Here is a 144,179-nt window from a genome sequence, read left to right on the forward strand (position 1 = left end):
CTAAACAAAAAAGCTGATGCCCTCTCACGGTCGTTCTTGTCCAGCACTCAGGTAGAGGATCATCAACGTTCCCGACCAATTTTAGATCCTGTAGTCTTCGCCTCTACTCAAATTTTGACTCCTCCCCCAGGGAAAATTTTTGTGACCCCTGAACTACGGGGAAAATTACTAACTTGGGCTCATAGCTCTCTGTTCGCTGGCCATTCTGGTATCCTCAAGACTTACAAGTTCCTTCAGCGTTCCTATTGGTGGCCCACAATGAAAGGGGATATTTGAGAATTTATTCTTTCATGTGTAAAATGCGCTCAGCATAAGACTCCCCGCAGGAAGGCAGCAGGTCTCCTGCAACCCCTATCCATTCCTAATACTCCTTGGACCCATATATCCATGGATTTCATATCTGAACTACCATGCTCCCAAGGATACAATACCATATGGGTAGTGGTGGATCACTTTTCTAAGATGGCACACTTTATTCCATTGATGGGTCTCCCTTCTGCTCCTCAGTTGGCAAGAGTTTTTGTTAAGGAAATATTCAGGTTGCATGGACTTCCTAAAGAGATCATTTCCGACTGCGGAGTCCAATTTGTAGCTAAATTTTGGAGAGCTTATGTAGCACTTGCGGAACCAAGTTAAAATTTTCATCAGCCTATCATCCACAAACTAATGGGCAAACCGAAAGAGTTAACCAAGAGCTGGAGACTTTCATAAGACTCTTCGTTTCTTCCTCACAAGATAACTGGCTGGATCTATTACCTTGGGCAGAATTTTCACACTACTTCAAATATCACACTTCCTCCAAAGCCACTCCTTTTTTTACGGTGTTTGGGAGACATCCTCGTGTCCCAGATTTTCAAAAAATTTACCTACAGTAGAGGTCCCTGCAGTTTCTAAATTGGTGGAGTCTTTCACAACCATTTGGAAGAGGGTTCATTCTTCTCTGAAGCAGTCATCTAAGAACTACAAAAAAATTGCAGATAGACGACGCGTCGCTGTTCCACTGCTGAGAGATGGAGATAAAGTCTGGGTATCCTCCAGGAACATGTGATTGAAAGTACCCAGTATGAAGCTAGCCCCACGTTTCATTGGTCCTTACCGTGTTCGCAAGGTCATCAACCCAGTCATGTATAAGTTGGAACTCCCTCCTCAACTAAGAATATCCAATACCTTTCATATTTCTTTGCTGCGTCCACTAGTGCTGAATCTTTTTCAAACTTCTGCTCCCAAGTTACCTCAAGTGCAAACTTCTCAAGGTACAGAGTTCGAGGTAGGGAGGATTTTGGACCCTCGGTTTACCAAATCTAACAACCTCCAATATCTCATTGACTGGAAAGGGTATGGTCCGGAAGAAAGGGCATGGATTAGAGCCACAGACATTCACGCGCCTCATATGGTTCGAGCCTTCCATATTAGATTTCCTGGTAAACCTGGTGGGTGTCCGGTATCCACCCTGAAAGGGGGGGTACTGTCAGAGTTCAACCAGGGATCGGCCGTCCCTTACCTTCCCGCCAGCTTCCTTTGACTTCCCAGGCAGTCGGGCGGCTGGTGCGGCGACGTGGGAGGTGCTGAGCATTCTCCCTGATGCTGGTGTGTCAGGCGGCCTGGTGCGCAGGGTCGGAGTCTCCGTCATGGGCGCCGCCATGACACTTCCTTCTCTGACTAGCCTTCCTTCCCTGACAGTCTGGCCAGTCAGCTGACGCTGTGGACCAATCAGTGGGCTTCCAGGGGTATACATCCGGCTCCTGTGTGTCAGGTACTTTCCTGAGCAACCATTGTCACTTCTAGTGTTACTAGTGGTCTCTCGTTCCAGGTTCTCTTGCTTCCAGTGATCTATCCCTGTGTGCAGCTATATCGTCCATCTCACCAGTGCTTTACCACCACAGCCTGTGGGCATCTATATTGTCCATCTCACCAGTGCTTTACCACCTCAGCCTGTCTGCAGCTATATCGTCTATCTCACCAAGTGCTTTACCACCTCAGTCTGTGTGCAGCTATATCGTCCATCTCACCAGTGCTATACCACCTCAGCTTGTGTGCAGTTATATCGTTCATCTCATCAGTGTGTTACCACCTCGCCTGTGTGCAGTATACCTCCATTCCGCCAGTGTATTACCATCCCTGCCTGTGTGCAGTATACTATCCATTTCACCAGTGCTTTACCATCACAGCCTGTGTAGTTATACGTACCCACCTCTCCAGTTTCATCATCTCTGGCTGGCTCCAGCACCACTACCCACCTCGTTACTGGACTCTGTGGTCCCTACCTACGTGCTACAGTATCGCACCGTGGTGCACTCCTGCTGACCTGCAGCCCAGTAGAGTGTGTCTGTAATGCACACTTCCCTGTACCTCAAGTACAGTATCCCGAACTAGGGGTTCCACCCCTGTCCTTACGTGCCTCTTACTGGCACCGACCCTTTGGGCCATGAGTGTTCGTCTCTCCTTTTTCCCACAGGCTTTGGTCACCTAGTCAAAGGACCGCGACCTGCTTATGAGGTGCAGCTCAAGCCCATATCCCGATTGGTGTGGTCACTGGCGAACACCATCTCGTGGGTTAGATTCCGCACCTTTGACTAGGTCTCGCCAACGACCAAGACCCGTGAATGTGGAGGTCATACTTTCAGGCCCCTCGCCTCCGTTTCCTCCCGCAGCCTCAGGCCTCAGCTTTCAGAAACCCGCCTCCCAGCGTGACAGTTTGTTCAGGCACAATGGAAGCTGCAGGCTCCCCAGGTACTGGGAATCTCCAGGAGCTAACGGCTCACATGGAAAACCAAGAGGCGGTACAGCAGCATGTGGCCCAGTACCTACAGGAATTATCTGGTCAGCTCCTGTCCATTCAGAACACTCTGGCAGCTATGTCTCATGCTCCACCTTCTGTCGTTCCTAGGGTTTCTCCTGCATTACATTCGGGGGTCGTTCCTCAAAAATCCCGTTTGCACTTGGCTACTCCCGAGAGTTTCGATGGTACTCCTCCACGATGTCATGGTTTCATAAACCAGTGTGAGATCCAGTTCAAATGCCTACCCCATAAATTCATTACCTCCCGGTCTAAGGTCACCTATGTAATTTCATTACTAACCGGGGCAGCTCTGGATTGGGTCTCCCCATTGTGGGAACGAGCAGATCCGCTCATATCTAGATATGAAGAGTTCGTGGCCGCTTTCAAAATGATCTTCGATGAACCTGGGAGATCTGTCTCTGCTTCTTCTGATTTGCTTCATGTCCGTCAGGGTACCCGGTCCGTCGGGCAGTATGTAGTACAATTTCAAACCCTGGCGTCCGAACTAAAATGGAATGAGGAAGCACTTAAGGCAGCCTTCCTACATGGCTTATCTGAGAGGATGAAGGATGAATTGGCATCTAGGGATTTACCTCCCGCCTTCTCGGATATTATATCCCTCTGTATTAAAATTGACCTTCGCCATAGAGAGCGGTGGGGAAGTAGTGGGCATGGAGATCATCCTCGGGATCGCCCATCCTTGGGAGGCCATTCCTCTCCTTCCTTCTCTAGCAGTGAGGAGCCGATGCAAATTAACAGATCCCTGTTAAGTACCGCCAAATGGAACCGGCGTTTTCAAAATAAATTGTGCTTATATTGTGCTGCTCCAGAGCACATATTAAGGAATTGTCCTGTATTGGCGGGAAACGCGAAACCCTAATTGATGTTGGGAGCATGCAATTGGGGGTTATTTCTGACTCCTCCCAGATAAATGACAGTTTATTGCCCGTGTCGCTCTCCTACCAGTCCAGGACAAGGGTGGTTTAAAGCCCTTGTAGATTCTGGGGCTACCGGCAGTTTTATTTCTAAGTCACTGGTTCGGACCCTACGCATTCCGGTGGTTCCATTGCCAAACAGATTACTGCTCTCTGCTGTGGATGGCAAGACCTTGGATGGGAGATCTATTTCCTCAAAGTCCCTGCCAGTGTTCCTCCAGATTGGATGTCTGCACCAGGAGACAATTGAATTTTTTGTTCTTCCCGACTCAGCCTATGAACTAGTTTTAGGCCTCCCCTGGTTAAAAAAGCACAATCCTACGTTTGAGTGGTCCAGTATGCAAATTTTATCGTGGGGTCCAAGTTGTTTCTATGGATGTCTCATCCAAGTACTCCCTGTCCGCACTAATGCGGTGTCCTCCAGTGGTAATGTAAGCTACCCCCTGTCTGACAAGCCCAAGTGTTCCTCTGTTCCCGGTCTACCAGCAGCTTATCAAGATTTTGCTGATGTATTCTGCGAACAGGCTGTGGATAAACTTCCACCTCATCGTCCCTGGGACTGTGGTATTGAGCTCCTGCCAGGGAAGAACCCTCCTCGATGTCGAACCTACCCATTATCAGTTCCTGAAACAGCCGCTATGGCGGCATATATAAAAGAAAATCTAGCTAAGGGGTTTATCCGGCATTCCACTTCTCCAGCAGGGGCAGGGTTTTTCTTTGTTAGCAAGAAGGACGGCGGGCTTCGGCCTTGTATTGACTACCGTGGTCTCAACCAGATTACAGTAAAGAATCGATATCCTCTGCCTTTGATTCCGGAGCTTTTTGACAAAGTTCGCGGGGCCCTTTTGTTCACCAAACTTGATCTACGGGGTGCACATAATTTAATACGTATTAAAGCTGGAGATGAGTGGAAGACCGCTTTTAACACCAGATGGCCACTTTGAATATCTCGTAATGCCCTTCGGATTCTGCAACGCCCCAACGATATTCCAGGGTTATGTGAACGAGATCTTCCGGGATGTCCTCTACAGCTTTGTTATAGTCTATTTGGATGATATTCTAATTTTTTCCAAAACTCTGCAAGACCATCGCCAGCATGTCCGCGAAGTCTTGTCATGCCTCCGGAAACATCATCTTTATGGAAAAATATCCAAGTGCCTTTTCAAACAAACCTCGGTACCCTTCCTAGGGCATATAATTTCTGGAAAGACCCTCCGGATGGATCCGGAGAAGTTAAAAGCCATTTCTGACTGGCCGTTACTCAAATCCTTGAAGGCTACTCAACGCTTCTTGGGATTTTCAAATTATTACCGGCGGTTTATACCAAATTTCTCCACACTGGTGTCACCTATCACGAATCTCACAAAGAAGGGTGCCAATCCCATCCGCTGGCCAGATACTGCCATCCAAGCCTTCCAAAAATTAAAAGAAGCTTTTTCCACTGCACCTATCCTGTGCCAAACCCAATTGGACAAACCGTTCACAGTTGAGGTAGATGCCTCTTCACTAGGGGTAGGGGCAGTGCTGTCTCAAATCTCAAGTGATTGAAAGTACCATCCCTGTGGGTATTTTTCTCGTAAGTTTTCCATTGCCAAAAAAACCTATGGAATTGGTGATCAGGAACTACTAGCAATGCGGTTACCTTTAATGGAATGGCGGCATTTGTTGGAAGGAGCCAACTTTCCAGTTACCGTGATCACGGATCATAAAAATTTAATCTACCTCCAAACGGCTCACCGTTTAAATGCTAGACAGGCCCGTTGGTCCTTATTCTTTTCAAGATTTAAATTAAAACTTCAATTTCGTCCTGGCAGTCTAAACAAAAAAGCTGACGCCCTCTCACGGTCGTTCTTGTCCAGCACTCAGGAAGAGGATCATCAACGTTCCCGACCAATTTTAGATCCTGTAGTCTTCGCCTCTACTCAAATTTTGACTCCTCCCCCAGGGAAAATTTTTGTGACACCGGAACTACGGGGAAAATTACTAACTTGGGCTCATAGCTCTCTGTTCGCTGGCCATTCTGGTATCCTCAAGACTTACAAGTTCCTTCAGCGTTCCTATTGGTGGCCCACAATGAGAGGGGATATTTGAGAATTTATTCTTTCATGTGTAAAATGCGCTCAGTATAAGACTCCCCGCAGGAAGGCAGCAGGTCTCCTGTGACCCCTATCCATTCCTAATACTCCTTGGACCCATATATCCATGGATTTCATATCTGAACTACCATGCTCCCAAGGATACAATACCATATGGGTAGTGGTGGATCACTTTTCTAAGATGGCACACTTTATTCCATTGATGGGTCTCCCTTCTGCTCCTCAGTTGGCAAGAGTTTTTGTTAAGGAAATATTCAGGTTGCATGGACTTCCTAAAGAGATCATTTCCGACTGCGGAGTCCAATTCGTAGCTAAATTTTGGAGAGCTTATGTAGCACTTGCGGAACCAAGTTAAAATTTTCATCAGCCTATCATCCACAAACTAATGGGCAAACCGAAAGAGTTAACCAAGAGCTGGAGACTTTCATAAGACTCTTCGTTTCTTCCTCACAAGATAACTGGCTGGATCTATTACCTTGGGCAGAATTTTCACACTACTTCAAATATCACACTTCCTCCAAAGCCACTCCTTTTTTTACGGTGTTTGGGAGACATCCTCGTGTCCCAGATTTTCAAAAAATTTACCTACAGTAGAGGTCCCTGCAGTTTCTAAATTGGTGGAGTCTTTCACAACCATTTGGAAGAGGGTTCATTCTTCTCTGAAGCAGTCATCTAAGAACTACAAAAAAATTGCAGATAGACGACGCGTCGCTGTTCCACTGCTGAGAGATGGAGATAAAGTCTGGGTATCCTCCAGGAACATGCGATTGAAAGTACCCAGTATGAAGCTAGCCCCACATTTCATTGGTCCTTACCGTGTTCGCAAGGTCATCAACCCAGTCATGTATAAGTTGGAACTCCCTCCTCAACTAAGAATATCCAATACCTTTCATATTTCTTTGCTGCGTCCACTAGTGCTGAATCTTTTTCAAACTTCTGCTCCCAAGTTACCTCAAGTGCAAACTTCTCAAGGTACAGAGTTCGAGGTAGGGAGGATTTTGGACCCTCGGTTTACCAAATCTAACAACCTCCAATATCTCATTGACTGGAAAGGGTATGGTCCGGAAGAAAGGGCATGGATTAGAGCCACAGACATTCACGTGCCTCATATGGTTCGAGCCTTCCATATTACATTTCCTGGTAAACCTGGTGGGTGTCCGGTATCCACCCTGAAAGGGGGGGTACTGTCAGAGTTCAACCAGGGATCGGCGGTCCCTTACCTTCCCGCCAGCTTCCTTTGACTTCCCAGTCAGTCGCGCGGCTGGTACGGCGACGTGGGAGGTGCTGAGCATTCTCCCTGATGCTGGTGTGTCAGGCAGCCTGGTGCGCAGGGTCGGAGTCTCCGTCATGGGCGCCACCATGACACTTCCTTCTCTGACTAGCCTTCCTTCCCTGACAGTCTGGCCAGTCAGCTGACGCTGTGGACCAATCAGTGGGCTTCCAGGGGTATACATCCGGCTCCTGTGTATCAGGTACTTTCCAGAGCAACCATTGTCACTTCTAGTGTTACTAGTGGTCTCTCGTTCCAGGTTCTCTTGCTTCCAGTGATCTATCCCTGAGTGCAGCTATATCGTCCATCTCACCAGTGCTTTACCACCTCAGCCTGTGTGCAGCTATATCATCCATCTCACCAGTGCTTTACCACCACAGCCTGTGGGCATCTATATCGTCCATCTCACCAGTGCTTTACCACCTCAGCCTGTCTGCAGCTATATCATCTATCTCACCAAGTGCTTTACCACCTCAGTCTGTGTGCAGCTATATCGTCCATCTCACCAGTGCTTTACCACCTCAGCTTGTGTGCAGTTATATCGTTCATCTCATCAGTGTGTTACCACCTCGCCTGTGTGCAGTATACCTCCATTCCACCAGTGTATTACCATCCCCGCCTGTGTGCAGTATACTATCCATTTCACCAGTGCTTTACCATCACATCCTGATTGTAGTTATACGTACCCACCTCTCCAGTGTCATCATCTCTGGTTGGCTCCAGCACCACTACCCACCTCGTTACTGGACTCTGTGGTCCCTACCTATGTGCTACAGTATCGCACTGTGGTGCACTCCTTCTGATCGGCAACCCAGTAGAGTGTGTCCGTAGTGCACACTTCCTTGTACTTCAAGTACAGTATCCCGAACTAGGGGTTCCACCCCTGTCCTTACGTGCCTCTTACTGGCACCGACCCTTTGGGCCACGAGTGTTCATCTCTCCTTTTTCTCACAGGCTTTGGTCACCTAGTCAAAGGACCGCGACCTGCTTACGAGGTGCAGCTCAAGCCCATATCCCGATTGGTGGGGTCACTGGCGAACACCATCTCGTGGGTTAGATTCCACACCTTTGACTAGGTCTCGCCAATGACCAAGACCCATGGATGCGGAGGTCATACATTCAGGCCCCTCGCCTCCGTTTCCTCCCGCAGCCTCAGGCCTCAGCTTTCAGAAACCCACCTCCCAGCGTGACAAACCCCACTTGTGTGAGAGCGTGTTGTTTGCTATCAAAGGGTTGACTGTTGAAGCTAGATAACTGGCTGAGACAGAATCTGTTAAAATTAAAATCTGCACAACACCATTTTGCGAATGTCAACAAGACGTCATTTTGCGAATGGCCGCTCAGCGCCATTTTAGCAAATCTCACACATTTTAAGTACATACGGCAATGGTATTATTTAGTGTCATGTGATTCCCACGCAATAGAAAGATGTTAAAAGTAATCAGTATACAAATACATACATTTACTGAAATATGTAATATGATCAATCCTACAAACTCGTACCACGGTGTACTTCACTAACACGTAGATGCACAATGCTAATTAGCTACTATACGCAATATTCTTACATAAAAAGGTTCCCTAGCATAAAGGTTTATAATCAAGGTTTTAATTATTATTAAGTATGTAATAAAGTGACTGTATTTAAGATCTGTGTTTAGTACATGATAAACAGACTGAGTTTGGTGCTATTCTAAACCATGGTGTATTTGCAGGCTTCCGGTTCAATCGGCAAAGAAATCGCAGCATGCGTCTGGGAATTATGGATCATAGAGAGATAGGCATTAAAATGTACTCTGTAATGCAGCCAGTTTAGACTTGTTATTCAGCGGGAAACTGGACACAAAGAGCTGTTGGAGGCTGGACTGTGATCTTACAAACTGAATTATAACTGTACTGTAACAGGAGAACCTGGAAGAAGAACCAATGGGATTATGCCAACTTGTTCTATTGTATTGCCTATCTCTGTAAGGGTACATATATGGACACTCTATTTCTAGTAGTTAGTCTGCTTGTTCTTTCTTCTGATGGAGGCTTCACATTTGATGACAGAAATCTGGATCTAGAGCACCTGCGTATGTATTGACTGTAACTTGTGATTGTATAATTTGTTTGCGCTAATTGTATTTAGATCACAGCGTGTAACTATCTGCTTTCTTTTTGTGCTTTGGAAACACAATCAAAGTCTGAAGAGTAATTATTTCTTGTGCAACTTACAACGCTAAATAGCAACATTTTTGAGTGTATAGATAGGTTGGAATCGATACAATGTAGCGGTTCCCACCATAGACTTCAATGGAGAATTCTGCCCATTGAAGTCTATGGGGGAGACAGGCTGACCACAAACAGCCAATCAGCGAGCTGCTCCGATGGATATGCCCACTGATTGGCTGTCGGCTCCTTTAATGATGGGGCACACGTGTTGCCCGGTCATTCGCTCGGTGTAAAGCTATGTGGAAGCACATAGCTTTACTCAGTCTGGCTTGGAATCATGAACACCCGTTTTTTTGTTTTAACCCCATGGATTCCTACTTGGAGAATAGGACATGAATTACGCAAAGGTGAGGTGAGTATGGATTTTTTTTAAAGGTACCACTATGGATTACTTTGGATAATAGGTCAGTATGTGTGAGTGTGCATGAATGTTATAATAACATTTTACTTTCATGGTGTATGTTGTGTTTTTTCTCATATTGCTTTGGTTATGGAACTACAATTATCAGCAGGCCCGTAATGACCCACATGCTGGTATTTGTGGTTCTCCAAATACCAGCATGTGGGGGAGGCTTGCTGGTATGTGTAGTTCCAGAACTAAAGACAATATTTAACCATTTATTTTACACTACACACTAACACTATCAACTTGGCACCCACTGCCCTAGGGTGTCAGGGATAGGCCTGGGCTATCAGCCTAGGACAGTAGTGCCCTGGAGAGGGGGACCCCTTTATTGGAGGGGTCCCCAACTCCCCAGGGATCCCTGGCCTGGGCTGACTAGCGGTCAGGGCTGATGCTGCAGCTGGGAGGCCCGGTGAAAGGGCTCACCTGGCTGTGGCATCAGTCCCCCACTAGAAAGGGTCTGGAGATAATTTTAAATATACGGGGAACCTCATGCCATTTTTTTTGCCGAATATATATAAAACCAGGTCTGGCCCTGCTGCCTGGTGCTGGTTCTTAAATTACAGTAGAACCCTACTCATTTTGTTCCCTGTAATTTTAGGAACCAGGACTGGCTGGCAAGTCTGGGGCTGGTTATGCTTTTTGGGGGGACCCTATGAAATTTTTTATCTAACATTTAACACTTTTTTACAGGTTCAATACACAAGCAGCCTTCACATGTTTCACTGATATGTGCAGGCTGCTTGCTCAGGTGAGTTTTGCTGAGAGAAAACACTACAATCTCGAGTAAGTAATCTCATCTAAACTCTCCTTAAACTCTCCTCTAAACTCTTTTCTAAACTCGAATTTTGGGGTAAAAACTCGATCTGCTTCACCATCGAAAAACTCACTTTCAGCTAAACTCACTTCTTAGTAAATTTGTGAGTTTTAAAAGGGAAAACTCTCCCGAGTAATTTTATGGCACTGAGTGTTGCATCATCATTGGCACTCAGCACACTTCAGTCACTATATTTACACCGCACCAGGGTTCCTTAGTTCCCAGATTATTGAGTGTCTACACCAGTGTCTAATGTTTGCTTATTTACTGCCTTATCGTGTAAAAATAAAACTATTTTTAACCACCTTGCCCTAAACAGTACAACAAGGCAAAAGGAGAACACATTAACCCCAATGTGCTAACTTTACACCATGTTTACTATCCCATGTACCAGACCACCAACCACTGACACCAGGTTAATCTTCATAATTTTGTATGCCAGATCTCTACTTGTGTCTCTTACCATCATTCCTAATAAATTCAGGCTATTGGCATCTCAAGGTATACATTGTCTTAGCCAACACATTTACTCTGCTATTGTGGTTTCTTTTAGTCTCTTTGCTTTAGTAGCAACATATCAAAGGCTCATACTCATTGTAAGCATCATCAGATAGTAGTTACCAGCCACTGGGGATCAATAGCACAGGTAATTCCATAAAATGTATACAGTGTCATGCATACAACATGTGATGTATACTTTATGTATTCTAGGAATCACGGTATATTTACAGTACCTTATTGGTAATAAAAAACAAACAACTTTTCTCCGACACAACTTCTGCCAGTTCCCATCTCACCTTAAGTGCCAGTTCCTCTTGTGCTACAGTAGCTCATCCTCTGGCTTCTAAAGATTCAACTCCTACTCTGATTCAACATCTTCGACTCACTCTCATGGCAATCATTGTGTAAAACATAACATTAGAATTTTCATTTTTCATGTCATTAGTGTTAATTTATAAAATAAGAATACTGTACTGTAGAATATAGAAGCACACTTTATTTAGCCACTAAAATAATAATTTGAGACACTTACATTTTTTAATATATACTTTAATGAGCATAAACAGCCATTACAATGAAACAGAAACACAGTAACACATGTCTGAACATACACAATACAGTGTATATATATATAACCTACCCATTATCAGTTCCTGAAACAGCCGCTATGGCGGCATATATAAAAGAAAATCTAGCTAAGGGGTTTATCCGGCATTCCACTTCTCCAGCAGGGGCAGGGTTTTTCTTTGTTAGCAAGAAGGACGGCGGGCTTCGGCCTTGTATTGACTACCGTGGTCTCAACCAGATTACAGTAAAGAATCGATATCCTCTGCCTTTGATTCCGGAGCTTTTTGACAAAGTTCGCAGGGCCCTTTTGTTCACCAAACTTGATCTACGGGGTGCGTATAATTTAATACGTATTAAAGCTGGAGATGAGTGGAAGACCGCTTTTAACACCAGAGATGGCCACTTCGAATATCTCGTAATGCCCTTCGGACTCTGCAACACCCCAGCGATATTCCAGGGTTATGTGAACGAGATCTTCCGGGATGTCCTCTACAGCTTTGTTATAGTCTATTTGGATGATATTATAATTTTTTCCAAAACTCTGCAAGACCATCGCCAGCATGTCCGCGAAGTCTTGTCACGCCTCCGGAAACATCATCTTTATGGAAAAATATCCAAGTGCCTTTTCAAACAAACCTCGGTACCCTTCCTAGGGCATATAATTTCTGGAAAGACCCTCCGGATGGATCCGGAGAAGTTAAAAGCCATTTCTGACTGGCCGTTGAAATCCTTGAAGGCTACTCAACACTTCTTGGGATTTTCAAATTATTACCGGCGGTTTATACCAAATTTCTCCACACTGGTGTCACCTATCACTAATCTCACAACGATGGGTGCCAATCCCATCCGCTGGCCAGATACTGCCATCCAAGCCTTCCAAAAATTAAAAGAAGCTTTTTCCACTGCACCTATCCTGTGCCAAACCCAATTGGACAAACCATTCACAGTTGAGGTAGATGCCTCAACTCCTTCACTAGGGGTAGGGGCAGTGCTGTCTCAAACCTCAAGTGATTGAAAGTACCATCCCTGTGGGTATTTTTCTCGTAAGTTTTCCATTGCCAAAAAAAACTACGGAATTGGTGACCAGGAACTACTAGCAATGCGGTTAGCTTTAATGGAATGGCGGCATTTGTTGGAAGGAGCCAACTTTCCAGTTACCGTGATCACGGATCATAAAAATTTAATCTACCTCCAAACGGCTCACCGTTTAAATGCTAGACAGGCCCGTTGGTCCTTATTCTTTTCAAGATTTAATTTAAAACTTCAATTTCAAAACAAAAAAGCTGATGCCCTCTCACGGTCTTTCTTGTCCAGCACTCAGGAAGAGGATCATCAATGTTCCCGACCAATTTTAGATCCTGTAGTCTTTGCCTCTACTCAAATTTTGACTCCTCCCCCAGGGAAAATTTTTGTGACCCCGAAACTACGGGGAAAATTACTAACTTGGGCTCATAGCTCTCTGTTCGCTGGCCATTCTGGTATCCTCAAGACTTACAAGTTCCTTCAGCGTTCCTATTGGTGGCCCACAATGAAAGGGGATATTTGAGAATTTATTCTTTCATGTGTAAAATGCGCTCAGCATAAGACTCCCCACAGGAAGGCAGCAGGTCTCCTGCGACCCCTATCCATTCCTAATACTCCTTGGACCCATATATCCATGGATTTCATATCTGAACTACCATGCTCCCAAGGATACAATACCATATGGGTAGTGGTGGATCGCTTTTCTAAGATGGCACACTTTATTCCATTGATGGGTCTCCCTTCTGCTCCTCAGTTGGCAAGAGTTATTGTTAAGGAAATATTCAGGTTGCATGGACTTCCTAAAGAGATCATTTTCGACTGCGGAATCCAATTCGTAGCTAAATTTTGGAGAGCTTATATAGCACTTGCGGAGCCAAGTTAAAATTTTCATCAGCCTATCATCAACAAACTAATGGGCAAACCGAAAGAGTTAACCAAGAGCTGGAGACTTTCATAAGACTCTTCATTTCTTCCTCACAAGATAACTGGCTGGATCCATTACCTTGGGCAGAATTTTCACACAACTTCAAATATCACACTTCCTCCAAAGCCACTCTTTTTTTTACGGTGTTTTTAGGAGACATCCTCGAGTCCCAGATTTTCAAAATTTACCTACAGTAGAGGTCCCTGCAGTTTCTAAATTGGTGGAGTCTTTCGCAACCATTTGGAAGAGTGTTCATTCTTCTCTGAAGCAGTCATCTAAGAACTACAAAAAAATTGCAGATAGACGACGCATCGCTGTTCCACTGCTGAGAGTTGGAGATAAAGTCTGGGTATCCTCCAGGAACATCCGATTGAAAGTACCCAGTATGAAGCTAGCCCCACGCTTCATTGGTCCTTACCGTGTTCGCAAGGTCATCAACCCAGTCACATATAAGTTGGAACTCCCTCTTCAACTAAGAATATCCAATTCCTTTCATATTTCTTTTCTGCGTCCTCTAGTGCTGAATCTTTTTCAAACTTCTGCTCCCAAGTTACCTCAAGTGCAAACTTCTCAAGGTACAGAGTTCGAGGTAGGGAGGATTTTGGACCCTTGGTTTACTAAATCTAACAACCTCCAATATCTCATTGACTGGAAAGGATATGGTCTGGAAGAAAGGGCATGGATTAGAGCCACAGACGTTCACGCGCCTCATATGGTTCGAGCCTTCCATATTACATTTCCTGGTAAACCTGGTGGGTGTCCGGTGTCCACCCTGAAAGAGGGGGTACTGTCAGAGTTCAGCCGGGGATCGGCCATCCCTTACCGTCCCGCCAGCTTCCTTTGACTTCCCAGGCAGTCGGGCGGCTGGTGCAGCGACTTGGGAGGTGCTGAGCATTCTCCCTGATGCTGGTGTGTCAGGCGGCCTGGTGCACAGGGTCGGAGTCTCCATTATGGGTGCCGCCATGACACTTCCTTCTCTGACAGTCTGGCCGGTCAGCTGACGCTGTGGACCAATCAGTGGGCTTCCAGGGGTATACATCCGGCTTCTGTGTATCAGGTACTTTCCTGAACAACCATTGTCACTGCTAGTGTTACTAGTGGTCTCTCGTTCCAGGTTCCCTTGCTTCCAGTGATCTATCCCTGTGTGCAGCTATATCGTCCATCTCACCAGTGCTTTACCACCTCAGCCTGTCTGCAGCTATATCGTCTATCTCACCAAGTGCTTTACCACCTCAGTCTGTGTGCAGCTATATCGTCCATCTCACCAGTGCTTTACCACCTCAGCCTGTCTGCAGCTATATCGTCTATCTCACCAAGTGCTTTACCACCTCAGTCTGTGTGCAGCTCTATCGTCCATCTCACCAGTGCTTTACCACCTCAGTCTGTGTGCAGCTATATCGTCCATCTCACCAGTGCTTTACCACCTCAGCTTGTGTGCAGTTATATCGTTCATCTCATCAGTGCATTACCACCTCGCCTGTGTGCAGTATACCTCCATTCCACCAGGCTCCTCCACCCAATTCCTTGACAACTTTGCCGCCTGGATTCCCCACTTCCTCTCTGCTGACCTCCCCTTTATAATCCTTGCTGACATTAACATCCCTATTGACATCACAAATCCTGCATCCACCAATCTTCTTGCCCTCTGCTCCGCCTTTGGACTTTCTCAATGGACCTCCGCTGCTACCCACTGCCTCGGTCACTCCCTTGACCTCGTCTTCACTCATCTGTGTGCTCTCTCTGACTTCTCTAACTCTCCCTTCCCCCTCTCTGACCACCATCTACTCTCCTTCACTCTCTCAAGTCCTCCACTCCTCCCCTCACCCAAAGCCACCACCACCAGACGCAATCTTGAGTCTCTCTACCCTGCTGTCCTGTCTTCCTCACTTGATACTCTCCTTTCTCCTCTATCAACCATGGCCTGCCCTAACCAGGCAGCCTCCTTCTACAACATCACCCTTATTTCTGCACTTGACTCTGTTGCCCCCTCCTCCTCTGTCCCCATCCGTCAGTCCAAACCCCAGCCCTGGCACTCCAAACTGACCCGGTTTCTCCAAAAATGCTCGCGCACAGCCGAGCGCATCTGGAGGAAATCTCGCTCTCTGGCGGACTTCCTTCACTTCAAGTTTGTCCTCTCTTCCTACAGCTCGGCCCTCTCCCTCGCCAAGCAATCCTTCTTCCAGTCGCTCATCTCCTCTCAGTCCTCCAATCCCCGCCACCTCTTTGGTACTTTCAACACCCTCCTACACCCCCCACCTCCACCCCTTCCATCCTCCTTCACTGCATTTGACTTTGCCTCCTTCTTCTCTTCCAAAATTGAGGCAATTCGTCACAGTATATCCCCCAATCTCCCTGCTGCAAAACCACCTCCCCCACCATCTGCACCTCCCGGCCACCCCATCTTGTGCTCCTTCAGCCCCACCATGGGTGATGAGGTCCACTCCCTCATATTGTCCTCTCCCCCTTCCACCTGCCCCCTTGACCCGCTCCCTTCTCGCCTTCTACGCTCCCTCTCCTCCACTGCCTGCTCCCACTTTGCTCACCTTTTCAACTTATCTCTCTCCACCGGCATCTTTCCCTCTTCGTACAAACATGCTCTTGTCACACCTATTCTTAAAAAACCCAACCTCGACCCGTCCTCACCTGCCAATTACCGCCCTATTTCTCTTCTCCCTTTTGCCTCCAAACTACTTGAGAGGCTTGTCTATAGCCGCATCACCAGCTATCTCTCTGACAACTCCATCCTTGATCCTCTCCAATCTGGCTTTCGCCAACGTCACTCCACTGAAACTGCCCTGGCCAAAGTCACCAATGACCTGCTTGCAGCCAAATCCAGGGGCCACTTCTCTCTGCTCATCCTCCTGGACCTCTCTGCAGCCTTTGACACTGTGGACCATACTCTCCTCCTTCGCACCCTTCAGACCTTTGGGATCTCTAACACCGTCCATGCCTGGTTCACTTCTTACCTCACCAACCACTCCTTCTCTGTCTTCCTCTGGGTCCACCTCCCCCCCTTCCACCCTTCCCATTGGTGTCCCACAGGGTTCTGTCCTGGACCCACTGCTCTTCTCCCTGTACACTTCTAAACTAGGAGAACTCATCAGCTTCTTTGGCCTCCAATACCACCTCTATGCCGATGACACACAACTATACCTCTCCTCTCCTGAACTCTCCCCTTCTGTCCTCTCTCAGGTAACCAGTTGCCTCTCCACCATCTCTTCCTGGATGTCCGAGCGCTCTCTGAAGCTCAACATGGACAAAACCGAACTCATCATCTTTCCCCCTAATAGAGTCTCCAACCAATCTCGCTATCACTGTTGACAACACAATCATCTCCCCTGTCCCCCAACTTCGCTGCTTGGGTGTCACCCTTGACTCCACCCTCTACTTCACACCCCACATTCAATCTCTGGCTCAATTCTGTCGGCTCCGGCTACACAACATCACTCGTATTAGGCCTTTCCTCTCCCAGAATGATACCAAACTGATTATTCATTCACTAATCATTTCTCGGCTTGACTACTGCAACCTTCTCCTTACTGGCCTTCCATGTTGCCATCTTGCTCCCCTCCAGTCTGTTCTCAATGCGGCAGCTAGACTTATATTCCTCTCCCGCCGTTCCACTTCTGCTGCTCCTCTCTGCCAAAACCTGCACTGGCTCCCATTCCCCTACAGAATCCTCTTCAAACTCCTCACCTTCACATACAAGGCCCTCTCTAACTCTACTGCTCCCTACATCTCAAACCTCATTTCCTTACATACTCCCTCCCGCTCACTTCGGTCTGCCAATGACTGTTACCTCTCCTCCACCCTGGTTACTTCATCTCATGTACGTATCCAAGATTTTGCTCGTGCAGCCCCCCTTCACTGGAATGAGCTCCCTCGCTTGATCAGGCTCTCCCCGACCCTGCAGAGCTTCAAACGTGCACTGAAAACCCACCTGTTCACCAAAGCATACCCTTCCACCACATAACCATGTAACCAGGTCTCTGTCCCTCCCGCCTCAGCCATCTCTACCATGCTTACTTCCTGCACTCAGGTCCCCCTCTACATACTTATGCCTCACATCATCTGTCTGTCTCCCCTTTCCCCTAGATTGTAAGCTCCTAGGAGCAGGGTCCTCCTCCCCACTGTCTCGCAGCCTTCTTCTCTAGCACTTCTATGACAGCCCTCACCTTCCCAGCTGTATTGTGTATGGAGAATTGTGTTGCTAATTGTTACTTGTGCTCTGTTTATAAGTTGGTTACTGTATTGTAATGTAATGTTCTGTGTACCCTTTACTGTATGTACGGCGCTGCGGACCACTTGTGGCGCCCTATAAATAAAATGTAATAATAATAATAATAATAGACTTCAATGGAGAATTCTGCCCATTGAAGTCTATGGGGGAGACAGGCTGACCACAAACAGCCAATCAGCGAGCTGCTCCGATGGATATGCCCACTGATTGGCTGTCGGCCCTTTAATGATGGGGCACACGTGTTGCCCGGTAATTCGCTCGGTGTAAAGCTATGTGGAAGCACATAGCTTTACTCAGTCCGGCTTGGAATCGTGAGCACCCGTTTTTTTGTTTTAACCCCATGGATTCCTACTTGGAGAATAGGACATGAATCACGCATAGGTGAGGTGAGTATGGATTTTTTTTAAAGGTACCACTATGGATTACTTTGGATAATAGGTCAGTATGTGTGAGTGTGCATGAATGTTATAATAACATTTTACTTTCACGGTGTATGTTGTGTTTTTTCTCATATTGCTTTGGTTATGGAACTACAAGTATCAGCAGGCCCGTAATGACCCACATGCTGGTATTTGTGGTTCTCCAAATACCAGCATGTGGGGGAGACTTGCTGGTATGTTAGTTCCACAACTAAAGACAATATTTAACCATTTATTTTACACTACATACTAACACTATCAACTCAGCACCCACTGCCCTAGGGTGTCAGGGATTGGCCTGGGCTATCAGCCTAGGACAGGGGTGCCCTGGAGAGGGGGACCCCTTTATTGGAGGGGTCCCCAACTCCCCAGGGATCCCTGGCCTGGGCTAACTAGCGGTCAGGGCTGATGCTGCAGCTGGGAGGCCCAATGAAAGGGCTCCCCTGGCTGTTGCATCAGTCCCCCACTAGAAAGGGTCTGGAGATGATTTTAAATATACGGGGAACCTCATGCCATTTTTTTTGCCAAATATATTTAAAACCAGGTCTGGCCCTGCTGCATGGTGCTGGTTCTTAAATTACAGTGGAACCCTACTCATTTTGTTCCCTGTAATTTTAGAAACCAGGACTGGCTGGCAAGTCTGGGGCTGGTTATGCTTTTGGGGGGGACCCTATGAAATTTTTTATCTAACATTTAACACTTTTTTACAGGTTCAATACACAAGCAGCCTTCACATATTTCACTGATATGTGAAGCCTGCTTGCTCAGGTGAGTTTTGCTGAGAGAAAACACTGCAATCTCGAGTAAGTAATCTCATCTAAACTCTCCTTAAACTCTCCTCTAAATTCTTTTCTAAACTCGAAATTTGGGGGAAAAAACTCGATCTGCTTCACCATCGAAAAACTCACTTTCAGCTAAACTCACTTCTTAGTAAATTTGTGAGTTTTAAAAGGGAAAACTCTCCCGAGTAATTTTATGGCACTGAGTTGCTTCATCATTGGCACTCAGCACACTTCAGTCACTATATTTACACCGCACCAGGGTTCCTTAGTTCCCAGATTATTGAGTGTCTACACCAGTGTCTAATGTTTGCTTATTTACTGCCTTATCGTGTCGAAAAAATCCTATTCTTAACCACCTTGCCCAAAACAGTACAACAAGGCAAAAGGAGAACACATTAACCCCAATGTGCTAACTTAACACCATGTTTACTATCCCATGTACCAGACCACCAACCACTGACACCAGGTTAATCTTCATAATTTTGTATGCCAGATCTCTACTTGTGTCTCTGACCATCATTCCTAATAAATTCAGGTTATTGGCATCTCAAGGTATACATTGTCTTAGCCAACACATTTACTATGCTATTGTGGTTTCTTTTAGTCTCTGTGCTTTATTAGCAACCTATCAAAGGCTCATACTCATTGTAAGCCTCATCAGATAATAGTTACCAGCCACTGGGGATCAATAGCACAGGTAATTCCATAAAATGTATACAGTGTCATGCATACAACATGTGATGTATACTTTATGTATTCTAGGAATCACGGTATATTTACAGTACCTTATTGGTAATAAAAAATAAACAACTTTTCTCCGACACAACTTCTGCCAGTTCCCACCTCACCTTAAGTGCCAGTTCCTCTTGTGCTACAGTAGCTCATCCTCTGGCTTCTAAAGATTCAACTCCTACTCTGATTCAACATCTTCGACTCACTCTCATGGCAATCATTGTGTAAAACATAACATGAGAATTTTCATTTTTCATGTCATTAGTGTTATAATTTATAAAATAAGAATACTGTACTGTAGAATATAGGAGCACACTTTATTTAGAGACTAAAATAATAATTTGAGACACTTAAATTTTTTAATATATACTTTAATGAGCATAAACAGCCATTACAATGAAACAGAAACACAGTAACACATGTCTGAACATACACAATACAGTGTATATATATATATATATATATATATATGATAGTCTTGATGCTCGGCACTCTGTTGCTGTATATAAAGACAATGTCCCAGGTGCCTTCCGCAAAATATAATAATAAATGTACAGGTAGATTGGCAGCACTCACGGATGTTATCAGAAATGGATCACGGAGACCTTCAGTGAGAAATCAGCATTTCGGTTTATACAACCTTCGTCAGGATTCAATAAACAAGTATATTACCTTATATAACCGACATAATCACCCTGTGAGTCTTCAAAAGTGGCGTGTCAGGAAAACATATGCTGACGCCATTAACAGCGCCACAAGCGACGGAAGTGACGCCAGCTACCCGACATCCAGTGTTCAGTAATTGTGTATACCATCACCATAGTAACAGACCGCAATAAAGCTGTATACAAACTAACAAATTAATAATTATTCATTACAGATTACAAAGGATGTATCATAATTGGATAAATAATGTACATACAAAACAAGAGACATCTCACAGAAAACAAGCTCATGAAAAGCTATCATTAAGACCATACGGTTTGACAGTATTTAGGTAGTGTATCAACCACGCTTCCCTCTATAAAAGGATTCTTGAGCGATCACTGCTTTTCTCTGGCACATAATCTATCATCTTATATCTTAACGTATCTAAAGGATGGCTACATTGTTTAAAATGCCTAGAAACAGGCTGCTCATTGTTCCTACCATCTAGGGAAGACCTAATGGCACGGCGATGCAGTGCCATTCGCTCCTTAAACATTATTAAAGAAGGCTGTAACCATGGCCGTGACCAAATCAGCCATGGCCAAAACAGTATGTTGGGCCATAAAATAATTGTAACCAGCACAAAGTGCTGTCAGGAGGTCTAAGCCAAATAGTCCAATTTCATACCAGGAGGTGAACTCTGGGCCCCATCTGGATAACACTTTCTGTAGCTGAGGCCTAAACCGCTTTAAATTTGTTATACAGTCTTTGGAGACTTTGTACAGTAGCTCAGGTAAATTTACAAATACAGCCCTTCTGGTGTCAGAGGAAAATTACTCACCAATGGTCCTTAATGAACCTCCAGAAGTGGTACCAGAAACGTTTTATTTTATGACTGGGTAATCTCAAAAACAATTGTCCAAATCTACATGGGTAGTTTACATCTCAGGCAAGATGGTGATGGATGAAGCCCATTTGAAAGCGATGCAAGGGTGACCAGTAAACTCTATGGGATATGTTAAGGAACATCTCTACACAGGTAGTAGCTGGGAGAAGCTTCAATGAGTCCATCATGGACAGAAGTATGAGGTCCTCTGATAGTGATGGAAAGTGAATTGTCCATAATGATAAACCTGATTTGATGATTCATAGTCAACGTGTTAGTATATAGAATGGTAGTGTACTGAGATGACCGAGCGTACTGGGACTGGATTCATTAGAAGCTTATTAAGTGCATTGGGGCCTATTCATCATAACTTAAAGTTCGATGGAGGCAATTAGGTTTAGAACTCGCATGGAGTTCTACCTACTTACCGAAGTAATTCATCAGTCCTCCTCTCCATAACTATCTATTCCGAAAAGCTGTAATTTTTGCGATGACAGCTTTTCGGGAAATATATAGTTTTGCCTCTCTACACTAACTTCCCACAGCTGGAATCTGTGCTGCGCATGCACTGTTACATTAGTAAAACCAGCCATGCGTAGCACTGCCTACAGCTGCGTAATTTTGTGTGTCTCCCCTCTCCGCATACCTCCCCGCTGTCCCGCACTTACCTGCCCACTGCAGCGCCTCCAGGAGTCTGCTCCGACACGTGTTCTCCCAGCAGACCACAGTACAGTTTAGAAAAAAAAACGTGTTTTTTTTTCTAAACTTTATTATGTTCTGCTTGGAGAACACAGTGTCCGAGCAGCCACTGGAACCAGAGGAGGGACAAGAGCGCATGAGGAAGACGTCTGGGGACCTGCTCACACTGACACAGGTAAGTGTTACCTGCTATTCGCCACCTCACAGTGGCGGATAGTAACGCCATCAAATTCCGAAAATACATAATTTTTGGAATTTAATGAATAGCATAATTTCCATATCCCCATACTAATGTATGGGGAGTGTGGAAATTAACGTAGAGGGATATCAGTGATATCTCCTGTGTTAAGTGTCTTCATGAATACTAAAATAACAGTAATTAAGGAAAATGTCCTTAAAAACTTTATTTTAGTGTTGATGAATAGGCCCCATTGTCACATTCAGTTGGTGAGAATGTATGTAGCACAGTGCTGACATCATTTTGGGACTGACAAAAAGCCATATTAAAAAAATTCAATGATAGAAAATTTCTCGTGGGTAAATGTCACAGATCTTTTGTTTGTTTTACCTATGAGGTGTGCAATAGATCTAACACCCTCCCTATCCCACTGGGTGAAGGCATAGAAAAGATAATGGATTGAGAAATACAGCATGTATTCAATTTACAGCTATGGCGCCGTAGCTGCCACTGCTTTCTAATCGACGTGAGGGGATTGTCAAAGGATCTGGTCAGGTAGGCCATGATCAAACCGGTGAAGAAAGTATATATGGGGTAAAAAAATGAAGATGTTCTGTAGAAGTATTAGTATATGTTTCTGAGACTTGGATCCAATCTCTCAGATAACCGTTGCCCGTTCACAGTTCTTTTGTTACCCCAGGTAAACTTGTGAAAGATTGAATCAAACAACAAGCAAGTCATCAATGGGGTTTAATATGTTTGCAGCACAACTGTCAGCCATGGCTTTCTGAAGAGAGTAATCATTTGAGCAGCTCAATATATGCCTTTAAAACCCATAGAACAAGGTTAACCCAACTCTCTAAATAAAGCGTGGGGAAACATATACGATCATTTAGTCAGAAGGGGATATATATGGCAGTCTGTCTTATCCATTATACACAGGTAGAGATTTAGCCACTATAATGCACTCCAGGTGGAAGGATACAACGCTATTTTATTTTAACTGTAAAATTTGTCCCATAACAGTAATAGCAGCAAAGTCCAACATTAGTGTGACAATAAGGGTCAGAGTTAAAGGCCTAATTCACTATGGATTGCAATATTGCGTACGTACGCAGTTCAACAGCGAAAGCAAGCTAATCCATTGTGATCGCAATGCAAACTCAATGCTACATAAGGACACCCACTGTACATTGCACATATCCGTAATACTTAGCAGAATAGCAAAACTATCGGTACAATCGAGTACCATCGCAGCCTCGGGGAGGGGCGGGGAGGGCAGTAGAGCTAAAAAACTGTTACAATGTGAATCGCGATGGATACATCACATGAATACTTTGGCGCCTTATGGTGTCAATGAGATATTAGGGCTACACTGTTTCCTGTAGAGTATAGCAGGTTTATGATTATAATATGAGGTGCACACATTTGTATAAATGTACCAGTGGGGTAAGAATCTCCTGGCACTATATAGTATGCATTGTGTATGTTAGCATTGTGATAATAATATTTTTTGATGTGCATATTTTCTAATAGCCTATTCTAAGATCGTATAGTGATTGTTATTGTATGTGGTTCCCTTGGTGATGGGTTTGTTTGGGCCCACATGCACTCGGCGGATGCGGCGCATTGACGTCACTGCTGTGGGACTGTGGCCAGCACCAGAACACCGGTCCTGGCGTGGGAGGCACATGGGGCTTCTTTGGTTATTTAAGGATAGTAAGTTATTTGCCATGTATTGTTCTGAAGACAGTACTGAAATAAATAGTACTAAGATCGTGCCGTTGTGAGCTATTTATTATTCCTGAGTGCCGCTCTACATTTGGATGGAATTTTATATATATATATTTATATATAGATATATATATAAAACAAGGGGCGCTACACCCACAATGTTCCAAAATATCACTATGTAGAATTCTTCCACCGCTACACTTTCCAAAAGATGGCGGCTGCTAAATGTTCTCCAAGGAGACCGTCGTTGTACTGTCCCAAAACAAATTTTATGTAAAACAAAAGGTGAGAGCACAGCGCCTCATAGTGTAATAATTCTGTATTAATGTGGAAAAATAAATATAATAATATATGCCCGTACCAAATGGATTTTATGTCAGTGCATATAATCAATGTTTCCTGGGTCTCCACACCGGGATTAATCCCCACTGAGGTGATGTTATAATATAGATACTCCAAAATGATACCCGTCACAGCTACCATTCATCATATATTCAGAATCCAAGGGAAACATAAACAGAAAGAAATACTCTCATGGTGTAGTATTAACACATTTATTACATACACCCCTTCAAGCCACCAGGATAAAATCACTATTACATTTAAAATTTCTTTCAAAAATTGCTTATCTTATGGGTCTCAACCCAGCTGGATAAAGTGCTTGCGTCACACATCACCCCGTCCTCAACGCGTTTCGTCTCTTATGCTTTACAGGCTGGACTTCATCAGGAGAATGACGCAAGCACTTTATCCACCATGAGAGAATTTCTTTCTGTTTATGTTTCTCTTGGATTCTGAATATATGATGAATGGTAACCCTGATGGGTATCACTTTGAAGAATCCATACTATAACATCACCTGAGCGGGGATTAATCCCGGTGTGGAGACCCAGGAAACATTGATTATATGCGCTGACATATAATCCATTTGGTACGGGCATATATTATTATATTTATCCACAATAATACAGAATTATTACACTATGAGGCGCTGTGCTCTCACCTTTTGTTTACATATATATATATATATATATATATATGTAAACATATATATGTTTACATATATATATATATATATATATATATATATATATTCTAAGGATTCCCACTTCCCCTGACTCTAATCTGTATACTTGGGCAACATAGCAAAACAATCGGTAACATCGGACCCATACGCACAGTTAAGGCAGGTCAGACCTCACTCAGGAATTGCTTACTTCTGGTATCGCAGTGGCTACTTTATGCACGCCCATGCAAACCATGGAAATGCACTGGCATGCCTGCGTTCATCCGACCACCCCCCCATTACCACCCACAAGTGGCACTTCCTGTCAATCACTCTGCCATGGGTTTGCGTAGCCTCTACGATTGTACTGCCAATCATACATATGTGCAGAACACAACGTGAGGGAGACGTGAGCCATGTGTCCCCATGCACACTGGCTTAGAAATAGACCTTAACAATATAGGATTTGCAGGTAAGCTTGTTTGTTGGTTTGACGCTACATAGTGATACAATCTAGTGTACACTGATTAATTTAACCAATTATTGCAGTCTGGTCATTATTTACTATGGGGTCATTTATGCATAATATGATTAGATGATTCACACATCCACTATTTGTATGCATCAGAGATGGTATGCAAATACATTTATAGACCACCATTCTTATGTTTATAGGGTATATGCCTGTACTTATATTGTGATTCTGTATGGTTATCTTGTGGAGAAATTTAAAGTGACACCAGGCTATTTCTAGGACGCATGTTTGTATCCTTTAGTTGCATACATTAAGGATATGTCAGCAAGGACATGTCATTTATATTTATCAATATATTTATGCATATGTAAGCTTCTGCATGCTGGTAATGGAAGTATTGTGCTACAGTGTTTTCAGATATTCTGTATCAGATGCATATTGGGGTTAGTTGTTAATTTTGTGCAAATGACTAGTTGTGGAGCCTGAGAGACTATGGGGCCTATTCATGATGTTAATTATACGGGTCCAAACGGGCCCCGATAATTAACATTCTAACTCGCTGCGGCCGCTGGAGCAATTCATCATTGCTCCGACGTGGAGACAGCTGATGCGATATCAGCTGTCCACATGACCGGCTTCATTGCTCCTTTTTGGTGCAGTGAATCTTTTCACTGCTCCTTTCAGAGCAGTGACAGGATTGCTCATGCGTGACCTACAGGTTACACATGCGCACAAGAGCCTCGACGTCCGGCGGAAGGAGCCAGAGAGGGGGGATCCCTATTCGCAACCCGGGCCTCCTTCCCATAAGGAAGGAGCGGGTTGTGAGCCATCTGAAGATGGCGAATGCTACCACATTCAAGCTCCGAAAATATTATATTTTCGGAGCTTGAAAATTCTGTCCCCATTCTAGTGTATGGGGACAGCGGGCCATTCCGCAAGAGGAAGGTAAGTAGGAGATATCTGTGATATCTCCTGCTTCACCTTCTTGATGAATAGCATTTTCACCTGCTTTTGTATAAATTAGGTGATGATGAATAGGCCCCCATGTCTATTTTTAGTGTCTTCTATTCGCAAATGTTGTCTCTTTATGCTTATATTGCAACTGTTGCTGTATGTAAGTCGGTCTTGAAAAAGGTTCGACATGACCTAAAATGTAGACATGACTCTATGTATATGACACTGCAGCAATTTGTGTCTAAACTCTAAATACAATAATAAAATGTACCTTTTTTCTTTTACTTGAGTATTATTAGTAGTGAGTGCCCTTGTCCAGTGAGTTACACTAAGAATTGAGGGTAAATTTACTAAAGTGAGAGTTTTTAGAAGTGGAGATGTTGCCCATAGCAACCAATGAGATTCTAGTTATTATCTTTTAGAAGGTGCTAGTCAATGTTAAGTAGAATCTGATTGGTTGCTATGGGCAACATCTCCACTTCTAAAAACTCTCACTTTAGTAAATATACCTCTTGGTCTCTATTTGAATCGTGTTAGATTCTGGTAGCACCCCGTTTTGAAATATTAAGATGGTGTGAGTGCAGGATTCCTGTGGGATAACAATATGTTTTGCTTCATGTTGACAAAATCTTTCCTGACACCCACTGCAAGAGAATTATGTTTGAGTATTATCGATAGAGTGTGTTTTTAGACTGGTCTGTCTGGATCCCGCATAAATAATTTTTTCTTTCCATCTTTTCAACATAATATATATTTGTCTGATACATTGACACCAGAATGGCTCAAGGTGGAGTTGGACTGATGGATGAATGATTATTGTCCCAGGCGGAACAAGGGGTAATATCTTTCACAGATGATGAAACTGAAAGAGTATTCTACCTGCAGAGACCTCGGCTGACCTATTGTATAAATTACTAAAATTGTGGAGGAGAGAAATTGACCTGTTATTACATGGTCAGTTTCTCTCATATCATTGCTGGAAACAAATACAGAGGGGTTCCCACATCACCAACATCCCCACATTAGAAAGGAACAATCCAGTCTCCTGTAACAGCTAGTGTGGAATTCTTAACAAGTTTTCACTAGATCTAATGATCTTAGTTATCAAAGAAGCAGGTAGTGAATTAATAAAAACTTAAAGTTGAGATAGAGCAACTAAATCTTACAACTATACTAGCTCTCAAGGATAAAAAAAGTACAAAGTTTTTTTCAGATTCAGTCACCACATACTGTATATATGATATTAGAGGCAAACCCTATCATGAAGATCAAAGTTAAGGTGGACACTACACTTACTTTCTCATGGTTTACAACATGGATGGTTGTACAAAGGACAAAGATGAATTCACATACCTAATGGTAGATAACCCAGATATCCTATTTTATATACACTGCCCAAGATAGACAAATCTCTCATCCAACCAGGAAGACCAATTATTTCCACTCAAGGCTCTGTTCTACAACCTTTGGCAATTTTCATTGATCATAAGTTACAACCATTTGTTTGTGAGAGTGAAAGTTACATCCTTGACACCAGTGACTTCCTTCAACAACTTAAAACTGTGAGTCCTCTAAATGAAGATACATTCCTAGCCACCATGGGCGTGAATTCATTGTACATGGTAATACCGCACAAAAAAGGTCTAGAAACAATTAGAGACACGCTTGCTAAAAAAACATACAACTGTACCCCTACCGAATTTCTAGTAGAACTAGCTACTTTAGTTCTTTACAACAACCATTTCCACTACAAGGATGCATGCTACGTCCAAATATCTGGGACAGCGATGGGCTCCAATCTCGCACCATCTTATGCAAACTTATATATGATGGGGTACGAGATTAAACACATTTTTCCAGAGTATGGTCAAAACATAATTTTTTTTTCGCCGTTTCATAGATGATATTTTTATGCTATGGAAAGGCACTGTAGAATCCCTCACAAAGATGGGGGATGACTTAAACCAACTTAATCATCCTATTCGATTTACTCACTAAGTTGACCATGATTATATTAGTGTAATGGGAGTGCAGAAAATGGCTGCTGAAAGCCATGTTGTGTGCAATGATTTTATGAATGTATCAGACATTAGGAGGTGATTTTGACAGAGAGAATCTAGGAAAGAGCAAAGATCACTGTTACCAGACTTACTTAATCCTGAGTCAATATTGTCTTACCTTCAGTTTATCAGAAAGCATACAACATAAGTAGTTGTTGTTGAGATTTCCAACATTCATAATTGAGGCATCAGTGCCCCCTACTGTCTATTAATATTTATGTATATTTACAAATATGACCTTTATACCTGTTAAAATGCTTATGTAGGAGTTTTTCCCCTATATAAGCTGTAATTTGTCAGTATAGAATCAGCTTATGCTCAATGTATGAAATTCCAGCTCCAAGGTGTTGGAGGGGCTCCTGGGAAGGAAACCATTTATGTTCTGAGTAGATAATCTGACAAGCAAGTTAAGTGTTAATAATTTACTTTTTCATTTACTTTGTAATAAATGTCTTTTTAACTGATATTTGTTTGTGTGGCTTGATTAACGTCTTTGTATCCAATTATCTTTTCTCATTCCACCGAAAACATTAATGGTGTCAGAAGTGGGATAAAGAAGGTCAATAATTATTTATCTACTTAGAATGTGTAGTCGATGGTTTCAATTGTAAATTGCTTACATGGTTCAGTGCTTGTCTGTCTCATTCTGATGAAGGAGGTACAGTATGACCTGATCAGTCACATAGTGTATATGTCACAGTTTATGTGTATGTTATCTGTTTACTGTCTTTGTGTTACTGAAACAAGGAAAAATGCATTTTATGTTTAAGAAATATTGTAATATTGTAAACCAGAAATTGGAAACAGCTGGAAAGAGAAATGTGAACAAACTATATGTTGATTGCAAGTTGAGACAGAACAATGACATGTTGATGTCTAAAGGGATGCTCTCCTTTGATGCTGTGAAGGGGGGAGGGAGTGTAGAATTTATGCGTGGACATTGACATGGTTGGTTAATTCCATTTGATCTAATATGATCACATTATACTAAATTCCATATGATCTACTGCGACCATATTATATTAATTGATAATAGTTATGTGTATACTGTTTTCAGAGGTCCAGATAATATTTTTTTTGTGAATGTATCATTCATAACTTAATTAATTCTATAAATTTATGTTCAGTCACGACTGTATTTTTGATGTTCAATGCTTCAAATGACAATAAAAAAATGTTTTTCCAAAAATGAAAATGGTTGTCTCACAACCTCATTGTACCGTAAATCTACAGACAGAAATATGACTTTATTGCCAACAAGCCATCATCCACCAGCACTAAAGAAAATCTCCCATCTCCCAATATATTAGTGTTATGAGAATCAACTCTGATCAGATGATAAGGGAAATACAATTAAAACAGATGACCTCAAGATTCCGTGAGAGGGGCTATAAGGGAATCACACTACATTGGTGTCTAATCAAGGCAAAGAAGATATTTTGAATACACCCCAAGACCACCCTGGTCAAACTGTAGGGCAGCGATGACAGATATTTATCACCAAATATGACAATTGTTCTTCCACAACACAGAAGGCTTTAAGGAAATTCTACCCCATTGTATCCAGTGATTGGTAATTGTCATTTAGAAATACGGGTCCCCCGATAATGGCTTTCAAACGAGGGCCTAACCTAACCTAATTATTGATGAAACCTACAATATACCCTGGCAGTCAAAATAAGACCATTGAATTGATGACCCGCAAGTGTAGTAGTTGCACCTGTGGGAGTTTTGTGACTTGTGCATTGATGCTAGTGGGACCTACATTCCCACACCCACATTCTGGTAAAAAGATCAAATTACGCTACCATCCACATTGTACTCTGGACTTTTAGATATGCATCTTGACGTGCCCTTGTGGGCTGTATTATGTGGGTTTAACCTCAAGAATATTCAGAGACCATATGGTGAACCACTGGTCTTCAATCTGCTCGGCATTACTAACTGGTTTAACAGATAAATCCGTCGCAAGGCATTTTTTGGAAAAAGGCCATCAGGTAGCAAGTATGAAATGTAAGCTGATTGATTGGATACTGCCTACAAAATTGGGATGTGATAGACTCCTGACCTTGAACAAACGAGAAAGCTACTGGATCGTCAATTGGACACTGTCACCCCAAAGAGCCTCAATGAATATAATCCTTTAAATATCTTTCTCTAAAAACTGGGTTGTATCATCTTGGTCTTTCATGCTTTGTACACTCATTCACATGTTTAGTATACTGGGTACATTTGTTCTGTCCTTGGGGTCTCAATACCTCACCTTGTGGTTTGGTTCTATGGTGATTAGATTTTTGGGCTGTATTCTTTTCATGTCCCTATATTATTCTTTATGTCCTTATATTGTTCTCGATTTTCTGGAGCTTTCTTTTTCTTTATTTAATTTTTTTCTAATGTTATATATTCTCTAATGTACACTGGATGGAGATAAGATTTTCCTATATCTTCTTCAGGCTGCACATTCGTCCACCAAACCGTTAGTGCACAAGGGTATATGTATGGCAGTCTGTCTTATCCATTATACACAGGTAGAGATTCAGCCACTATAATGCGTTCCAGGTGGAACATCAACCACTCCTTTGCAGCCATACATGGGTAGTGACATTTTCGGCGTGACATCACGCTCAAGCACGGAGTGGAACGCATACCACTTCCGGGCATAACTAGATTGGCAGGATGATCACTTCCAGAAGCGTCTGGTTTAAGCAGGGCTTAAAGTGGTCCTGGAGAGGTGGTGGAACTTATCTCTCCCGTCGCCTACTCCCTACACCCCCAACCCACACATCCACTATTTGTATGCATCAGAGTTGGTATGCAAATACATTTATAGACCACCGTTCTTATGCTTATAGGGTATATGCCTGTACTTATATTGTGATTCTGTATGGTTATCTTGTGGAGAAATTTAAAGTGACACCAGGCTATTTCTGAGACGCATGTTTGTATCCTTTAGTTGCATACATTAGGGATATGTCAGCAAGGACATGTCATTTATATTTATCAATATATTTATGCATATGTAAGCTTCAGCATGCTGGTAATGGAAGTATTGTGCTACAGTGTTTTCAGATATTCTTTATCAGATGCATATTGGGATTAGTTGTTAATTTTGTGCAGTTGACTAATTGTGGAGCCTGAGAGACTATGGGGTAAATTTATCAACGGTCGATTTGGCATTTTGAGTGATTTGAGGTGCGATTTACATTCGTTTTGTATTCGATTTTGCATTTGGGTATTTACTAAAGGCCAAATCGAATGTAAAATCGAATTTAAAATCGAATTTTAGTCAAATTGGCCTCAAATCGAACATCGGGAAACATTGGTACTTTTACATAGCCCAACACACAAAACCCTTATTTACTATTATTCAATTTGAAATCTACCTCAAAATCGGAGTTCAAATCGAACTCAATGATGAGAACCACAGGAAAAATTTTAGTTACCCTGCGGCTCTCCATTGTGTTAAATGGAGGGAGCCGTTCATTGGCTGAGAGGCGGGGCCTGACCTCTCTCAGCCAGTGAATGCTCAGACACGGACCTTCAAAGGAGGAACCCGCGTCTGAGCGCTTCATTCGGGAAGGAATAATCATCCTTGTTAGGATGGTTATTGCTTAGTGCGAGGGTCGGGTTTTTCGTGTTGTTATTTTAAGAAGACCCATGGATGCCTACTGGACAAGGGGACCACTCAAGGTAATATAGGTGAGTATTGTGTGAGTGTGTATGTATGTATGTATGTATGTATTAAACTTATACTGTGTAAGGTGTGTGTGTGTCTTTCTTTCAACATTTTACAGGTGAACTACATATCCCAGTGGGCCCTTAATGCCCCGCATGCTGGTACTTGAGGCTTTCTGGGACCTGCAGTTCTACTGTAAAGACGTTGTTTTTATTCTTCTAATTTTCCACTACATTAACACAATCAACCCGCCACCCACCGCCCAGGGGTGGCGGGGGTATCTCTGGGTTATCATCTTAGGCTAGGGGTGCCCTGGAGAGGGAGACCCCTTTATTGGAGGGGTCTCTAACTCCCCAGGGATCCCTGGCCTGGGCTGACTAGTGGTCAGGGCTGATGCTGTGGCAGGGGGGCCCGGTGATAGGGCTCCACTGGCTGTGGCATCAGTATCCCATTAGCAAGGGTCCAGGGCTGGTTCTGTGAATTACAAGGAGACCCTACGCAAAGTTTTCCCTGTAATTCCAGAACCAGCACTGGTTCCCATAGCCCAGTGCTGGTTGAACTAAGTAGAGGGAGACCCTACGCAATTTTTTCCCTGTACTTAGTCAACAAGACCTGGGTTTGCAAAGTCCGGGGCTGGTTCTGTTTTGGGGGGGACCTCATGTCAATTTTTTTTGCATTTAACTCTTCATTTACTTTTTACAGTCAGAAACATGCAGGCATCTCACTGATGTCTGCATGTATCTGTGTGAGAACGAATGCTGAAAGTGAAAGCATGAAGCAGTTCTATGCTGTCGGGGATTTGCAGTTCGGTTTGAAGTGTGATTTGCCATTCGATTTGTACATGAACATGTCAAATCGAACAACAAATCACTTTCACAAATCGACCTAAATCGAATTCAATTTGCAAATCGAACACAAAATCGAATAATAGTAAATCTGGTAAAATCACTGGTTTTTCAACATTCGATTTGAGTCGGTTTGAGAAAAGCTAAATCACCCCTATGTCTATTTTTATGTCTTCTATTCACAGATGTTGTCTTTCTTATGCTTATATTGCAACTGTTGCTGCATGTAAGTCAGTTTTGAAAAAGGTTCGACATGAACCGAAACATTGAAATGACTCTATGAATATGATACTAAAGTTTGGACACACCTTCTCATTCAATGGTTTTTGTTTATTTAAATTATTTTCAACATAGTAGATTAATACTGAAGACATCAAAACTATGAAAGAACACATATGGAATTATGTTGTAAACAAAAAAGTGTTAAACAAATCAAAATATGTTTTATATTTTAGATTACTCAAAGTAGCCCCCTTGTTGCTTGGATGACAGCTTTGCGCACTCTTGGCATTCTCTCAATCAGTTTCATGAGGTAGTCTCCTGGAATGGTTTTCCAACAGTCTTGAAGGAGTTCCCAGAGATGCTGAGCACTTGTTGGCTGCTTTTCCTTCACTCTGCGGTCCAACTCATCCCAAACCAGCTCAATTGGGTTTAGGTCGGGTGATTGTGGAGGCCAGGTCATCTGATGCAGCACTCCATCACTTTTCTTCTTGGTCAAGTAGCCCTTACATAGCCTGGAGGTGTGTTTGGGGTAATTGTCTTGTTGAAAAACAAATGATGGTCCAAGTAAGCGCATACCAGATGGGATGGCATGGCGCTGCAGAATACTGTGGTAACCATGCTGGTTAAGTGTGCCTTGGATTTTGAATAAATCACCAAGTGTCACCAGCAAAGCACCGCCACACGAATCACACCTCCTCCTCCACGCTTCACAGTGGGAACCACACATGCTGAAACCATCCGCTCACCTTCTGTGTGTCTCACAAAGAAACGTCGGTTGGAGCCAAAAATCTCAAATTTGGACTCATCAGACTAAAGTACAGATTTCTACTGGTCTATTGTCCATTCCTTGTGTTTCTTGGCCCAAACAATTCTCTTCTTGTTGTTCATCCTCAGTAGTGGCTTCTTAACAGCAATACGACCATGAAGGCCTGATACACGCAGTCTCCTCTGAACAGTTGATGTTGAGATTTGTCTGCTACTTGAACTCTGTGAAGACTTTATGTGGTGTCTAATCTGAGGTGCTGTTAAGTAGCGGTTTCTGAGGCTGGTAACTCTAATTAACTTATCCTCTGCAGCAGAGGTAACTCTTGGTCTTCCTTTCCTGGGGCGGTCCTCATGAGAGCCAGTTTCATCATAGTGTTTGATGGTTTTTGCAACTTTACCCTGAGGATACATTCAACGTTCTAAAAAATGTTCTGCATCGAGTGACCTTCACTCATGTCTTAAAGTAATGATGGACTGTCGTTTGTCTTTACTGAAATGAGTGGTTGGTGCAATAATATGGATTACAACAGTAGTCAAATAGTGGTGTCCACTGTGTACTAACCCTACCTCTGCACAACACAACTGATGGTCTCAAACACATTAAGAAGGCAAGTAATTCCACAGATTGACTCTTGACAAGGCACACCTGTTAATTCAAAACCATTCCAGGAGACTACCTCATGAAGCTAACTGAGAGAATGCCAAGAGTGTGCAAAGCTGTCATCCAAGCAAAAGGAGGCTACTTTGAGGAATCTAAAATATAATACATATTTTGATTTTTTTAACACTTTTTTTGTTTACAACATAATTCCATATTTGTTCTTTTATAGTTTTGAGGTCTTCAGTATTAATCTACTTTGTTAAAATAATTTAAATAAACAAAAACCTTTGAATGAGAAGGTGTGTCCAAACTTTTGACTGGTACTGTACATATATATATATATATATATATATATATATATATATATATATATATAACCAAAAAAGAGGGGCACTCACCAGGCTTGTAAAAAGTTATTCCAATTTTAATTCACATAATATAACTCACTCGACATTTCGGTCACAGTCTGTGACCTTCCTTCAGGAATAGCAACACAGGTTATAAGTGAACAGCATATACAACAATGGATACAGGAGTATGATTATCATTGTTGTAGATGTTGTTCATTTATAACCTGTGTTGCTACTCCTGAAGAAGGTCACAGACTGTGATCGAACCATCGAGTGAGTTATATTATGTGAATTAAAATTGGAATAACTTTTTACAAGCCTGGTGAGTGCCCCTCTTTTTTTGTTTTACATAATTGGTGGAGTACCATTTAGGACTCCACTATTGTGGGGGACACCCCAGCATTATTTACATAGAACTGTGTTTGATGTGAGTGCTGCCTGTCTTTCTGATATATATATATATATATATATATATATATATATATATATATATATATTAGGGATGTGCAGGCTCGGATAGGACTTTTGTCCAGGAATGATGATGTTCGTCCATGCAAGATGACGTTTTGCCTCTTTCTGAGTTCTGTTTTTTTGGAGGGAAAAATCCGAACTCAACGTGCAAACTCGAACCTATCCGAGCCTGCACATCCCTAATATATACAGTCAGGTGCATAAATATTGGGACATTGACAAAATTTTCATATGTTGGCCTCTATTCACCACCACAATGGCTTTGAAATGAAACAAAAAAGATGTGCTTTAACTGCAGACTTTCAGATTTAATTTGTGGGTAATAACATCCAAATCAGGTGAACGGTGTAGGAATTACAACGGTTTCTATATGTGCCTTCCACTTTTTAAGGGGCCAAAAGTAATGGGACTATCAACTCAAAAGCTATTTCATGGACAGGTGTGGGCTATTCCCTCGTTATTTCATTATCAATTAAGCAGGTAAAAGGTCTGGAGTTGATTCTAGGTGTGACATTTGCATTTGGAATCAGTTGTTGTCGACTCTCAATATGAGATCCAAAGAGCTGTCACTATCAGTGAAGCAAGCCATCATTAGGCTGAAAAATTAAAACAAACCCATCAGAGAGATAGCAAAAACATTAGGTGTGGCCAAATCAACTGTTTGGAACATTCTTAAAAAGAAAGAACGCACCGGAGAGCTCAGCAACACCAAAAGACCTAGAAGACCACGGAAAACAACTGTGGTGGATGACAGAAGAATTATTTCCTTGGTGAAGAAAAACCCCTTCACAACAGTTGGCCAAATCAAGAACACTCTCCAGGAGGTAGGTGTATATGTGTCAAAGTCAACAATCAAGAGAAGACTTCACAAGAGTGAATATAGAGGGTTCACCACAAGATGTAAACCATTGGTGAGCCGCAAAAACAGGAAGACCAGATTAGAGTTTGCCAAACAACATCTAAAAAAGCCATTACAGTTCTGGAACAACATCCTATGGACAGATGAGACAAAGATCAACTTGTACCAGAGTGATGGGAAGAGAAGAGTATGGAGAAGGAAAGGAACTGCTCATGATCCAAAACATACCACCTCATCAGTGAAGCATGGTGGTGGTAGTGTCATGGCGTGGGCATGTATGGCTGCCAATGGAACTGGTTCCCTTGTATTTATTGATGATGTGACTGCTGACAAAAGCAGCAGAATGAATTCTGAAGTGTTTCGGGCAATATTATATGCTCATATTCAGTCAAATGCTTCAGAACTCATTGGACGGCGCTTCACAGTGCAGATGGACAATGACCCGAAGCATACTGCAAAAGCAACCAAAGAGTGTTTTAAGGCTAAAAGTGGAATGTTATGCAATGGCCAATTCAATCCCCTGACCTGAATCCGATTGAGCATGCATTTCACTTGATGAAGACAAAACTGAAGGGAAAATGCCCCAAGAACAAACAGGAACTGAAGACATTTGCAGTAGAGGCCTGGCAGAGCATCACCAGGGATGAAACCCAGCATCTGGTCATGTCTATGCGTTCCAGACTTCAGGCTGTAATTGCCTGCAAAGGATTTGCAACAAAGTATTAAAAAGTGAAAGTTTGATTTAGGATTGTTTAGTTTGTCCCATTACTTTTGGCCCCTTAAAAAGTGGAAGGCACATATAGAAACCGTTGTAATTCCTACACCGTTCATCTGATTTGGATGTAATTACCCTCAAATTAAATCTGAAAGTCTGCAGTTAAAGCACATCTTGTTTGTTTCATTTCGAAGCCATTGTGGTGGTGAATAGAGGCCAAAATATGAAAATTCTGTCAATGTCCCAATATTTATGCACCTGACTGTATATATATATATATATATATATATATATATATATATATATATATAGTTGCATAAACAGGAATTGTACTGTTAGCAAGGTTTCAGGTCCCCCAAGACCCGTCATGGAAATTTGCAGGTAGGAATACATATTGTCACAGACAATAAAGAATTGAGTGAAGGTTATTTCAATCATGCCCAATATTTGTAAGGCGATACAACTCTATTGAGAAAATAAAGAAAGTTTATGCACAGAAACAGTGCAAAAAGATGATTGCAAGTATAAATTAAACACATTCATACAGTAGATACAGTATTGCCGTATGTTATGATGGCTGAAAAACATCTTGAAGATGCTGCTATTGTAAACAAATGTTGCCATGGTAATCCAATAATGAATAGCTGGAATCAAAGGAGCCAGGGCAAATGGCTAAAAATATGTAGACAGACAGTAGCTAGTGTCTTGTAGACAACTACTCACACTGAAAAAATGTTGCAATCAGCGGTACAGAGAACAACACCATACTTACCATGATAGAAGAGATGCAGTCAGTGTGAATGGTGCTTGCTGTACCAGGCTGTAGCACTCATAACCCGAATTGAGGGCATGATTCAGAGATGGACGGTATAGCACAGCTGCAAGGAAGCAGCTATACAATACTGTCCAACTCAAATGCAAATGCAGGTGTCTGTATCTGGATCTGAGTGCAGATGGTGCCTCGGGTCATCATTGCAACCATCGGTCGTTGCTCCTTTGGCCAGGCTGCGTAAGCTGAGATGTACTCAGCCTGGCCTGTTGCTGGCAGCTTGCGAGGCCAGGAAATCTGCATCCACCATTGCAGACCCTGTCCTCGTCACACCCGGAAAATGGGGGAGACACGCCTCCATTTTCAATAAGGCTGTGGCATGGAGACATTGTGAGAGAACTCGCAGATGGGGGTCTGCATATGTGCAGTACATATCCGCAGACCCCATGGTCACTCAGCTGGACGCAGCTCAGATCAGTAATGCATGCAGGAGGCATTACCATGTTAGCAGCTGCGATAGCCTCTGCATCCGCACTTGAATCACCCTCTTAACCCTCTTAATGCATAGATCCGTGAACTTATCACGGATTCTATGTGTTAACACCCCTTAACACATAGTAACGACGCTAAATGAATAGTACGAGTATATCCTATACTGCTATTCTAAGGAGCAACAGACACAAGCTACATATTGCTGGGATAAGGAGCACAATCTGCCACAAACCGCCCTTCCTTCATAGCTGCATGAATTGGTAACACCAGCAGCAGGAGGTATAGGACAATGATTCAGTGCATATTAACAAATCTGAACTGCAAATGCATAAATCGAGGTGCCTAACAGCTGACTGCTTGATGATTTTATGAGACTGCATTTATTAACATCTTTTCATTAAGCCTAAAAAGGAACTGATTACTAACTGCTTCTACTAAATTCCACTGTTTACAGTCTGGGATATTGCAATTACTAATATTCTTTACTAAGCTTAAGAGGAGTTCATTACTAACCATCTTTACCGAACTTGGGATATATCCTGGATAATAAATAACTATAAATTACCATGTTTGGAAGATTTCTGGCTTACTTTCCACCAAAAACCCAGTTCCGACCTGGGCTTTCGGACATGGGGCCTAATTCAGAGCCGCTCGCAAGCGCACAGCACTCGCAAGCGGCTGAATGGTTCCCTACTGAGCACGCGCCGCGTCTTTTGTGTGCGTGCGTGAACCCCGCTGAGCGCCTGAGCTTCAGTCGCTGCGGGACTCGCTACAAGACGGGAATGCTGTTGATGGTGAGTGACAGCCCAAAGTGATGTTGCCCATAGCAATCAATCAGATTCTACTTAACATTTAACTAGCACCTTCTAGAAGATAATAGCTAGAATCTGATTGGTTGCTATAGGCAACATCACTTTTAAAACTCACTTCTAAAAACTCACTTTAGTAAATTTACCCCCAAGTCTATCACCCTTTTTCACCCTCATTAACTTAACGGAGCTAATTGAATCCGGGCCCTAAATATGTTATAAGGCTCACACAAATCCATAGGTATTAAGGATGCATCTCTACAATACTGTCCAACTAAATTGCAAATGCAGCATTAGGTGTCTATAGGAAATATACACTTCCTGCAAGAATTTGCAATGTGAGAGCAGTGTCCATAGACGCTGCTTTAGATCACCATCGCTTACTCAGCCTTCCCGGCTCCTGGCCGCTTGCAACGCAGACCCTGGCCTTGGTACTGCCAGGAAACAGGGGGATGCAATGACCCCAAATGGATGCAGCACGTCAATCATGCTGCAACATAGGGGCACTACGTGCTAACGCACAGAACTTGTTCTGCACATGCACAGTATGACCCACAAACATTGTGTTTACGTACATATCTGAATCAAGCCCACTGTTCTTAAATTGTCTCATTAATCACCTACCCAATCTTTACCCTTCCTCATAAGACACACCTTTCCTTTCCAACGACTTTAAAGAACATACAACTCACATAGGGGCAGTTGCGGCTTAATAATGCGGCAGATGGGACTACTTCTCCAGGTTGCAACATAAAAAGAGTCCCATCATTATGGCAATATGATAATGACCAGCAGGGGCATATTAAGAGAGGAGGGGTCCATGTGCAGTCTCCGTCTGGGGCCCCTTCCTAGTCTGTGCCCAGAGTCTACTGCACATGTGCAGGTCACTGGGAAAATGGGGAAGTCACCAGTTCCCCAGTGATTTCCCCACTGTGCATGCGCAAAATGTGGCAGCCATTTTCCAGCCATTTTGTGCAGGGCTGCGATACCCGACGTGGGACTTCGAAGAGGCAAGTATTAAAAAATATGGGTGCAGGGTGTACGGTGTGAGCCCCCCTGGACCCAGGGGTCCGTGTGCCTCGCACACCCTGCACCCATTATAAATATGCCCCTGATGACCAACTGCTCAGCTAACCTCATGGTCGGCCATAAATTATAATTTTAAACATTGTATTATTATTTTTCTCACAAAATGATGTCATTTTTTACTTGGGGCTAACTGTGTATTGTTGTACATGCCCACATAGCACTGGCCACACCCACACAGCACTGGTCACAGATCTTTCACTTCTTACAATAGGCCCTTGTTCATTTGCAGCCCCAGGCCCATGTGGCCCTTATTCCGGCCCTGCGTAGGGCAGATTCAGTTATAAGCGCAATAAGAGTAGCCTGATTTCTGCAATCAGAAGTCAGCTACAGAGACCTCTCATTAAGCTTCCGAATGTTATTCCAGTAGCAGCTTTCAGGTAAATGAATCTGGCCAATACAGTTCTCTTTGCAATAGATACTGTAGCAACATGGTAAAAATACCATAATCATAATAGAGAGATATGTGTAAAATTATGTTTTTAAAGATATGTTATGTTATAACATTAAAGTATAATGTATATATGAAATTGTCTTTACTTACACAATAATTGCAACATATTATTTATATCATATTGAGTATAACATATCTAATAATAGCATATATACAGTACCTGCTGGTCCCGTTGCATATATAATAGCTCTCTGATCGTAATTGGGTAATGTAAAATATTATGGGGTCAATTTATTAAGCCTAGGATGGAGATAAAGTGAACATGGCATGGCAGTTAGGAGCTGATTGGCTGGTACTTTATCTCCGTTCACTTTATCTCCATACAAGGCTTAGTAAATAAACACCTAAAAGAGCAGGTCCATACACATTTAACGGATGTCTATTAGTAATTCAAAAGGGGTGTGGTATACAAGTTGTCATTCGCATTCGGTATGATTCGATGTTCAAATCATGGCAACGTCACCACGACAGAGGAGGAAATCCTAATCATCCTAAAGGTATAAACTAATCTAATTCCCCCCCTAACCCTCCTTTAGGGTGCCTAACCCTGATCTCCCCCCGGGGGTGCCTAACCCTAACCCTCCCTCCCCCTAGCCTAACCCTAACCTCCCAGGTGGGGCGCCTAACCCTAAGTCCCCCCAGAAGCCCCTAACCTAACCCTCCCCCCTCCGTGGGTGTCCGTGCCTGGCATCACTTCGATCAGGATGCTGGGCGCTGGTCTCCCGGCACCAGTAAAATGGCAGGCGTCTAGATTTAGACACCTGTCATTTAACCCTCACCGGGATTAAGTAGTTGGAAAGCCGGCTGTCGGCATTGCAACAGCCGGCTTCCTAAACGTATACTTGTCATTCTTCATGTGGACATTCATTATGTGGACATTCATCATGTGGACATTCATCATGTGGACATTCATTATGTGGTTATTCATCATGTGGACATTCATTATGTGGACATTCATCATGTGGACATTCATTATGTGGACATTCATCATGTGGACATTCATTATGTGGATATTCATCATGTGGACATTCATTGGGCGGAATTCAATTGTTTTCGCAGCCTGGATCTCCCGTCTAAAGTGACAGGAGATCGTGGGCTGCTATTCAATTGTTCCAGCTTTTCGCACTGATAGCGCCCAAAGTGGTAGTGTTTAGCCGCGTAAATCGGCTAACTCTGACCAAAGTGCTGGGTGCGATCGCGAAAAGTGCTGTTTGGGTGCCCAAACAGGTCACTTTTCGCCGATTTCAGCTCACACCCCTCTGGTGCTGCGAGCTGAAATGGAGCACGGGCAGCTGATCGCGCCTGACAGGAGCAACAATTGAATAGCTCAGTCGGGCACGATGGTGGCTGGAAACAATTGAATTCCGCCCATATTGTGGACATTCATCATGCGGACATTCATCATGTGCACTTTCATTATGTGGACATTCATCATGTGGACATTCATTATGTGGATATTCATTATGTGGACATTCATTATGTGGATATTCATCATGTGGACATTCATTATGTGGGCATTCATCATCTGGACATTCATTTTTATGACCGGGAGAGGGGACAATGGGTATTACCTGTGAGGCGCTGTGGTGTGGTCCTTCCGGCAGAGGAGCTGGTGTCTGGATGCAGGTGTTGGCTGTGCGAGGTGTTCCGCAGACACTGTGTCATTCTGGCTGGGGTAAGTCTGGTAGTGTTTCCATTCCATTCTGATATGGGCAACGCCATCTTGCTTCCGGTCATGTGACTTAGTTGCTCCAATCCTGGCATGTCACATGCTCTCTCTGACCATTCACGATCCTTCACTGAGTACTTAAGGGAGTTCAGAGCTCCCCATAGTTGCCAGTGCAATGTGTTTCACAGCGCATGCTGCGAGAGAGTTCCTGTGCTCCTGTGACCTGTCTGTTCCATGCTCGCCTGTGCTCTTGCTGGATCCCAGCTTCCAAGCAGCCTGCAATGCTCTGCCTGCTCCCAGTCTCCTGCTGGACCTGGAACCACCCTGCACCTTCTAATAACCCTCTCCCTGCCTAAATACCTGAGTGTGCAGTTAACCCTGTACCTTCACTGCCTCCACTCTCTGCAGCTAATCAAGTTTCTACACTGAGCCATCTGAGTACTATTCATCAGTTAACCAACTGCTCCTACTATTCAACTACTCCATCACCTCTCTGGATTTCATCTCACCAGTATCAATTTGGAACCTGATATCCTGTCTGCAGCCTCGCAGTAACCATTTGGATTACAAAGACTTTTTATAATTTCTGTCACTACCTGGACATTACCCACTCTTACTTCACTTCAGTTTCTAGTAATCACCTCCCCATCTACATTCAGGACTTTATATTATCCGTGTACATGTCTTCAAGTTCATCCATTAAAAAACCCACTTTTCAGTTTAAGTCTGTTCAGGTGTCTGCTCCTGTTACTACCCCGGGTCCACAACAAACTCAGATCCTAACATTCATGATTGAATGTTTACAAAAATTTCCTGGTGGCCCACCGTTCACTTACCTGGTCCCTGTAGCAACAGCGTCTTCAGCTGCAGCTTCCTTGTCCTGGCAGCCAGGGCCGGATTAAGGCTTGAGGGGGCCCTGGGGCAACTAAGTTGTGGGGGCCCCCCACTGCCACAGGGAGCCTAACTCCTCCATATATATATGTCATTGAGATTTGGACGCCTGTCATTTAACCCTTGCCGGGATTCAGCAGTCGGGAAGCCGGCGGTCGGTATTGCATCCTCTGGCTTCCCGACCGTTTACCCATTGTGTGTAGCTGCCGGCCGGGTCAGTCACAGCCTTGATGACTGCCTTGATGACTGCCCGGCAAGCAGCTGCACTGCACCTGCCATGTAGGAACGGTGCTGTAGGCCACGCCCCGACTTCAGCTGGCGTAGAGGGGCTGCGTGCACTAGTGGTGTGGGGCCCTGGAATGACCGCCCCTGTCAACCTCCCATTAATCCTGTCCTGCTGGTGGCACATGTGGAGCAATTCCAGGGCAGACATCTGACAGAGTGGCCTTCTGGGGAGAATTCTCCCCCTTTCCCAAACCCAATCCCTAATCCTCACCCTGGTGCCTAACCCTAACCCCACATGTCGACAAATCTGATGTCAACATTGTGAACATTTTGACATTCTGCTTCCTGACAATTAAACAATATCAACATCATAACTGACGATATTGTTGTTGGCCCCTTTGCAGTGGTGCACAACTTCTGCTCTGGTATTCACCATGGAGCTTACCCACACACTTGGCAATGCCCCTAGAAGCAGGGCTCAACAAATCTCTTGGTAGCCCTAGGGGTAGTTTCCCCTTGTATTGAAATCCTGTTTATTGTGATATTCTCTCCTCCGTTATGCAATGACGTGCAGTGAGGTACTGGTTAGTATCAGAGCCAGATTTATACAGACATATATGAACCTGAGGGTTCATGTGGGCATTATACCAAGGTGCAGCAGTATATAGTGCTGGAAACTTGGTGTGTTTTGATCAGGGTTGTGTGGAAAAGGTAGACAGGGGAGGTAGTGCCTCACCTGCCATACACTTTTTACTCCAGAGTTTTGACTATAAAAATGATTAGAATAATACAAAGAAGATATTTATAATATTTCCTTTACATTTTTCTTATAATTTTTATAGTAAAAAAACTCTGGAGTATACCTAAGTATGACAGGAAAGGCTCACCTGACCGCACATCACTGCCGTTATGGCCCTTAAATTGACCGCTGTCAAGGGGAGAGTGATAAACAACAGTATCCAGAGTGTCTTTTGTCTTATAGGGAGTCTCCATTTGTACACTAGTTAAGTATTTGGGTCAGTGGATAAATATGGATTCTTCATGGATTCTATTTTTTATATAATATTTAATTTAGGTATCACATAGCAAAAAGGTAACATATTTGTTCCATACAAGAAAATACAAGTATATAATTACATATTAACAATCATCATTTTAGCATAGAAATCCTCTAATACCATTCTTATTTGTTATGAATTTTGGTCCTAGTAACTAATGGTAATGTATATACGCATGTAAGACCCCCCAAATGGCAAATAACTTTCTGTGTGTGTCTCTTTGCCAAGCTTAAATATGAAAGAAGGAGAAGTTCCCCCTTTAGGTCATTAGCTAAGGACTGTATGGAATGGGTATGAAATACTGGCAGCTCCTCCTAGGATGTCGACATGCTGTCTATCAACATTTCAACAATGTCGACATCATAATTGTTGACATTGTGATTGTCACCTTAATAACTGCATCCTGATAATTTTACCGCCCTCTGTCCAATTTTGATACCCTTAAATGTTTGCCAGTTTTGAAGCAATCTTAGTAAGGGGTCCAAAGCCAAATTAAAAATTAGAAAAGCAAGTGTAGACATCTTAGTCGCGTTTCCTCTCATTACAGTATTTCAGCCTAGAAAAGAAAGTCGGCATCGCTGTCGTGTTCCTTCTCATTACAGTATTTCAGCATATCAGTCCATTTACATACAGAAAGGCAAGTGGATTAGTGTAAATATATAATTGTATTGACAAAAACTGTGCTCAAACACCCTACTCTCCAACACAGTAAAAAGACAGGGCCACAGAACAGGACATAGTTAAAAACCCAGCGGACAGGATCCTGATATACTGATGCCAGCAAAATGCCGACGTCACTATCCCAAATGAGATCAGGATAGCGGCGTCAGCATCCCGACGCTTAAATCCCGAATGTCCGGACACCGGGTAAGTATCACTGTCCCCGGGAATAGGGGGGTTAGGTATAGGTCTAGGCAACCCCGGTGGAAGATTAGGGTTAGCCATCCCCCGGGGAGGGTTAAGGTTAGGCTATTGGGAGTCGGGGTTAGGCACCCCCGGGAGGAGGTTAGGGTTAAGCTCCACTAAGGGATAGTTAGGGTTAGGGGGGGAGAGGGGGAGGGAAGGGATTTTCAGTCATTAGTTGCCACTGTTGGGATTTGAAACGGCGGCTATTGAGCCACTGGTATTTCATGCCAAACCCCACAGAACCATGTTAAAAGCATTATGAGCATCAAGGCTCAACAGCATATTAGGATGAAGAGAACATTGATAAGAAGAGACAATTGCTGCTATAGCTGTTTGTATGCCTTTAATGGCATGATGACGCTTAATGAATCCCAGCTGATGGGCAGCATGGAGGGATAGAAATACTACTTGAAATCTTGTAGCCTTGACTAGCTAATATTTTAAAATCTATATTTATCTATGTTATAGCTCAATATGATAATAATTGTTGGGGATCTTTATTTGGTATGGGAATCAGGAAGGTACAGTATATATGAACAAGAGATTTATAGAAATGCAGGTCTATGAATAGTTTTATACAATTCAAGTAGGATCGGTGCAACATACGGCTGCAATATGTGGTAATAATATACAAAGAAACCACCTGGTCCTGAAGAAGGGCTGAAAGAATAGCGTATATACAGTATCTCTTCAAAAGTGACATCACCCGCTAAATACTTCTTTGTGACTCATATAATAATTGTGGGCCTGATTCACTACCGTACACAACTACAATTCCGCTTGCAATCGGCCGATTGTTGTATTCTGCGCATGCATATGTTTCGCAATGTGCGTGCGCAAACTAGCTATTGTGGTCAATACTGCGATCGCAGAGGCTATGTAGACCCCTCGTACAGTGATTCACCGGTTAGCATTGATTGTGGGTGGTGACAGGGGGATGGTCATGGAAACGCAGGCGTGACAGTGCATTCGCACGCTGTTGCAGGGGCATGCATAAATTAGCCACTGTGATGCCATGCGCAGTGTGAGGTCTCATAGCATGCGTATGGTTGTTAGCAATTTCTGAGTAAGGTCAGGGCTTGTGCAAGTAGTATGTGTGAGGCTGCGATGGTGTGCACTGTAAAGTGGGCGTCCTTATGTATTGCTGAGTTTGCATTGCGATCGCAATGTATTAGCATATTATTGCAGCTGAACTGCGTGCATACACAATATTGCGAACCAGAGTGAATAAGGCCCCATGTTTGAACATTATAATCAACAGGGAATGTATAACTAAAGCAACTGACATAATAAAAGTAATGTTATTGCAATGCAAAACCTCATAGCACCATTTTAAAAATTTTCTAAAAGAACCAACAAGGAAACAGGACCATCTAATCCTAGAGGTGCTCGCTAGTAATCATAAGTACAGAATTTAAAGAAAATATGAATGATAAACTCGGAGACAAGTAACCTCTTAAATAAAAGTTCAACGTCTTTCATAAACTCCCACAATCATGGGCGTAACTATCATAGGTGCAAGAGGTGCAGCTGCTATGAGGCCCAGAGCTTAAGGGGCCTATATTCCTTGTCAAAGTTACATGTGTTATAGACATTTTTCACTATTGGGTGGTAGATAGGGGCCCTTACAAACTTTTGCTGTGTGGCCTTCAATTACCTAGTTACGCCCCTGCTCACAATTAGAGATGAGCGGGTCCGGTTCTCAGAGAACCGGACCCACCCGAACATTGCAATTCCGAGTCGGATTCAAGTTCAGCTCCAGTCTTCTCATCTGACTCAGATCCGAAAACGAGGGAAAATGTCATCCTCCCTCTGTCAGATTCTCGCGGGTTTTGGATTCTATAAAGGTCCCGGTGATCGGTGCCATTTTCTGGCTGTGGAGAGGGTACAGAACAGACATGCTCTATTCTTCTTTGTTGTTCAAGGGTGCAGTGATGTCAGGCTGGGGCTGCAGTACATAAAGTGGGGGGTGCTGCTGTGTCACTGTTGTCCTGTCAACCAAGGGGCTCTGTTCTTCTCTGTTGATCAAGGGTGCAGTGTTGTAGTTGTTCAAGGGTGCAGTGTTGTCGGGCTGAGGCTGCAGTACATAAAGTGGGGGGAGCTGTTGTGTCACTGTTGTCCTGTCAATCAACAACAGTGACACAGCAGCTATGCTATTATTGTTCTTCAGTGACACTGCTGGCCAGACCGCAGTTTATCATCCACGTATTTGTGACTCTGCAGATGGTCCATCCGCACTCTGCAGGGTTGTTGTCCATAAAGGAGTGCTGTATTGTTCATCAAGGGCTGCTGCTTCATCCAGGGGTGCTCTTCCCCAGTGTAAAAAAAAAAAAGCTAAATAAAATTAGCATTCCACAAAAATTAAAAATATATATATTTTCTTCAGTTTTTTTGTGTGTGCTAGCTACGCTATTATTGTTCGGTGACACTGCAGACCAGACCACAGTTTATCATCCACATATTGTGACACTATAAGTTGTAGCGCAGTGTGTTATTCTTATTCATATTATATATTGTGTCACTGTAAGTGGTAGCGCATTGTGTTATTCTTTTCTTATTCATAAAAAATATTGTGCCACTGTAGGTCATTGATACTGCAGTGTAATATTTAAAATTGGTACAAATTGATGTGTGTTCTGTACCCCACTTTATTCGTGTTTGTTGACATGGAGAACAATCAGTTGAGAGAAGAGCAGGAACCACATACTAGTGCGGGAGCTGCTGCCAGTGCCACCAGTCATGACGATACTAGTCCGTCTACATCATCTACTAAAGCCGAAGCCCAAGGGCATACAGGGCTTAAGTCAGGGCATCTCAAATCAAAGGACCAATATTTTACATTGGTAAAGAAAATAAAGTTAGCATAAAAATTGTCAATACGCCTTTCACCACACAAAGTGGCAAGGAAAGGCTTTTATTTATGACTGGTAGTTCTGCCTCTTATGATGATGTAAGACCTTCTCCCTGAAAATCGTTAAGGCACAGGAACCAACTGTGTGCTTAGAAATGTCACAAATCCCTGAGGACAGTCTAAGGGTCTCATTCAGACCCAGTCGCAAGCACTGAGTGCTCGCAACCAGATCGATGTTAAGGCCCTGTGCACATGCAGCGGCCGCACTGTGTGTGCGCAAGCCCCGGAGCGAGAGAGAATTTATCTCGCTCCGGAGCTCACTACAAAAGGGGTGGCTGTCGATGTTGATGGACAGCTCACCCTGTATTGTAGGCGGGGCAGGGGGGTTCCTACACAAACGGAGGCATTCCTGACAGAACGCCTGCCATTTTGTGGGCGGCTGCACTGATATCAGCAGTGATGTCCGTGGGGAGCTTCCTGCTCGATCAGAGCAGGAAGCTCCCTGGGGCTTGCGGTTGCTGAGACACAACCTTAGGGTCTCGTCACAAGCCCCAATGGTTGCGATGGTTAAGACCTTACATCACCCTGGTCGGTCGCTAAAGCTGTGGGTTGTAACCCACAGCTTAGCTAGCAACCAGGAGGCCGCTTCTTGCGACCGCCTCTGAATGAGGGCCTAAGTGTGTTGGCAGGTGCCATGTGTGAGCCTGACCTTTCCAATACTATATTCCACTTGTGCATCCTCTGCAAATGTGGGGATGAGCAGCACAAGTCAACATGCTAACATAGAAATTGAGGATGCTTCTGTGGAAGTGACCAGGATGAGGAGGATATTTGTGTAGCTGATGCTAATAAGGATGTTGATAATGGGGATGTGGATGATGAGGATGTTGTTAATGAGGATGTTGTTTGTGTAAATCAGGCCCCAGTGAAAACAGTTGTTGCCCATGATAAGGAATAGCCCACTGTCATGCCTGGGCATAAAACCGAAAAATCCACTTCTTATGTGTGGAATCATTTCTAACCAAACCTGGACAACAATTGTCAAACCATCTGTACCCATTGTCATGCCAAAGTAAGTAGAGGTAGGGACCTTAACCATCTAGGAACCTCCTCCCTGTTACGTCATCTACAGCGCATCCATCAAAAGTGTTTGCAAAATTCTGAAACTTTGGCTAAAAAAGTAACAACAAGCAGTCCAGTGTCAGCTAGCTCCCTTCTCTGTTAGATCCAAGCACCTGGCATCTTCACCACCAACACCTTCATCAACAATATCCTCAATCATGATCAGAAGTAGTCCTGCATCCAGGTTGATAAGGTTAACTCAGTCTTCCCCTATCCTGAATTCCTCAGAAGAATCCTTGAGTGCTACGCCTGCTGCTGCTGGGTGTGGATCTTCATCCCAGAACGGGACCAGGAAGACTACTAGTAGTAGTTCTAAAAACAATTGTCTGTTAAACAATCCTTTGCAAGGGGGCGCAAGTATAAAAGCAGTCACCCAGGTGCACAGTGTATCACTGACGCCATAACATCTATGCTGGTATTAGATGTGTATCTAATATCCACCATTAGTGCAGTGGGTTTTAGACAGTTAATTGAGGTCCTCTGTCACCGCTACCAAATCCCATCTAGGTTCCACTTCACTAGAAAAGCAACTCCAAGCCTGTACAGGGCCGATAAGAAAATTTAATTAGTGTCTTCCAAAATGCCGTTGTACCCAATATACACTTAACTACAGATATGTAGACAAGTGGAACAGGGCAAATGCAAGATTACATGACTGTAACAGCCCACTGGGTGAGTGTATTGCCTTCAGGGACACCAACAGCAGCAGCAGCATCTAAGAAAAAGCAGCTTATTCAGAGGCAGGCTACTCTGTGTATAACCGGTTTCACTAAGAGGCATACTGCTGACAACCTCTTAGAAAAACTCAGGGAAGTCATTGCAAAGTGGCTTACCCCGCTTGGACTCTTCACGGGATATGTGATTTCTGGCAAAGCCACCAATATTGTGACTGCATTACAGCTGGGTGAATTCCAACATGCAGGAGATGCTTTTCATGGTCTGCAAACTTTCTGGTCATTTTTGCCATTCAGCAAGTCTATGTAGAATATTGCAGCACCTGAAAGAAATGTTGACTTTGCTTATTCACCAGCTGAAGCAAGAGGTAGTTACGAGGTGGAACTCCACCTTTTATATGCTTGAGCAGATGGAGGAACAGCAAAAACCCATCCAAAGCTACACAACAAAGAATGACATAGGAAGAAGAGGAGGACTGTACCTTACTCTAGCTCAGTGGAAAATAATTTCCGTGTTGTGCAGTGTGCTGAAACCCTTCAAAGTAGTCCCCTGTGACGTGTGGGCCTGATTCAGAGCTGGACGCTCTGACAATAGCACTCGCTCTGAATCAGGGCCCACCTACCTAAAATTGGAGTGGCATCCTGGCCGCTCGCATAGCTGTGGGTGACCACCCACAGCTTATGCGAGCGGCCAAAAAGATGGTCGTGATGGTCAAGACCATCGCAACCATCGGGCTTGCGACGAGACCCTACGGTAGGGTCTCGTTGCCGCAAGCCCAGGAGTGCTTTTGGCTCTATCAGAGCCAAAAGCACTCCCACTGACATCACTTGTGATGTCAGTGGGGCCGGCATGCCCACCAAAGGGGGCGTGCTGTCAATCACCATTGACAGCACGGCCCGTTTGGTGCGAGACCCATAGCAATGGCTTGGCCGTCGCTGTTCGGGGCTCGCGCATGCGCACGACGGAGCTCCCTCCATCGTGCACATGCACACTAGGGCACCATCGACCCTCTTGCGAGCGCTCAGCGCTCACGAGCGGGTCTGAATCAGACTCTGAGTTCAGACACTGCCAGCTTGAGTCAGTAATTCCCCTCATTAGACTGTTGGAAAAGCAGCTTGAGAAACTGAAGGATGATCTGAAACAAAGCAATTCCGCTAAGTATGTCGGACTTGTAGATCAAGTCCTTTATTCGCTTCACCAGGATCCAAGGGTTGTCAGGATCTTACAATCGGAGCAATACATTTTGGCGACCGTGCTGGATCCTAGGTTTAAGCCATACATTGTGTATTTCTTCCCAGTGACACAGATCTGAACAGATGCAAAGGGCTGTTAGTAAGGAAATTGTCAGCTCGACTGGCAAGTGATGTAGCGATGGCACCTCCTTCAGTTTCTCCAGCAAGTGCAGCTGCCAGGAAAAAACAAAACTTTCCCAAAAAAATACCCACTGGTGATGCAGATAAGTTAACACAACTAATTTTGACATCTGCTCGGGTCTAAAAGAATTGCTCACAATTAATGAGACCTGTACTGTAACTCCATCTGATACGTTCACCATTCAAAGAATTGTCGAGCACTATTTCAATGATGGCGTCCAAATAGGCATGTCAGACAGTCCGTTTCACTACTGGCAGGAAAAAAAGGCTATTTGGAGGCCCTTGCACAAACTGACTTTGCTGTACTTGATCTGTCCACTCTCCAGTGTGTACTTAGAAAGAGTCTTCAGCACAGCTGAGAACCTTGTCAGCAATCAGCGTACGAGACTACTTCCTCAAAATGTGAAAAAGATGATGTTCATCAAAATGAACTACAAATTTCGTGAGGAAGACTTTTACTGCCAATTACATCCAGCGGGTACAAATTAATATTGTGTGAAGATGATGTACACACTGATGAGGATGAGGAATCAGATGATGATGGCGACAACATCTTGCCTATGTAAAGCCCCTTTGTGCACAGAGAGATTATTGCCAACAATATCAGCTGCCCGTTGGTAGCTTGTTTTGTGGGGGCCCAAACAAACCAATCGTTTCAGCCACAATTGACAGTCCCTGTTGCTGAAGTGATTGGTTTGTTAAACTGTGCATGTCCTATATACAAAATAAGGGTGGGTGGAAGGGCACAAGGACAATTCCATCTTGCACCTCTTTTCTTTGCATTATGTGCTGTTTGGGGCATTGCTGCCTGACATTTTTAATTTTATAGTTTATGAAACTGCCGTCCTGTCTGCCACTGCTGCAACAGTTTAATAGATGTCCTATATTTTTTTAAACTACCGTGCTTTTGTGCCGCTGCTCTGATGCTCTTTTTTTTATTGTTTCACACTGTATTTATTTCAACTAAAATCACAAATACATATACTTGAAAAATACTCATGCCATTTTTCAGTCTTGATTTGTACATACCAATCTGGCGTGCTTGGTTTTCCTTGATCATAACAGCCATGTTTGGTCAGATGCAACTCAAACACCAAATGGAAAGGCTATTTTGTGATGGTATCTGGAGATGTTCTCTCTCCTCCCCTCCCAGCCTTCCCATCCATAGTCCCAGAAACACAATGATAAGAGAAGTTTAGTACCAGACTTTAAAAATCCCTTTGCCCCCTTCCTGTTCAGAACTTCCATTTTGTCTACTGTCACAGACAGAATCCCCTGCATGCCCCTTTCATTTAAATAAAAATGTTGGGCCACCACAAGAGCTCAACTGGGGCAAGGATTGATGTGAATGAGTCAAATATTCTTTGAAAATGACTCCCCACCTCCCTCCCTCATAAATTTGCTTTGGAATCCAAAACTTTAATTACATTTACTATGAATCAACCCTTCATTTCCCTGCCTTCAACTACATACATACTCCATCTCCCTCAGGCCTCTTGTTTAATGAAAACATATGTTTCCTTATGTGCCATGTTGGAAGTTGAACTGCCACGTGTCTGAGCCGCCCACTGCTGCTACTTAGCTTAGTCAGCCAGCTAGCTTGGTGCAAATTACGGGCCTAAACTGGATGAAAACAATATTGTGGGTTGTGAGGTGGTCAAAATTGACTGGAAACGAGTGTAAATGAATGTTATTGAGGTTAATAATACTGTAGGAACAAAAACAGGCCCAAATTATGTTATTTTAGCTGATTTTTTACAAAGAATACAGATCCAAAACCAAAACACGCAAGGGTATTTTGCCAAAACCAAATCCAGATCCAAAACACAAAGGAGATGCAGATCCAAAACCAAAACCAAAACACGGGGGTCGGCAAACATCCCTACTCACAATAATTCCAAATTAATGACATTTCAAATAACACATATTGATAATAAGGATGTCAGTAGTCATCAACGGTTTGGAGGATCTTTTAGGTGACCCAGTACTCATAAAATTGGCTTTGGCTTCAGCCGGGTCAGTGTGAAAAAGTGTACGGCCATTCTCAACTACCTGCAGTTTAGCTGGGTATAAAAGGGCAAATCTAGTGTCTCTATGAAGCAGAAAGCTACACATTTCAGAAAATTCTTTGCACTTTTGGGATACCATCGTAGTGAAATTCTGATTATAAATTAATATTCTGCTGTCTTTGACCACCAGATTTTCAGATCTATGATAGGCAATCAGATTTTTTTTCTTTTGTGCAGTAATTAAAAAAGTTAGTTATTACCGGTTGAGGCCATGACATCTCACCCTCTCTCTCCAGACCTATCCTATATGTGGCATTTCAGTGTCCACCTGGATCCCCATGGCTGCAAGTAGGTCTACATCGATTCCTAATAGATGATATCACATAAAAAACAATAATGTGTAAATTATTATATGCAAGTGTATATACAGTAGCTTTAAATCAAGTTCAAAAAGTATAAATATAACCCAGTGATATAGCTCTATATGTTCCACAGTGTTTCAAATCCTTTAAAAGAAATTGAATATACACAAACCATTAGTCCCACAGTGATAAATTAGATTTAATAAAGGTTATGACTGAGCAATACATTTGGTAACATAATAATCATGTGGGTATGAGCTCATTTAAATAAAACCTATTGGAACACAGATACATAGAGAATAAAAATAAAATGATCCACATAATTGTACCACTTAACGAAAATGTAGAAAATTGGCTACCATGCCTGTAGTTGTCTTTTCAAACCAAGATGATGTATATTTTATAAATATCTTTATTGTTCAAAGCAGAGGTTTCAAAGGTTGTAATCACATCCAATAGTTATATTATACTAATGATTGTTAGTAAGGGTGTGAAGAAAGGGACATTTATTTTATGCATTCATAGTTTATGCCAATTCTGTGTGCATACATAACTACCGTGAACCAATAAAATTGTATGTGTAGCCAGGGGCATAGCTAGATCAATGGTGATAGCAAAATTTCCATGGAATGCATCTGTCGGTATTGGGTTGGGATTCTGACTACGTCTCTAAAAATCAATTATTAGATAAAAATTAAGTTTCATCACTCATTACTGTCTTTTTGTTATTATATTTGCACAGAAAATATCTGAACATCATTTTGTTGGCAGATTAGGAAAAAGGGGGCTGATTCTCTGTCAGGACCGGGAGTAAAGCTGGGTACACACTATGCGATCCGTTTCACGATAAATCGTTCTGACATGGATCGGAATGATATATTGTGCAGATCATATAGTGTGTATGCCCAATTGCGCTTGATCGCGGGACGTTCGTCATATCATCCCATCTGCTGTGCAGCACAGCTGATGGGACAGTCTGACGAAAGCTGCCATGCTGCTAAATGCAGCATGGAACTACACATCATACCGTTGCAGTGTGTACGGGTGGTGTGATGTTTCATACCATTGCATCATGCCATCACTGGATACACACATCGTGTAGTGTGTACCCACCGTAAAGCAAAAGCAGCAAGTAAATGTACCTTGGCAAAACCATGTAGCACTGCAGCTGGGGCAAATTTTAAATGTGCAGAGAGATTCAGATTCAGGTTCAAACTGAAATCTAAATCGCAGTTTCAAAATAAACCTGTCCAGTATTTTTGGGCTACATACAAAAGCAGCCAGTATTTACCCTGCATGCTAAATAAATAAATGTTTTTATACCCTTGTATTGCAACATGGTTTGTCCAGGTGCAACGTTACTTGCTATTTTTGCTTTGCTCTCAACTCAGAATCAGGTCTAATGTGTTTTCTTTTATATGTTAGCATCATAGTTACTTATGATTTTTTTTTATATTGCTAATTACCTGCTGTCTTAAGTAACCTCATGTTTGTGCCCAAATAATGAAAAAAAGTTCTCATATACAGTTTATTCACAGATGTGGTGATGTCTGTGATATACTGTGTATGTACTACTTATACGGTAATTCTAATCTTAAATTGTTTGAAACAGAGATCTCATATTTAGGGGTATATTTAGCACAATCTGTATTTTTAATGCGGATGTGATAAATAATTTTTGCACAAATTCGCAATGTAAAAATAAATATTTTCACGCAAATGTACTAAAATCCTCTTGACAATATACAGGCTCCAATAAGAGTGTGATAGCGTACAGCAGGGTTATTACACTGCTTCTTGGTTTGAGTCTCAGTAGCCATTAGCGTTCATTGGCCAGCGCATGCATTCCTGGGGGCCAAAGGAGAGGGAGCTACAATAGGATAACGCCATCTGGAAACTGTATTATCCTATCAGGGCCAAGTTCCGGAATGCTTTACATTCCAGAGCTTTGTAAATCTGGCAGCAAAGCAGCACCCATAGAAACCTATAGGGGCTGCGGCTGCTGACGGAAATGGAGGGACTGCGGCAGATACAGTATCTCCGATATCTGCTGCAGTCTCTCCATGGTACATTCAGGGGATGCTTAATATTTGTAGATATCCCCCGAAAACAAGTAATATTCTGCTAATTTTATTTGATAAATAGGCCCCTTGGGCTGTAGTTGGCATCCCAGTGGTCAGCATGTTGGCACTCAGAATGCCGGCACCAGAATCCCGACAGCAGTCAGAATCCCAGCTCCAGGATCCTGACCGCTGCCATCTCGACAGATAGTATAATGGTTAGGTTTAGGGTTAGAGGTTAGGGTTAGACACTAGCGGAGGGTTAGGGTTAGGCTGAGGTGGGGGGTTAGGTTTAGGGGTAGAGTTAGGAGTAGGGTTAGAGTACTTACCTACGGGAATTTGTGCGCTGGGATCCCTTACTCAACCCAGGCCCCTCTCTTTAATCTATTTGCATATGCAATGATAATCATCATCTATTTTGTACACATTAGCTATTTAATAATGCTGTTACCTTGAGTAAGCACTGTCAGTTTAGTTTAAGGATCAGTTGTAATAAAAACTGCATATAGGAAGTATTATTCATAAATAGATGTAATTAAATGATCTCTTTATTCTGTATATTAATACCAGAATTATATCACTTTAAATAAGCAAAATATCAATGGTTTCTGTGTTCGTTAAGGAATCTACTTATCCATGGTTTTTGTGATGATTAGTCATGCTAAATAAATAGGGTATGCAAATTCCATATTCCTAACTAGGAGTGAGACCCTCGAATATCAATGGTAGATTCAACCACCAAGAAGTTATTTTAATTTATACAGTATCTGCAGGTGCTATTCTTGTTTTCACTGCTGGGTATCACAATTATTCAGTAATTTCCATTACAATAAAATCTTTCTGTGATTCCAATTATGTATCTGTAAACAGTGCCAATCACATATTGTTATTAGTAATTGCCTATAGGTTATCAGTGCAAAGTAGTTCTGACATAAGTTTGGCATGTATTTATTGTGGTGTTAGGCTGCGTACACATTTAAAGATTTTCTGTCCAACCATCCAACTAGTTGATTGGTTGGAATGAAAATCTGGTAAGGTATGAAAGCAAATGACGATCAGCAATTTGCTCCCAAATGCCAGAAAATGGACAAAAACTGTTGTTTGAACAAATTGTTTAGAATCACAGGTTCTCAAATTTGGTCCTCAGGAACCCAAACAGTGCATGTTTTCCAGGTCTCCTCACAGAATCACTAGTGAGATATTAGCTCCACCTGTGGATCTTTTAAAATGTGTCAGTGAGTAATGAATACACCTGTGCACCTGCTAGATAACCTGCAAAATATGACCTGTGTGGGGTCCTGAGGACCGAGTTTAAGAACCACTGGTTTAGATCAAACATTTAACAAACGTGTCTGAACGACCATTTTCATCCATTTTCTGGCATTTAGGAGCAAATTGCTGATCATCAGTTACTCCCATACGTTACCAGATTTTCATTACAACCAATCAACTAGTTGGATAGTTGGACAGAAAATCTTTACATGTGTATGCAGCATGTCTCACCGTAATTGTGGTTCCCCCTGCTGTTGGTGTGGGCACATTTAAGTTCGGTTTAGATGGCACCTTGCAGTTAAGACAGCAGCTACAGCGGATTTACCAGGTTATCTTTCTCATGCATAAGCAGAGAGGCTAGCCACATACACACAACAAAATGACAACATGACAGCTTGATAAATAGAATAATCTAGTAGATTTATGTAAGGGGGAGTAAGAGGATATGGGTTTGGTCCATGGAGGTCACTATGGAGAAAATAAAATTCACTATACAAATGACAGTCAATGCGACACAAATTAAATATGACAAATATATGACAGTAAATACAGAAGGAAATAGGCAATAATTCTCCCTAACAGTTAAATAGACTTCTTTATCCTAACTGTTGCAGCACCTCACAACTATGGAAAATATAGTTTCTCATTTACTTCAATACTTACAGGGGACTCCAGATATGAAGTTCATTGTACTCAACTCACTCATCAAGACTGCTAACGTGCGGCACATCCCATTACACAGGGACCCTCTCTCCTTCCATCACCCCGCATATATCTTCTTCAGGCATACTGATATCCTGTGTATCCCAGGACTCTGCCTCTAGTACATATCCCATTATCCTGGGACCTTTCATCTGACATGCTGGCAACTTAATGCAGACCATTAACCTTTTCACTGATGGATTTCTCTACTTCAGCACATAGTTACACAGGACTCTTCCATAGGACTCACCTCTAGCCACACTGCCATCTTGCACTGACCCCTCCCTCAATATGGGGCACTTCTCCAGGGGCTATCAACCAGGGATCCAGCATTATACCTCTCAGACATTCACCCTCTCATCACATGGGCTGTCTCTTCACAGGAGATATCTTATCTTCCACTATGGCACCAGGCAGTACTTGCCCAGAGATTCCCTGCAGTGACTTCCTCACTCCACAGGCGCTCTGGCTCCAGCTGCTACCTCTGCAGCACTCCCCAATCCTCTTCTTATAAGGGGCTCAATATCAGTTTGGCTGCCCTTTATCTGCAGATCCCTTGCAGGATTGTGGGGAGAGGTGACTCCCCCCCTTGTCTGGACCCAGGGGCTTCTCTAAGGCTCCTTATTGCCTAGGGGCTTCTTGCAGGGGTGGGCCTTATTATCTTACAGGAGCATTCCCCTTGTACATATAATTGGAGGCTTATGGCAGCCGCCATACACCCTCCCCTGAACGCCAGGGTACCACGGGATTTCCCTCCTCCTGTCCAGCGGCCCCAGCGTAAGATGGCCGACCTCCTTCTCCTCCACGAGGACACCAGGAACCTGAGTCTTTATAGACTCATGCCCCAACATCACAGGCTGCAGCCACGGCCAGGACGCGTTCGCCTGCCGCGAGGCCATGCCCCCTTTAACACCTTCGATGCCACACCCCTGTGAAGTATGCTTTCCCCTGCAATCCCGGTGATTGATGGATGATGTCACCAGGAGGCGGGGCTTAATCGAGGCAGCACTTTTAGGTGGGGTTTAATTGTGTGGGCAGAGCTTAAGTCCCGCGCTGCCGGGTATTAGAATAGCAAAACAGGATATTACTCAGCAGACTAGTAAAACCCAAGACTGATCAGTCACTTACTTTAAAGTGAACACAAAGGGGGAGATTTATCAAAGCTCGGAGAGAGATAAAGTATCACCCAATCAGCTTATATCATTTTTTGAACACAGCCCTTAATATTACAATTGTAAGCTAATTGGTTGGTACTTTTTCTTTCTCCACTTTATCTCTGTCCAAGCTTTGATAAATTTCCCCCAAACTTCTTTTGTTGGAGTACTCTCTTGCTAGGTGGTAACTGTTAAATACATGTACTTGTAATACACAGGAAAAAGTAACATACAAGTTAGTTCTAATGCTAGTCTTTCTTGATTCCAAAGAGCAATAGCTTTAACTTTCCAATTATAAACCACAATGAATACAGTTCCACTTTAGTAGTACAGGTATCTTCAGAACTTAATAGTTTGTATCTGTATCTCAGCTCTTATAGTAATTAAAGATTAGCGCAGAGACCCATGTTTTGTTTTGGTTTTCATCATGTTTTGGTTTTGGCAAAACCACCCACAAGTATTTTGGGTACAATTGTACATGGTTTTTGATCTGTAGTATTATTAACATCAACAACATTACTTTCCAGACAATTTTGACTACCTCATAGCTTGCTATTGTCAGGTTTTGGCCTAGGATCGGCCGTTACTCACCACTGCACCGACTTCCCCTGACTTTTTTGTGTGGTCAGACGTCTGGTACAGAGGTTGGTGACGAGCTAAGGATTATGCCTTAGGTGCATTATTGTCTGGGTCTTCTCTGTGATTTGGTTTCTGTGATTTCCTTCATAGATGCAGCCATGACAGTCTGTATCACCTGACTGACCCTCCATCCAATGGTAGCTTGGTTGTCGTCAGCTGACACTGTCCTCCAATGATCTGCTACCTCTGGGTATATAACTAGGCCCCAGACAGCAGGAAGTTGCCTGTGCAATGTTGTTGCTACTTGTGTTTACTTGCTGTCACTACATTCCGGGTTCCCTTTTCATTATACCCTCAAGTCTAAGTGCCATCTCCTTGTGCAGCAGTGCGTCAGAACACCTTGCCTGTGTGCCTTTACAAGTGCCATCTACTTGTGCAGCAGTGTGTCAGAACACCTTGCCTGTGTGCCTTTACAAGTGCCATATCCTTGTGCAGCAGTGCATCAGAACACCTTGCCTGCATGCCTTTACAAGTGCCATCTCCTTGTGCAGCAGTGCATCAGAATAGCTTGCCTGCATGCCTTTACAAGTGCCATCTCCTTGTGCAGCAGTGTGTCAGAACACCTTGCCTGTGTGCCATTAGAAGTGCCATCTCCTTGTGCAGCAGTGCATCAGAACACCTTGCCTGTCTGCTTTACAAGTATCCTCTTCTGGTGCCGCTGTGCATCAGTACATCTTGCCTGCGTGCAACCTTGAGTGCCCACTCCTAGTGCAGCAGTGCTTCTTTCTGAAGTATATCACTCAGGCCATCATTTGTGTTGTCTCTATTCCCATGGATATCGGATACCGTGACATGCCTGCTGGGTACAGCTTAAACCCATATCCTGTTTGGAGGGGTCACTGGTGAACACCTCCCAGCAGATTAGACTCTGCGCCTTTGGCCAGGTCTCGCCAACATCTGATATTTGTGGATGAGGAGATCATACATTCAGGTCCCTCGCCTCTGATTCCTCCCTCAACCCCGGACCTCAGCTTTCAACCCCTCGGTAGGAGTTCCCTTAGTGCAAAGTCTGACAGTTTGCACAGGCCAAATGAAAGCTCCAGGATCCCAAGGTGCAGGGGCATTACAAGATCTCACCTCTCTTATGGACAATCACGAGGCAGCACAACATCAAGTGGCTCAGTATCTACAGGAGCTTTCTAGACAACTGTTCTCCATCCAAACTACTTTGGCTACACTACTCCATCCTCCTCCCGCTGTCTCAGCTCCACCAAAGCCTCCAGTCTAACCTCAAGTTTTGGTGTCTCAGAAATCTCGGCTTCAGTTGGCATCCCCGGAACATTTTGATGGAAATCCTCGTCTATGCTGGGGGTTCATCAACCAATGTGAAATCCAATTAGCAAGCCTGCCACAAAGTTTTTCTATGTCTAGGTCTAAAGTGGCATATATTATTTCTCTATTGACAGGAACAACATTATACTGGGTTTCCCCATTTTGGGAACGAGCTGACCCTCTTCTGTCCAATTATGAACATTTAATTTCCTCCTTCAAAATAATTTTTAATGATCCAGGTCGTTCTGCCTCAGCCTCTTCTGATCTCCATCGAATTTGTCAGGGAACCCACACTGTAGGACATTACGTGGTTCAGTTTCAAACCATTTCCTCCGAATTGAGGTGGAATTAGGAGGCTCTTAAAGCAGCTTTCTTACATGGGCTTTCCGAGAAAATAAAGGATGAATTAGCCTCTCGGGATCTTCCGGAGGTCTTTGTCGATGTAATCTCCCTGTGCATCAAGATTGATCTACGCCTTAGAGAGTGATTTGCTAGTAGAGGATGAGGAGGTCATTTTCAGGATCAACCATTTATGGATGCCCGCTTTTCTTCTCCTGCTACCAGTGGAGAAGGACCTATGCAAGTTAATAAATCCCAGCTGACCACAGCTGAATGAAACTGCCGCTACCAGAATAATCTCTGTCTCTATTGTGCTGCACCGGTTCACATACTCAAGAATTGTCCTCTTCTTGCGGGAAATGCAAGACCCTAACTGAATCTTGGAGCATTCAGTTGGGGGTTTTGATCAAGTCATCCCAGTTAATGGATAGTCTTTTATCTATGTCTCTTTCCCACAAGTCAAGGACAAAGAATTTAAAAGGCCTGGTGGGCCGCCGGAAATTTTATTTCTGACCTTTAGTTCAAACCCTGCGTATTCCAGTTTCTCCTTTACCCAACAAGTTGTCTCTTTCAGGGGTAGATGGCAGCACTATTCTAGGAGAGTCTATTTCCTCCATTACCCACCCATTGTCTCTCAGATTCGGATGTCTCCATCAGGAGATGCTGGAATTACTAGTTCTTCCTAAGACCTCTGTCTCAGGCAATGGGGATATCCAGGGCTGAGTGGGGGGGAGCGAGGAGGTGGGTGACCAAGCTGGGGAGCGAGGATGCAGGTTTCAGGCAATGGGGACATTCGGGGCTGAGCAGAATAGGCGAGCGAGCAGGGGGGTGAGAGGGGTTTGACTCTGCTGGCTTTTCTCCTGTCTCTTTGCAGCCTGTCTTCATGTTGCGCATGCGCAGCTTAATGAATAGAGCCCACAGTCAGAGCAAGTTGTTACAGTTTCAGGAACGTGTGTCCTATGATTTGCATGCTTAAACAAATGCATTACATGCAAAAAGTAAAAAAATAAGAACATATTAATTGTTACAATTGTCACAAGATAGGTCACAAAGCAATAGAGTGCAAACAAAAGAATGTGAATCCTATACAATGCAAGAAATGCAATGGCAGAGATGAGGCAGCTCTGAGTATTTCACATAACTGCAGAAAATATTACTGGTATATCAATTCAGAAACAACAAGACATTTTAGCTGCAATGAAGAATGACTCATTAAGTTAACGATCAAAGGGATTGGCAATCAAGGCCTTACAGCTACTAAAGTTGGACAATTAAATATTGTTTCAAAATTGGAACAAGAATAAGAGTCACAGAGATTCAATAAGTGCTTCATGTAGCAGAAATTGTAACATATATCACCATCAGTGTCCTACAGCAGAGAGGCGACAGATTTCAAATAGTGCATAGTGAAAAACAGAAAAGGGATGATCATAGCTACAAGCTCAAAATGTCAGCAATTCTATGTCCTTGACACACAGCACTGTTATTCAATGATGACAACTGAGTTGCATTTATTGAAGATTTGGTCACCTTGGGTACGACAGTGTTGAGAAGGTACAAATTGGGATAGTCGCAAGAATGTTGATAACTAATGCAGAGAAATCTAGAGCTGTATTATGGGGAAACAAAGTTGTCAGTTTTTTCCAAAATCAAAAAGCAGAACTACAAAACCACTTGAAATACTACATTCAGATGTGTGTTTTCTCATAAAAGTAAAGTTGTGGAAAATATTATTAGTATTGAATAAATATCAGAGGTATTGAGGGCCCACTGATACCCGTAGTTCGCCAGTAAATAAAATATTAAAATAAACAGACTTTTTTTTGTATATCATTTATTTAGTCTGCACCTTCATCTGGGGGGCGGTAGCCTTTAAGCTCTATTTCATAGCCGCTGCCACCCCAGAACTTCGGCGTCTTCTCCTGGCGGACACCGACCTGCCAGGGCTTCGGCGTCTTCTCCTGGTGGGTGCCAACCTGCTAGGGCTTTGTCGTCTTCACCTGGTGGGTGCCAACCCGCCAGGGCTTTGGCGTCTTTGCATGGTGGGTGCCAACCCACCAAGGCTTCAGCAACTTCACCTAGGGGGTGGCAGCCAATTAGCTCTTTTGAGCAGCTGCCACCTCCCTAGGGCTTCTAATGTCCTCTTCACCTAGCTGACGGAAGTCTGTTTAAGCTCTTTTGCATGGCCGCTGTCCACTTTGCCTGACAGACGCTAACCCGCCAGGGCTTCGGCATATTCGCCTGGCGGCAACAATCCTGCAGGGCTTCTGCATCTTCACCTGGGGAGCGTCGGCCTTTAAGCTCTTTTCGTGGCCACTGCCACCCCAGGACTTTGCCTGGTGGGCACCAACCCACCAGTGCTGTGGTGTCTTCACCTACGGGGTGGCAGATAATTAGCTCTTTTGCACAGATGCTACCTCCCTAGGGCTTCTGCTGTCATCTTCACCTAGTGGGCGGCAGTCTGTGTAAGCTCTTTTGCATGGCCACCGCCTACTAGGATGTCTGGCATCTTCGCCTGGTGGGCAGCAACTTGCTGAATGCCTGGCAGGTACTGGATCTTCTCAGATCCAGGCCCGCCGCGAACACCTGCACAGACGCTGGGTCACGCCACCGCCACTGCCGGGTCCCACAGGCCGCACCTCCATGGCCACAGCTGTAGGCCGCACCGCTGCCCACTTCACCACCATCACTGACACCCGTTAGACCGCCGCTGGGTCCCCGCTTCCGCCCGCTGCCATTACTGGGTTGCTCCACCGCTAACGCCCACAAAGGCAACCATCTTGGTGCACCCAGGTGAAGCAACAGTGAGTACACCTGCTGGAAGCTCCTACTGAGGCTGCACAACCAGTTGAAGCTTCCTATCTCTATAATAGTGCAATTGTGAGGTAATAGTTTAAAAACTGTAACTGTCTCAATTACCTAAACCCTGGAACAATAGCTACTGTCGATGTCAAATAATTGAGTATGATCGGTTGCAATTATTATCTGATGATCCAGATAAATGGTTGCCTGATAAATGGTAAATCGGATGCTACTTTGCGTCGGCGCAACCCAATGCGCACAACTGCGAACCCACCACACACATATACTGATTCACATTATGCACACACATAGACATATGCTTACACATAGACACTATTTTGTGTATCCACATGCGTACACATAGACGCCCATGTGTGTCATTACATACATATGAACATTTCCTACATCAATGCACAGATGCATATGTATATAATGGTTCCTATTTACAATAAGTTAATAAAGAGAGTTATTAAAGGTCTTTCTAACAAGTAATTATGTAGTAATATGTACTTTAATAAGATCTAAGGTTTAGAACATAGTAGACATGTCATGTTTGGTATTATATTAAATCACTTTTCATTTGCAGATCTCCAGTTCTATCGGCAAGGAGATCGCATCATGCGTCCACAAGTTACGAACTATAGGGAGTTATTGGTTAGCATGTTAACATTTTGTATGTAGTGTCTGTAGCCAGTTTAACCAGTTCTTCGGCGGGAAACTACACAAAACAACTGTTGGAGAACCAAGACATACCCCTGATGACACCATATGAACTAACCAATGAGAAAGATGACCAGGAGCAAGAACCAATAGAATTATGCCAGCTTGTCTCTATTGTTTTATCTGTGACCTGTAAGGTATATAGGCTAGTGCTCTGGACACCATAAGGGAGTAATTTTCCCTTCTTTGATGACCGTAGGCTTCAGGATTGATGACTGAGAACTGGATCCAGAGCACTAGCGTATGTATCGGCTGTACCTTGTATTTACTTGCTTTTTGCGCTAATTGTTTAGATAACAGCGCAATATACTTTTCTTGCAAAATATAACTTTTTGTGCTTTGGAACCACAATTGGACTGGAAAGCAATTATTTACATTTAGTGACCTGTAGCACTAAATAGCTATTAAGGGGTATCCATACTACCTAATTAAAAAAAACCAAGTCTAAATTCACCCTCTACCCCTAGTTATGCCTTCTTAAAAATCCCCTATAGACTACTGCAGAAAAGTGGTCCTAACTGAGAGTGTCAGAAAAAACTGACAGTTGGAACTTTAGATTACTCCCAAATCCTCATTTTTATGTTTTTACCATGTAATTTGGAATGCAGCACCGATAGCCAGTTCTACTCGTCCATGCCAAATTTCAGCTCAGTAACTCCAATAGCTTTTGAGGTGTAGCCCCTTAAATACCATGCCCCCCTCCCCTCTGGAATTCTCTATGGAGAATTCTTCTTTTTTCCATTCAGCCTTAATATAAGGGCATGAGTGTGCCCTTATAATTAATTGCATCCGCATTTTAAATGCAGATCCAGATAAATAGGACTCATAGTGCTTGCCACATGGAGATAAGAGACTATACAAAAAGGCAGGGCCGTAACTAGGGTAGTGCGGCCTGTGCCATGGCACAGGGCACCGCAGGGCAGGGGGCGCTGTTTGGGTCTGTAAATTTTCTGTTTAGTATCATTCTCACTTGTAGCTTCCTCTTCTTTTATCCCCAGCATCTCCTGGCCTCTCCGATCTCTTTCCTGGCTCTTCTCCATGAAGCCTTGGCCTTATTTTGGGTGTGTTATGCCCCTATTTTAAAAATAGGGGAGGCGCCAATGCTCTTTCTGGTGCAGGGCACCAAAAAAGGCTGGTTCCGGCTCTGCAAAAAGGAACAATATTATCCGATCTGCATACATTGTAGTGAGGGCTAGTAAATAAAAGAGCCTGATACTTATTAATATATAAATGTATGTCCAAATGCAGTCGTATCTACAGACTCTTCATGCAAGGGGAGTGGGCTACATACACATCTTGCAATAATACTATTCAGAGTGGTAGGTATCTCATCTCAGTAATTTATCTGCTGCCGCTAAATGGATGTTTTCTGTGGCAATGGGGCAGCAACAATGTGAACCGTGCAACAGAACTGTCTCCTGGGTGTGTCATGCATGTGACCAGAGCTAATCACTATTCTAAGCAGTGCAAATGCATTCCAGCATGGGGTGAATGTCAATAATAATGAGGCCTGCTCTTACTAATGAAAAAATGTAGGGTTGTGAAATTACATAAGAAAGGTGATGATATAAGCAGGGGTGTATTTACCCATTGGCCAGGATGGGGCGCCAACCGAGGGGGGTGCCGTCCAGTGGTGCCACCCACGGCCAAGGGGTTGAATCTGGCTCTTACCCGGGGCAGATGTTTAGGGCCAGGTAGCTGCTGCCTTGTATGCGCAATTAATAAATTGTTTTTTGTTTGTTTTTTACGTTATGCGCACTGCATTGCTGCACTCACTGAGAAGCCTGCCTGCTGGTGGGATGGGGGGTGCTGGGGACACAGAAAAGGGATGGCTGGAGGCACAGAAGTGGGATGGCTGGGGCCACAAAAGAGGGATAGCTGGGGACAGAGGAGAGGTCTTGGGAGAGACAGAAGGGGGAATGGCTGGGGACACAGAAGAGAGATGGCTGTGGAGAAAGAAGGAGATGGATGTGGAGAAAGAAGGGGGATGAATGTGGAGAAAGAAGGGGGATGGCTGGGGACACAGAAGAGGGATGGCTGGGGACACAGAAGAGGGATGGCTGGGGACACAGAAGAGGGATGGCTGGGGACAGAAGAGGGATGGCTGGGGACACAGAAGAGGGATGGCTGGGGACACAGAAGAGGGATGGCTGGGGACACAGAAGAGGGGATGGTTGGGGACACGGAAGAGGGATGGCTGGGGACACAGAAGAGGGATGGCTGGGGACATAGAAGAGGGGATGGCTGGGGACACAGAAGAGGGGATGGCTGGGGACACAGAAGAGGGATTGCTGAGGACACAGAAGAGGGGATGGCTGGGGACATAGAAGAGGGATTGCTGGGGACACAGAAGAAGGATTGCTGGGGACACAGAAGAGGGATGGCTGGGGACACAGAAGAGGGGATGGCTGGGGACACAGAAGAGAGGTTGGCTGGGGAGACAGAATGTATTTAAGCAGAAAATATGGAGGGGCACCAGTCCATTACTTTGCCAGGGTCACTCAGACATCTAGATACACCCCTGGATATAAGTAACCAACATAACTCATGCATAAATTACTATTCTAATAAGGTACCTCATCATGAGAATTCCATAGATTTCATGACTTTTATTGCTGGAGGATAGCAATCATAATCAGACCTGGGTCCAACTACACATTCTATAAGTGCACCAATGTATTAATGGAAATTAGTTACTTAGTTACTTAATTGTGGTCTAATTGTTAGTTTAAGTTTTACACATAAACTATGGTACTAGAGTGTGTTTGTGTGGTTTGAATGTAGGGGTGACTGGAAGCTAGGATTTAGCAATTTGTTTTAATATTTATTCAGGATATAGATAAAGAGGAGTGCAAGTTTAATGTATTTTGTGGTAGTTGATACAGTGGGTTACTCCCATACGTTGAATTGTTTAGGATGTCCTAGAACCGGTATTATAGTATTGCGTGCAGTCATAGATAATGAGTGTTGTATCTATATCCCGGCTAAATTTTAGGAAATATTTGACCATGCAAAACATATTTTGAAGACTGTTGCCTAATTATATCAGACATCAATACAGATCACAGCATCTCAGAACACCCTGAACACTTTCAGATTATAAACACCTAGATCCAAATCTACTCTCCTTCATAGTGATCAAGAAGGTTAACATTCCCTGTGGGTGAGGCGAGTATTTCTACATGATCTCAAGAGAAAAATTCAAATGGATCTTTGATATGAAAACTCTATTGCTAAAAGGCAGATTTTGAATTAACCAGCTTTCTGATAGCATAAACAGCCTTGACTCAACCGGGAGTGAAAAAATGTAGTGGGTGTTCCTGAGCAGTGACAGGGAAGTGCCTTAGAGATTGTCTGATTTATATGGTGTTATAAGAGTGTCATGGCTTGTCAGTGAAAGTCGTTGCATACACAGGTGCTTGACCACTCATATCACACACGGATTGAGAAACTGCACCTGCAAAGTTTTTGATGGTAAGGCCGATAGTGGCATGTAAGTATGCATCAATTGGTATTGCAGCAAGTACGGATGTTGAAAGCAGGCATCTCATTCTTTGCACATTCAGATGCATGGATGTACAAAAGGGAAGGACTTTGTATTGATATTTAAAAAAAATCACAAATGGGTTACTGCCAATAGACGCAGCTGCGGACGCTTCTGTGTCCACGTCTGAATCAAGATCCAATAGCTTTTAATGTAATAATTTTTCAAGAGGAATGAAATAGTGTTACAATGAGGAATAAGGGTAACAACAAATTTGTCATTGCCTGTAACTACCCCTACACAACACATTGCTAGCTCATACAGTAATATACATTTATTGTTACTATTTGTACATCAAGCACAAGGCCCATGAAAATAGTGGTTTATTTATTTGTTTACTAATGTATTACATTTTAATTTAATCATCTTTATCTATACTATAAGTCTCTACAATCCACAATATAGCTATTTAAAGGGATGAATGTTCATAATTTTAATTTTTTGGTTTAATCTCACTCTGTAGTGCTGATATGATGGACTCGCAATCCAGCCCACCAACCAATTGGTAATAACCTCAGCATTTCATCATTACAACCAATCAGCTTCCATGACCAGTAAGCTGGATATAACCAGTTAATATATACCATAAATGACACTCCCACTAAATACAAATGAGCCACTAGACACATCACACCCAGAAATCCCTGATGAAGTCCAGTCCCCTAGAAGACAAAATGCATTGGGTAAGCATCACCTACAAATACATCAGGGGAGATAAATGAAGTGTGGCTATTAAATGATGACACTGATGCTATAATTTATGTTTAATTATATTAAGTACCTTTTAACTCTGCTTCCCTTCTATATACTCCCCTTCTGTATCCCCACACCACTGCCTTCTTATTTTCCATTGATGAAACTCGTGCTGTAGCTCATTATCTGTCAGCTGTCTCAACAACTCAATAAGTCATTTTCTTCTTTACCTCGGTAACTGATGCAAAATTGGTTCCATTGAGTATAGATTAGAATTTAGGGAAAAGAAAGAAGTCGCACAGTGCTAGGTCTGGTGAGTATAGAGGGTATTCTAGCACTGCAATCAGTTTCTTGGCCAAAAACTGCTTCAAAGAGAGAGCTGAGTGCGCAGGTGCATTGTCCTGATGGAGGGTGAATCCATTTTTCCACAACTCTGGCCTTTATCTTCTGATTCTTTCCTGCAAAATTGCTAGAACATTATTGTTGTAATGTTGATTCACTGTTGCACCTTCTGATACCAAGTCTTCCAATATTACACCCTTGATATTAAACAAAACAATTAACATGCCTTTGAATTTGGATTTGTTTTGATGTACTTTTTTACTTCTTGGCGGTGATGGTGTTCTCCAGTGTATGAACTGGCATTTCATCTCAGGATCATACTGGAAGATCCATGTTTCATCACAGGTAATAACTTTATCTAAAAAATGTGAATCCATTTGAATTTGTTCCAAAATGTCTGTACAAATTTGCTTTCGATTATCTTTCTGGTCGGCAGTGAGAAGCCATGGAACCATCTCAGCACAAAGTTTTATCATGTTCAGATCTTAATGCAAAACTTGCCTAACAGTTTCTTTGTCGATGTTTACCATTTCTGCTATCATTAAGATGCTGAGTTGTTGGTCAATTTGAACAATTTTCTCAGACATGGGGCAAACATACAATCTGCCCTGTAAGCCTCGGTAGCATACAGAAAGATTTGGTGGGCATTTTGTTCAATTAACTAAAAATGTAAAGTTAACATGTTGCTCTACTTTTGAACTAAGCATTTTTATGGCATACGGGAAAATACAACTTCTTCTAACGCTGTGTGACAGCAAACTACCTGGACGAGAGGGGTGAAACTAGCAAAAAAAAAATTTGGTATCGTCAAAGGTCAATGTTCCCCCACCTCCTTTTTAACTCACACAGTATGGCTTATTTTTCACAAGTAAAGTCTCGTTATTTAATAGCCACACTGCTTTTTTGTCAGTTAGAGCTCAGCTGGAACACGGTACTACATGGGCATCAAGTAGCACCCCTTCTGAGCACTCCAGTAGCCCACAGTGTCTCTCACACTTTGATCTGTATTTGAGGTAAGCACCACATGCAAAAGTATTTTAACATTACAATTATAAGCTGATAAGACTTTATTCACACAGGAGCCAACTTTTTGGATCCACTTTACCTTTAAAAGTCTAAAGTACAATCAATGGCCAGTAATATCTACTGGCACTAAGACAATCTTAAAACTCTCTACCCTGTGTCAGCATGTATTGCCAGAAATGAAATTGATAATGGTTTTATGCTAGATAAACTATTAGAATTACCACTGAATCTTATTATTTAATATTTTTAATTTATTTATTTAATGTATTTATATGTATTTGATTCCTTTTTCATTGTAGTCTCTTTTATTTTATTGCATTTGACTTGCTTTAAAATATATAATAAACAATATCTAATAAACAAAATATATAAGGCTACATATATATTAATAAATAATGAATTATATGTAAGTTAGAAAATAGTTAGAATATAGGGCCTGATTCAGACCCGTTCGCTATCTGCGTAAGCTCACTGGATGCATATGCAAATTTGTCAAAGTGACGCCACGGGAAGCGATCGCTCGCCAAGGCATAAGCACGCCCACCATGTCTTAGCGAGCGGTCACTTTGTGTATGCGTATGCCCAATCACACAGGCAGAGCCACCTACCAGCACCACGTTATCTCCAGGAAGTGTATTAAAACATTGGTAAATCGGGCACCATCGGATGTGAAAGCAGTGCTTGAGGTAGCTTAACCCTAACGCAAGTATTGCAAGGAAATCAGTGTAAAAAAAGGCAAGTGACGTGTACTATGATGCTGCCTGTTAATTATGCACGCATCTAAAACGGCATTAAAACACTCTGGCACACCTGCGTTTGCATCTCCAACACCCCGTTATTAGTGTCATGCCCCTGTTAGCACACACAAACGGCCTCTCCTGTCACTCATTACACTGGGCTGTCTTTGCAGGGCGAGTGAGCAATATGCGATCGCAGTGAGTAGTTCGCGCATGTGTGTACGCAGAACATCGGGCCGCTTGCGAGCGCACCCATTTAGTGAACGGGTCTGAATCTGGCCCTTAGTGCTTAAGGTAGTAGAAGTTTAATTATAGAAAAAGCATTCTTTAGAAACTTTTATTTGCCTACGATTATGATTATGATTATTATTATTATCCTTTATTTATATGCCACCACAAGGGGTTCGAAGCTCCTTGAAAAATACAAAAATTCAAACAGTAAGAACAGATAACACAGAAACGAAAGTGATATATGTTAAATTTGTGAATAAACCTTTTAATACATTCCTGCCTATACACCTCTAAGATTCACCTGCCTAGAACCTCTAAGACAAAACCTGCCTATAAACCTCTAAACACAACGCTAATTGCGTACACAGTATGACCGCAAATAAAGACAGGAGTGGAATCTGTGGTTCCAACGCACAAGTATTATTCAGGTAAAAGTACAGTCAGTTACACGCAATCTATACATACATAATTTAGGCGTAAAAGGAAATAATACAGACCAAGTACGATTATACATACGCTGCGCCTCCGGACCCAGAGATAGACTTCTGACTAGATATCCTCAGTTCACCCAAAATTCAGCATGAACTGCCAAACCAGTGTTTGGACACATGTATTATTCCCCCCCAAACTGAAACAGGACAAAGGGGAAACTTCCTGCTGATCTCATTGGTTCCCAGAGGAGGAGCATATGTAATGACACATTTAACAGGTTGTTTTAAATAGACTTTCCCTGCCTCTAACAGCCGGGGTCTTTCTGGTAACGCCTCCTGTAACATTCCATCAACTAAAACATTTTGTTGCTTATAAGTTCTGCGATCCATAACTTGAGTTTGCATGATGCGATCTCTCCACCGATAACACCGGGATTCTGTAAAAAGCGTAGGCATCAGAACGAGATCAAACATACCTTGCTTGTCATATATAATACCTTAGATATCAAAAACCTCTATTTCTTAGCATTTAAACTAACTTAACCAACTTGAATCATACATTTTGATGCTTATGGAACCTTATGTGCGAATATGTAGTGTGTGGGTATTCGGGGTTTGATATAAGGACGCTAGTTATTAATGGGTGAGATTTAAGTGCATAATCTCTCATACACGAAGTGAACATCCAGCAGTGTGGATGGCTGAGGGTTGTAATTCCACATGCCCTCTGTCAGCAGGCCCCCACCTGCTGTGTTCAAAGGAAAACAAAACCTCTTTTGTTCTCACAGACACTTGTGTGAAGTGCAAATGTATTATCACCTCAAACTATGGGATTAGGAGATATCTTGTCTAGTATTCAGGCAAATCCAATTGTGTAGATATTATATTACAATTGCCACAACTATACTTTATCTGCATCCCGGGATTCCCAATTTGTATGTAAAAATACCCATTGTCTCTCCTTATTTACTTCTACTTAGAAAGCTGGTTTTTCCCGTTGCCCTTGGTGTTAACAAAAACATTGCCATCTGTTCTTAGTTAATGGGTTATAACTTGAATTAATGCTGACCACACAAAATGGTGTCTTGTGATCTCATTTCCAAAATGGAGTCTTGTGGCCATTCGCCAAATTTTAAACTGAACTTGTCTCACTCAATTATTCAACTTCGACAGTCCACCCTTTGATAGCAAACAACATGCTATCATAATCTGCTATAAAAATTTATTTTGGGCTCACATTCATATATTATTTAGTGTTATCATGGGATAGCACAAGGTGGTTCTTAATCCATCAACAATGTGTCTCTAGGCGGGGGCATAAAACTACTATTATACGCACACCGCGGATCTTGGGAGATCGTGTGACAGGTGTGGGAATGCACCAGTCTTATAACAGTAGTTTTGAAGGGGAATTTGAGACTTTACATTGTCTGGGTGTTATATAAATAACATTTCAATAATATCGTCTATGCATGTCTAAATATTATACATTTAAATGATGGTACTTCCTAGCTCAGGATTGTAGTGCAGTTCTGTATCTACCTCGGTACACATATTATCATTTCTGACCACCATCATAGTTTCATCCCTTCGTTTCACTCTGTTTTCACATTTTCCACACTTCAACACAATAGGAACACACCGGACGCATATGCCAATTACTATGATGACAATCAGTATAAGGATCAAGAATTTGCCTATGCTGGCGATCACTTCCTGGACCCACTCTCCTAGACCCGAGAACCATTTTACTGGGTTCAGCCATGACACCCATCCTTCTATCTTTTCCCCTGCTTCAGCCACTGATGCGTTATGGTTCTTACGAAATTCCCACTTTAGCTGCAGAATCTCATCCATCTTCTGGTCTATCACCTCCTTAGGGTCGCTGGTATCATTGGTGACATAAGTGCAACACTTTACTCCAAATTGGGTGGCTAACATTACGCAATACCCTCCAGTAACAGCAGTTAAATAGTTCAACACTAGTCTGTGTTGCACTAGTTCTTTCTTGTACACTTGCAATTCTCTCCCTGTGTACCTGAATGTGTCATCGTACATCTCGGTGATATTATCTATTAATTTAGAAAGTTCCTGGATATATCTAAAATTTAATGTACCCCTAGCAATTCTGGTGGGATCCAGGGCGACTAAAACTTGGAAGCCAGTTGTCTCACAGATTAACTGAGCGGCTTTATGCTTATCACCAGGTATCATATTTCTCTTGCCTCTGTGCTCATATTGTGTGTGAAGATATGGTGATGGTATGTTTTTATGTATTCCCAACATTTCAACATGTGTGAGGGTCATAACTTCTGGGACTACTCTTCCCAGATAACACAAACCTTCGGAACTCGGGGAGAGCCATTTATACGCTTTTCTTCCACATATAAAATATACATTATCAGGGAGAATATAAGGAATGGTATGCATCATTATCAATAAACACATTTCTCTTGCAAACAATCCTATCTCAGGTTCTTCCATCTGGTGTATGCAAGTTTCTGGTTGTATTATTTTAGCACAATAACCATCTGGTACTTTACCAATCATTTCTTTGGTGGAACTCAATGTATACCGGTACCTAAAATATTTCCCACTTGATTTAATTGTGTGTAACAGATCATAGTTTATGGACTCATTATCAGCTCTTTGTGAGAAGGTCATCGTCTGATTATTCCCCGTCACTTCCCAACCTCCGGGTTTATTGGGGTTGGTTATGTTTAGACACAAAAGTGATTTATCTACTTGAAATTGATAGAGTTTGAAATGAGGTGGTTTGGATGAGAGGAATTTTCCATCCACTGTTTTCCCTTTTTGCAATTCTAAAATTTCCGTGATATTCAGCGGAAATGGCACCAACCCTACATTATGCTGTCCCTGTGGCACATGTGAACACACCCAGCAATCGGTTTGATTTAACACTTTGCCTACCATGCTGTGGTAATCCTCCAAAGGATACCCTCCCCAGTACGGATTATATTTAGGTTGGCACTGTTGAATACAGTTTTCATCAACTAGGGACCCACAAAACTCACAAATACAGGAATCTTCAGACGATAACCTTCCACACCTTCCCCGAGTATCCGGAATGACAGCTCTCTTAACAATAACAGTACTAAGATTGGTCAGACACTCCCCTGATTGGCATTGCACTCCTCCTCTCTCCACTCCATCAGCACTGCCATCAGTCCCTGTTTCCTCAATCGGTCCCCCATCACAGAAACTGGATATTCCCGACCCGACCAGGATGGTGAACACTCTGAAAGAGAATATGAAAATGAACACAGCAGGCCAGTCCATTGTCACAACAAGACCTGCAAATTTCTCTCAGTTCAGGTATCTCACTACGCCCTTTTCAATCCTCCCGGAACAAGCTCGCGAGCGACAGATCCACACTATCAGCCTTGTCTCCGACTTGTTTCTCTACCGGTTGATTGACCTTTTTGCAGTGAGTGGAATGGACCCAGGTATCTCTCTCGGCCACCTTCAAAGATGTAGTACTCGTCAGCAGCACCTGGTACGGACCTTCCCACCGATCAGTCAAACAACCTGAACGTAAGAAATTTTGGATCATTACATATTCTCCTGGTTCAACATCATGGCAGTTCATTTCAGGCATATCATGGGACAACAATTTCAGTTTCTGCTGCTGTTGCTTTAACTGCTTACTCATTGATATAAGGTACTTCACAGTTACCTCGTTGTTACCTTTTAGATCTTCCTGTGGACTTATAATCAAATGAGGTTGTCTACCAAACAATATTTCAAATGGGGACAGATTCAGAGGAAATCTAGGAGTGGTCCTTATACTATGTAGGACCAAAGGTAAAGCTTCTGGCCATCCTAGTCCAGTCTCTGCCATGATTTTACTTAGCTTATTTTTAATAGTGCCGTTCATCCTCTCTACCTTGGCACTGGCTTGCGGTCAGTAGGGGGTGTGAAGTCGGCTATTAATACCCATCAGCTTACACATATTTTGGAAAACATCACCTGTGAAATGGGTACCCCTATCACTTTTGATGATTCTAGGGATACCGTACCTGCATACAAATTCCTGCACTATTTTCTTGGCAGTAAACGCAGAAGTATTAGTGGCTGCTGGGTAGGCCTCAACCCAGTTAGAGAATACGTCTGTGCACACTAATACATACTTAAGGTTCCTGCAGGGTGGTAATTGGATGAAATCAATTTGTATCACCTGGAAAGGTCCATCAGTCGGTGGAATGTGGGACGGTTCGGTAGGGATCGCTTTCCCTATGTTCTTTCTCAAGCAGGTCAGACAGGACATTGCTATCTTCTCTGCTTGTGAAGAAAACCCTGGTGCGCACCAGTATGCCCTCACCAACTTGCACATGCCCTGTTTACCCAGGTGAGTCAGACCATGTGCTGCTTCAGCCAGGCTGGGGTAATATGCCTTGGGGGCTACTGGCTTACCATGTCCATCCCTCCAGAGCCCGGAGGACTCTTGCCCACACCCCTTGGACTTCCATATGGATTTTTCCTGAATTGAACACAAATTTTGCATCTAAATTAATTTCAGCATATCAATGGTTTGGAATGACATAATTGTTTCAATTGGGGAAGGCATTTTTAACCCTGCTGCCCATTTTGCAGCTTCGTCAGCTCTGTTGTTGCCCAGTGACACTGGGTCATCCTCACATGTGTGGGCTTTGCATTTAATTACTGCCACTGCTTTGGGCAGTTGGATTGCTTCTAAGAGATGTTTTATGTGTCGGGAGTGTGCAACTGGTGTGCCTGCTGCTGTCATAAAATTTCTTAGACGCCATAGAGCCCCAAAATCGTGTACCACCCCGAACGCATACCTCGAGTCAGTGTAAATGTTAGCAGATTTGCCTGCTGCCAGTTCACATGCTCTAGTCAGTGCTACTAACTCTGCCACCTGGGCTGAGTGAGGAGGACCGAGAGGTTTAGCTTCCATGATGTCTGTGTCATTTACAACAGCATAACCTGTACATAATTCACCTGTGTCTGTTTGTCTATGACAACTCCCATCCGTATAGAAAGTCACATCCACATTCTCTAAAGGTGTGTCATGTATGTCAGGTCTAGCAGTAAAGGTCTGATTCAGATATGTCATACAATCGTGGGTGTCATCATGTCTGCTGAACTCACCTCCCGCCAGCAACTCCTCTCCTTCCACCCTTTGTACATCATGTTGTACTTATGGTAGGTATGTTGCTGGATTCAGCGTACTGCAACGTTTAACTGTAATATTTGTAGGGGCGATTAGGGCTAGTTCCCATTTGGTGAACCTAGCTGAGGAGACATGTCTGGTTTGAGCTGAGTTCAACAGAGCAGATACAGCATGGGGAGTGTAGACAATCATATCATGGCCCAATACTATGTCCTCACTTTTACTCACCAATAAAGCGGTAGCTGCTACACTTCTTAAACAGGTGGGGAGTGATCTTGCTACCGTGTCCAATTGGGCACTGTAGTATGCTACGGGCCTACTGGCATCACCATGTTATTGTGTAAGGAGACCTGCAGCACTACCATCGGCTTCCGTACAATATAAATCAAAAGGTTTTTCATAATCGGGTATTCCCAATGCAGGAGCTTTTGTCAGGCTATCCTTAAGATCAAGAAAAGCCTGTTCTGATTCCTCAGTGTGTGCTACACGATCGGGCTTTGAGGAAGAGACTAGTTCCTGTAAAGGCAAGGCCAAAATAGAAAAACCTGGGATCCACATTCGACAATATCCACACATTCCCAAGAAGGTACGAATTTGCTGTTGATTCTGCGGCAGTGTCATGTTTTGTATGGCCTGGATTCTATCATTTGTGAGATGTCGTAACCCCTGGGTTAGGCAATGTCCCAAATATTTTACTCTGGGCTGGCACAGCTGTAACTTGTCCTTAGCCACTTTGGGCCTGATTCAGACCCACTCGCGAGCGGCTGTCCGCTCGCAAGTGGGTCGATGTTATGGACTGAGCATGCGCACGACGGAGGGAGCTCCGTCGTGCGCATGCGCCAGACGCGACGAGCGAAGGAAAGTCCTTCGCTCGTTGTGTCCGATCAAAGGGGGCGTGCTGTCAATGTTGATTGACAGCACGCCCCCTTTGGTGGGCGTGCTGGGGGCGTGCCTCCCTGATGGGGGCGTTCCCATGGGAACGCCTCCCGTCAGAAGCCGGCCCACTGACATCACTAGTGATGTCAGTGGGAGTGATTTTGGCTCTGATAGAGCCAAAATCACTCCGGAGCTTGCGGTTGAAAACCTCAACCGCAGGCTCCGGCTCGCAAATTCGATGGTCGCGATGGTCTCGACCATCGCGACCATCACAATGCACGCTCGTATAGCCTGTGGGTGGTGACCCACAGCTATACGAGCGTCCAGGAGGACGCTCCATGAAAATGGAGCCCGGCCCTCATTCAGAGCGTGCGCTCTGCTCAGAGCGTACGGCTCTGAATGAGGGCCTTTGTGTCCTGTTTGCGAGAGATGAAGTAACAAAAGTTTAGTATCATTCACACATGACATAAATGAGTCAGAACATAGCAATAAGTCATCCACATATTGAATTAGAACTGATCCATTGGCAGGTTGAAAAGCTTGTAAACAGTCATGCAATGCCTGGGAGAAAATATTGGGGCTGTCTATGAAACCTTGGGGCAATCGTGTCCATGTATATTGCACACCCCTGTATGTGAATGCGAATAGGTACTGACAGTCAGGATGGAGAGGCACAGAGAAGAAAGCAGAACAGAGGTCAATGACAGTGAAATGGGTTGCATTTGGTGGGATCTGCATCAGGATGACAGCTGGATTTGGCACTACAGGGAATTGGCTCTCTACTACCTTATTAACACCTCTAAGGTCTTGCACCAGCCTTTAACCCCTCCCACCACTCTTCTTTACTGGAAAGATGGGACTGTTGGCTACACTAGCTGTATGAACTAAAATTCCTTGTTGCAATAATCGCTCGATTATTGGAAACACCCCTAGTTCTACTTCCTGTTTTAGTGGGTACTGGGGAATTTTTGGAGCTTGCCTACCGCTTTTTATGTTTACCATTACCGGGCTTACATTTGCCATTAATCCAGTGTTCTGTCCATCTTTTGTCCAAAGGGAATCTGGAATTTGGGACAACATTTCATCTACTTGTGATGGATTTTCTTTTAAAACTGTAGAGTGGTACATTATCCTTTGAGGGGTGTCTAACATATCCCGCACCTCGTATACCATTCTCTCTGGGATATCTAAATATACACCATCAGGGGAGCAATATATGACACATCCCATTTTACATAACAAGTCTCTGCCCAGCAGGTTAGTAGGAGCCGCGGCAGCCAGAAGAAAAGAATGTCTGGTATGCAACGGCCCAATACTAACCTCTGCGGGTCTGGTTAAAGGATAACGTTCCACTTTACCTGTCACACCCATTGTTGGTATTGTCTCGTTGGTCACCTGTAAATTAACGGGAGATTTCATCACTGACTTGGTCGCCCCTGTGTCTACAAGAAAAGGATATTCAGTACCAGCTACATCAACCATCAAGACCGGTTCTTCCCTAGTACTTCCCGTTAACCTGACTACCTGTAGACTACAGGTATGACCTGACCCCTAGCATTGGCTACCATTCTCCAATAAAGCATTTACGGCTACAATTGAAGCTGGTGTTTGCTGAGCATTTGCTGGTCTCTGTGCATATCCCTTATGGGGATGTCCAGGTTTCCCTTGGTGTGGGGTCCATACTCTTTTTACTGTGCAGTTTCTACTTAAGTGTCCTGTTTGTTTGCAATTAAAACATGTCCGTGATTCAGGTGAAAGCATGTGTTGTTGTGGAGTTTGAGCAGAGGGCAAAGGTGGTGGATATGGGTAAGGATAGGGAGGGTAAGGGTATTGTGGAGGAAAAGAAGTGGGTGAATATCCTGGGACCTGTGGTTGCATTTGGTTAGTGGGATAGAGTTGTGTTTGTTGTTGAGTGGGGTTAGTGAGAGCAACTTGTTCTGACATGAGTGTGTGTGCAAGTGCAAGCGTGTCTGTTGGCTGTGATGTTAACGTCATTCTCTCCAGAGCTTGTATACTGACAGCCATTAATTTTTCGCTCTGGGTCTCCCTCTTTTTTTAGATGTTTTTGTCATGTTCTATGGCAGACTCTATAAGGTTATCTATTGTAAGTCCCCGCCAGCCAGGCTGTGAGGTCTGAACCCGAGTTTTTAAATTCTCTTTTAAACCATCCATTAATATCGTGACTATCATTCCCCTGTGGTGAATGCTATCTTTAATCTCTTCTATCCCAGTGTACTGGGTGATAGCCTGCAGAGCCCGGTCGCAATATTCTTCTGCAGTTTCACTTTCCTTTTGTTTGATTGTGAAGATTTTGTTCCAGTTAACTACTACTGGAAAATATACACCCAATTGAGTCACAATGCGGGAAATGTTACCTTGGTTTACTTGGTCTGTTAAGGGAACGTCGCCATCTAATACACAGTCCGTGATAAATTTTGTCACGTCGGTATTGTGTGGCAGGCAGGCCCTTAACACCACACGCCAATCTTTATTAGTGGGTTCATGAGAACTACCCAAATTTCTCAAAAATCTTTGACATTTGGCTAGTTCCTTTTTGAGATTGGGGAAATCATTTATGATGGAATTTAGTTCTGCCCTTGTCCATGGACAATGCATTACTACTTCCCTCGTGGGTACTACACCGTTTGCAACCGCATTTCCATTCGGAACAGTTATTGTCCGAATGGGATGCAGACCGGCAGCGTTGCCACTTCTGACCTGGTTACCTGGCTGGGGGTTTAATCTGCTGCTGCTACGTATGGTATTAACAACTTCCTCAATGGGTGCAGAGTGTATTAACACTTTCCTTGCTGTTACCGATGGAGATGGCGGCACCACCCGTGATTGTGGTGATGCAGCATCTATTATTTGTACAGCATGGGAAATGGCAGACATTACAATAGGCTCATCTTCTACATCATAAGCATTTTCTTTATGGTTACTTAAGAGGGGGTACAAATTACTTGTTACATTTTTATTGGTATTTTTGGTAACCGTACTTGCACCTCCATCCACATAAGGTGGGGGAGGTGAGCGTGAACTGCTGGCAATACTCTCCACGACGCTACTTTGCCGCCCGTGCGCGCCAATTTGCGGCTCGCCCGTATTGCAACTCAGCGTCGCGGATGTATTTTCTGGCAATGCGTTTGCAACGCTAGTTTGCGTTGTTTGCACATTTTTAAGCCAAGCATCCCCTTCATGCTGCCATATTTTTAAACATTCAAAATATTTAATCTTTTTCTCTCGGGATCTCACCATACTGATGTGCTCCTGGACATTATCTAACACATTTTTATCAAAACTACCAATTCTGGGGAACGGACTAACACTCATTCTCGTCATATTAAACCATATATCACAATACCTTATTGCATAAGTACCGTACTTAGTATGCATAATACGATGGGCTGATCCAATTGGAGCCTCCATTAGCAGCACATCATTGCCTAACATTTCTACCGTTTGCGTGGCTCCCATTCTGAGACAACTCCTACGCTTTTCAATAAAAATTTAAGCTGGTGAAAGACAATCAAGATACTTTCACTTACCTGTGAACGATTTAAGTCGGCGGCGCCCACACACCTGGATAAGATTTCGTAAGGCAACTTCCACACCTAGATAAGATTTGAAACAGGCAACTTCCACACCCGGATAAGCTTTAGTAAGGTAACTTCCAAACCTATGAGAGTTTGTATGTCGGCCACTCTCACGCACCTCTATACAACAAAGACAACATGTACACCTGCTACTGTGTTTAGAACGGTAAAGCTGCTTACCGAGCGACTAGGCTAACCCTTGCACCTAGCCCTTAAGGATCATACGGTACCCTTAACTTTAGGGAATAAATTACCCCTATCAACAATACACACACTGTTACACACTTTTTTTTCTCTGCGCAGAAAATAAACGTTTAACCCAGATATTGATAGATAGAAAAAAATGTAAACCTCAATGGCTTTGTTCAAACATGTGGCAGCAGAACCGGAAGTGCGTATACGCTATTGTGCAAGCGGCCGCATACACAATTATGCGACTACCACACAACCGTATAATGACTTTTTAACTGCGTACGCAAAAATGCGTTTTAGCCGCGTACATAATACTGCGGTACCCCTCTAAACGTAAGGTTCTATCAACAAAGGAAAAATAAACTTTTTCCTTTCTTGTCCCTGGATTCTGATCAGCGCTTCCTCTACACAATAACCGGCAGTACGCTCTCAGCAACACTGTGGTAATGAAAGACTAATGTGTCTCTCAAAAGGCGCCTCCACCCTTTTGCTGAGAGAGGAATGACCGAGTGTTATCGTGTATCAGATAGCGTGATAAACGTATGAGCCCCCACTGTTAAATTTGTGAATAAACCTTTTAATACATTCCTGCCTATACACCTCTAAGATTCACCTGCCTAGAACCTCTAAGACAAAACCTGCCTATAAACCTCTAAACACAACGCTAATTGCGTACGCAGTATGACCGCAAATAAAGACAGGAGTGGAATATGTGGTTCCAATGCACAAGTATTATTCAGGTAAAAGTACAGTCAGTTACACGCAATCTATACATACATAATTTAGGCATAAAAGGAAATAATACAGACCAAGTACGATTATACATACGCTGCGCCTCCGGACCCAGAGATAGACTTCTGACTAGATATCCTCAGTTCACCCAAAATTCAGCATGAACTGCCAAACCAGTGTTTGGACACATGTATTTATTCCCCCCCAGACTGAAACAGGACAAAGGGGAAACTTCCTGCTGATCTCATTGGTTCCCAGAGGAGGAGCATATGTAACGACACATTTAACAGGTTGTTTTAAATAGACTTTCCCTGCCTCTAACAGCCGGGGTCTTTCTGGTAACGCCTCCTGTAACATTCCATCAACTAAAACATTTTGTTGCTTATAAGTTCTGCGATCCATAACTTGAGTTTGCATGATGCGATCTCTCCACCGATAACACCGGGATTCTGTAAAAAGCGTAGGTATCAGAACGAGATCAAACATACCTTGCTTGTCATATATAATACCTTAGATATCAAAAACCTCTATTTCTTAGCATTTAAACTAACTTAACCAACTTGAATCATACATTTTGATGCTTAAGGAACCTTATGTGCGAATATGTAGTGTGTGGGTATTCGGGGTTTGATATAAGGACGCTAGTTATTAATGGGTGAGATTTAAGTGCATAATCTCTCATACACGAAGTGAACATCCAGCAGTGTGGATGGCTGAGGGTTGTAATTCCACATGCCCTCTGTCAGCAGGCCCCCACCTGCTGTGTTCAAAGGAAAACAAAACCTCTTTTGTTCTCACAGACACTTGTGTGAAGTGCAAATGTATTATCACCTCAAACTATGGGATTAGGAGACATCTTGTCTAGTATTCAGGCAAATCCAATTGTGTAGATATTATATTACAATTGCCACAACTATACTTTATCTGCATCCCGGGATTCCCAATTTGTATGTAAAAATACCCATTGTCTCTCCTTATTTACTTCTACTTAGAAAGCTGGTTTTTCCCGTTGCCCTTGGTGTTAACAAAAACATTGCCATCTCTTCTTAGTTAATGGGTTATAACTTGAATTAATGCTGACCACACAAAATGGTGTCTTGTGATCTCATTTCCAAAATGGAGTCTTGTGGCCATTCGCAAGATGGCGTCGCTGCGATTAAATTTTAAACTGAACTTGTCTCACTCAATTATTCAACTTCGACATATACAATACAGGACATTGCAAAACATGGTAATTGTTTATAAACATTGCTGCACCAGAAGTCATAAAACTGAAATAGGCAGTAGGGTGAACCCAAAGGTTGGGTGCTGTAGTAGGTAGTAGGGAGGATATGGTGGTAGAAGCAAGTGAAGGAAAAGCATATGAGGGAAGAGGGCCCTGAGCTTATAGTCTAAAGGAAAGCTGATGATAACTTGAAGAAAATCAGAAATAAGACAAATCTTTTATTAATTAATAGAAACACAAGGCTTGTACATCTAATTAAGGTATAGGTGAATAGAACTTATATAGAGATCTTCTATAATAATTGTTAGTTAAATATTTTTTGGCATCTGTTTCTGTTATTTCAAATATATTTCTAAATATTAAATGGCCACTAATGGATAAATGTGAATTAATGCTCCCTTTATTAGGAAGTAATCTTTCATAATGCTGAAAAGCAACAGTATATAAGCGTACAAAGGTGCTGAGTTTTTATCTACAGGTGCAGGCCTGATCACATGTGATGAATGACCACAAACTGCAAAAAATGATTTGCAGAGCTTGGTGTGAAAGAACTGTGGCTCAAGTTAGTTTTAATTAGATGTGCAGTTCGGTTGCCCAGAAATCCGAGTCGCAGTTCTGATCTCCTGAGGAGATCCGTGTAAACCAGAGACAGGGTTCAGGAATTTTGGGTTTTGGATTGCATAAATGACATTATTTTAGCTATCTTTATAAAAAAAAATGATCTATTTTTTTTTTAATTCAGATCCAAAACCAGAACACTTGAGGGTAGTTTTACAAAACCAAAACACAAAGATGAATCCAGATCCAAAACCAAAACACTGGGGTCAGTGCACATCTCTAGTTTTAATCCATCATTAACAATAGTAGACTCTGTAATCTCAATTTGTTGCTAGTTTTGCGATTGCAAACAGGAGATCATGCAAATTGTCAAAAATGTTTTCCTCTATTATGTATTTTTTGTTGATATAGCTATTTATTTTATCACTAGACAGGCATTCACACTGTTATGTTGCACGTGTTAATTACTGAGATGTATAAATGGTGCTCTCACAAGGGAAAAAAAATCTATTTTCGTGCCATTATATGATAATTTCAACACTTGATTTGAAGAAAATGTGAATATGGAAATCAGGAAATCAGAACAACTGCTTGTTATTATAATTTTTATTAAATTGAGCAGAAGTTTAGCAAGGTGAATAAGAGGCTGTATATAGTGACCTGTTTTAATTACATGTATAAGACTGTCAAAATTCTGTTAAAGGGATATACATATATTACAATTTGAGATGAAAATAAGAAACCAAACATGAAATTAGTGCTTTACTGTGCTTTACTAATGTTTTCCAACAGGACGGAATGACCACAATAAACATATATTAATGGGTTGGGTATAGGATGCTGATGGCCAGAATCCTGACGCTGACGTCCCGACAGGGTTAGGATATTGCCACCTGTCAGTAAGTATCCTAACACTACCACTAACCCTCCCTCCCCACACCCTAAACCTAGCCTCCTCCCCTAGTGCCTAAACCTAACCCTCCCCCCTAGTGCCTAACCCAGTGGTTCCCAAACTGGGCTCCGTGGTACCCTGTGGTTCCTCAGGGCACTTGCAGGGGTGCCTCGGGTTTTTTGGTCCAGTACCAAATAAAAATATTTTTAGCCACTGTGATAGGCAAAACCAGTGCTAAAGACTGCCAATCCAAAATATGTGGACAAAAAGAAGCGCAGACCTGTAACCCACCACATAACTGACCCTAAGGGTGACATATAAGCACAATTTACTACATTTAATTTTTGCTGAATTTCTCAATTAAAAACTTTTGGCCCAGGGGTGCTGTAAAAATATGGTGATACTCTAGGGTGCCGTGATTTGCTGAATTTCTCAATAAAAAACTTTTGGCCCAGGGGTGCTGTAAAAATATGGTGATACTCTAGGGTGCCGTGATTCAAAATAGTTTGGAAACCACTGGCCTAACCCTAATCCTCCCCCACTAGTGCCTAACCCTCCCCAGTGGCAAATGCAGGATTTTTAGAGGGGGGGTTTCCAAATGCTTGATTTTATAGCAAGTGTGGCCAGTCCATGAAAAGGACATAATTAACACTTATCCATCTTTAATATGCATCATACAAAGTGTATTGTGCGCCATAATTCCAGCATATCCAGGACCAGCGATCACAGTAAGCCATTAGATATGGCAGTTGGTCCATCCTGCCTGAGCTAAATGTTTTTATTTCAGATGTGGACATCATTCCAGAGCATTGGAGCAATTCCGGGAGTCTGGGGGAGCAGCAGAAGAACCTAGCACTGCCCTGGACATATATGTACATATTGGTCTTCTTATGCACTGAATAGTGTATTATACAATATTAATAATTAACCCTATTGATGGTCTATAAAATTGCACCCCTAACATTGCATGTGTTCCAGATCTCCTAGTTGGTGTACAGGTGTATTTATTACTGTCTGACATATGTTAAAAGATCAACAGGTGGTGCTAATTATTTCATGTGTGATACTGAGAAGAACATGCAGCACTAGTAAAATTCTATTATACTATAATTTCGATTGTGGTTATGGCCTGGGAAGGGGGGTTTCCAGGCAATTGGAAACCCCCCTGCATTTGCCTATGGTCCCCCTAGTGCCTAACCATAACCCTCCCCCAAGTGCCTAACACTAACCCCTAACCCTAATCCTTCCCATAACTCCACTACTTACTGTCAGCGCCGGGAATCTCACAGGTGTAGGGATTCTGGCACCGGCATTGTGAGCGCCTGCCTCCCGGATTTTAACTACCTCCCATATAAATTAACATAAATGTAATGGATAAACACAAAGGGGTTGCTTCTGAGTTGAGAGCAAATCAAAATAGAGCTAGTAGCTTTGCACCTTGGTAAAAGCATATTGCACTGCAGATGGGGCAGATTTCAAATGTGCAGAGGGATTTTAGCTGGGTTCACACTATACAATATACCTTGCATAGGGCCGGTTCTAGAGTGCTCAGTGCCCCCCTGCAAACAGGGCCGGCTCTAGGGGTGTTCGACCAGTGCGGTCGCACAAGGGCACCACCCCTAGAGGGCGGCACCCTTCCCCAGCATCCCGATTTCAGCGGGTCAGTACTGTCCCGCTGCTCCATCCACGGGCCGAAGTGGCCCGCGGGTGGTCTAATTGGGAGGTTGGGGACTCCCACAGCCGCAGCTGTGCGGCGGTGCCAGACCCCCGGAGTGTGAATGGATGCCGCGCGCATGCGCGCGGCATCCATTCACTGACAGAAGAGGGCTGGGGGAAGCCCAGCCAGTGACGCATTGCTGGGCTTTACCCCCAGCCTGACGTTATTTGGAGGCGTGCCATGCGGGCACGCCTCCAAATAACGTCACATAAGGGGTGTGGCCTATTGTAATTAGACCACGCCCCCAAATTCAGTCGCACGCTGCGCCATATGATGGGCCGGCACAGGGTGCTCTGACCCCTGGAGCCGGCCCTGCCTGCAAACTACATTTTTGCCCTCCCATTTCTCTATAAAGGGGCAGCGCGCACCGTAAGCGCATGCCGCAAAAAGGGTTGTGGCCTCACAAGAAAGGGATGTTGTCACACAATAGTACTGCCAATTCAAATTACGCCACCCAGTAGCATAATCTTATTCACATTGCACCGCACATAGTGACCCTGATTCACATTACAGCACATAGTAGTGTGCCTTATTCATGTTATGGCACACAGTGGTGCCCCTTATACACAGTTTCCACAGTAGTTCCTGTTATACACATAATGCCCACTGTAGTAGTGCCCCTCATACAATGCCCACATTAGTAGTGCCCCTTACACATAATGACACACAGACACACAACACTATACTTACCTGTAGCCCCACTCCTGTGCCCACCACCATCCAACAGCTCCTCACGCTCGGCACTATGGGAGAGACATCATGACGGCTCTCCCTACACCCACTGTGGGAGCTGAAAGGCTGAGCTCAGAAGTGAGCTCCAGTCTCTGGCTGCTGCTGCAGAGAAGGAGCCGCCAGGCACCTGCTGGTAACAAATTTTCTGTAGGAATCTGGCAAATGGAGTAGGCAGCAACAGAGCCTCTCCAGCCTGGTATCTCCCTGTGGCACAGAGCTGGCTGAGTGCATCCCGCCAGCCCTGGACACATGGGAGCGGTGCAGTAGTGCGTACACATTGGATGATGCGGACGATTTGTCATTCAAATTTGCCTCAATATTACAAATTATCCAATATATCAACCAGCGTGTATCCAGCTTAAGCTTACCTCACAATCACTTGACTACCAGAGTCTTGAACTGGATTGAGATCGAAGTTAGAGTAGCAGAATTACTAGAGTGGATTCAAAGAGAAAGAGCAACAGTCAGTCAGTGTGGAATTGAAGGCTTTTACAAGAGTGGGACCGTAGAGAGCAGCAGCCAGTGTGGAACTGCATGCTTGGACCATAGTGAGACCAGGGCCAGTGCAATGCAGTAAGTGGGTATGCATTGAGGCACCGGGCTGGAGAGGCACCTTCCCCGCTCTGCTGGCCATTTGTCTTCCTTCTTTGTGAGTCCCTTCCCCTGTCACCTCCCCTTCTGACTCTAAGCACCTTCATCCATATTCAACTTAACTTAACACATTTCAAAATACCATCAGAGTTTGGACTCAAACCTGTCACCTCACACTTTGCAACAAGACAGCTTTCCAATGGAGCCATTTGCTCCTACAAAGGAAGTCTGTGAATTCTAACTATTTGAAGCTACTTCACATTCTTATTAATTTAAAATACAGTCATACCTAGGATTCAAACCTATCACCTCATACATTGAAGTCAGTCACCTTACAATTAGAACCATTTCCTCCTACAAAGGGAGCCTTTGAATTCTAAATATATGAATCTACTTCACATTCTCCTTAATATAGTTGACTTCAATGGTGGGAACCACAGGGTTATTACAGTTTATTCCCTCTTAAATATTTATTTTACACTAGGGATAGCGGCATCAGCACGACCTTATGGAAGCGGATCCCCCAGCTGTGGCATTACATACAAGCCAGTGGAGCCCAGTGATGGTTGTAAAAATATGTTGGACCCCTTGACATTTTTTTCCCATATTTTTACAGTTGACGCCAGGTTCAACAGCCCGGTGCTGGTTCATTAAATACGGGGGGCCCCTTACGTTTTTTGTCCGCCATATTTTTCAAACCGGTGTTGGCTGAAAGAGCTCAGTGCTGGCTATAAATGGAAGGGAGACCCCACCTAAAATATATACAAACATGCAACCTGCACGTATCTCACTGATATGTGCAGGCTGCATGATCGGGTGTGTTTGACTGTGGGGAATACAGGGAACATGGGTAGGAAACATGATCACATACACTATCAAAAAAGACAATACAGCAAAACACGATTCTTGAAAAAATTTGAGTGTTTCAGCTGACAAAAGTCACCCGTGATTCTGCGATGCTGTGCATGTTTAAACTCGGGCAATCTTGGACCAAACACGATTCTTGGTAAATTTACTCCCTAGAGTGTTGGAGTTCAGGCTGAGTCTCTGCTTCAAATGTTCATGCCAGTTGTTGGCGACTGGGTGCTGGATCAAAGTACCTCTTTGAGGATTTAGGCTCCAGTGACCCAGCTCTGATAATCAGTTTGCAGCATCTGTTAGCAGATTCCAAGCAGGCTAACACTTACCTGAATTGCTCTCTGTGCTGTCCCCTGAGTACTCAAAGACTATATCCAGGGTAAGGAATTGAGTTCCACCCAATTGGTTCCAGGGGCAGACTGGGAGTCTTGTAGGTGTCATTGATCTCTCTGAAGGCCCCAGGCATTTACCACATGGGTCTCACCCATGAGTAGACCTCTGATTATACCCCCACTAGTCTGCTACAGTCCACCAGCCCAGTCCATGGGTCCTGACTCGGATCTAAAAACACTAAACGTGACATTTGCCATGTTAGCTAGTGAGGCTAGTTTGGCCTGAGGGTAACTAATAACAAACTCTAATTCTTTTGTGAAAGTCTTTGGTAAGTAAAATAGAGTTGGTTATCCACTCTCCCTGCAGTTTTACAGATCCATTAAGTGGTGAAGACAACATTTCTATCTATATTTATAGAATGCAACCATAAACAGTTTCATCACAATTCACAATATATTTATATATTTAGAATACTGCATCTATATCGTCAAAGGGACAAACATGTAATCTTCTTGTCTATTTCAGATTGCTGTTCATTATAGATGACATTTTATACATGATTCACTCAGACTAATGATATGGTGTAGTCACATGTCACAATTGTTTGTCCTTGACATGTCTTTATCACAATTTACATTTACAGAGCAACAATCACCCAAACTTTCAGTTTTATCCACAGATTTAGGAGTTGAAGAACTGTTGTCTGTTTGGTGCAAAAATGTTGTCTATGGGCGAGAAGTATCAATAGATTATTGCAGTAAAACCTCAGAAAAATAGTTTTCTGACGTTTTCCACATTTATACAAGTTCCCCGTATGAAGAGTGTCTGTAGCAGATATCCTGGGGGTTAGTCCAGCAGCATATGTTTCTGCGGGGATGTGATATTGCTTCTTGCTTTGAGTTAGCCTGATCGCTAACGCCATCTTTAGAGCCTAAGAGCTTCTTTGCACAAAATCCACCAGAGAAATCCGAATTATCCATCTCTGTTACTGGTCCCTTGCGCATGCAGAACCTTATGTCAACACATGTATTATATTACCTGAGTCATAAACCCTGAAATCATGATGCAAAAATGTGTCTATATTGTTTAATTATTGCTTTACTTGAACAGAAGGGAATATATTACAGGTTTGTGAGGACCTCCATGTTTTGGCTTTCATTTTTTCAAAACCACCCTCATGTGTTATGGTTTTTGTAATATAGTCATTCTCAATGTTAAACAACATGTGTATCATGGGTCATAACAGAAGCCTGATCATTTAATATAAATTGATAGTGGGGCACCAGGGAGGGCAACAACAAGAAATTTACTGGAAAGTTGTTGATTTATAAACCAGAGGCCTGTTCATGCCACACTGGTATTGAACATCACTGGGTTTGCCCTACTTGTGGTAAGTTATAAACCTTTAGAACATTTTATCCATGGGCACCACATTTTATGAAGCAGGTGAAGAAAATCAAAGAAGCGGCAGTATAAATAAGACCTTGCACAGAGCAACAACAGAACACACATACAAGCAGGAGCAATCCCAAGAAACACACAAGGACAGAAAAACAAGGGGAAAAGAAAAAAATTAACAAGTTCAAACACAAGCAAGGAAAGCGAGGAGGAACTAAGAACAAAAAGAAGGAACAACAACAGAAGGGAACCAAAGAAAAAACATCAAAAGGCATATACAATTTAAGCCAATGCACACTAAACAAAACAGAAATAAACATCTTACAGAAAGGCCTTAAGTATGCACCTGCCAACAGTCTTAACAAATTTGACACCTTCATTGACCTACACAAGTTCATACGTAAGCTTACGTTAAAGAAATTCTTTAACCACAATCAAACGATGAACAAACCTCAAATAAACTCACAAGATGAAAGAGGGAATATATTCAAACACGCAGAACTGTGACCTAAATAAACATTCTACCCTCAACATCTGAAGGGACCACTTGTAAAAACATAAAAAAAATTAGTGGAACAAGATATCAAAAGCATGACAGATATAAAAGGAGCTACAGAAAAAAAGGGGATTTTCCCTCCAGCACACTGCAGCAAAAACAAAAATACTTGAATCCTACATGATAATAGAAATTCAGAGGTATTGGTTTACATACATTTGCAAATATATGAATAAGCGCTAGGCCAAACGTCAAGGCTCCACTATACCAGCGTCCCTAACATTATGGGGTTCACGTCCGAGACGCAGGGAGCCCCAAAAGAATCCAGCCAAGGACCATCCCCAGGGCATCACACGAATAATGGAAAAAAGGGTGAAAGTGAAGTGTAAAGTATAGTTGTGTAAAGATAAATCAATAAGTGTTAATGGTAAGGGGTTAAAATTACATAAATAATAGACAAACAAATAGAAAGGTGATAAAAAAATATCTATGTGAATTAAGTGGTGATGCCCTGAAAAAAGGCCCAGCCAGAGCAACCTTGGGGGCCCCACGCCCAAACGCTCACCCCAAAATAATTGTTGCTACCTAATAGTAGCACCCACTCTGGGTCATATAATTACAAATTAATGTACTGCATAATAACAGTACATGTATAAGCTGAGAGCAGACTCACCTAGAAGGTACCCCAGAAACCTCCTAATGGCACTATTCAGACCAACACATCCTCCCAATGCTGGCTCCTTTCATGCCTCACAGAACTGCAAACAAAAAGTATGGTGGTCGCTCACATCAACTTAATGACATTGCACAGGTGCTCGTAAAGGGTGGGGTTTACACTGAGCTACAGAAAAAAAAAGGGGATTTTCCCTCCAGCACACTGCAGCAAAAACAAAAATACTTGAATCCTACATGATAATAGAAATTCAGAGGTATTGGTTTACATACATTTGCAAATATATGAATAAGCGCTGGGCCAAACATCAAGGCTCCTCTATACCAGCGTCCCTAACATTATGGGGTTCACGTCCGAGACGCAGGGAGCCCCAAAAGAATCCAGCGACCACCATACTTTTTGTTTGCAGATATAAAAGGAGAAAAGAAACATCACAAAGAAGGAAATAGAAGCCATAAAATCATTAAAAGAAGACAAGAACCTAGTGATTAAACCCGCAGATAAAGGCGGGGACATCATTCTTATGGATAGGACCACATACGATGAAGAAGCCTTAAACCAGCTACGAGATACATCTACCTATGAACCATTCAAAAAAGACCCTACTGTTGAATATAAAAGGGAATTTGGAACACTTCTCAGAAAAGGCCTAGATTCAGGAATCTTGACAACACAGGAATACCAGTTTCTCAAAAAATAAGACCCAATCATCCCATGTACTACAACCTACCCAAGGTATATAAGGACATGAAGAAACCACCAGGAATACCCATCATGGCAGGGGCAGGATCACTTACAGCTAACCTATCCGGATACGTGGACAAATTCCTACAACCCATAGTGACACACCAACTGGGATATTTTAGGGACACTACCCATATCCTCAACATCCTGAAGAGCACTACTTGGGAAGAAGATTACCTTCTAGCAACATGCAATATCAAAGCCTTGTACACATGCATAGAGCATGAGAAAGGCTGTATGGCTGTGAGAAAAAGAATGGAAAAGGATTCAAGTCTTGGAAAATTACAAATTGACTTAATCACAGAGGCTATTGGTTTTATTCTGAGTCACAATTTCTTTTGGTTTGGGGATACTTTCTACATACAACATAAAGGGACAGCAATTGGAACTAAATTTGTGCCATCCTACACAAACCTCTTCCTATCCCATTGGAAAGAAGGAAACATTTGGAATGACGAAAGCTATGGAACAAAATTAAAACTATGGGCGAGATACATCGACGATGTTATTATCATATGGAAGGGGCGAAAAGAGGATCTGGAACAATTCATACAAAGGATTAATATGAACACGGTCATCTGGATTTCACAAGCACAATTAGTGAGGATACAATCAACTTCTTGGACCTAACTATTTATATAGAGGAAGAACGGTTACACACCAAAATGTACATTAAGCCCATGAATTGCAACAGCTACCTTGAGGCCTCTATCAACCACCACAAAGCAGGGTTGTCTAACATCCCAGGAGTCTGTATAAGAGTGATGAGCTCAAGCTGAATATGATAATATAGAACTTTTATTAAATAAAGCTAGGTGATAATAGGCTTAAAAATGGTGACCGTCCACTGAATCCACCAGTGGCAGTCAAAAGTCCAAAATATGTGCAATGTTCAATACCTATCTTTCCTGAAAAAGAAAAGGGGAAAAAAACTAGAAAAAATCCACAGAATAAAACAAGAAAATATCAAAATCAATAAATAGATTTTAAGAGCTGATTGTGTGAGTGAGAGCAAGGACCAGGGACCATGGAGCTCGCACTGGAGATTGGCAAGTCTTGTGAAAAAGTTAATGTTGGTGCGGCGTCCCGCACTTATATTGTAGAAAGGGCTCCTGATATGTAGTGGATTGCTGATGGTGACGATGGTGTTCCTGGGGTAAGTAGTACGGAGAGCTACCTGAGTATATGGAGGTGTAATGCCAAGCCTGTGTGTGACGTGGGAATGCGTACGGAGCCTACCCGGCGTTGACAAGCTGCCTCCGGCACGACCCGTCTGTCCACAACTGGGTGTGCAGATGGAGGGGGAGAAACGGTTGTGGTGCTATGAACCAGACGCCATACTCCCTAACTCCACTGTGGACTCACCTCCCAGGGACTCGGCAGAGTCCGCTCTTCCCCTCGCCGGCATGTTGCAGTCGCGTCGTCCCTTCCTTCGGTGTCCTTCGGCGGAAGCAGCCGCTAATCAGATGCTCGTCAGGTGCTGTTGATCAGGTGTTCGCTGGATGATGTATCCGGTTCCTTGCTCAATGGGGATGTGTAGCCAACACGTTTCGACCCACGTGGGGTCTTCCTCTGGGCGGGATTGATAGTTTGCCTGTGTCTCTCATTTGTTTAAGTCCACACACTCTGGGCATACCTCATATTTGATTGGTTGATTGGAGGTGAGGTGTGTTTGAGGGATAGGTAAGCCTTGAGTGCCCATAGGCTGAATGGAATGTCAGTCAGTCAGGCCCATGTCCTGGTATAATCAAAGCAATTAATAAATAAAAGCGTGTTCATATCAGCCAGGATTCTGGAGTACCTTATCTTTGGATATTAGACTTTGTTAAGTGGAGTAATAGAACCTATAGATGTATAATTGTAAGATCTATAGGTAGTGAATCAGTCTGTGTAGAACGCAAAGTTATGTTGGAGAATAGTGATGTAGTAAAGCACATAGTTGCACCTATGTCATTTAAATGTATGTTTAGGGCCAGTGGCTATTTGACTGGACCCCCAGTGCATCAATTGCAGTATATCTCTGATTGTCTATATGTCCGGTCCTATGGAGCCTATTGGATCCAATAACCCCTAAATGAGTGTATTATTAGGGGAAGAGAGAGAGACTTAAAAAAACATTAAAAATTGTGACTGACATAATTTCTAGTAGTGATATGAATATACTACATCCTTAAATCTAATGATCAAAGGAATCGGGGTATAAACCCACTATTTTAGGGAAATATATATCTGGTGATTATAAGAGGAACTGGAGGTTAGTTCCTGCTAATGAAGGTTAAATGTGTCAATTACAGCGAACTATAGATTATTTAAAGGTATTGACACTGACTGTTCTTAGTCGTACACAATGGACTTAATTTCGTTGTCCAAATTGAGTCCTCTCGGGTGAAGGGTACCCATATGGATCATTGTCCTGAGTTCCTCTTTATTGATGTGCTTAATAAAATCACCTCCCCGCCAGTTGTGCTTTACTAATTTGAGTGCGCAAAATGCTAAGTTTGTTGGGTCTGATTGATGGAATTGTTTAAAATATGATGAAAGAGGGTGGTTATCATAACCCTTTGTTATGTTATAGAGGTGCTCCTGTATTCTCGTTTTTAGCGGACGGATGGTCCTGCCAATATATTGTTTGTCACACGGACATTGTAATAAATATACAACCCCTTTACTGTTGCATGTCATGTTGACCTTAATCTTCCACACTATATTATTGCTTGTCGATTTAACTGTTAATTTGGGTTTGGTACTTCTTTGCTTGGTTAAAGTACATGCTTTACATCTGCCACAGTAAAAAAAGCCTTTTGATCCCCCTGGCTGTTTTTGATGCCATGTGTTCGTCAGAGTATTCCCTGTAGAATCTGTATTCTGTGGAGGTATGTGGTTATTGGTGATTTTTATTTTAATATCAGATGATTTACGGAATACTACCTTTGGTCTCAGTGGCAAAGCCTTGCTCAAGATCTCATCGCCTAGCAGGATAGGCCAGTGTTTGGATACTAACTTTTTGATACGATTAGCTTGACTGCTGTACTCAGTGATAAAATAGATGTCATTGTCTCCATTGGTATCTGACTGTGATTTGAATGTTAGAAGAGGGTCTCTGCCGCTCTCTTTTACTGCTTGGAAGACTAATTCTACTGTGTCAGTATTGTATTTTTTTAGCTATAAGCTGTGATTTCAGTTGTTCACTCTGTAATATAAAATCCTCTGGTCTCGAGCAGTTGCGTCTAAGTCTCTTAAATGGACCTGTTGGTATACTGTTGAACCAACTGGGATTGTGGCTACTGGTAGCTAGGATGAAGCTGTTGACATCGACTTTTTTGTGATGTGTGCTGGTATGAATATTATTGTTGTCTATAAAGATGTTTAAATCTAAAAATTCAATCTTAGTCTAACTGTAATTGGTTGTAAATTGTAAATTATGGTTATTGGTATTGATGTATTGCACAACAGTAATCCGAGAGATCTACAGTTTGTTGGATTAAAGAAAATAACGCCACCGTAGAGAGGAGGAAATATAGATGAAGTTCTCAGCAAAGAGGAAACGAGAACAATATATGAAATTGGAACTCTCACCCGAAAGGCTTGAATATCGACATGGAAATTGTACCCTTTCTCAAATAAAACCATTTTCATTATGTAGTATCTACCACACTTCCACCCCCCCACCAACAAGCTTCTCCCCTTCTCTCCCCCCAAATAATCGCCACCCATCATCATATATTCAATACATATTTCCATGCTCCATACTTATCATGTGATCTATAGCATACTATTTACAGTACAGTATATGCACATATACATATAAATATATATATACTTCTGAACCTCCTTTTTAACGATATGAATCTATCAAGAATATTTTGAGTCCATCTGCAGAATATTAAATGCGGTTACAATTCATAACAAGATTAAATAGGAGAAGCTCTGCAATATTTAATCACCCGTGTGATATCAACATCAGGGTCTGAACCATCCCCACCATTCTATGTTTTATATATTTTATATGCTTTTACATCTTTTTATATTTTCTTTGGGTCTATGTACTCATCAAAGATTAAGCACTATACCATTACCAGCATTGAATATGCATAATTGGTTGCAAGCCCCCCCCCCCCTTTTTACCGCTGTCTGGAATCATTACTCATTAACTGCCATTAGAGCAGCATTGACCCTTTTTGATCTTTTTAATTTGTGCAGAAGACCCGAGTTCTGTAATATGCACACCAGCACTTCACATTTTTTGGAGATAACATGTATCCTATGAATTTTTATGAATTTTTTTTGTTGTTCTTTGTTTTTTGTGTGTTTTTAATACTTTTAATACTTCTAATATTTCTCATATATGAGCATATGTTACCAAAGTTAGAGTCATTTGTATCCTATACATATGTTATCAGTTTATGTTTCATGTAACGTCCCCATCCGTCGAGTTATGTCCTCTACCTATCTTTATACGTACATAGTACCATCAATATAGGGCAAACGGGGATTTATCCCTTTTCCAAAATGGCTGGAGCAACATTGCCAAAGCACTATCATGATATGGGCAAACCATGGAGGAAAATCCCTTTTCCAAAATGGCTGGAACAGCATCATAACAGGACCATATAAAGAGAGCCCCAGCTGGGAGACTCTGCATCTGCTATCCTGAGGAAGCCTTACAGGCAAAACGTGTCGATTGCAGATACACTGACTCCAGCATGAGCTGCAGAGTGCACATCATGGCCATCTCAGAAAGTCTGCCGGCAGACCCCCAGCACTTCAGGACTCTCGAGGACCACACCACAGCCCAGGAGAGGTATTCTACCTGAAGAATGCAGGTAACAATTATACCTAGGAACCATAGCGGACTTAATGAACACGGACCCTTATTTACATCTAACCAAAGAGTCACAAACCCACACTTCAGCGGCACTAACCACGGACCCCACACATACAGATATCCTAATGTGAAGTGGGGACTACCAGTGTTAAGTAATAGGAGTCACAGGACTTTAGTCCATTCAGAATACAACAGGAACCCTTTATCATTCTATGCTTATAGCCTCTATACAGGGCGAATAAAACGCTATTCAGCGTTTCTTCCTGTGCACAACAACATTGTGTTTTCTCACTAGTGTTTATGACACAGTGTCACAAGATTAATTATTTATGACTAAGGATAACACACTGCACTAACACTTAGGGGTAATTTTACTAAGAATTGAGTATGGGAGAGTTTGCAATCTCTGGAGAGTTTGGGCATTTTTTCCCACTTGTAAATTTACTAATGTTAAACTCAGGAGAGAGATCTCCTTTGCTACGGGAAAATACTGGAGAGTTAGCAAACTCTCTTCAATTCACCATCAGCAAAACTCGAGAACCTTTTCACTAGTGAAGATAGGATTCGGGAATTTACCAAGCAGAGAGTTTCTAAACTCTCATGAGAAGGGAGAACTCTACTGTAAAAACTCATGAAAAAAATTCACCTGTCTGTGATCTGCGAGTTTGACAGAAACATAGACAGATCACTGTGATCCATGTATATTTCTGCCTATAAATAGAAAAAAGGTTAAAAGTTTTATTGAAAACATTACATAGCCCCCCCCCCCCCCCTAAAGCCTAACCAGCCCTGGACTTGCCAGCCAATCCTGGTTCTTCAAATTACAGGGAAAAAAATGTGTAGGGTTCCACTGTAATTTAAGAACCAGCACCAGCTAGCAGAGCCAGACCTGGTTTTAAATATAGGGTGAAAAAAAATTGCGTGAGGTTCTCCCTAGATTTAAAACCAGCTCCGGACTCTTTCTGTGGGGGACTGATGCCACAGCCAGGGGAGCCCTTTCACCGGACACACTGTAACAACATGCTTAAGTGGCTTAACTTTAGCTGCTGCTCATTGGCTGGGACCCACATGGACTTCAAAGGAGGAGCCGCTCAGTGGCTGCTCACATGGTGTGTGTGTCTTGTGTTTTTACACACTTCTTTACAGGTGAACAACATGTACCAGTGGCTCCTTAATGCCCTGCATTCTGGTACTTGTGGTTCTCCAAGTACCAGCATGCAGAGGAGGCTTGTTGGTACCTGCAGTTCTACTGTAAAGACAATGTTGTTAATTCTATTTTTAACACTACACCTACACTATCAACCCACCACTCACCACCCAGGGTTGGCAGGATTAGCCCCATGCTATCAGCCTAGGACAGGGGTGCCCTGGCTGGGGTGACTAGCGGTCAGGGCTGATGCTGCGGCTTGGGTGCCCGGTGAAAGGGCTCTCCTGGCTGTGGATTCAGTCCCACACTAGAAAGGATCCGGAGCTAATTTTAAATATAGGGGGAGCCTCACGCAAATTTTTTTCACCCTATATTTAAAACCAGTTCTGGCCCTGCTGCCTGGTACTGGTTCTTAAATGACAGTGGAACCCTACACATTTTTTTGCTGTCATTTTAAGAACCAGGACTGGCTGGCAAGTCCGGGGCTAGTTATGCTTTAGAGGGGTCCCTATGTCATGTTTTTTTTTTACTTTTAACCTGTTTTTTGACAGGCTAGAACACAAGCAGCCTTCACATATCTCACTGATATGTGCAGGCTGCTTGCTTGGGAGAGTTTTGCAGAGAGAAGACACTGCAATTTCAGGTGAGTAATCTCCTGCAAAACCTGCTACTCGGGGGAGAAATCTCGTTCTGCTTCACCATCGGACATCTCACTCTCAGCTAAACTCACTTCTTGGTACATTTGAGAGTCTCAGGAGCCTCAAATCTCCTGAGTGTTGGCGTAGCTAATCGAGTTTAAAAAAAAGCAAACTCCCAGACTCGATTCTTAGTAAATTTACCCCTTAGTGTCACCAGATTCATTATTTATGAATAAGAATAACACACTGCGCTACCACTTAGTGTCACAAGAGTAATTATTTATTAATAAGAATAACACACTGCACTAATACTTAGTGTCACAAGATTAATTATTTATGAATAAGAATAACACACTGCCCTACCACTTAGTGTCACACGATTAATTATTTGTGAAGAATAACACACTGCGTTACCACTTACAGTGTCACAAGATTAATTATTTATGAATAAGAATAACACGCTGTGCTGCCACTTACAGTGATGTCATTATGTTTTATATAATACAATGCATGTTATTTAGCACTTTATTGTTGTCTTGTAGTCGGCGTGTAGACTAATCATTTATTCACAATTGAGGAAAGAAGTGAAAAGTTGAATATTAGACTGTGCTACCTCTTACAGTGTCACAAGATTATTTCTGAATAAGAATAACACACTGCGCTACTACTTACAGTGTCACAAGTTTAATTATTTATGAATAAGAATAACGCACTGTGCTACCACTCACAGTGTCTCAAGATTAATTATTTATGGATAAGAATAACACGCTGTGCTGCCACTTACAGTGATGTCATTTATGTTTTATATAATATAACGCATGTTATTTAGCACTTTGTTGTTGTCTTGTAATCGGCGTGTAGACTAATCATTTATTCACAATTGAGGAAAGAAGTGAAAAGTTGAATATTAGACTGTGCTACCACTTACAGTGTCACAAGATTATTTATGAATAAGAATAACACACTGAGCTACCACTTACAGTGTCTCAAGATTAATTATTTATGAATAAGAATAACACACTATGCTACGACTTATAGTGTCACAATATGTGGAAAATAAACTGTGGTCTGGCTGGCAGTGTCACCAAACAATAATATGAGGCTGTCAGGTATGGCTGTGACTGTCAGGTATGTCTGTGGCTGTCAGCTATGTATGTGTACTATCAGGTATGTCTGTGGCTGTAAGGTATGTATGTGTTCTGTAAGGTATTACATAGAATCCTTATACACATGCATTGAACTTGATTTGGGGATTCAAGCAGTGGCCTACTTTCTTTGGATGGAAAAACCATGTAATTTTCACCAATTCATCTTGGACCTCCTAAGATTCATTTTGAGCAAAAATGATTATACATTCAGAGACCATTTCTACCTACAGATGAGGGGAACGGCAATGGGGGCTGCTTGTGCCCCCACCTAAGCCAACCTTTTCTTGGGTAGGTGGGAGCAGGAAACAGTCTTTGGAGAACCAATGGATCAATATACCCAATTTGTAGGGGGTTGGTGGTGTTACATAGACGATATCCTGTTGATATGGGAAGGTGAAGAAAATTTACTCCTGGACTTTATCCCGAGAACTCAACAACAATAAGAATATCAAATTGACTTACCACCACAGTCAGGACTGGATACCATTTTTAGATTTAAAAATATATAAAACAAGCGAGGGCACCATTCATACTGAATTCTTTTCCGTGAGGAGATGGCGACAAACAGCTTGCTACATCAAACCAGTGAGCATTTTCCCCCAACAGTAGAAAATCTGCCGAAAGGTGAATTTTTACGCTTGAAACGCAACTGCTCTGAAGAACAGGTCTACTAACTTAAAAGTATTGAACTTACAGAAAGACTGATGGAAAGGGGGTACAGTAAAAGGTGCACTAAGAAAGCCAAGTCCAGTATCTCCAACATCCCAAGAGAAGCATGGGTTTTCAAGGAAGAAAAGCAAGACAAAAAGAAAATCACAGAAGAGATAAGATTAATCGGTAATTTCTGTAGGGAATGGAGGACTATACAAAAAATTATCCAGAAACATTGATCAGTTCTCCATTTAGACAATGACCTATCCCAGGTACTTGGTAAAAAAGTTGAGATGGGATGGTGTCGATCTAATAACTTGCGTGACAAATTCGTTAAAAGCCATTTTATCAAATTTCCAAAGAAAGATCAAACCATACAAGGGTCCCATACATGTGAGACATGTAAAGCATGCCAATATATGGTGAAATGTGATGAGGTCAAAGATAGATATGGTCACGCCATCCCAATAAAGGACTTCATTAATTGTAACACCAAGGGAGTCATATACTGTTTGACGTGCAGCTGCCATATGAAGTATGTAGGGATAACCTCAAGGAATTTCAGACAACGCATCCTGGAACAATTCGGAATGCCCCTTCTAACCTCACAAAATTTAAAAAACTGACGTCAGTTGCTCGTCATTTCCACAGATGCCATAACAATAACCCAAAAGACCTATAAATATTTGGTCTAGAAAAAATTGAATTGGGGATTCGTGGAGGTGATATAATGCAGGAGTTGATAAAAAAAAGAAAGCGCATGGACTTTCAAGCTGGGCGCTCTCACTCCTAAGGGAATGAATGAATACATTAACTATAGTGTCCTCCTATAATTAATCAATTCGACATGTTAATTTATCGGCTAATAATAGCATATTCCTTATATACTCCACCATTGTAGTCATAGTATCGACTTTCATATTAATCCTTTTTAAAGTTATGTATCTAACCCTTGGGTCTTCACATAATATTTAAAATAATAATCAGTTTTATCCTTTTTTCTCCTTCTCTTTTTCTCACCAGCTCACTTTTCTTAACATATTTCTTACAATTTTTAGTTTTTAATATATTTATTATTAAAACATGGGAGATATTTTACTCTATATTATACATAACTAATATGGGTGACTTTTAAAACAGTTACCCATATTTATTACCCTGATTTACATGTATTACCATTAGAATGTTTATTTTTTTGGATGTGAACACTAGGGTCAGGTGTGAGTGTTAGCTAATGTAATTCTAGCAATTTTGAACAATACACTACACTATGTCTACATGGTATAATTATTTTCATCTTCATGTTGACCTTTCAGTCACTTGTAATAACACTCTATAATTTAACACTTAGCGACACATGCACTTTTTAAATGAATTAAGATCTTTATTTTTTCACACACTCACTTATATATTTCACTGATGATTTAAATATAATGATACACATTAGTAAACATGTAGGTTTACTGTTCTAATTTCTTCACTAACTATTTACACACGATTTTTTATTTATTTCACAGGCAAATGTTCAAGAGTGTACACTAAAAATGATGTCATACATCATTACACAAGAGGTTAATATTACACAAGAGGTTAATGTATATTTAACACCTATTATTAATATTGTTATTATTATTATCACCATTGTTATTATATTATAGAATTTTTATCTGCAGATATGCTGCTATTCTGTCACTACATATGGTGTTTTACACACTATATACATGATTAATATTCACTTATAGACTGTTATTAATACCAATATATTATTAATTTAATTTGTATATACTTACTAACATTTTATTAATACAAATAGTTATTAATAGTAATAATTTTAATTCTAAATTCTATATTCATATAATTATTTATTTTTGTGGCTCATCACACTCACCTAACCTTTTTAACACTTATTTACATAAAATAACACTAGCATATATATATTTTTTTAAATTTTGCTATATATTTTAATTCAATTATATCATATGATTATAAGAATACCTATATAATTTACAGGGGTTATGTCTAAACTAAATGGAATAATAAAAATAAAAAATATAAAACATTTAACTTTAAAGTTACTACACCAATGGACTCATAAGATTGCTTAGTATGGGGTTTATATAGTCTGCAAGCAATGTGTTCTCCTAATCTCTCCACTTATTAGTCTTATGGTAATTGGCAGTACATATACAAACTTAATATACAGTATACTCTATTTATGTGATCTGATAAGGTATTACGGGCAGCTGATAGTTCTTTTTTAGCCCATTTATTTTAAATATACATTATGAACAACCTAATACACAAACTACATTGAACATAAGGCATTGTGATTCCTGATCTCCATAGAGATTATCCAACACAGAGGGCGTATGGGGGCCATCTGTAAATGTCACTTACAAAGGGGAGGCGGGACTTGTTTCTTAGCAAACCCCTGTCCGTCCACTTGGTAGCTCAGGTCAATTAATGACACGCACATAGACACGCGCTTAAAACCTGGACACGGACAGCATGCGGCAATGGTGAGGTGATCAAGCCTCCACAGGGCGAAAACGCACGTCCTCTTCACTTATCTGCACTACACTGCTGGAGATCCAGTCGATGCAAGGACCAGGCTCCACAATGCTGTAACACTTGGTATCGTATTAGCTGAGAGCAAACCTCAGCTGCACACTCCGGTCGCTGACCTCCGCAGACCAATCAGAACAGCCGTGCACACTGCAGCTTCCAACCTATCTGCAACTGCCGCAACGTCGACCTACATGACCATAACAAAAACCTACCGGTAGGTAAGTACTGCCAAGACTCACACCAACATGTGGGACGCCACACAGGTGTTCCAACCCACTTTGCACATCCCCCCACCCCCCGAGACTCCTAGACTGTCGACCATAGGTCCAGCAGGGGTGACGTGCAAGGTCACTGAACTGCACGGGAAGGAGCCCACTGAAAGGGTCCACCTACCTCCCCAGTCTCATCACCACTCATCACAGAACCCCACCCACCTGCCCGGGATCTCAACAGAGCAGCATTGTTGACTACTCAATAAAAGATTTTGCCCCAAATTACTGTGTCTCGCTGGCCTCATTTTGATCCTATTTTATTCCCCTTTTCACATTACTCCAAACTACACTCCATACCCAATCACACCCTCCTTCTCACTCCCAAAACACCACCACCACCAGAAGAAACATTCCAATTAACACCACTCACAAACACACACAAGTCATCACCATCACCACTACTAGCAGGAAGAGCACACCTTACTTCCCCTAGACCCATACGTATTCAGTGCAGGAAAGGTACTCCCACACAAAGGTGCAGCACCCCGAAACCACAACACACCACCCCCTGGTCAATGAGAGCGCAGTTCTACCACCCTTCTTCATTGTTTCTTAGCAAACCCCTGTCCGTCCACTGGGTAGCTTAGGTCAATTAATGACATGCACATAGACACGTGCTTAAAACCTGGACACGGACAGCACGCGGCAATGGTGAGGTGATCAAGGCTCCACAGGGTGAAACGCGCGTCCTCTTCACTTATCTGCACTACACTGCTGGAGAACCAGTTGATGCAAGGACCAGGCTCCACAACGCTGTAACACTTGGTATCGTATTAGCTGATGGATGTATGTGTCCGGTCAGCGGTCTCAGTACTTAAACCTTTTCTTACCCTGGGGACACTTGCCTTCTAAACCTATACCACTGCAATACTTGGTACTGTATTGTTAACGGACTTATGTGCGTGCTCAGTGGTCTCAGTACTAACCTTTGGCCCTGGGGACATTTGCCTTCTAAAATTATGTCTCATTACTATATTGGAGACAACAGGGTTAAAATAAGGTTATGTATAATCATACACATGTAATGTTTGATGCTGCCTTTTGCTCTTAATAAGTTTCAGCCCACATGCATTCCAGTTTTGTTATACTATGTTTTAGCATATGTGTCTAACTGAGACAACACAGTTGGTCAAAATACAACTTATAGAAAGAGGGCAGGCCAGGATGATACCTCAGGTTAACTTTTCTGACTGAGTCATAATATTGATTAGATCAGGATGTTATTTTAGATTGTATGGTTTTTGTATTGGGTGTTATGATGGATACCTAGGAATTCTGATTATATCAGTGGCTATACTATCCAAAAGATAACAGGGAATAACATGGTGATCTGACACCAAAAGTTGCACCACTATAATAAATTTGCTTGGAATATTTATTGATGTGATAATATCATATGTGAATTATTGACAGTTAAAAACATATACACTGGAACATTTAATGATGTGATAATATTATATGTGAATTGTTGACATCTAAAAAAATGTATACAACTGTTTGTCTTATGAATAAAGTATGCTTATGCATTACTTTTTTGATTTATGACTCTTATTAAATAAATGGACTTTTCTCCTACATTCATATGATTCTTTTGTGAGACTATGTGCTAGGGCATATTTCAATTTTATGGAGGATCACAACCTACAGCCATACTCCACTGACTCTGCCCAATCTCGTCTGATCTTGGAAGCAATACAGTAGAAGGCCTGGTCAGTACTTGGATGGGAGACCACGCAGAGCCGGATTTAGACCTCATGGGGCCCTAGGCAAGATACTAGTTTGGGGCCCCCTCCCTCAAACAATCCATAGCACTATGGACCTCATTTAGAGGCGGTTGTTAGATGCAAGCGGTCGCACAGAATCAAGGCGGCCGCTTGCATCCTGAACGGCAACCTCCTTGTCAATCGTTAAGCTGTGGGTTACCACCCACAGCTTAATGACCGACCAGGTTGATGGTCGCGATGGTGATCACCATCACAACCATCGGGGCTTACGTAAGCCCCAGGGAGCTTCCTGCTCTGATGGAGCAGGAAGCTCCCCACTGACATCACTGATGATGTCAGTGCAGCCACCCACAAAATGGTAGGCATTCCTTAAGGAACGCCTCCGTTTTGGAAACCACCCCCCCGGCCCGCCTACCAAACGGGGCGAGCTGTCGATCACCATCGACAGCTACCCCTATGGTAGCGAGCTCCGGAGTGACAGAGTTTATCTATCGCTCCGGGGCTTGCTCACGCGCAGTGCTCCCGCTGCATAGGCCTTACCATCGAGTCGGTTACGAGCGCATCGGCGCTCACGACCAAATCTGAATAAGGTCCCATATGTGTGTGAATTTATCTCAATTATGGGAATGATCCATTTCCTGTGTGTGTGTATATATATATATATATATATATATATACTGTGTATATACACACATATATATATTATATACATATATGTGTGTGTTTATATATACACTTAAACAGTATACATATTGAGCTCTCTCTCTCCTACCTGCAGCGCTGCTACTGTTTGCTGCTGATGGGATACTGCTTCTAATGGCTGCTGGGGCGGGTAGCGGCGGGGCTAGCTGGCCTGGATGAAGGATCAGCTGCCTGGGACTGGGAGGCAGTGGGACAGGGCTGCGGGTCCCCGCTGGTGAGTTACTTACTTGAGTCTGCTCTGCAGTCACAGTGTGCCGCGTGCAGGCTGACGGCCCGGCCGTATACAACAGTCTTTCTCAGCCATGCAGGACTCTCTTGGATTTGGAGGCGGGACCGCGTGACGTCATGAGGTCACGCGATACTCACGCAGTGCTCCTCTGGGAGCGCTGTGAAGTTGTAAACCGCCGGGTGGGGGCCCGTCCACGAGTGAGTTACTTACTTGAGTCTGCTCTGCAGTCACAGTGTGCCACACGCAGGCTGACGGCTGGGCCGCATACAACAGTCTTTCTCAGCCACGTGGGACTCTCTTGGATTTGGATGCGAGACCGCGTGATGTCATGAGGTCACGCGGTACTCGCGCAGTGCTCCTCTGGGAGCACTGTGAAGTTGTAAACGGCCAGGTGGGGGCCCGTCCACAGGCCCCTTGGGTCCCGCCGGGCCCTAGGCGAGCGCCTAGGATGCCTAGCGGGAAATCCGGCCCTGAGACCACCTAGGAATACTAGGTGCTGTAGATATCAATATTGATTGAGAAACGGGACAGGATGGTACAGTGAACGTAACCAATCAGTAGATCTTATTATATGTGTAATTTTGATCTATGAACAGTTAATAGTTAATATTCATCTAAAAGATGTCCAGTGGAATGCAGAATTAATTTCATATTTTTGCCAATTGCATAATTGAGACTGTCATTTGTTATAATACCTGCATATTATTTCTATTTCCAAACAAATTTTTCTTGCTTTATGATATAATAAACGTTATATTTTAATCAATATAATATCCGTATTATTATCCAAGTGTGCCCCAACAAAGAGCCTTTCCTTTTCTTTTGTTTTTTCATGTCAAAACTTAGGCTCTGGGAGCACCACCAACACTACTAATGATAATGCTTTTAAAAATGTAGGTGTCACGACCAGGGTTTCTCAGCATGGTAGTCGTCGGGTATTACCTGTGAGGTCACTGTGGCGAGGGGTGTCTGGCGGATGACGAGGGGCATTGGCTGTGCATGGCTCTGAGCGGGCATGCTGTCACATTGGGCTGGTGAGGCCTAGCAGTGCTTCCGTTCCGTTTGGCATGGGCACCGCCATCTTGCCTCCGGCCATCTGATTTGCTCGCCCAATCCTGGTTTGTCACATGCTCTCTCTGGCCAGTCATGGCACAGCACTTGGGATTTAGGGAGGTTCAGAGCCTCACTTCATTGCCAGTGCAACATGTTTCTCAGCATAGCTGAGAGAGAGTTCCCTGTGCTCACCACCTGTTATCTGTGAAAAGCTACCTGCCTGCCTGCTTGTCTGCTCCAACCAAGTTGGACTACGCTGCATCCTCCATTACCTTTCCTTTGCCTGAGTACCTGAGTCCTGCTGTTCACCCTGCACTTTGCCTCCACTGACACTCTGCTGGATATTTCTTCCTCAGTCTGCATTCTCCATTAATCAGTCACCACCTGGACAATTCCCCTTGTCTGCCACTACCTGGACATTTTCTATTTAACCAGTCACTACCTGGACATTTTCCATTGCCTGTCACTAACTGGATTTTCTCCTATGTGCCTCACTACAGCTCCCAAGTGCACTTTAGTGCTATACCCAGACTTTCTGTTTTACCACATTCATGTCTGTTAAGCCACTCATTAAAAACTCCACATTTACTTTTAAACCGGCTTCAGTGTCTGCTCCTATCACCACCCTGGGTCCACAACAAAACCAGAACCTCACAGTTGGCACTTGCCCCATGGATCCGGCCATGGAACAGGAGTCTGGAGTAGATGTATTTTGGTGCATTGCTGGCTGTCTGGAAAACCTGGAAACCATGCAGCACCAAATGACTCAGTTTCTGCAAGAAATGTCTAAATGACAGGATAATCTGCAAACCTCCTTATCCACCTCTGGGGTACCAGCAACTACACCCGCTTCTATGTCCAGGAATACATAAAGCAGGGCATCTCCCCGCTTACATCTCCCTATGCCAAGCAAGTTCGACAGCAACCCTAAGCTCTGTCGCGGATTCCTGAATCAGTGCAATATACATTTCACCCTACAGCCTGATAATTTTCCCACTGCAAGAACCAAAGTGGCTTACATCATCTCCCTGTTGTCCGGCTCAGCCTTGGATTGGGCTTCCCCACTCTGGGAGCGTTCAGATTCTCTGCTGGATAACTACACAGACTTTGTGACATCATTCAGAAGGATTTTTGATGAGGCTGAACGTACTGTATCAGCCTCATCTAGTATTATGATACTGAAACAAGGAACTCGTCCTGTCAGCCAATATGACGTACAGTTTCAGATTTTAGCATCAGAACTCAAGTGGAATGAGGAAGCTCTCCCCTCAGCTTTTTGGCATGGGCTTTCTGATCGAATAAAGGATGATTTGGTCACCCGTGACCTTCCTGTTAACCTAAACGATATGATTTCCCTATGTAATAAGATTGACCTACGCTTCAGAGAACATCAGGCTGAAAAGCACAGAACTGACCGGCAAAGGTCATCTACTGGTCCCTCTACTACCCGTCCAACCCCTCCTTCTACAAATGAAGAACCAATGCAGGTGAATCAAACCCATCTCTCCAAAGAGGAATGTCAGAGAAGAATATTAAAAAACCTCTGCCTATACTGTGGAGAAGCGGGTCACCTGGTGGTCTCCTGTTCCCGAAAATCGGGAAACGGCCGCTCCTAACTGACCCTGGGGACATCAAGTTAGGAGTTATGAGCCCGTCCCCAAATTCTAAAGATTTCATATTGATCTTAGCCATAGATCTCAAGTCAAAACCTGTCTTCGTTACTGCTCTACAAGATTCTGGAGCAGCCAAAAATGTTATAACCTCCAGCTTAGTGGACAAACTACAGATTTCTTGTTCAGCCCTCCATCATGCGATATCCTTGACTGCCGTAGATGGTCGGCCTCTGGCTAATGGAGTCGTCACCAAAGAGACTCAACCAGTACTAGTCCGTATCGGAGCACTCCATTCTGAGTCTTTAAAGTTCTTAGTGATACCTGTGGCATCTCAAGACGTCATTTTAGGACTACCCTGGTTACGCCTGCACAATCCTAGAATAGACTGGTGTTCTATCCAAATTCTTTCATGGGGAGCTGACTGTCAGAAATCCTGTCTTCCCAAGATACGACCTGTAAGGAAAACAGCTTCAGTAATATCTCCATCAATTCCTAAGGAGTATCAAATGTTTAATGATGTCTTCTCTGAACAACAAGCAAATGTCTTACCTCCTCATAGAGAGTGGGATTGTCCAATTGATCTATTGCCAGACAAGATGCCGCCTTGTGGTCGCACCTATCCTCTGTCCTTACCGGAGACCAAAGCTATGTCTGAATACATTCAGGAGAATTTGGAGAAAGAATTTATTCGCCCCACCACCTCTACTGCTGGAGCTGGGTTCTACTTCGTTTACAAAAAGGACGGTGGCTTAAGGCCTTGTATAGACTACCGAGGCTTGAATGATATAACGGTCAAGAATCGATATCCGCTTCCACTAATCACAGAGTTATTTGACAGAGTCAAGGGGTCCATCATATTCTCCAAGTTAGATCTTAGAGGGGCCTACAATCTCATTCGTATTCGCTCAGGTGACGAGTGGAAGACCGCTTTTAATACTAGAGACTAGATATGGACATTTTAAATACCTTGTGATGCCTTTCGGCTTGTGCAATGCCCCTGCTGTCTTTCAGGGCTTTGTCAATGAAATTTTCCAGGACTTATTGTACGTGTCTGTTGTTGTCTATCTGGACGATATATTGATTTTCTCGTCGTCTCCAGAGGAACATCATAAACATGCGAAGGAGGTGCTGTCTCGTCTGAGGGAAAACCACCTCTACTGTAAGCTGGGGAAATGTGTCTTTAGTGTACCCAGTGTGCCATTTCTCGGTTATGTCATCTCTGGCTCCAGCCTAGAAATGGATCCCAAGAAAGTACAGGGGATCCTGGATTGGTCCTGACCTCAAACCTTGAAAGCCATCCAGAGACTACTTGGATTTGCCAACTATTATAGATGTTTTATCAAAGGATTCTCATCACTGATGGCTCCCATTACAGCCCTAACCCATAAAGGAGGCAATCCTGCCCTATGGTCACCTGAAGCAGAGACAGCCTTCCAGCTTCTGAAACAAGCCTTTATCACAGTTCCTGTCCTAAGACAACCGGAACTGGATAGACCTTTCTTTTTAGAGGTGGATGCCGTGGGAGCAGTTTTATCTCAGCATTATGAAGACAACCGAGTTCATCCCTTTGGGTTTTTCTCCAAAAAGTTCTGTCCTGCTGAAAGGAACTATGCCATAGGTGAACAAGAACTCTTGGCAGTGAAGTTGGCGCTGAAGGAGTGGAGATACTTACTGGAAGGGGCCAAATTTCCCTTCACTGTCTTCACTGACCATCAGAACCTCCTCTATCTCAAAAATATCCAGTGTGTGAGTCCTCGTCTGGCCCGATGAGCCATCTCCTTTGCTCATTTCCAGTTCACCCTGACCTTCCAATCTGGAGCTCTTAATCAAAAAGCGGATGCTCTGTCTAGATCTCTCCTCTGTGATGACAATTCGGAGACCCTATGTAGTGCCCCAGTGCTGGAGTCAAGAGTGTTTGCCACTGTACAAATACAGCCCCCTACTGGGAAGACCTTTGTGGCCCCGGAGTTAAGGAAGCAGCTCCTCACCTGGGCTCATTCCTCTCACTTTGCAGGTCACTCAGGTACTCGGAAGACTCTGGAACTTTTAAAAAGAAGTTACTGCTGGCCATCCATGAAGGCTGATGTGCTGGAGTTTATTTCCTCATGTACCTCATGTGCTCAGCATAAGTCTTCGCATCAAGCCCCAGCTGGCGAATTGTTGCCCCTCCCTATTCCATCACGTCCATGGATGCATCTCTCCATGGACTTTGTAATGTATTTACCAAACTCTCAGGGTTACACCACCATCTGGGTTGTGGTAGACCGATTTTCGAAGATGGTCCATTATGTACCTCTAAAGAAACTGCCTAGTGCTCCTGACTTGGCTCATCTATTCATCCAGCACATATTCCGCCTCCATGGACTTCCTACCGAAATAATTTCTGATCGTGGTACGCAATTTGTGGCAAAATTCTGGAGAGCCGTATGTTCTGTACTACAAGTAAAATTTAACTTTTCAACGGCCTATCACCTCAAAGCAATGAATCCACAGAGAGGGTCAATCAAGACCTTGAGAGCTTCCTAAGGATCTTCATGGGTGGAATTTGCACATAATGCCTCCGACCATTCCTCTACTAATCAAACCCCATTTCTGATCATCTACGGTCTTCATCCTCGGATTCCTGAATTCCGAAGCCTGCCTGTCTTTGATGTGCCAGCTGTGGAGGATACCATATGAAGATTTGCATCTAATTGGTCACAAGTACATATTGATTTGGAGAAGGCGTCCTCTCGCTACAAACTTCAGGCAGATAGGAGACGTAGGAAGGTACCTTGTATGCAAGTTGGAGACCAAGTCTGGTTGTCAACCTGGAACCTCTGCCTTAGAGTACTTTCGATGAAATTTGCTCCCCGCTTCATTGGACCCTTCTCCATAACAGAAATCATCAACCCTGTGGCGTATCGCCTTCAGTTGCCCGCTTACCTAAAAATTCCTAACTTATTCCACATCTCCCTCCTGAAACCCCTAATCTTGAACAAATTTCACATGGTTCTTCCTGTTCCCCCCTGCATCCAGACTGAGAGAGGTGTGGAGTACGAGGTCTCCCAGGTCCTGGATTCTCGTATCCGCATGGGATGACTACAGTATCTCCTAGATTGGATGGGTTACGGCCCAGAGGAGTGCTATTGGACCGATGCCCGAGACATCCATGCTCCTGCACTCATCAGGAAATTCCACTCGGCTCATCCTGGAAGACCTGGTGAGTGTCCTGAGGCCACCCATAGGGGGGGGGACTGTCGTGACCAGGGTTTCTCGGCATGGTGGTCGACTGGCATTACCTGTGAAGTCACTGTGGCGGTGGTGCTGGTGTATGGTGAGGGGCATTGGCTGTGCGTGGCTCTGCGCGGGCATGCTGTCACGTTGGGCTGGTGAGGCCTGGCAGTGCTTCCATTCCATTTGGCATGGGCACCGCCATCTTTCTCCGGCCATGTGATTTGCTCGCCCAATCCTGGTTTGTCCCATGCTCTCTCTGGCCAGTCACGACACAGCACTTGGTATTTAGGGAGGTTCAGAGCCTCACTTCATTGCCAGTGCAACGTGTTACTCAGCATAGCTGAGAGAGAGTTCCCTGTGCTCACCACCTGTTACCTGTGAAACGCTACCTGCCTGCCTGCTTGTCTGCTCCAACCCCGCAGGACTACCCTGCATCCTCCATTACCTTTCCCTTGCCTGAGTACCTGAGTCCCGCTGTTCACCCTGCACCTTGCCTCCACTGACACTCTGCTGGATATTTCTTCCTCAGTCTGCATTCTCCATTAATCAGTCACCACCTGGACAGTTCCCCTTGTCTGCCACTACCTGGACATTTTCTATTTAACCAGTCGCTACCTGGACATTTTCCATTGCCTGTCACTATCTGGACATTCTCCTATTTGCCTCACTACAGCTCCCAAGTGCACTTTAGTGCTATACCCAGACTTTCTGTTTTACCACATTCATGTGTGTTAAGGTACTCATTAAAAACTCCACATTTACTTTTAAACCTGCTTCAGTGTCTGTTCCTATTACCACCCCTGGTCCACAACAAAACCAGAACCTCACAGTAGGATGGTTGGTCTAAAACAAATAGACAATTATAAAATAGTTCTGTGAGGAATCCTTTTCTCTTTTTGTTTGAAAGAACAAAGTATATATCTGATGCGAGAAGCAAAGTCACAATAAATAATCTTATCTGCCTTTGCATGGTTTCCGCGCTGGAAAAAGGATCCCCAGCCACAAGGTGGCAAGAGCAGGACCGCCTTAGCACCCAGCCCCAGTTATCCAGGAGGCAGAGAGATAGAGTCGGGGAGGGTCCCTATGCTCCTCCTCTGTCCTGACCCCAGCCTCCCTCTTTGTCATGGTCAACAGAGTGGCTAATGATTCACTCTGACTCATTATAGTGCCACAGTGTGTGGGCCCCTTCATAGCAGATTTTCCCCGGTGAATTGTCCTGCTGCACGACAGCTAGTTCCACCAGTGAAGAAGACAATGTTTACCTTAAGTGTTACCCCCTTGTATGTATCAGACACTGAGCATGGTCCCACAGATGTGGGTTACTCATGTCAGAAAATGGTGCCCATCAGCAGATTTTCATTGTATCCAACAAAATAATTAACATTAACTCCTTCATTCCCATTGATAATTACACCATCAATTATATTTATATTCATTAACCCCTAATTCTCTCCCTCTCCTTAAACCCCATCATCCTCATAATCAAGTCCTCTTATCCTAACTAATAACTTCCCACTGATATTCCCTCCCCCCTCGCCTGATTCAGATCAGGGTCCTGTCCCTCCTGCTGCTAAGTACTGCAGCCTCAGCTGCTCAGTGCGGTGCCTGCTTACACAGCCAGACTCCAGAGGAGGTGGGTCTGGGTCCCGCTGAAGTCCATGGGAAGGAGGAGTCAAACAGAGGTGGTAGGATTGGAGGCTTTCACTCCTGCCTGCACCCCGTCCCATTCATGTTGCATATAACAATAGCAGACAGAGTACTGGATCGAGTACTCTGTTATTATTGTTTCATGTGATTCCAGCTAACTAGCCTTTCAGGGTCAGGGGTGTGGTGATGGGGTTGGAATAGGCGGGACCACGGAGAGACCCCGACACTGCCTGCGACAAGAATCTGGAAAAATATTTTTTTCCCTGTATGTACACACTGCCAGTCTCAAGCTCATTCCTGTGGACCTATTTTCATCTGGGGCCTGGAGCTGCAGCTCCACCCGCCCCATTGTTAATTCGGCCCTGTCTGTGAGAGACCTTGTTAAATATGTGCTATAAAGCTGTTCCATATCCCTACACTGCTACCCACAAGTAGCATACACTCACCAGCTGGTGAGCTGTATAGAACCCAGTTCCGCTCAAGCTCTTCTCCATTACCAGTGTGCATGTAACAGTGAGAACATCTGTACCTGTTATCTATCAATAAACCAACACCACTGGTTAAGTAACTGGGTAGTTTATGGTTTGAGTCATCCATTGTTGTGATTCTACAATATCAACACCTGCACACACTTAATTTCCAACAAGGAACACTAAAGTCTGTTTTTGCAGGGGGCACTAGAAAATTCTCTGTATTGAACAAGGGTCAATTGATGGCTCTTCGTTTTGAGCAAGGGTCACTACAACTCTCTCTATATTGTCCAGGGGCCACTTAGAAGGCTATTTGCGCTGAGGAAAAGTCATGGAAGGCTTTCTGTATTGTGCTAGGGCCACTAGGTTATCTGTTTTATGCAGGAAAAATGTAAGGCTTTCTGTATTGTGCACGTGTTACATAATGGCTTTCTGTATTTGGTAGGCATCACTAAAGATACTTCTCTTTATTGTGCAGGGGCGATGTAAAGACTTTTGGGCATATTTATCAATATTATTTTAGTATCACCTAAATGTACCAGAGGGCAATTGTAGGAGAATTCACCAAATTCTCCTCCAAGCCTTAATTATCGCATTTTTCATAATTGTAATGGGAAATGCGATCTGCTCAGAGTTGAATTGTAAAAAAAAAAAAAAGAGGGAGATGTTATTAGGGCTTTTCCCCGATTCACCGACTACTGCTCTGCTCTAACAGGCAGAGCAGACCCGGGAGCCAGTGCCTATGATCAGCCTTGTGTGTCTAAATAGACCACAAGCTGATCACAGTACTAAAAAAAAAAAACTATTTAAAAGAGAAAAAAAACACTTACCTGCACCCATGGACTGGTAATAGGTGATCCATTGAGCTCTTTGCTGGGTTCCTGCTTTGTGACCACGGTCATCTGATGTGTGCTGTAAACTGGCATCCTAGTTTACAGCACACATCAGGTGATCAGGGTCACAGAGCAGGAGCCTGGAGATCCGATGACCGAATCACTGAGGAGCTCACGTGATCTCACCGATCACCAAGGTTAGTGCAAATGGAGGGGAAGAAAGAGGTGGGGGGTAGCGGTAGTCGGGGGAGGCACATGCGTAGTTACACTCTCAGGGCATTTATCAAACAATACCTTGAGAACTGTGCAAAGCGGATTCGCATGGACAGAGCTTTTTCTCTGTCCCTGATTGCGATATTTGGTACATCCTTGGGACATATTTAAATATAGCATTTCAAATTTGAGCGATATTATCACATCCCATCTGATATGTGGACTGTGATAAATATGCCCCTTTATGTATTGTCTAGGGATCACTAAATGGCTCTCAGTGCTGTGTGAGAGTTCAAGATGGCTCTCTAAATTGTTTAGGATATTTCTTAATACCATTATAGAAACAGAGATAGAGATGTAACTCTACTTTCACTTTGCCCTGTTTTTGACGGGGTATCTTTGTGCTCCTAACAGGTAGCTAGCAAGCAGCATTGCTGGTATATTTGAAGGATGATGGGCTGCCAGAAAGTCGGCAGCTATGGTCTGAAGCATATACCCATACTTGCCTACTCTCCCAGAATGGTGGGGAGGCTCCCAAAAATCGGATGGCCCAGAAAAGTAGGCAAGCCTCCTGCATCCTCCTCCACCACCTGCACCTCCCGCGCCCCTTCCCCCGTGGCCCCCCTCCACTCGCTGGCATCCCCCCGCCGCCACCCACTTACAGAGCACAAATAGGTGGTCTGGGGGGACCGATGACATGATTTGTGTTGAAACGCTTCATCGGAGTCCTGCCCCCTGCTACACTATGCCTTTTTCCTCTGCACTGCATAGCGGGTGTGGGTCACGATGATGCAATTGTGCTGCCACACGTCTGAACCGCCCACTTTCCCTACCGCCATGCCCCCTCTCTGCTAACCTGGCTGCCCCATCCCTGAGGAGGTGGCAGCAAAGTCAGCAAGCATGCATATGCCCTACTACCAGGTCGATATAGTACTGTACTTGGATGCCTTATATGTTCTGTTTCAACCACTTAAGACTTGCCTTAAATTGCTTTTGCTCTGTTGGTATTGAATAGATAATAAACATATGTGTTCTTTGTCTGGATATTTGCATGGGTGTAGAAATATGTTCCCATCTCCATGGTACTGGAGGTTGAGTTATAGGTGACAGGTTAAGTACTGATTTGGTGCTGGAGTCTTTATTGGTTAACCTGGATACACTCTTCAACAGTTAGCCACAAAAAATTATTCATGATTTAACTGTTATTGGTTCCCCATGCAAACATTTAATGATTGACTAACATTTTGAGAAACACTAATATAAATAACTGTTCTACCTTCCACAGTATTTTATATATCCAGTAGATGGTGCTCACATATAATATACATGTTCTGTTTATATTTTGTTGTCTATCCTACTGTATTTGGTTGATGTACAAGTTGTCTGCGTTAGCTTGGGACAATGCAGTAACATTATGGGGTCTATTTACTAAGCAGTGTTAGGAGATTAGAGTGAAAAGTGATAAGGTGCCAGACAATCAGCTCCCAACTGTCATTTTTCAAGCACAGCCTGTGAGATGGCAGTTAGGAGCTGATTCCCTGGCACCTTATCACTTTGTCTCCTAACACTGCTTAGTAAATAGACCCCTATAGCTTCTGAGCTCTGGCTGGCAAATATCTAGGCTTCACACTTGCAAAGGCAATTAAAAGTCATAGTTGCCTACTTTTCAGGGTGATGTGAAAGCCCCACTTATGAGCGCTGTGGTAAAGTGGGGTGTACTGCTACATCTTAGAGGCGTCATGAAATTCATCCAAATGTAAATGTGCCCAAAAGCAGTTAGTAAGATCTACATGTTGATGAAAACACACTAATACTTTTCAGAAAATGCATGTAGCATAGAGATCATTATGCCTTATAACCAACGCACTAATGTTCACATTTGAATGTATATATCTCAGTATTTTTTAAATATAACAGCTTCATATTGGGGTAAGGTGCAATCAGGGAGATTGGTAGACTCTTCAGGGAGACAGGGAGATTACTGCTATTTTAGGGAGTCTCCCTGACAATGAGAAAGTTGGTAAGTACTGTATGTTAGAAGTCTAAAACAATGTGGTGTATAAAACTAATTAATTTACATTGTATTAAACAAATAAAATGGCATAGAAAAAAATGTTCACGCAAATTGGTTTCAGCAAAGTTACTACAGTAGGGCTAGACAATATGAGAACTACTTATTTGTTTCAAGCTTCTAGATGTAACAGTTAAAACAGTTTACAGCACGTTCATAAAAACAAAAAAACAGGATCTGGATGTAGCTTTAAAAATGCTATTTTTTAAATACGCATTCATAAAAAGATGAATAGTAGCATTTCAATTAATTATTTCTATAATTGCCTCAGTGATGGGTAAGAGCAGTGAGTGAAAGTTTTAAATTCAACAGGAGATGATTTATAAACATAGCTCAGAGAGAGTCTTTGGGTTTCATTCGGTACGGTTGATGGGACCCATTTTTGTATTGTAATGTAATGGAAATTTCATCTTGCCTGTCCTTTCATTAAAAACTGAGCTAATACCGCCAACAACTAGAAGCTGATTATCTAACAACTCCACACCAACATATCCACTGCCTAAAAGTGTAATTCTTGGCTCAAATAGTTCTTTGTTTCCCATATCCAGTCTGTATCCAAATATTGTTATATAAGCAGGGGCGGATTGGGCCGATGGGAAACCAGGGTACTTCCTGCTGGGCCACACATCTCTGTCATTAGTAGCCCCGTCGGGGTCTTCACTGCTGTGGCCGCGCATGTTAGAAGCGGCAGCAGTGGAGAAGCCGAAGATGTCAGGCGGCTGGGCCGTGCAGACAGCACGGTCTCTCAGGGCTGCCAGTAACACTGCCTTGCAGTTACCTCTCCCCACCACCAAGTGTCTCACTCCAGTGTGGCCTCATTAGACAGCACAGCTTGCGCATCGTCACTGGCTGAACTGCTCTTTGATCTGAACACGGCTGGTGGAGCAGTGAGGCCAGGATTGGATAAAGGCTGGTAAGGTAAGTGACCCTCTAGGGGGGGGTGCTCTGAACACACACAAACACACGTGACATTGCTATTAAATAGGGAAGAGGGAACAGTACAGTGACATAAAAGGGGGAATAATACAGCCCCCAGCACACACTGATGTGATATGTGATATTATTATTATATAGGGGAGAGGGGACTGTACAGTGATATATGAGGGGGAATAAGACAGCTCCCAGCAGACACTGATATGTGGTATTATTATATAGGGGAGAGGGGACTGTACAGTGATATATGAGGGGGAATAACACAGTTCCCAGCACACACTGATATGTGGTATTATTATATAGGGGAGAGGGGACTGTACAGTGATATATGAGGAGGAATAACACAGCTCCCATCACATACTGATATGTGGTATTATTATTATATAGGAGAGAAAGGCAGTACACTGATATATGAGGGGAAATAACACCGCTCCCAGCACACACTGATATGTTGTATTGTTATTAATATATAGGGAAGAGGGAACAGTACAGTGACAAAAAAGGGGGAATAATACAGCCCCCAGCACACACTGATGTGATATGTGATATTATTATTATATAGGGGAGAGGGGACTGTACAGTGATATATGAGGGGGAATAACACAGCTCCCAGCACACACTGATATGTGGTATTATTATATAGGGGAGAGGGACTGTACAGTGATATATGAGGGGGAATAACACAGCTCCCAGCAGACACTGATATGTGGTATTATTATTATTATTATTATTATTATTATTATTATTATTATTATTATTATTATTATTATTATTATTATATAGGGGAGAGGGGATTGTACAGTGATATATGTGGGGGAATAACACAGTTCCCAGCATACTGATATGTGGTACTATTATTTTATAGGTGACATGGGACAGTACAGTGATATAGAATGGGGAATAACACAGCCACCAGCACACACTGATAGGTGGTATTAATGTAACCCCCCTTTTTACCACTAAAGGGTCACCAGGTTACTAACTCCTTTGTTACACCTAATGTACTGTCGAAGCTGAATAATTGGCTGAGACAAGATCAGTTTAAAATTGAAGCATGCGCGACGCCATCTTGCAAATGGCAGCTAGACTCCATTTTAGAAACAAGAATCTGCAAGATGCCATTTTGTGACCAGCGTCATTTCAAGTTACAACTCAGGAGCTAAGAACAGATGGTAATGTTTTTGTTAATCTACCAACTGGAAGAACAAGCTTTCTGAGTAAGAGTAAATAGAATAGACAATGGGTATTTTTACATACAAATTGGGAATCCCTGGATGCAGATAAAGTATAGTTGTCGCAATTGTAATATAATCCAGGCATTGATCTACACAATTGGATTTGTCTGAATCCTAGACAGGATGGCCCCAACTTCACAGCTTGATTCACAGTTCACACAAGAGTCTGGGAGAACAAAAGAGTTTTTTTCCTTTGAACACAGGACAGGTGGGGGCCTGCTGACAGAGGGCATGGAACTACAATGCTCAGCAATCCACACTGCTGAATGTTCACTTCGTGTATGAGAAATTATGCACTCAAATCTCACCCATTAATAACTAGCATCCTTATATCAAACCCCGAATACCCACACATTACATATTGACACATAAGGTTCAATAAGCTCTAAAGTGTATGATTTAAGTTGGTTCAGTTAGTTTAAATGCTGAAAAATAAAAATATTTGATAACTAAGGTATTATACCTGCTAAACAAGTCATGTTTGGAGTTGTACTGATGCGTATCCTTTTTACAGTATTCCGGTGTTATCGGTGGGGAGATCGCATCATACATTCCCGAGTTATGGATCGCAGAACTTACAAGCAACAAAATGTATATTTTAGAAGCAACTGTTAGGATGCTGCAGGAGGCGTGAAGAGGAAGACCCTCAGCTGTTAGAGGCAGGGAGAGTCTGTTTGAACCAGCCTGTTAAATGTGCTGTAACAGATGCTTCACCCCTGGGAACCAATGATATCAGCAACAGACTTCCCTATTGTCCTGTTTATTCTGGGGGGGTATAAATATGAGTGCACGAACGCTGGTTCTGGGTCTTTGTGCTGAATGCTGAATGACGAGGGGTCTCTTGCTGATGCCTATCTCTGGGTCCGGAAACGCCTGCGTATGTATACTGTACTTGGGGTCTGTATAATTTCCTTTTGCGCCTAAATTGTGTCTCTCTCTCTCTCTCTCTCTCTGTGTCTCTCTCTCTCTGTGTGCCTCTCTCTCTGTGTGTCTCTCTCTCTGTGTCTTTCTCTGTGTCTCTCTCTGTGTCTCTCTCTCTGTGTCTCTCTCTCTCTCTGTGTTTCTCTCTCTCTCTGTGTCTCTCTCTCTCTGTCTGTGTCTCTCTCTCTCTGTCTGTGTCTCTCTCTCTGTCTGTGTATGTCTCTGTCTCTCTGTGTGTGTGTCTCTGTCTCTCTCTGTGTGTGTCTCTCTCTCTGTGTGTGTCTCTCTGTCTGTGTCTCTCTGTGTGTCTCTCTTTCTCTGTGTCTCTCTGTCTCTCTCTCTGTCTCTCTCTCTGTGTCTCTCATTGTATTTTGAAGTTTAATCATGCATATGTATATCAACTGTACCTTGTGACTTTATGATTTATTTGCGCTTATTGTACACAGATCATAGCGTGTAACTGACTGTACTTTTACTTGAATAATACTTTGTGCTTCGGAACCACATGTTCTGAGTCTGGAGTCTCTATTTATTGTATGACTGCGTACGCAAATTAGCGTCATCCTTAGAGGTTTATAGGAAGAATTTTAGAAGGTACAGGCAGGGGTATATAGAGGTTCATTTCAATATCATCAGTACCCACCCTTAGCATTCCTCTAAGTGGTGTACATCCCCATTGTCAGTGCCTCCACCCAGGTTAATTATTTTAAATGTCAAAAGGGCTCACCTGGGAAAACCCAGTGATAGAATATATAGTGTGGTGTATAGATAATACGTAATCACAATACAATACTGTATCATTTCACTTCACACTAACCACCAATGTATTTTCCTTCCACGGATTCCGCAGTGATGGAACTCCCACTGTAATCACTCCAGGTAAGTAAACACACAGTAGTTAAAAAACATTAAAGTTACTTTTATAAGGAATATAAGTAAAGGATCTTCACTTGTACTTTGCATATAAACTGCTGTTAATATACAGAGGATAAACACAACTCCATGTCTTACATAAATACAATGCTTAATATACAAAACACTTAAACAATGTTATAACATTAGTTAGGAGACTATGAGGGGTATTCAATATGAAACGTTAACTTCACTGTCGAAGTTAACATTTCATATCGGAGTTTTTACCTGCGCTAAAGTATCGGGCGCGCTCCCGCTTATACCCGTATTCAATATAAAATTAACGAAAACGGGAAACTCCGAAGTTGGATTTGCGTGAAGTTACGAATTTTTCCTTAAAAAAATTGTAAGACCCCCCTAAAGTAGTAAAAACATGGGGGATCACTATGGGTACCCCCGTTTTAGCCTTTAATTGAAAGTCGGGGATTTAAATAGCCGCAGCAGGTGTTTTTTTCCGACATTGAAGAAGTGATGCAGAAGAGCACTTAGGTTATTTTTTTAGTTTTTTTAAGTGGTCCGATCAAATTTGGGGTATATGAAAATGGGTACTAGCATATTTTGATGTCCCTAAAGTAAGTTTTTAAAAATTCTGCATTTGTGCACCTGCCGCTATAATTCTATTCTAGAAAACATCTGCCGCATACTTGCAGAATAGCCCTGAACCTATTTCCCTATTGTTAAACAATTTTTTCCCTTTTTTTTTTTTCACCCCAATTTTTACATTATTTTTTTGGGGTGTCCCTATTTTTTTTTTTACTTTTTTTGACACAGTTCTTTTTTAAATGTCATTCCCAGGGGTGCAGGCTATTTTTATTAAGCCTGCACCCCTAAACCCCAATTCTGCACTTTTTTCGACACCTATTCAATGGTGAAAAATTATCCCCGTTTTTTATCAAAGACTTTTCAAAACTGCAATAAGTCTTTGAAATTGAATACGGTGTAATAGTCAAACCTGCGATAATGACTTCAAAAGTGCGATATTAACGCAAAAACTATGTTATCGCTCCCATATTGAATACCCCTGTATATTTATAAATAGTTCCAATCCAGAGTTTATAGTCCCAGTTCAGTTTCTGAAGTGTAGATATTGGGCCTGATTCAGAGCCGCTCGTAAGCGGCCGTTCGCTCGTTCAGAGCGATGTTTTCACATCTGCGCATGCGTACGGATTTTAATACGCATGCGCGAACCAGTCAGTGCGGCCAGAAATCATTTGTTCGCTATATAGCGTGTGCCTGCTATTTTGAGTGACAGGATGAGGCGTTAGTGGGTGGTAACAGGGGAAGGTGCTTGAAAACGGGGAGTGGAGATCCGAACGCAGGCGTGCTTAAAGGTCAAAGCGGGCGTTTTATGGGTGTGCATAATTAAAACAGCAGCGTCATCGACCACGTCACTGGGTTATTTTATAGCCAGAACTGCTCACAAGATTGTGGTAGGAAAAACCAGCCACAAGAATAGCGAGCAGTTCATACGCTGTTCGATGTACTCGATTAATCTATTAAATAGCGGACATGACGTATGATGCGAGCGGCCAGGGGGCGTTTTTAACAAAATAGCGGCCGCGGGTTTTGTTCGCTCGTTCAGACATGGAGGCGTCAACAGACCGCAAAGAGCGAACGGTTCATTTGAATAGCCACCCCCTTTTCCTGAACGAACGTCCGCAAATTGCGAACGGCTCTGAATCAGGCCCATTGTCTTTGTTAATTATCCTTATGGGGCTTTTCCTCTAGCAAGCCTTCACTTTTCCTTGGTCGTATTATAGACTTTGTCATGCCATAGATTAGTATAACTGGACTCCCCTCCACAATATAGGTAAGTCCATATAATGTGCTTATGCTGGTACCTTGGTAAGTATATTAAACCTTCTATCGGATGAGGTGTTGTCATGTGTGCAAACCACTTATCATACTAACATAAAATAAAGACACTGAGACGTGGATTTGGCAGATAACTTGATGGCGATTTATTGGAGCAATAATAATTATTATTTATTTAAGGATGTATGGTGGCAAAGAAAGGACGGCCAGAAATCAGCCAGATCTGCTATGCCCACACACAAACAACAAAAGGCATAGCAGGCGTAGATCGCCCAGAGTGCATACACATAACCATGTAACTCATATCATCAACAAAAGGTAACGCTCACCCCCATCTTGACTTCCCACCCGTTTAGGTGGTGATACTGCCCCCCGTTAGGTTGGTACAGCCAACTACCAGTCAACGAAGGGAGCACCCTTAAATCATAATTGCACCCGGACTGGCGACCTGCCGTTCTTTCCCGCCACCCAAAACCAAACCCACAACATACCAAAATTTATAGGGGAGGGAGGGTGGGGAATCAGGAACAAAGAGGCTTTGGCCCACACTTTTATCCCACTATATAATGTTCCTGTTACAAACCCGCCCCTGCTTGCCATAGACTAACTCCCACAAGTAATTTGCATACATGCCTGCCCCCATCCTAGAGGTTTAAAACACCTCTTTTCTTATGCAATCTTTCGGTTTCTCTAAACCTTCTATCGGATGAGGTGTTGTCATGTGTGCAAACCACTTATCATACTAACATAAAATAAAGACACTGAGACGTGGATTTGGCAGATAACTTGATGGCGATTTATTGGAGCAATAATAATTATTATTTATTTAAGGATGTATGGTGGCAAAGAAAGGACGGCCAGAAATCAGCCAGATCTGCTATGCCCACACACAAACAACAAAAGGCATAGCAGGCGTAGATCGCCCAGAGTGCATACACATAACCATGTAACTCATATCATCAACAAAAGGTAACGCTCACCCCCATCTTGACTTCCCACCCGTTTAGGTGGTGATACTGCCCCCCGTTAGGTTGGTACAGCCAACTACCAGTCAACGAAGGGAGCGCCCTTAAATCATAATTGCACCCGGACTGGCGACCTGCCGTTCTTTCCCGCCACAGCAAGGTTCAGCTTATAGAACCGCCGCACCGCCACCATACCAAGTACTACCCCAATAACGCCAACTCCTCAAAAAGATCCCCAATAAACAATGACACACCCTCCTCTGTTAAATGAACTCCATCAGGTCTATACATATAACTAAATCGAAATTGAATGTTATTATGGTAAATGAAACGGCCATAATTGGCCATCACAAATTTGGCAACTGCGAAATTAAGTTTCTTCCTAGCTTCGTCATTAGCAGGAAAACTCCTAACCCCACGCCAGACCTGTCGAGGTACAATGCAAGACCAAATTAATTTACACAAGGGCCAGGCCGATAGCACCCTCACCAAATCGTTGACAATATCAACTCGTAATTCTACAGTGGACCTCTACCCTAAGTCGTTGCCTCCTAAATAAGCCACCAAAATACGTGGCCTACCAAAAAGCCTTGCATACTCTAACAGTTTAGGACTAAAGGAATGCCATCTCATACCTCTGGAACCTATCCAACGGACCCTAGCTGAATATTCAAAAATTGGAGCTTGATCTGAACTCAAACCTAGCAGCCCAGAAAATATATGAGTGGCCTATAACCCAAATGTCCTGCGTGTCAAAGAGCAATCCTAAAGGTGGAGGAAAGCAGTAAATAAAAAATTAGTAATTGTCATAAAACAATAAAATTTTATGGTGTATTAGTGGGATCTGATAGAACATAAGTGAGTATCTGCCAAAAAGAAAAATTTTCTATTGGTCGCCGACTTTACTATTTGAAGTGGCTGAGACAAACAGAAGACACAAAGGGGAAGAATGGGTGGGGGGGAATTGGGAAAAAACAGGTGAACTCGGCAAGAGGTAAAATAAAAACCTGCTGAGGGATGGACTATGGCCTAATTAAATGATTGAGAATAGCCGAATTGAATCCGTCAGTTCAGGTAAAAATTGTAAAATCCCTCAAGACTCCCATTGCCAGCAATGGCGAGTAGCTAATCCCGAGTAGGACGGACAGGGGTAACAGACAAGACAGGACAGTACATGAGACAAGACAAAAACCAGGCAAGCATAAAATATAAACGTAACCGGAACAGACTGTGAAATGACTTTAAACAAAGGGCCTTCATGCCTAGGTCGAATGTAACCTTTATAACTATCCGATTTCCAATGTCCTAGGGCCTTAATTTCTGATGCCGAGAAACCCGCAGCTGCCGCCGAAGTTGCGGCTCCGATCAGAAACGAGTGTGTACCAAAATCTTGAGGCGGGAGGCCTAAAACTGATACACACCTCTTCAAAAACCAACCAAACTGGTATTTGGTAAGCGGAGTCCTGTCCATATGCATGAGTCATGAACCAGGAACATCCGGCCGCAATAACTCATACCGCATAGCTAGTGCCACGGGGCAGATCTGTTCGTCCCTAGATGGACCCAACGAGATCCACCTACCCCTACCAGTCTGGTCGGTCTTCGACTGCCGAATCCTACAGAGAACAGACCTCTCACTGACCAGGATATCCGAGAGGAGCATGGCGGCATCAACCCATTTGGATGATGCCACCAGCTCCGATACCCTCAAGGTGCCGTGAAAAGCCTCCGAAAACACCACTTGAATCAGGACCGCCTCATACGCAGTAAGAGCCACTCCGAGAACCGCCCCTAATACTGCCGGAAGCAGATGAGCGTCCACAGGTCTCCTACGGTCAGCTACTGGCCGGGAGACCCGTGCCCAACCCTTTAAAGCCTTCACTATCAGAAAACTTTTAGTAAAGTCAGGTTGGCCCTTCAATTTACAATAAAATGCAATGCCCCCCAAAGAGCGCGCAACAGAAGCCCTGGATCTGCCAGCCAAACGGAGACTCCAAATAAAAGAAAGCATGGAACGATGCTGACTCTTACCTGCCTGTTTGCTGCTACGGGAATAATCTTCCCATTCATTCCATGCCTGCCGATATGCTCGCAATGTGGAGGGGGCTAAAGACTGTTCTGCTTAGCCCTCCATGCCGGCTCGATCACCTGCCAAACATAAGAGGGGCAAAGCACAACGTCAGCACCAGGGCCACAGATCGGGACCTAGCCCACTGGAAACGTGATAACGCATCGTCTATCTCATTCTCCACCCCAGGAATGTGTCTTGCCTTAAACATGATGTTACAGTGCAAACATGTGAGCACAGCTGCGCTAGCAAGCGCAAAACCAGCAGGGAAGCCGCATGTTGCTGATTGTATCGCATGGACCATGGCCAGGTTGTCACACCTGATAATGATGCTGCGATTGCGTAACCATTCCCCCCAGATTTCCAAGGAAACCATTATGGGAAAGAGTTTGAGAAGGAGTAAGTCCTTAGTCAAACCCTTTCCCACCCATTCTTCCAGCCAACGGCCAACGCACCAGGAGCCATCAAGGTAACATCCGAACCCCGTGGTGCCTGCTGCGTCGGTGAACAGCTGCAGCTGCAAATTGTCAGCGGCTGGAGACATCCACAACCAAACGCCATTAAAATCCCGAAGAAACGAGACCCAGACAGAGAGGTCCTGCTTAATCTCTGAGGATAAACGTAGCAAATGTCTCGGTTAGTGACACCAGCCGTGGCCCTTTCCAATTTACGTGAAAAAGCTCTGCCCATTGGAATTACTTTACAGGCCCAGGAGGGATTGCGCCTGCCGCAGGGTAATTCTACTGGAAGCCGTGCATTCCGCTATGGCATTACTTGACAGGCTTATCGAGAGGAATGCGACAAGAACCCACCGAGGTACAGATCTCGATACCCAGGAATGACAAGGGGAAGGGCCCTCCGTTTTGTCCACAGCAACGGGAACTCCAAATGAAAAAACAGCGCTCGTAAAGAAAACAAAAGATAACTGCATCTGCCTGAACCGGAAGGGCCGACACACAGAAAGTCATCGAGATAGTGGGCTATTCCATGACTACCGCAAAAATTAAATAAATAAATTCCGCGCACCAGTGTAGGAAGGTGCTAAAATGCTCGAAAAACGCACAGGACACAGAACACCCCATAGGCAAGCATTTGTCTATGCAATATCCGTTGTCCAAGCTAAAAACCCATAAACTGGAATGACTCTGGGTGCAAAGGAAGTAGACGAAAAGCTGACTCAACATCTATCTTAGCCATCAGTGCGCCCGGACCATAACACCTAATGACATCCAAAGCATCGTCAAAAGACTGGTACACCACCGAGGAAACCTCAACTGGTATGGCATAATTTACTGACGAGCCTGGCGGACAAGACAGATGTTGCATGAGCCCTTATTTTCCTGGAATTTTCTTGGGAACCACTCCCACCGGGGAATTCACAAGATCCCTAATGGGGGTTCTGCAAAAGGCCCAGCAATGCGCCTGCGCTAACCTCGCCAGCCACTTTTTCCCTAAGAATGTGAGGCAATTCAAAGGCAGACTTCAAATTTCTAGGCGAATATGTGTCGACATCCCTGCAAATAGGTAAACGAAAACCAAAACTGAAGCCTTTTAACGAAAATTCTGCATCCTGCAGAACCGGGTACCAACTCAACCATTTTGCTATCGCTGTGACACGGACAGGGGATGGAACTTTACTTAGCACTTGTGCCTTTTGCTGGCTGTGCAGGCTGCTGCTGGGCACCCCCCTTGAAACACTTGGCAACTGGGTGATTGCCACCACATCGCAAGCAGAGGTGACGAAAACGACATTTTAATGTGGAATTATTAAAGGCGAAGCATTTTCCCCAGACGCCTGCTGTTAGCCCTGACGAACTGAACTAGCTGCTTTGCACGCGTTGTACCCCTCATAGGCAGGACGCGAAGGCTGCGTGACCTCCAGCAATGTATATTTGTGGAAGTAGGAGCATAGCTGAGAATGGAGCTTCCCGGTGATAGCTGCTTGGGGCAGTGATTGCAATAATAAGCTGTGCACCCTGTAGAAATTCACTGTAGCACATGTATTCTGTCTATTTTGTAAGTTAAATGCTCAGAATACAGTATATAATACAATCTCCTCTATTGGCTGATAATAATGATTCAAAGGAGATAAAAGCTAGATCTTAGGTGCTATAGATAAATAAAGCAGTGTCAAAGCCATTACCCCTTACTGTCATATAACGCATCACTAAAGCATTCTATTCCCCCAATGATACCTCAATGCCCAGCATAATACTGACACTGTTTGCTGCAACTGTTTTCTACCATTAAGAGGGCATAATCAGCACTTAGACCATCTATAAAATACATCATACGAATGTACTGAATGATATAATTCTGGCATATACAGGACCAGCAAACACAGTAAGTAATTATATGTAGAAGTAGAGCCATCCTGTCTGAGCTGAATCTTTTTATTTCATGTGCCGGCTCCTTTACAGATCATATGAGCAAGTTGGGGAATCTGGGAGAGGGCAGAAAAAGAAACCATGCACTGTCCTGGACATAGATGCACAGATTGGTCCCCTTATGTACTGGATGGTGTATTATCCAGTATTAATAATTGATCCAATAGGTGGTCCATATCAGTGCACCCCGTACAGTGCATGTTTTCCAGATCTAGTTGGTGCACAACAATATTCATTACTGGCTTTTTAACTTTTTCTACTGGCTGACACATTTAAAAGATCAACAGGGACTGTAGTGCTAGTTATTTCATTTGTGACACTGAGGGGATCCTAAAAAACACGCAACTTTAGTATTATATGCTATTTCTATTGTAGTCATCATGGTGTGGGCTGAGGGGGGGGGGTTCAGGCAAGGCACTCATAAACCCCTCCTGCATTTGCCTATGGTGCTGGCCATTGCAGCCACAAAGATGATATTGACCAGGGGCATTAAGGACTAAAGGGAAGCACCCCTCCCCCGCACTGGCACACCTTCCACAAAGCTGCTGCAGCCTGAGGGGGGATAGAACTATCAATAGGGGAACCACACCTGCAGCTCCTAATAACATGGGGGCACTGTGGAGCCAGGGACCAGGGTCTGGGGAGGCTCATTACTAGGCAGGACATAGCTACACCCACCCCCAACAGAACAAGAAATCAGAAAAGACAGTGATTGAGGACAGAAAGGAAAAGTAAAAGCAATGATATGAAGTAAATGAAAAGAGACTAAATACAATAAGGAAAAGGAGGAGAGAAGAGGAGAAGAAGGAGAAGCACTAAGAGAGTTTTATTAAGGAAAATGACAACTGACAAAATGCACTTCCCTGTCCTGGAGGAATCTGGAACAAAGAGGCTTTGGCCCACACTTTTATCCCACTATATAATGTTCCTGTTACAAACCCGCCCCTGCTTGCCATAGGCTAACTCCCACAAGTAATTTGCATACATGCCTGCCCCCATCCTAGAGGTTTAAAACACCTCTTTTCTTATGCAATCTTTCGGTTTCTCAAGCCTTGCAATATCAACAAATATAGTCATGTGGGGTTATTCCATCACAGTCACAATGAACATAACTATTCATACTCCAAAATAATTATATTTATACAGCAGTCCTGCCAATGCAAAAACCCGAGTTTGGTGCTGTGTGATGTGGATTATAAGTGTAACTGGCACTATTTTAGATAGTAGATGCATACACCAACTCCCCCTGACTTATATCTGCCTCAGGCTGCGAATTCATCCTGTATTCCCTGAGGGAATAGCTTTTTTTTTCCTAAGTCCCAGTCTGTTATAGATATTGAGTTATCTATCCCTTTTGGTCCCTCCTCTTGCTGCCTCAGCTTGCTAGTAAGTCGGTTATATGATTAGGCAGAAATTAAGCCTTTGAGAAATGTTTGAAGGGCAGCTGGTGATTATTGTGAGTGTGGTGCTTGTATTTGTACTCACACACCTGCAGTATAGAGATACAGCCTCCGGGCTGTCCTTTGTAGTGGGAGCTGCTGCTTGCTTCAGCTTCTGCAGTCAGCCTGAATTCAGGCTGATTTGCCTGCCCAGGACCCGCCTCTCAGACCTCCATCACAGGGGGACTCCCGACAGCCACCCACTGGCCAACTGTAGCCGGCACCTGCTCCATGACGCCAGCAGTCCCACTGCGACCATTGGCCTGCTGTCTAAGCCAGCCGCCTCCTTTCACCAGGGAATGCCCCGATCAGTGCGGGTCCACCTCCCGCGATGCCGCCTCTCTGGCATCATCGGCAAGACAGGGTGGGTGCCGCTGTCCCATCTTCTTCCCCAGTTCCGGCTGGGCTCCCTCTCCGGCTCTGCCCCCCTGCGCCCGGCAGCATATTGCTGCCCACTGGCTGCCCGGGTCACAGGAGGGCAGGCACTGGAGGGAGGGATCAGGAGACTGCCCCTCAACTGCTGCTAACAGCTGTTATATATCCTCCCCCTCACCGGACCTATTTTCCTAACAGGAACCAAATCACTCCCATCTATATTACTCCGCCCCCTTCTGCAACTATCTCCAATGTCTGTGAAATGTATATCTGCAGCATGAAGCACTAAAGTCCACTGGCATCATAAATATCTAACATGCACAGGGTACATACATTTCCACATATTTACTTATATTTACATCACATCACATATATCCCTACAGTATATTTAACATTTACCTTATACATGGCATTTTGCTGTAAATAGATGAATGGAAATATATACCTGTTTCAATTGTATATATGAATTATATTTATATGTAATATATCTCCGTAACCCTAACCAGGGTTACATTAATATTATATTGAGGTGAAGGCACTATACAGTGATATATGAGGGGGAATAAAACAGCCCCCAGCATACACTGATATGTGGCATTATTATTATTATTATTATTATTATTATTATTATTATTATTATTATTTAGAGGAGATGGGATTGTACATTGATAAATGATGAAGAAAAAAACAGCTTTCGTCTCTCTTTCTATCTTTCTCGTTTGTTTCTCTCCCTCCCCCATCTCCCTCTGAGATTTCTTGCTGTCTCTCCTCCACTTGCCCCCTATATACCATCCGATCCATTTAGATATGTCATCAGATCCTGCCCCCTTCACAGACTCCAACTCCTCCCATTTAGGGCTGCTGCAGAAATTTCCCAGGCTGGTTTTCCATCCCAATCCGCCCCTGTATATAAGGGTGACCCGCACTGGAGCAATTTTGAATTTACGCCGATAATCAACCACTTAACTGACGATTTTTTTTTTTTTTAAACGGTCTTGTCAGTTTTTTTTTATGAGTGAATTAGGTGAGGAACATATATTTCAACTTATCCAAAATGATTTAATTAAAAAATATATTGTTTTTTAAAATTTGTAAAAAAAAAAATGTTTTTCAAACATCGGAACTACCATCGGAACATCGGAAACATCGTGACCATCGCGACTTACAGTTTGACACCAGTTTCAGGCACCAGCTACACTAAGGGAGTGAGGGGGGAGGTGAACTTACTTTTCCCCAGGGGGTGCTCAGTTCTGCAGGCGCTGGGTAGGGGGTCCTGCTTTGCTGACCGATCAGCAGTGATCGGCAGCACAGCAGACACAGGGGGAGAGGGCACAGGCAAGCAGAGGGACCAGAAGGTCCCTCTGAGAGCAGCAGCTGTGGGAAGATTCTCTTCCTGCAGCTGCCCTCATGTTTATCTGACTGGTCGAAATTTTGCGACCAGAGCAGATAAAAAACTGCCTGGTGTGTTCTAAAAATTACAACCATGCCACGCAAGTGGTTAACCAAGGTCTTATAAGATTGGCTTTCAGATGACATTAGTCGTTTTTTCTCTTGACGTCAACACGAAAATATTTCGTTTTGACTTGACCTCAAAAGGGTCACGTAAAGCTGTCCATGATAAATACAGTCTCCACATAGGTCATCTCCAGCCACATTAAGGGTCTCATTCAGACCCGGTCACAAGCGCCGATGCGCTCGCAACCGAGTCGATGGTTAGCCCTGCGCACGCGCAGCGGCCGCACTGCACGTGCACAAGCCCCGGAGCGAGAGAGAAACTCTCTCGCTCCAGAGCTCTCTACAAAAGGGGCGGCTGTCGATGTTGTAGCTGGGCCGGGGGGGTGGTTTCCAAAACGGAAGCGTTCCTTAATGCCTACTTGTCAGTGGGGAGCTTCCTGCTCGATCAGAGCAGGAAGCTCCCTGGGGCTTGCGGTTGCCAAGACCCAACCTTAGGGTCTCATTGCAAGCCCCGATGGTCGCGATGGTGTTCACCATCGTGACCATCAACCTGATCGGTCACTAAGCTGTGGGTGGTAACCCACAGCTTAGCAAGCGACCAGGAGGCCGCACTAAAAAATAAGGAAGCAGCCACCCTCATTCAGAAAGAGCGACGCTTCTTGCGACCGCCTCTAAATGAGGGCCTAAGGAGCTTATTCAGAGGCGGCCGTACGGTCTACGACTGCACGGCCGCCTCAATGTTTTGCCAGTACACATGCGCATGAGGGAGCCGGCTCCCTCGTGTGCATGCGTGAGACCCGCTACGACCGACAGCGCTGGTCGTAGCGGGTCTCTTTCCAAAGGGGGCGAGCTGTCGATGTTGATTGACAGCTCGCCCCATTTGGAAGGCGGGCCGGGGGGGTGGCAGCCCAAACGGAGGCATTCCTATGGGAATGCCTGCCGTTTGGGGGAGGTCCCACTGACATCACTAGTGATGTCAGTGGAGAGCTTCCGGCTCAGACAGAGCCAGAAGCTCTCTTGGGCTTACGACAAGTGAGACCCTACCCTAGGGTCTCGTCGTAAGCCCCGATGGCCGCGATGGTCTCTGACCATCGCGACCATCACCCGAGCGGTCGTTAGAGCTGTGGGTGTTAACCCACAGCCTAACGACCGCAACAGAGGCGGCCGGTCAGGATGCAAGTGGCCGCCCAGTTTCTGAGCGACCACTTACATCCTCCGACCGCCTCTGAATGAGGCCCTAAGTGTCTGGCCCTGTGCTTTATTTATTATCATGCCAAAGCAGACTCTTACTGGGAATTGGACTGGTTTGAAATGAAAGAATTGTTTTTGACATAAATAAAATAGGAACGGTAGCAAAAAGGGAAACATTTAAACATTTTTATCAGTAAACAGGGCTTACATCAATTTTTCTGGAGAAATGGGATAATATGTATCAATCGCTACATTGTATAATATACAGTCCATGGTTGTGATATATATTTAATGATTTAGCCAAGAAAGAGCTTGGACGTCCGTTATGGGTATGGGTCCGATGTTACTCGATGTTACAGATTTTTTTCTTTATGTTGCAAAGTATATGGATGTGAGTAAGGGGAAGTGAGCATCCTTATGTTAGGCTACAATAGCAATGCAAATGCAAATATTTGCATATTACTGCTGATATTAGCAACTGCGTTGCGTGTGTATAAACAGAATAGCAAACCTTGTTGATTCAGGCCCTATAACTGAACATCACAAAAAGATTTTATTACCACACAGAAGTTAAGGGCCTGCCTAGGACATATACAGTATACTTCCCATTAATTACTTTCCCAGTGTCTTTATCACAATATATATCATTATTTACCCCAGGAGATGGCACCCTTATACCCTTATCTTGCCATACATTATAGAGAATTAAATCATTGCACCTTATTTGCAGAAAAAAAAAATATGTGAACAATTGAAAGCGACACCATTTTTTTTTTTGCTATTGAGAAAAGAATGTTATGTTGTGAAATTCCTGGTGGTGTCTTATGAGATGCTTAGGGGAGCCAGATTCTGCTCCCCACTTACAGATGTGTCCTCTATCCTCCTTGCATGTTAAACAGCCCTTCTAGTCACGCCATGCCATGGCGTGACTCGTTAGCGCTGAGCGTCTTTTCGTGCAACTTTTTACCTTCAAATGTGTCTTAATTACCCAAAGTTACAAATAGGTAGGCACAATCAGCTTCTGCTGATTAAAATGATATGCAGCATGCCTATATTCTACAAGTGTATCTGCAAGCGAAATGCTACGTTACAGTGTCAGTGGCTGTAACACTGTAACGTAGCATTTTGTCCACAGATACACCAGCAGTCATTTTAATCAGCAGAAGCTGCTTGTGCTACCTAATCGCTGTGTGATTAAGACACATTTGAAGTTAAAAAGTTGCACAAAGACGCTCGTCGCTACCGAGTCACACGGAGCTCCTGCGTTGTGTGCAGCACGACTTGTAGCACACAGTGGATAGATGTATGTAGACACATCTGTACTCCACAAATTACCATGGTAGACATAGTCAAGGCACTGCTACAGGCTACTGCGGCTCAGCAGGAAGCTATCAGCATGCAGCAATTAGCCATTTAGGAGGCCCAGAGGCAACAACAATTGGATTCCGATGAACTCTGGAGACAACAACAAATGGATGCTGAGGATACCCAGAGGCAGCAGCACCAAGACTGCAGAGCATTGACAGAGGTGGTGCAGCACCTAGCAGTACTGTCTGGAAATACTTCCACAGTCTGGAAATACTTCCACAGAATACTTCTAGCTCCAGCTCCATACTGGCTAGACATTTTTTGCAAAAGATGACAAAGCGTGATGATGTTGAACAACTTTCAAAAGAACAGCTGAGAGAAACTTGGCCTAAAAATCATTAGGTAGGACTTTTGGCACCCTTTCAGTCAGGAGAACCGCAAAAGGTATATTTTGACTTAAGCTTTACTGGTGCCAAGGAGTATGGTAAACTAACAACTAAGATTTTGACTCATTTGAGTGTCACGATGTCTGTCTGAGCACAACAAGTTTAATGCTGCTTATGGAAGACGAAATTTGAATAGAATTGAGGAAAGGTAAGATTGCTGGTTTTCTGCTGCGTGTGGGTGTTGATGACAGCCTTGTTGCTGGGTTAAACTGTGTGTGTCAGTTTGAGTGGATTATCCTATAGGATTGTTAGTAGGAGGAGCTAGGTTTTGTCTATTTAAAGGGTTGCCAGAACTCAGCTCAGTCTCTTGTAGTTGATCTTCTTAAGAGCTAAGTATCTGCGTTGCTAGTTTGCTCATTTGTGTCCACATTTTCTGGTACTTGCTTACAGCTTTCCCCTTATTCCATCCTTCATGTCACAGCCCCGCCGCTCTGCTCCCCCTCCCAGCCGGCTGGCTGATTTTGCCTGCCCCATACGCTCCGCTCCCTCCCAAGGTTCATCCCCCATTCCTCAGCCTGCCCTCATAATGTTGTTGCCGGGTGGATCTATCATCCCCCCCGGAAGTCCCCTAGCATACACCAGCTCTCCCTCTTTAGCCACGCCCCTACCCTTGCTTGTCCAGCCCTCTATCAGGCAGGCCTCCCCAGCACCTCTTCCCTACCCGCCTTTACACGCGGCAGGCCTCATGGCGGAGCGACCTCCTTCTGCGACTGACGGCATCCCCGCTCCGTCGCCGCGTGCATCACCCGGCGCCTCCGCACCCGCCCCGCTCCCAGGTTTGCCGATCACAGCCAGCCTTTCTCCCCCTCCTAGCACTCCCCTCTTACCTGTTGTTGCGGGAGCTCCTTTCCGTGAGTCACCCGCCGGCGGCAGGTTCCTCCGCTCCGGGTAGTCACATGTCAGGACCTCCTGCATGGCCTTATGCGGGCCCGGGCGCCGGGCTTGTTTTCCCGCATACCTCCTCCCCTGCCTCGCTAGCCCAGGGTGGTCCTGTCGGCCTGGCTCATACGGCAGGTCCGGCAGCCATCTTACAGCCCGGCGCCATTTTGGGGATGAGCTCCCCATATTTTGCCGGCACTGCCAGTCAGCTGCCCAGCAGCATTGCACTGCGCATAACAGCTCCCAGCTGGCTCCCCACTCATGGTGGTGTGGTGCCAATTAGTGTAGTTTCGCAGGCGGCTTATCAGCCCCCGTGGTTCACGCCAGCAGGTAGTCAGGCAGCGGCGAGCGCTTCACCAATGCCCCTTGCCATGGCCGGTCCTACATGCCGCCTTGGCAAGCTTCCCCCCCTGCCCCGGCCGCACCTCCGCTTCTGCCGGTGCTTTATCCTCCCATTTCACATACTTTTCCTTTGAGCCCCCCTGTTGATAGGATCAGTCAGGCATCTCCTACTCGAGCCCCTCACATTTCCCCTCCGATGGTGGACCCGACACCCCCACCCACAACTGCTACCTTGTCCACATTGCCAGTGCCTCACACGTCTCTATCAGTTTCAGGTACAGATGCGGTTAGCGGACAAGTTACCGCAGTGTCAGTAGTGCCTTCGTTGTCTGATCTGGCGCAAGACCCATCTACCCCGGTGACCGGGACAGTGGCGGAAGGAAGAGAAAAAGTGGGCAAAGAGGTTACTGGCCCATCAGGTTCCGGTGAGTATGAAACTGCTATGTCTTCTTCTGATTCTTCCTCTTCACTGTCTGGTTCCCCTGCACGCCCCCGTAAAATTGCTAGAATGGTGGCGCGGCGTTTAGCTAAAAAGTCTAGTAACAATGCTAAGAAGGATGATGAGATAGGGGCTAAGGCACCGGAAGCAGGCGCAGACACGGTCCACTGTGCAAATACTGCGGTGCTCCGTGGCTTGCGTAAAAGTGTTCGCAGTAGGATTCATAGAGGAAAATTTGTGGACCTTTTTTCGCTCACGGATGATATGAAAAAAGGTTTCACTCAGGCGAAGAAGTCGGGTGGCATTGGCGAAGATGCCTTTTGCAGCTTGGTTGAAGGGTATGCTCATTTTCGCAACATGTTACTTGGAGACCAGGGCGGAGGAGCATGTTAATATTATAAGATATTTATTCTTGGTTCTCGACATGTTTGTCAGGTCTCGTAATTTGGCATGGCGCGAATATGACTCTCAATTCCGCAAGAAGCATGACGGTGCTCTCCTCATTCCATTTGGGGTTAAAGACGTAGAGTTATGGCTGGAAGTGTTGCAGCAGCGTCGGCCCCCCTTGGATGATGCGCCTCCTCGTAAGAATTTTACAAACAACAGACAAGGGGCGACAGGAGGGGGGAGAGGGAAGTGTTTCACCTATAATGACTCCAAGTGTACGAGGGGTGCAGGCTGTCATTTTCGCCACTCCTGTCGTCTCTGCGGGGGGGAACATCCAGCCAAGGATTGTCGACGCGGTACAGGAAGTGTTTCACAGAATAGAGGCGAAGGTCACAAAGGAATTGGTTAAGGCCGTTTCTCCAGTATGCTTGGCTTCTCTTACCAGATGGCTAAGGTTATATCCATGTAGGGAAGATGCTTTGTTTTTGTTAGAAGGTTTTACAGTTGGTTTTCGTTTACCTATAATGGGGCCATTGCTTATCAGGGCGTCGCAGAACTTGCGTTCCGCCAGGGAATTTCCAGGGGAATTGAGGGATAAAGTGAATGCGGAGGTTTTGCTTGGAAGGATGGAGGGTCCCTTTCCCTGTCCTCCTTTGCATAACCTCTGTATATCCCCGGTGGGAGTGGTTCCCAAGAAAGTGCCGGGTAAGTTCCACTTGATTCAACATCTCTCCCATCCTCAGGGCGGTTCAGTAAATGATGCTATACCTGAGAGCTATTGCAGGGTAGTGTATCAATCTTTTGGCGCTTTAATGGCGAAGCTAGACATAGAAGCTGCGTTTCATTTGTTACCAATGCATCCGGAGGCCATGCAATTCATGGGTTTTAGATTGGATTCAGGTTATTTTGTAGACAAATATTTGCCTATGGGTTGCGCGGTTTCCTGTGCCTATTTTGAGAAATTCAGCTCTTTTCTTCAGTGGTGTCTGCATGCCGGAACAGGTCAGACGGGCATAGCGCACTATTTGGATGATTCTCTCTTTATAGGCCATGGTGAGAGCGAGGTTTGTTCTGATCTTCTTTTTTCTGTGCAGGCGGTGTTCAAAGTTTTAGGTGTTCCCATTGCCCATGATAAGACGGAGGGTCCGGTGGCTTGTTTATCGTATTTAGGCATAGAGATAGACACAGCAGCGGGTTGTTGTAGGCTACCTAGGGATAAAGTTGAGAAACTGCAGGAACTTATTGAAGTGTGTTTAGCAGCGGAATCAGTTAGGTGACGCAGGGTTCAATCTCTCCTGGGTTCCTTAAACTTTGCCTGTTGGATCATTCCCATGGGTAGAGTTTTTTGCAGGAAATTGGAGTGGGCCACAGTCGGTGCGACTCGGCCGCACCAGTATATTCGCCTGTCAGTAGAGGTTAAAGAGGATCTTAGGAATTGGAAGAGGTTCTTGTTGCATTTCAACGGTGAACGTATTTGGCCTTCACCCCCGTTGGCGAATAGCATGCTTCAACTTTTTACTGATGCGGCTGGGTCATCCGGTTTTGGGGCCTTTTTCAATGGGGAAAGGTGTGCTGCTCCATGGCCTCTTGATTGGCACAAGGAAGGACTGACGAATAACATGCTGTTGTTGGAGCTGTTCCCAATTGTCGTAGCGGTAGAACTCTGGTCCGTACGACTGAGTAACTGCCATGAAGTATTTTGGTGCGACAATCTGGGGGTGGTTCACGCCATCAACAACCAACGTTCCTCCTCACCTTTTGTTTTGCGTTTGCTTCAGCATTTAGTTTTGCGCTGCCTCGAGGGCAATATAAGATTCAGAGCTAGACATGTACCGGGTGTCTGTAACGAGATTGCTGATGTTTTGTCTCGCTTTCAATTTGCGCGCTTTAGAGCTCTTGTCCCGTCGGCTTCTGATGTTGGTTTGGTGTGCCCCCCTTTTGTGTGGCAGATCATCAGGCCGGCTTAGAAGGTTTGGCGTTACAATCACTTGCCCCATCGACTCTCAAGGCTTACTCGGCCGCTTGGCGGGATTGGTGTGCTCATGGTGCACTCCTTGAGAAGGAGGGTAAGTCATCGGAGGAGTTGATTTCTTCCTTCATTTGGGAAAGATATCAACAGGGTAGGTCCAGGGCCTCCATGGGATCCGCGCTTGCCGGGATTTATTTTTTCTGTAAGCTAAAGGGTTTACATGACCCCACCAAGTCTTTTGTGTTATTGAAGGCTATGAAGGGTTGGGCTAAAGTTTTTCCCGTTCGTTCGGATTCAAGGCAGCCTGTGGACTTACAGATGTTGGCAGGTTTGTTGCCAATTATGGGGAGGGTGGCCTCTGATAGTTTTGAGGCGTGTCTTTTTCGTATTGCATTTGCAGCTGCATTTTTGGAGCATTTAGAGTTAGTGAGCTGGTAGCTTCCAACAGGTCATCCAATTCCTCAGGACGCTTGTTGGGGGATATCGTTTTTAGAGATTCGAATGTACTTTGTAGACTTCGTTTCTCTAAAACCGATCAAACAGGCAGGGGCAAGTGGGTTACTTTACAGCAACAGCAGGACAAGAATATTTGTCCGGTTCAATTAGCTTCAAATTACATGGTAATACAACCTTCGGGGGGGGGCGCAATGGTTGCTACATGCGGACAATTCACCCCTCACTAAATACCAGTTCGCAGCAGTATTTAGGAAAGGCTTGCTGGAATTAGGAGCAGATCCATCAGAATGTGGTACACATTCCTTCCGCATTGGAGCTGCTACTTGCGCTGCTCTCGCTGGAGCTTCAGCGGAATCCATTCAGCAAGTAGGGCGCTGCTTTCAAGAAGTATGTGCGCTGCAACAAGGTATAGATGCACTCCTGGCGTCAACCCGAAAGCGTTGCTTACCCGCCAATTGTTCAACGATTAGCGTTGAACAATTGGGGGTGTGAAGGGATTTTAAAATTTTTCCTCCCGTTAGCCATGATTTGGCCCATTATTTGGTTCACGGGAAGGTTTTTTGGGTTTTCTTCTTCACTCGGGTTCCAGTTTCCCCACATATGCATCCCTGCTAGTTAGTTGCCATGTGTTGGTAAAGTTGTGTTTTGTTTATGGGTATGGTGCGGTTCTTAAGGTTAGGGTTTTTCTCTTTTTCCACAGAATTGGCAAATGAAGATTGGACAGTGTGGCTTGTGGGCCACTCTTATATTTTTTGGGCGGAAAAACATGTCTTGTCACAGGGTCAGAGCTTGTGGCTGAGTGGTGTTACTGTTCGCTGGATCGGTGTAAGAGGATTGCCGGAAGGAGTCGGTGCTAGCATTGATTGTTTCATCTGTTTCTAAATGTGGAATTCCAAAATTCTTGGTGCTGCATGTCGGAGGGAATGATCTTGGTCAGTTGAAAGGAGTTGAATTGATTGTGAGGCTGCGTGAAGTTTTGGAGGAGATTCGTGTCAGATGGCCGGCAGTTTGGATTGTTTGGTCGGATATGATGCCTTGTTTGAATTGGAGAGGGGTGCGTAAGCACGGTGCGTTGGATAGGACTCGGAAGAAGGTGAATGTGGTGATTACGAGACATGTTGAGTCTATGGGTGGAATGGCGATTAGACATGTTTTTCTTGCTGGTGAGCTTGGGAAGTTTTTTCGAAATGATGGAGTCCATCTGAACGCTGTGGGCACAGCTTTGTTTGTTAAGGACTTGTTCTCGTTCTTGGGTTAGTGGTTTGGTGTTTGGGTGGCGGGCCAGTCTCTTTTAGGGCCTGGCTTTGGCGGGAGTACGCTGCAACTCAGTGGCTTTAGAGGGCGTAAGACAACTTTGTGGGGGCACTGACCCTCGTTGCCCCTGGCGAATTTGTCCTGCTCTGCACGGGGTGACCTGGGTGCTGGCTGTACGGTAGCACCTCGGATTGGCCCTAGAGGGAAGTGAGACTCTCACATCGTTAGTGCGTCTAGAGGGGGGACTTTTAAGTAGTCCTCCGAGTATTCTGATCAGCGTGAAAGCTAGAACTGAGTTTGCAGCGTCTCTTAGCCACCCTGGTTAGGTTGATTGATTAATTTATAAATAAAAAGCTGTGACCTTTTTAGCCAAGCTCTGGTGTCCATGTCTTTATTTACTTATATATTGGTTAAGTAAGATATCAAGGTGTTAAGGTATATTTGTATCAGTAAACCAATGCAGATCTTATGGAAGATGAAATTTGAATAGAATTGAGGTAAGGTAAGATTGCTGGTTTTCTGCTGTGTGTGGGTGTTGATGACAACCTTGTTGCTGGGTTAAACTGTGTGTGTCAGTTTGAGTGGATTATCCTGTAGGATTGTTAGTAGGAGGACCTAAGTTTTGTCTATTTAAAGGGTTGCCAGAACTCAGCTCAGTCTCTTGTAGTTGATCTTCTTACCCACCATCCCACCCACGTTTGTTAAGTTGTGTTCGCTAACTTTTGCTTTCTACTTCAGGTGAGGCACAGCAAGGCGGGAGTACGCTGCAACTCAGTGGCTTTAGAGGGCGTAAGACAACTTTGTGGGGGCACTGACCCTCATTGCCCCTGGCAAATTTGTCCTGCTCTGCACGGGGGGACCCGGGTGCTGGCTGTACGGTAGCACCTCGGATTGGCCCTAGAGGGAAGTGAGACTCTCACATCGTTAGTTCGTCTAGAGGAGGGACTTTTAAGTAGTCCTCCGAGTATTCTGATCAGCGTGAAAGCTAGAACTGAGTTTGCAGCGTCTCTTAGCCACCCTGGTTAGGTTGAGTGATTAATTTATAAATAAAAAGCTGTGACCTTTTTAGCCAAGCTCTGGTGTCCATGTCTTTATTTACTTATATATTGGTTAAGTAAGATATCAAGGTGTTAAGGGATATTTGTAGCAGTAAACCAATGCAGATCTTATGGAAGACGAAATTTGAATAGAATTGAGGTAAGGTAAGATTGCTGGTTTTCTGCTGCGTGTGGGTGTTGATGACAACCTTGTTGCTGGGTTAAACTGTGTGTGTCAGTTTGAGTGGATTATCCTATAGGATTGTTAGTAGGAGGAGCTAGGTTTTGTCTATTTAAAGGGTTGCCAGAACTCAGCTCTGGGCCTGATTCAGAGCCGGACGCAATTTGCTGACTGTCGTTCAGGAAAAGGGGGTGGCTATTCAAATGATCCCTTCGCTCTTTGCAGTCTGTTCACGCCTCTATGTCTGAACGAGCGAACAAAACTTGCGGTCGTTTTTTGAAAAAATATGCCCCCTGGCCGCTCGCATCCTACGTCATGTCCGCTATTTATTAGATTAATCGAGTACATCGACCAGCGTATGAACTGCTCGCTATTCTTGTGGTTGGTTTTTGCTACCACAATCTTGCGAGCAGTTCTGGCTATAAAATAACCCAGTGACGTGGTCGATGACGCTGCTGTTTTAATTATGCACACCCATAAAATGCCCGTTTTGACCTTTAAGCACGCCTGCGTTCGGATCTCCACTCCCCGTTTTCAAGCACATTCCCCTGTTACCACCCACATACGCCTCATTCTGTCACTCAAATTATCAGGCATTCGCTATTTTGCGAGCACATGAATTTCGACAGCACTGACTAGTTTGCGCATGCGTATAACAATCCGTATGCATGCGCAGTTGGGCAAACATCGCTTGGAGCGAACGAGCGGCCACTTACGAGCGGCTCTGAATCAGGCCCTCAGTCTCTTGTAGTTGATCTTCTTACCCACCATCCCACCCACGTTTGTTAAGTTGTGTGCGCTAACTTTTGCTTTCTACTTCAGGTGAGGCACAGCAAGGCGGGAGTACGCTGCAACTCAGTGGCTTTAGAGGGCGTAAGACAACTTTGTGGGGGCACTGACCCTCGTTGCCCCTGGCGAATTTGTCCTGCTCTGCACGGGGGGACCCGGGTGCTGGCTGTACAGTAGCACCTCAGATTGGCCCTAGAGGGAAGTGAGACTCTCACATCGTTAGTGCGTCTAGAGGAGGGCTTTTAAGTAGTCCTCCGAGTATCAGGGCCGAAACTAGGATATCCGTCACCTGGTGCAAGGCAGCAATTTTGCGCCCCCTCCCTTCCTGTACCTGGATTTTGTCCTTGCTCCTCCATAAGGCAGTGCACTACTCAGACGTCCCTGGTATAGTGACTTACATTATTCCACACACCATAATGCCCATTACACATTATGCCACACACTGTAATGCCTAGTACCAAAGTGCCACTTACATATTTGCCCGACACCATATTATATCCCACAGTAAGGCTTCTAATTACTTTAAAATTACCTGCTCGTTGCCAGGGGTTACATGCTCGTTGCCATGGGGTTTCATGCTCGTTGCCATGGGGGTTTCATGCTCGTTGTCAGGGGATTTATGCTCGTTGCCAGGGGTGCCATGCTCATTGCCAGGGGTTACATGCTCATTGCCATGGGGTTACATGCTCGTTGCCATGGGGTTACATGCTCGTTGCCATGGGGTTTTATGCTCATTGCCAGGGGTTTTCATGCTCGTTGCCAGGGGATTTATGCTCTTTACCAGGGGTGCCATGCTCGTTGCCAGGGGTTTCTTGCTCGTTGCCAGGGGTACATGCTTGTTTCCAGGGGGGTTTATGCTCATTTCCAGGGGGGTTTATGCTCATTGCCAGGGGATTTCACCGGAGAAGATGCAGCTTTCAACATCTTCTCCCGGCAGCGCCAGCGTTCCCGGCACTTCTGGGGAATGCTGTGTGCATTGCGCTCTGCTAACAGACACTAGAGGTCCAGTAGAACCTCTAGCATCTGTCTCTTCCTTGGCGGCGGCCATTTTTGGATGGCCGTTTTCAGCAGAGTCCATGCGGACGGCCAGTCCGCATGGAATCTGCTGAAAACGGCCATCCAAAAATGGCAGCTGCCAAGGAAGAGACAGATACTAGAGGTCCAGTAAAGACCTCTAGCATTTGTTTCCTCTTTGGCGGTGGCCATTTTCGGATGGCCTGGCCACCGGATGGCTGTCATCTTTTTTCACCCCCCGCAATCCCCACCTGGTGCATGTGCACCTCTAGCCCCCCCCTAGTTGCGGCCCTGCGAGTATTCTGATCAGCGTGAAAGCTAGAACTGAGTTTGCAGCGTCTCTTAGCCACCCTGGTTAGGTTGATTGATTAATTTATAAATAAAAAGCTGTGACCTTTTTAGCCAAGCTCTGGTGTCCGTGTCTTTATTTACTTATATATTGGTTAAGTAAGATATCAAGGTGTTAAGGTATATTTGTATCAGTAAACCAATGCAGATCTTATACCAAATGGATAAGCATCCACGCTCTCAAATGCATGACCTCAACCATCTCTCCAGTGAATTCTGGTAAGACTGTTCCAGGGGGAAAGGGTGCTGGCTGGTGCAGTGAACTTAAAAATCCAGAGACATAG

Source organism: Taudactylus pleione, unplaced genomic scaffold, assembly GCF_031769625.1.
Source record: "Taudactylus pleione unplaced genomic scaffold, aTauple2 ptg000044l, whole genome shotgun sequence".
Classification (NCBI taxonomy): Eukaryota; Metazoa; Chordata; class Amphibia; order Anura; family Myobatrachidae; genus Taudactylus; species Taudactylus pleione.